Here is a 130248-nt window from a genome sequence, read left to right on the forward strand (position 1 = left end):
CACATCACCCGTCTCAGCCTCACTTCTTCTCAGTACAGGATTTCACGACACTAACTTAACGGTGAAAACGTGTCCACTTGGTGCTTTGGTCATCATGGTAAACTACAGTAAACCACAGTAAACGTGCATGCCATCACATTCAACAGAACAGATAAAGAAAAACAAAGTGTGCTCTCATAGGAAAATGGATACTGCTTTTCTCAGAATGAAGCTATGGTTCTTTCATCCTGTTTGGCTTTTCAATGTCACCCTCTCTTTTCAGTAGCCTGCTTTCTCCATAGTCAGCAAGACATAACACTAGGTCCCACATTAGCCATGTATTATCATGCAGTTGTTTAGCTCTAGGTGGCATTGTATATACAGTAGATGTAATGTAGCTTTGTGAATGATGTTGTTGCAGCCAGTTCGGGTTCACTGGACCAAGTTAAGAAAAAAAGAAAAAAACCAAGGTGTTTTATCAGATCTCAGAGCAGGAGCGCTGTCGGAGACATGGAGCTGCATGGACCACATTCACATGGGTGACGTGATCCATGTTCCCTTTGCCCCCCTCCTCTGAGGCGCCTGATGAATACCATCCCCATGATGTACTGATTACATAACTATTGATGTTAAAAAAGGAAGACAGACACATCTGCATAAGAAAAGATTTTGAGAAGACAAAAGAATAAAAAAAAAATACATATTAGAAAGGGTTCTACTATTCTTTATCCCAAAAGGTTTATGTTAGTTTCTTATTTTCTTGCACCCAATCATGGCTGTATTAAAAAAAAAAAAAAAGAACAGCGTAAGGATCCGTCCTTTGCATTTGCTACTATCTTATTGCCTGCTTCTGTCATCTGATTTCATCCTGAAAAGGACAATAGAGGGGGAAAAAAAAGAAGAACAAATGAATAAACTCGACAGTTCCTTGTAGACCAATCATAGCTTGTGAAGAAGAGCTTTGCTAATGAGGCTAATGACAAAAAAACAAAAACAGATGCAATGAAATGACTAAAGTAACAAAAAAATCTGCATTCAGATAACAGCACTTCACCTCTGGCTTTACTTTTTTCATTCTTGACAAACTGGGCTCCCATTTTTACGTAGGACGAGAATAAAAACCATCGTTCACCTCTTCGCCCCGACATCGCCATCGAAACACACAGTCCTCCTGACCAATACTTAATTCAACACCAACCTGAATATATGAGCTGAAACACTCTGATCTGATTGTGTCGGGGGAAAGGGAGGGGGCTCAGAGCTCTTTTTTTAATGTCTCTGCTGTTTTCTGATAAGGCAGAGGATTGCGGTGCAGCGAGGGAAGATTTTATTTTGTTGCTGTCCCACTGTGGGGGAGGGAGGGAGGGATGGAAGGAAGGGAGCGAGGGAAGGAAGGAAGGAAGGAAGGAAGGAGGTGGCCTTTTTATTTGGCAGTGGCAGACTCTGAGGCAGGCACAAGTGGTGGTTTGTTGTATTTATGTTAGTTTGACAACCTTTGTTATTGTTTTTATGTTGTTTCTTTTTTACTGTTGTATCAAAACCCAGAAATGGCAGGTCAAAAATAAGGTGTGTTGTGGAGGTATGATTTGTTTCCTGAATAAACATGAGTTGCAACTGACTGACTGAGATCTCTTTTGTTATTTATGTAGAACAAGACATGTGCATCAGAGGTTGGAATAGAAATACCCGTTTAAAACATAATAATTTAAAATTATAATAAAGCTTTTATCGGTACACTGTTTGGTATAGTAGATGCAGATAACATTTGTATGAATTGTCATTATTGTTTCTCTACAGACCATAAATGACATACAGTATGTGGTATTTCATCGCATTTTTAGCTTATCAGGAACTACATCTTTGTGTATGAACCACTTACCTCCCCAGACAATGACTCATGGGCTGTGACGGCAGTTTACAGTGAATGAGTAACATGTATAATCTAAGCAACACTGGATGAGTTTATATTGTTTCAACACCAGATCCAGATCCAGCAACACTGAACACTTTTACTGGAGTGATTCAGTCTGAGATGTCAGGTCTGTTACAGCTCTAATAACCTTGTAAAGAAAGAAAAAAAAAGACAAGATGTGGGAAAATAAAGTTTACGCTGCTGCAGTGGCTGGATGGTGTTTGATTACTGTTTCTTTTAGACTTGATTTTAAAGTTCCCTTAAAGCTCTTAAGCATCTTCATACATCTTTTTTTTAAGATCCTTTCAACCACAAAAAGCCCTGCGATCCTCTAGTGCTGGTGTTTTGATTGGGCCCAAAATCTGAAACTGCACAAACAAAACTTTTATTTCTCTATTCATAGTGTAGTTCTATGTAAAGTTGTTGTTATGATTATTGAAATTTAAATTTCATCTCTTGTATCATTTGTTTTTCCTTTTCTCTTGAAAATGTGTCATATAGCCTACGGACTTGTCACAAGAATTTGGAAGATGACTTTCTCATCAATAATATTCTCATCCTGGGTAAATTTTATAGCCTATGCACAAGTGCAAATTTATACAATCGACCCCTTGGTTTCCTACATGTTTTATAACGAATTTCTTCATTTCATAAAAGCCCTCAATCTTCTGAAAAAGAAAAATGCCATTAAACTGTTTAGTGTTACTGATAGGTATGATTTACAAAAGAAACCCTAGACTTTGTTTTATTTATTTAATAACTTTATACACAGTGACGGCTGGTATAAATGGGCTAGCAGAGCTAAGCCTTCCCTGTATTATACAACAAAAGATTAGAAAGTTATTGTCTACACATAACATACAGAACCAAATACAGTAGTTTCAAGGAAAACACAGGATATCTCAAAACATGAACTCACGATGGGCGGGGCTAAACGGTCGCCACTTAACTAAACCCCGCCCCCTTCTGTCAGCTGCTGCTAGTTACCATGCCAACTATTGGGCCACATCCTGATTGCGGTAAATGCTTGAGTTTTGAAAAATGATTCCTTATTAATTAATTCCTTAGTTGACAAGTCGTCTACAGTTCACACACCAAATCGGAAGTGCTGATTGGGTGGATATATTATATATTTTACCGAAAAAAAAAAGTAAACCCCAAAAGGTGCTAATTTGCTAACTACAGCAACTAGGCTAACAACGTGGTTAGCACCAGGTTAGCACACACCTGCTCACTTCAAGGTAACTTTCAGTCTTCAATATCCGTTGTATATCACTGACAACACAACATTACGGCCACTTGTCAAACCTTTTACAACTGTGTATAAGTTACAGTGTTGTGCATTGTGTCGCTTTAGATAGGCTAAAGTTTGGATGGTTTAGTTAACTTAGCTGCTAACTTTAGCCTCCCCCCAGGCATGTTGTGCTAACCTGGAAGCAGATTCATACTGTATTATTTCAACCAATTGAATGCCTTTTATTTTTGTGCTTTGTTGACAAATTCACATAATGTTTGAAATACACGTAATCAGTAGCTTAAGCCTTTTATTTTGAAGCAGGTACATCTGACTTAGGTACAGCAGGTTTACATAAGCAGGTGTTTTTGTCATTTTTCAGGGAGAAAAAAAATGAAAATACATCAGGCTGGGCATGTGCTGTAGACTTCACAAAGGTAAGTCAGTCTCCTCAAATGTACTGTTAATAAAGGACAGTAAATCTGAGATTATTTTATTTCTTTTGCCAATTAACTATTAACTATTAGTTGATGCACAATAATCTTGTACACTCTATCAGTTTATGTTGATGGATTCAAATTTAATGAAAAAGGAAATACAATCACCTTGCTGTTACCACCAGCAATTTGTTTTCAATTTATTTTCATCACATTTTTAGTGTTTTTGTTAGTTTCATAATGTTTTAATATTTTATCTTGCTTTTTATTTTTTTATTTTTTTTATTTATTTTAGCATTTCTTTGTTCTGTCAAGCACTTTTGCAATATCATCAACTCTGGTTCTGTATAAATTTGGCATTGTACTAGGAACACCACTTGTTATGAAAAATAAATTAGCTATAAACTCATGACACTCTCATTGTGAGGTAGTTTGAGAAAAAAGTAAACAAATAAAAAAGAAAAAATCTGGATATCCTGCAGGCAAGCTGTAATGTAAACTGACAAAAGCTTCCACTGTTGAGTTTCTTATTACACAAACCCAATCTCGCTGTGCGGTCCAGCAGTAAAACTGCTGCAAGGTCCCACATGCGTCGTTATAATGGTGAGTAAATGTCCCATGACATCACAGTAATCATGTCAGGTGACTGAAATGATGATCGTAAAGTGCAGACTAGGTTTGCACAAAGAGATGAGTCAGCAAGCTTAGACTAAACTGTGTGTGTTGGTTGTCTGATGGTGTTGTAACTTTTAAATAAATGAATTTTTGCTTTTGTGTGTGTGCGGGAGTAGCAGTTACATGACAGTAAATATTTTTAATATTTATGTGATTCACCAGGGTTTGCTGATTTTTTTATCTGTGGTGATATCAGACAGTGACTGTGAGAACATTTTATCTGCTAAAAAAAAAAATCCCCCTCAGACCAGCCATTAATGTGTAAAAGTGCTGCCTCGGCAAAGTGGAGAATGAAGGAGAGAGGGGACGGTGCCTTCTAGATGACCTCTGGAGATGCTCGGCTCAAATCTCTAAACTGTGGATGTGTAGAGAAAAGAGAGAGAGAGAGAGAGGCGGAGAAGGAAAAGAACATGGAGCTTTCATGGTGCTTAGCTTTAGTGAATTAAAAAACTGTCTCAACTTAGATTGAGATCACGTGAAGATAAACTGTTAAGTTGAACATGAGGAAAATGCTTTTTATTTAATTTTTGCACATGTCATCTTGCATAATTCAAAATGAATTTAGTACATTTGCTGCCACAATTAAATTTTTTGCATGTTAGCCTATAGCCTCTGCAGGTTACTAACTGTACTTCTAGTCTGGTAACACTAGGGGGCGACATTGTATTTTGAATAGCGGAAAGAAATCCCATAGTCACACATAACAGTATGTGTCCAGCTTTAATTTATGGTTGATAAAAACCTCAATGTATGACTAATCCTATTTTCTCCTTTTTATATGCTTTCAGTATTCTCGATGTGATAAAAAGCGTTTATTACCAATTTTATTCTTATGCCATGTTTTACTTGTCATTCATGATCAGTTGAATATGTTAATGTGGAGTGAAAATAAAGCATGAGGCAGTCGGGTTGGTTCAGAAAAAGAAAGTCATTATTTAAGGCACACCTTAATAGTTTGCAACTCCATCACATTTGAATACAATAAACACACAGTGACAACTGAGGGACAACAAAACCTTAATAGGGATGAAATTCTCTAGCAGTGTGGAACAAATCTATTCCCAGATTGAATTGAAATGTTTTGCTGATTATTTCATACCTCAAATCTGCAACATCAGGTGATAACCACTCACTAAAATGATGTAATAAACCCAACTAACATGGTGCTCCTATAAACAAATTAAGATGATTATTCTCAGATTTTATTCACTAAGGGGTTTATCCATGGTTTTCCATCTAGCTAACTGTCCCACTATATCTTACAGCTTCTACAGGAAACCACCTTTTGGATCTGTAAAATTACATCAGTGACAACAACAACAGCAACAACAATAACAACAACAACACAAAGGTAAGTCAAAACATTGTACCAGGTTTCAATAGAAAAGTGCCAACAGTTTTGAATTGAAAATGTCTTTAAATATAATTACAAGTGTTCATAGACTTGGAAAGGATCGAGTCATACTGCAGATCAGATAGATTCAAGGTCAATAGAGTGACTAGGCATTAGTATAAATCACATTTAGCTACTGATTGTGAAAAAAAGCTCAGGTTTTTACTACTTCCATCATGTACAGTTTAAGGGGATCAGCTGTGTGCCATATCTACGGTGTATAAGGCGTCACTGTACCTGCTTCAGAGGCGGGTGCAGCTCCTCTGAAGCAATTCTCCTCCTGAAATCCTCTAAATTTCACAGTATTGATCAGGGGTGTGTTGTGTTGCCTTTCCTGGTATTTATTTATTCCCTTCAGTATTTTCATGTTGAGTGTGAAAAGTTGTGAAAATCAATATTGAGTTTTTATTCCTGGCTGTGCTGGATCTCAGATTTCTCTTGAACGCTGCACACGACTGTTGTTGCAGAAGCAGACTTGCAAATGCATTATTCCTCCTTGGGTGCAATTAATTGATTGGGAAAACCCATTTTTCCAGACTTATCTGGTGGCACAGATGTGACTGTGTTCAACACAACAGAGGAAAGACATTAAGAAAAAAAAATTATTTGACACAAAAAAAAATTCGATGCAAACAGTCACTGAAAGATGAATCTTATCTAGGACTCGGCTTAATCATCCTCGTCTATAAAACCGTCCCTAAGGGAGTTAAAGTGTTCACTCACAGTTTAAGATTTTTTTGTCTCTTTGTGCATAAATGCTACAGTTGATGAAGAAGCATGTGCAAAGCAAGGTTCAGTGCAGAACATATAACATCTACCATCTATTTTTTTCTATGTATTCATAGTTTTAAACCCAAGAAGACCCAGCTGGTCACCTGCAGATTGAGGCAAACCTCCGTCCAAATTGCCATCCGTAGTTTAGTCGAAGCTTTCAGCCGCAGAAATTCAGCATTTTCTCTATAGTAGGTTAAAGCAGATAGGAGTAAAGAAATCTTGGGAGCTTGTTTTGCCTATATCTGCTGCTGAGAAGCTGGTTCATTGGTACCAAATGTTGCAGTCCTACCATCTTTTGTTAGCTTGACACTATAGTAAAGCTAAGCAATAATGACCGTTAACAACCATGTGTTTGCTGCTGTGATAATAAAGTGAGCCATTCGCGCCCAAGAAGCCTACAGTTCAGCTCTTTAAATTTCTATCGTAGAGGAATCTGTGGTTGCTGCTGTGGTAAAAACAAAAGGCCTCGTTTTACCTTGTTAAACCTCTCCAGTGTAATGTGTTGTATACTCTTAAGTGTCGTGCTCGTCTCTCCAGTCTCTCGTACAGTAGATCACATGAAACAAAGTGTTCATCATCCACCCCAGTGTGGAGTGCGTTGTTGTCAACCTTGACTCCCTTGTGCTGTGTCCTTCGCTGTGGAACTGGAGAACTTGCTGCTGCGTTTAAGTAACTGTGATTAAGCAGAAAACAGCCACGCTCCACATCGCAAACAGCTCTCAGACCTTTTATTTCCCAGCTTGAGCAGGTGTGTGGCACAGTCTCCTTTTTGTTGTTGGCAGGGAAGTTGATCTCCCTTCCCCTTCTTTTTTTTTTTTTCACTTCAGCACACTGCCCCAGAGTAGAGAGGGTGAGCAGACCTTAGAGCACCAGCGTGATGTAAGGGAGCGTGACATGAGAGACACTCTGCAGAGAGTCATTGTTTGTGGTGACAGGAGAGAGAAAAGCCTGGCTCTGCTGCTGCGGCACGGCTGCTGCTGCTGCTGCTGCTGCTTCAAGGAAGGAGTCCACTGAACTCCTGCTGCTGCTCTGGAGCTTTTTATTTCATGGTTTGTTGTTTTATTTTTATTTTATCTGTTTTATTTTGCGCGAAAAGTGATGCACTGGTGCACACAATGCTGCATTTGTTTCTGTGTCGATGAAATAACGGTGCAGGGACGCTGAAGACCAGTTTCTGAAGTGCCTGACTGTGCTGCTGATGGAACAATAGGTGTCTATAGGTGTAAGTTGCTGATCTACAAGCTGTGGGCAGGTGCAGGTGATACAGTGGGGGTGCGGGGCAGTCAGGGGTCAGGTGGTCAGAAGACCTATCCTGGTATGTAGGCAGCAGGCTCAACATTGTTGTTCTGTCCGTCCTCTATGGCCTTGTTCTTCTCACTCGTGGACAGTTCAGAGGACTGCGAGTCCACCACCGCTTTGTTTGACCTGTCGAGTGAAGAACAGCTCCGGTTAATATTGAGGACAGATGCCATTACATTAGGAAATAATAAGAAACAGAAGAGAAGTTGAAATAATGTTCAAATCAGTTCTCATTTTTGTCGTGTTAGAGTTTAATATAGTGACTAATATTAAACTCATTTCATAATTTGACCTGACGACTGCTCATTTTTAATCATTATTCTTGCTGTTTGTGGTTGAGCCAGACTTTATACTTAATAGATCTTTTTTTAAATAACTGCCTGACTGATTTTATACTTAACTGTATTATTTATTTAAACAAATAGCTACCTCTTCGTTCTGGCTGAACTTTAATATTCTTATCTCAACTTTGACTTTGACTTTGGTAGCAGCATTTTCTTCTCTTATGAAATATCTTATTAAATATATTCTAGTCTTCATTATTTAGATCTGTTAGTCTTGGCTTCCACTTACATGAGTGGAGAGACCTCATCAGTTTTTAAACAATTTAACATTTACTTATGCAAATCAGCGGTGAATATTATTCAACGGCTTATCACTAATTTATTCAGTTTTGGATGTATTTCTAGAAACATCACCACCATTATTATTATTATAACTCTGTGTTATATAGTCAACTTCTTTTACAGTTACTCTGTTTCTGCCTTAATCACGCACCCACATGCTGCATATGGACCAGATCTCCTGCCACAAATAGTCACATTACTTTCCCTTCACACCATCCTACAAGCCTTCTCCACCAGCCAGCAAAGAAAAACTTAGTCAACAAACTAAACACTTATACAGCCAAAGTGTTCACTGAAGATGTTGCATGAAAAACAAGTAAAAGAGCTTCATTATTGATCAGTTCTACAATGTTTCTGTCAACAGCCAGTATTGTAGGTAATGGCAGGTGGTGGGCGTTTTACTTACTTTTCTCTGTTGAAGACGATGAAGTCTCTCTGGACGTTGTCCAGTCGCTGCTGTAACTGACCATTCTGTGGAGAGACAGACACAAACCAACATTAGCAGCTCAACAATCACTGCGAACAACAAATTCATCACCTATCATCATTACAGTCAATGGGCCTCATTCACCAATATCTTCTTAAGAACCTTCTTAGATTCTTTCTTAAGTTGTTCTTAAGAAGTTCCTTAAGAAAACCCTACGTCAGATTCATCAACGCGTTCGTAAGCCTCAGAATTGTTCGCAGCTGTGTTCTTATGCCATCTCCTCGTAAGTTGAGGGCGTGTGCCAGGTGAGTCTAATTAACATAGGATTAGCATAGGTAACTGCCCCATCAATGCCCGTAAAAGGGCGTGAGACTGCAGGGCCGTGTGCAAACAGAGCCCACAGGCCCTGAGCAGAGAAGGTGGAGTGAGAAAGAAAGTTGAAATGCTAAAATGAAAATCTGGGAGGGAGCACCAGACTCCAAACGTAAAAAGAACTTTAGTAGTGAAGTGGCGCTACTGCGGCAGGAATGAGACAAAGAAATAAACAAAAGGCTTATATTTAGTTTATATTTTTATATTTAGGCTATATTTAGTAGCGTCAGCAGTGGATGCAGCTCTTCGGTTGTTATCAGAGAGACCACATTCTCATGTGTGCCATCATAAATATCATCATATTATCACATATGAAAAAAACAGTTGTGTGTAGTGTGAACACTTACAGTAAGTGCACTGTTGCAGCCCGCAATTAGGAAAAAAATCATATCGGCAGCTGTATGTTGCGCACAACAAAACTGATATGAATTAAGTGTCTATAATGTTTTTTAAGAGACTGCAATGATTTGTCAATTATTGTTATTAATATATATGATTATTAAAAACATCATAAAAGATAAGAAAATAATTCTTATTCAAATCATATAATATCATACAACTGCAGAACAGAAGAAAACGCTATAATCGGTTATTTTTGCAGAAGTCTCAGCACCTAAAAGTGCGTAAGTATACTCCTGACTGTTCGTAGATTTTGTTCTTAGTTAAGAACAAATTCTGGATAAGAAAACATTCATGAATGCCACAATCTTCGTAAAATCTTCGTAAGTAGGACTTAAGAACAAATTTGTTCTTAAGAACGGTTCGTGAATGAGGCCCAATGTTCTTTAGGGATGGGCACCTTTCATTTAAACCAATACGGTAACAATACCTAGTCCCTGGGAACTGGGTAGCGGTATGCAACAGTACCTGTTTTCAGTACTTTTTTGTGCATGTGTGGTAATTGAAGTTATTTTGTTTGTAAAATATTAGTCAAAACTTCAGAATTTTGAATATTTATTGTTATGGTTCAGTGTAAACAGCCGGCGAGTGGTCTCTGTTTAAAACGGGCTTCAGAGTAGAGGGCTGCATTGGGATTGGGTCCCAACCAACGCAAATCTCGTGGGAGCGGGCGGTTTGAACTTTGCTACTGGCGGAAGCGGGCGGCTTAAAAGAAACACTGTGGGATCGGGGATCGATTTATTTCATTAAAAACTGCAGGTGATGTCAGTCAGCGACAGCATGCTGGCCGGTCTCGGAGTCTGAGTGAAGAGCGGAAGTGTTGTGCTGCTGTGAGCTGAGAACGTGACCATAGTTTTTCATTTAGTGAGGTAAATTACACGTCTACTTCAGAAGTTATTCCTTGTCTCGGACACTTCTGTGAAACGTTAAAGAAACAAACAACCCCATGAATCTCTTTATTAATAGCCTATGAAATGAAGTGTTTTCTCCTGCAGGACGGGAGAAGACACATTATGAATGCATCTCTATTATGGTGTGGGCATAAATTCTCAGAGTTTGCGGGAGCAGGCGGTAGTGTAACACACACGTTGCAGTTGCGGGATGTCCCGCGCAGGGCTTTACTTCAGAGTGTGCTGGGAGATGATGACAGTTCACAGACAGTAAAGTTCTCAACGGGCCTGATAATCAAAACCCAACCCGTGGGTGTTGAAACCCGGACCCGATGCAGTCCGACTCACTAGCATTAATTCTCGGCCTGAACCCAGACAAAAAAAGAGGGAGCCCAAGGCCTGACTGGACCTGAGTCATGAGACCTGAACTATCGCGTCCAGTTGGGTTGGATGGGCCGGCCCGGCCTTTTGAGATCAATACTCGGAATGACTGTGGGAATTCGGTCGGTACCAATAAAAGTACCGAATGTGATACTCATCCCTACTGTTCTTCCACCTACAGAGTCAGAATCACTTACGTAAAAAGCTCTTAATAGTTTTCGTTCCACTGGTTAAAGCTGTAACAACTCCAAGTTTTATAGCAGTGACAAACAGGACAGTAAATGTTCCTTTACACATTGTTTTTCTAATCTGAGTTTCTTCTCCTTTAAAAAAAGAGTCGATGACTTTGACCTAGCTTTAGAGGACGCTAATGCCCTCGTGTCTCCACCTGTGCCATGTACTCGTACATATTTGGCCCAGTTCATCATGTGAGTACAGTACATCCGGCCCTGTGATGCCAGGCTGTCCTCACACCACTGTGGTGCCAAGACAAGTGGACAGGTGCTTTCTCACTCTCCCAAGGAGACACGAGACAGTGAGGAGAGAGGGAGATCATGGAGATACATCATCATTATGACACTCTAGTGTGTGTGTGTGTGTGTGTGTGTGTGTGTGTGTGGCAGAGGCACAAGAGCACAACAGGTAGAAAATGAACAAATGCAATAATTATCAGATCATACAGATGAAGTTGTGCTGAAAAAAAAAAAAGATATCAAACCATGGGCATCTTGAACATTTTCTTATGCGGTGTATCTACTGTAAAGGTAAAAATAAAAAGTATTCAAAAACAAAATAGGCTCAGACCCCTAAGGGTTAAGCCAAAACCTTCACCGTTTCCACACTTGAGAGAGTATACTGTAGTAGGTTATAGCACCAAATGACAGGCAACATCCGCACGGACAGATACTATAAGCTGCTCTCCCCCAAACTCCAGCAGCCAGATTGACCCTTAAAGCTCCAAACTGAGTCATAGGAAGCTGTTGTTCTCCTTGAAAATAAGTGAAAACAGCCTAAAGAGTGTGTCAAGTATTTGCTTTGTAATAATTTTGCATGCATGCATACAGGAGAGAGGGGGAGAGGGTGAAGACATCAGGAGCAGATCTGTGATTTGGCACATCATCTTAGCATCTTAATTGAAAGTGAAAAACAGAGTTTCTTTACCTGTGGGGTTACGGTTAAGGATCCCTGTCAGAGCAGTGTGACAAAGGAAAACGGCACATTCACATTAACACAGGAGGAATACAACTACAAAAACACACCACCACCACATAGAGAGAGAGAGAGAGGGGGGGAGAGAGAGAGGACAGGGTGTGCATGTGTGTGTGTGTGGGTGCTGCAGACTACAGAAAGGACAAAGAAACAAACAGGCAGACAGAGACAGAGGAGGAATACTGTACATCATTTGTCAAACCACAGTGAAAGATGTGACACACACAAAAGAAAGATATAAGACGGATGAGACACAAGGTGTGAGGTAGCGTCTCTCTGATGCAGCCATAACGACATATTCCTACCGCTGCTGAAGGTCTGACAGAACCCGACAACGAGACACTCGTCAGTTCAAGTGGCTCCGATCTGGATAAAATCTCACTTTATATTTACACTTGGCTACTTAGTTGCATCTCCATGAGCCTGATCATGAATCTGTTTTACGTCACGCTTGTTTTTTATTATTCAGTCTAAAGAGTTAGGTCTGCTACAATTATTACATAATCAGCTGATTGCAATTATCGTATGAATCGTTTCCCTTCATCTGTATAAAAACAGCTGGATGAAAGTCACAGAAATGTCCTAATTCCATCACTATTTCCTCGTCGTTTAAGGTTTGACTGGTCCTCGTTTAATGACATAATCACGTTGCTTCTCCTTCTTCTTCTTCTAGCACATGAGTGATGAATTAGCACCACAAATTGTTTATCTCGAGGTGCTTAATTTCTAATATTCATCTATTAACATTAGCATCATGGATTTCGTTGCAAACAGAAATGCAGTTTTTATTAATATGTTCCAATATCTAAGGCCAATAAATGTCTCTTTCCTTCTTATTTTTCATAAAGTGTATTATGAAACTTTGTTTAGGCTAATACTATTAGTGGCATGAAATTACCAGAAAAAGACAGTTAAATTGTTAATTGCAATTATTTGTATGGCAATTAGTAGTCAACTAAAGTTTCATGAAACATCTATAGACGACTGGCTTGGATTGACTAAAGGCACTGCTTCAGTTTTTATAATATTCCATGTATATCATGTTATTAAGGTAAAAAGGAAAGTTACACAAATAAAAGTTGACTAGACGCTTGTGGTTAATTTGATTTGAGAGGAGCATCTTGTCTATTTGTAAAAAGGCACACATTTTACTAACCATCTGAAACATCTAAGTGTAAATAAATTATAAAACCTGTCAAAATGTCACTTTGCTCTGGAGGCAGAGTTGTTTAGTCATGCCATATAGACTCTGAATTAATTCATATTCAAGCACACGTCCACAGTAATGTCACACACGCTCATCACTGCACTTTGCTGAAGTTTTGTACCCTCACTTAAGCACTGATAGTGTCAACATGTATAAGGAGCTCTCTGAACTGACAGCCCTAAATATAGGAATAAAAAAATACAAAACATGTTGGACTAACTGTGCATATGTGCTGGTGAGTGTCAGGTATTGAGAAAGTCTTTACCTACTTGAAATCTCTGAAAACTTTTGATAACACACTTGTTTTCTATGTTTCTCACACTTCTTCTTCCTTCACCACATCTCTACTACGGCGTAAAACAAACTTTTTTCAGGGTTTTCTATTGGAACTGAATCTATGTGTTTTGAATTTTGCATCATCATTGAGGGTTGGACAGAGATTGTTTATTCCTTTTCTTTTGGATGAATGGATGGATGATTGGACGGGTGGATAGATAGATAGATAAATAGATAGATATAATGATGGATGTGGGGTAAGAAGCTCGGCTTTCATGTGCGATGCCAAAAGAAGCCTCCGGCCTTGAAGAGAGAACAGGAGCATTACTTAAACTACAGACAGTTCACCACTTGTTTTTCTCTCTCTCTCCCTCTCTCCCTCTCTTTATTAGATGCTTTTAAAAAGACAGTTCAGAAGTTAATTGCTCCGACTGATAGATTAAACTTTTCATTTAATGAGACGAACCAACAGGGAGTGCTCTGCTGGATACGAGCCCATCAGGGACATTTCTCATCGTCCTTGTCTGGACTGTGCTGTGTGTTGTTTCTGTCTGGAGATAGGCTGCCTTTGTTTTTTTTAATGCAACGGCTAATGTGTACAGTACTAGTACTAATAAGACAGAATTAGGTGATATTTAATCTGTCTTGAAAAAAAAAACCTATCATGGAAAGCATGATTTATAAATACAATGTTTTCTCATTCCCTATACAACTTATACATGGCACATCAAACCTGTGTTTCAGACTGAACTGAGGACTTAGTTCTCACTTATAATTAACGGCATGAAAGCCGTATCCTCTCTTTCTTCCAGTGGCCTATAGTGGTTTGCCTGATACTAATACTAATTGAGTGATTTTATCATTATTCCTGTGCAGCATTAGTTTTCTTAGTAGCAATTGCACCTACTATATTTTCATCGAAATGATTTTTTTTCTTTTAGGGAATAATTGGACAGGAAGGGACGAATGCAAATTATACTTAAAGAGGAACTATGCAAGATTTTTTTACCTTAATTAAACAGCTTCAGAGTAATTGTGATGGTTAAATGAGTTACAGGGAGAATGGAGGCTCTCTGCCTTCCACCCAGCGGCTCCTGCCCGAAAACCAACCTTGTAAGATCAGCGCCTCTGACCCAGTGTCCCAGATGTCGTCTAGGTGGCACCACAACACAAACACTACCCCATAATCTGAAATATGTTGTTTAGAATACACAAATATACACATCGTAAAACGTGTATGATATATATAACATTATCCACTGCTCTATAGCTTGCCTTCTCACCGGCTTCGTTGAAAACAAATGCACATGGCCGAGAGGAGTGACCGGTCTTGCAAAGTTCCACTTAAAAGCTTTAATGTTTCACCTCAGGTTGTAAAAATAAGAATCCAACATAACAGATAAGTTTATTTGTTTTTATCTCATCTTATCTCATACATGTGTCACTGAATAACCTTAATATTATTCAATATGTGAGCTGTATTAACTCTAATTTTGGTCTCTACCATCCAAATCCCCAACTATGTTCCCAGCTAGTTGCTAAATGTGTCTGTTTTGGTCTTTGGAGTTATTTGTCTGAAAACAGACATATTGAAATGAATGTTGTAATATTTTAAAGGGGAACTATCTAAGTCTGATCGCCTCTCCCTTGTACTATAACAAGTTATTTGACCATCACAATTACTCCAAAGCTGTTTAATTAAGGTAAAACGCTTGCATAGTTCCTCTTTAACTCTAAACTGATTTGCAGTAAGTTCAATTCTAAATACAATTTTAAAATGTTACAAAATCTTCCTCCATTGTGTACCCCCTCTTGTGTTACACTAATGATTGCACAGTATACATAACCCTGGTGCTTTGTCTCTCATGTACTGTTGTTATTATCCACTGTATTTCATACATGCAGTGAAGGATAAACTTGAATGACATTTCTGATTAATAGAGGGGTATGTGTGTATATAATATATTATGTGTGTGTGTGTGAGTGAGGAGAGCATGCCAATTTATTTTGTTCCCGCAGCACGAGTCCAATTTTCTGCTGTATATTATCAGTGATTTAATTGAGCTAATTCCATGCTACATTACGAGCACAGCAGCGACGGGGGAGGGAGGCCGAGGCGGAGAGAGAGATAAATAAAGGAAGTGAGGAAAAATAGATGAGGATGGGGGAACACGTACTGTACTGTATCTGTACGGGGGGGTGGGGGGCTGAACGCGACATGGAGACAACATAAAGGAAGTCTGAGGACGAGGGAGGTGAAAGACGGTCGTAGAGAAGAGAAACATGCAGAAAGAATACAGAGCAGCCTGAGGGTAATGAGTAAGAAGCAGGCTGGGACAGCTCCCTTCATTCAATATTGATCTGCTATGCTTCTGAAATGCTGTCCAGAGCATCTCCCTCTCTCTCTCTCTCTCTCTCTCTCTCTCTCTCTCTCTCTCTCTCTCTCTCTCTCTCTCTCTCTCTCTCTCTCTCTCTCTCTCTCTCTCTCATCCACAGCATCAAGCATTAACTTTTCTTTCTTCGTCTCCATCTCTCATCCATCCTTCCTTCCATCCATCACAAGTGGCCCCACAGGTCCTTTTTGTAAGAGGATATTGTAAAGCATTGCATCAACACAAACTAATATTTATCCGACCAGCAACGCAGCAAAATGTGACTACTTAAGATGAATAATAGATAAGGCGCTAAACGAGCCAGTTTGAGAAGAGGTGAAACATTTCAGTATCGTGTTTTTTTCTGGACATATATTTGAGTTTATGACACCGTTTAGAATATATATAGCTAGAATGACATTATTTATTTACTGTTCGTAACAAGATAGTTTCACTGAAGGTTTCACCCAAACTAAACTGATTCCTCCATACAACCTCAGTCTTATAAGACTATAAGGGTGGGAAGGGGAGACCTTATGATACGATATTATCACGATACTTGTGTCTTGATATGATACTATTGCGATATTAAAAATATTGCAATATGCTGCGATTTATTAGCTTTTTTCAGCTGCAAATGATGTCTCCAAATGAAAACTTTGGTAACATCAGTTTTTTTGAATAAGATAAACTTCTATATTAATCTGTTTAAATCCCAACTCAAAACTCACCTGTTTCGACTTGCTCATCATATCTAAGTCACTGCACTTGTTTTAATTAATTTCATTGTTTCTTCCTTGGTGCTTTATGCTGTGTTATTCATATTTTATATGTGCTGTTTTCTATGCTGTGTTTTTTTTGCTTATGAGATGTTCTGATGTTCTGTATGTAATTATTTTCTGTGAGGCGACCTTGAGTGCCATGAAAGGCGCCATACAAATAAAATCTATTATTATTAAGTTTGTTCATACATACTGCATCCGTATATCGATACTATATTGCCATGCAAAATATCGTGATACAATGCTAGATATAATAAAAATGGAGGTGTTCATTATTTCAGATAAGTTAACTGACCGTTTTTTTTTTGTCCTGACAAACAAGTCGTTTGATCTTTGTTGAGCTGCATTAGGAAAATGTCGCCTAAAACTTATAAGAACAAGGTGATTTAATTTAATTTTGAAATACTGTAAGAGTAAAAAAACAACAAAAAACATTTCATTGACACTTGACTGTTTGTTTCCTTTAGTCCGTCCATTCGCTGCTACTTCACCCGTCTCCATAAACATGACAGATGTTTCCCCCGAGAGGCTGCTATCTTTACTTTTATTGGAATGGGAGACGTTCTCTTTGTCTACATGGGCCCAGGGATGATGAATGTTGTCTGGCTGCACAGTGAGATATTACTGATATATACAACACACACACACACACACACAGACACACACACACACATACAGACAGACCTCCACAAGCAGTTGTCAGATTTTTATAAAACATGGTGCAGGACGCTACGGGCCACAGCTCTGATTTCTTATTGCAGGCTGGCAAGTTATGTGCTCTGGAGTCTGGACCAAACAAATTGCTGCACTTTTATTAGAAAGGGAGAAGTCCCTCCCCTACAAACTGTTGGTGTCGGTGCCAAAAAGAGTGAGGGGACGGGCCAAACTCAATGACTCTGCACTGGCGTAGGTTGTAAAACGCATGTGTTCCAGTGGTGTCACACAATATTTTAGGATGGCAGCCAGATCGTACACACACACAACTGCACAGCTGATGATGGGAGTACACAAATTAAAATCATGACCCATTTGATTCCAGTTAGACTGTGAACTTTTGCTGCCTCAGTGGGAAAAAATCTAAAGAGTCAAAACTGGACAGATGCCTAGAATAAAGCGTGACACTAACCCTGTTGTACTGATCAATTGACTCTTCTACTGTAAATACATTTATTCTGATAAACAGCCCCTGGGTTCCAGCTTGGAGGCGGCTTTTACTACAGTCCCTCTAGTGACAGGAAAAACTGGCAGCAAAGTGTTTTTATTGTTTAGCTATTCTGCCGTTTACTGTGTCTCCTGTGCAGTGATGCCAATGGAGAATGACTCAGGACAGGAAGTGAAGCATCTTATTGTATATGGGTCTGTAACCTCTCGGGTCACATGTGGCAACAGATTTATTAAACACTACAGTATGTGACAAAGGGAAGTCCTAGTGTGTCCCATTATCATGGCTTCTTGTACAGTTAACATTAATAGTCAGTGGCTTATATGTCAGCTGTCACTTACCTCACAAATAACAAGTTTAATATGAGTTAATGTCAAATAAAATCAGCAGAATACAAATAAAGAAACATGTCTTAATGTAAAGTTAACACAAAAATCTTCCCTTTCCAAAACTCCAGTTTTACATACAGTTAGACGAGGGTCATACATCAAAGCTTATAAATGACCTTCTCTTGTCCTTGAGGCTTTTCAACACCAACAGTTGTATTAAGACTTAAATTTCAAGTAAACACAAATGACTCATACTGTAGGGCTGCAACTAACAATTATTTTGATAATCGATTAATCTGTCAAATATTTTTTCAATTAATCGATGAATTAGAATTTTCTTTTAAATTTATTATGCTGCAAACTAAGTAAAAGTGATCTTGCATGGCACACCGCCACAACTTAAAAAAATCCTAGCGAAAACACTGCATGTCACTTTTGCAAGGAGTGCAGCTAACACACTTTCTAGCGTTATATAAAGTGAAATGCTCCCACACTTCAGAAGATTTTGGTCAAAATGTTTTCTCTTTGTTCTCATGGTCATGTTTCAAAATACCAGCAATATCTCTAGTCTTCTTCTACAGTGTTTTACGTTTTGGTTTGCACTGTCACGTTGTGACATTACCGCCTCCTGCTGGTACTACTCGTCCCTACACTCGCAGCGCTCCGCTCATCGTGAAGTAAACAGCTCTGCGACACAGTGAGTGACATATTAATCACGCAACACAATGAATCGATAATGACGTTCGTTGCCAACGCTTTGAGTGATCAATTTTTATCAGTTTAATTGATTGGTTGTTACAGCCAGGACTCAAGGTCTTAGAAGTTACACCGAGCTTTTGCTCTCAAAGACGTTGGCACTGATCACAGCTCCCTGGACCAAAAATTAAAGCACTGCTGTCGGCCATAGCTGCCTCACATCTTTACGAGCGTGTAATAATGTGTGTGGGTGTGTGTGTTCCTCCCACGTCTCACTCGACCGGGTGATCTAATTAACCTTTTTAATGTTTTCCTCTCTCTTTTGTATAAACACCCAGAGGACAACAGCTGATTTATGTGGACGAATCTGGAGTAGAAATAAAAAATTTAGAAAGAGCGAGGTGATTGCTTTCCTCCACTGTCCCCATTCTTTCTCACACACACACGCGCGCGCACTCAAAGCTGGCAGGTGGCAGGTGGCACATTTGTACTGATGAAGGTGAGGGAGGACAGACCTCTGAAATGTGTCCTTGATGCTCTTAATAGCACTCGAGACACATTTAAAAGACAAACTAAGGAGCAAGTTATCACTTGTAACTGGGCCAAGTGAAAGTAACAGTCAGCTTTCTTTAATGAATGATGATGAGCACTGAGACGGAGCGACGCCGTCATAACAGGGATGTGTGATCGGCCAGAACAGGATAAACCAACCTGAGTTTGACTTCAATGTATATTTAAGTTTAAGTTCACTTTTTTTAAGGAAACACCGGCAGTAAAAAAGTGCATAGTGTCAAAATGATGAACTCCTGACCAATATTTAATTTCGCCACAGCAGGTGGTAAGTGTCTCATTTTGGAACAAATGCTTTTCAAATCTTGATGTGTAATTGGTGTGTTGAGAGTTTTACCTGTGGGGACCCATCAGACCCCTGGTCCCTGGTCTTTCTCGCAAGTCTTTTCTTCTTCTTGTGAAGTGGTTTGGACTCCAGGATCATTTCCTCCAGCTCAAATGTAGGGTCACAGTTTAACCTCCTCCTCTGCAGACACACAGATAAAAATAAAAATATGTATACAGGCAAAAATTGAAAAATAAAAGATTCACAGGGTCAAATATTGAAACACGTACATTTTAGCACTGTTAGATGTGTTTTGGTTATTTTTGTGTTTGTGCATTTGCAGATTTCTGTGTGTTTCTGTGTATTAGTTGAACAGGTAAAAACAGGAAGAGTAAAGCAACAGGTGCATCACATAAAATAATATGAAAAGATTTAAGTTGCTGTCTATCCAATACAGATTGATGCAATGCACACTTTTGCATAAAAAGATCCAAACTCAACCGGCAGTGAGCCAATAAAGACAAAAAGGAAATGCAGGGGAGTTAGAAACAAAACACGAGGGCTGATTTCTCCCTTCATGTTAAAACATTAATGGTCTGTGAGGGACTAAAGACAGAGGAGGAGGAGCCTATAATTAGATAGAGAGATGCTGTCAATTCCCCATCGATCCTCTGTGTTTTTCCTCCGCTGTGCCAGTCTGGCCTCTTGGGGGGGAAACCAGCTGCTCTGCAGTCACCACAGACTTTACTGGAATTAGATAAAGTCATTTATTCATCTATTCACTTAAACAGTCATTATTCTGCATTTTATTCAGCTCTGGCACTGAGTACTCACAGTTACTGTCACCTCAATGCTTCACTCAAACAATACATTGTTTTTAGATCGCTCCTTCATTGCATCAGTGTGATTGACTGACCAGTGACACAGCTATAATTTTATTTATCGATATTTATAATGACTGCAGCTGAATCACTCTCCCGTGTCGTTACAGATATACAGTACAGATGCTGGATGATATTTCTCTGTACAGTTACAGCTAGGGATGCAACGATTCTAGATTTTCTTGGTGCAATTATTGTCAGAGAAATAATCACAATTATCACGATTATTATATTAAATAATAAATAAACTATGAAAATCAAATGTAGTCAAAAGGTAAATTGACATTAACGTAATTTAACCCAGTTACTGTGTATTTACCTTTACTTTGGTGCACAAAGCCGGGTGGGTATCCCACAGGTGATGACTCATATCAGACATACAGTGCAGTATTTCCTCCTTTAGCTGCTATTTCATTGCGGCAGGTTTGTCAGGCTGATGAGCCGCCATCGACTAAATACTTGTGTTTGGAGGGAATCGGTTTTCCTCTGCCAAACTTTACCACTCGTCCACATCTCTGTCTGCAACTCGCACGGAACGAAAACAAAGTTACACACACGGTTGTTGTGTAACTTTGCGCTGATCTGCCAACATGGCTGCGACATCAGATTTTTAGGAAAGTGACGGTATTTAGGAACCTTTACGATTAAATAATTGTGGGGTTTAATACCGCGATTAATTGTGAAAACAAGTAATGGTGACATCCCTAGTTACAGTTACATATCAAGCAGTTGGAGACAGGAGGCCTCTGTCTCCATCCAGAGGTTGTTATAATGCTTCAGACTCCCACCTGGACAGACCTGCAGCCTCTCTCATGCTGTTGTCTTTATCTAAGAGGTGTGTGTGTGGGTATGTGTGTGTGTGTGTTCTGACTGGGTGTCTCCAGCTCCACCCAGCAGGGGGCAGTGTCTACAGTATCTACAGTATCTAAGGCTTTGGGAGGAGAAGATGAAGTGTGTCATTCTGGCCAGATCCTCTTTCCTTATGTCTTTGTCCCTTCGGGGGAATTACTGCTATTGGGTATATGGGGGACAGGACGAGGGAGGAGAGGGTTCAGGGAAAGATGGGTTTATTTTTTTTTTAATATTCTGACATGTTTGAAAAGAGGAAAGTCGTGCTGTTGTACTCTGACAGAGCTGTAAGGTTATTTCTCATGGCATTTGTTCACTTTTGCCATTTTGTTTTTAAAGTGTGAGGCTGCTGTATATTTGTGCCAATATTTAAAGAAACAAGAGGATGAATCGGAGAAAGTGTGGTGGATCTGCAGGAGAACGTCAGGAGAATATATCAGCTATATCCCGCTGAGATGGAGAGCTTTTTGTTGTGTGGCATACTAAAGCAGCGCTGAGTTTTATCTCTGATACTTACATTGGGAATAAAGCCTGGAGGAAGCTGTTTGCTGAGTATGGCGTCCCAGTTGACGTCTGACATGTAGTCCAGATCCTGTAGCTCTGCCAGGCAGGAAATTCGCTTCTGGACATCTATGCACAGCAGCTGAAGGACACAAAGAGATTAGGAATAAAACAATCGTCCACGGGGGAGGCAGGGCTGAAAAAGTTAAAAAGGCAAAGAGTCCCACTGAGACAAGAGCACATGTTTGCCCTCAAGGATGTGTCTGAGAATGAGGATACAGGGACAAAAAGGGTGCTGGAGGTGGGAGATACTGGCGGGGGTGAGGTGGGGGGGAGATAGGAGAGAGGAGAGGAAGATAAAGAAACAGAGGGAGGAGAAGGAAAATGACATAGATATACAAAAATGGTGATGAGGTAAAATCAGCAGGTTGTGAAGTGTGAAGGACGAATGAAAATTATACGGAGCGTGGAATTCTCCTCTTACAGTCTCACTTTCTTTACATCTCTCTCTCTCTCTCTCTCTCTCTCTCTCTCTCTCACACACACACACACTCCACTTCTCTCCCACACACACACACACACACTCTTACACATGCGACTTGAATGCCAATGAGGTACGAGGAGTCTGAGCACGAAGCAATGCAACAGTTTGACTGCAGTGGATCGCTGCCAAGACAAAACCCAAACGCTACAGCAACAGTGGATCTGTTTGCACGTGGTTTAATTGAGATGGAGGAAGAAAAGAGTCCTGATAGTTAATTATACATAGACTGTTGAGATAGTCTGTGTATATATAGATATTATACGTAAAGTAAAAAAAAGGGAAAAATGTGCATTTTAAGTGTTGTAATAGAGGAGTCAGTTTGTAAAGTCATGTTGACTTTGTACCTCAGATTTATTCTCTTACTTTGTTGGTATAAAAAAAAAACCTAATTAAAATGCCGAAGCCACCGCGCGCACTGCACAAATAGACCTCTATGCACAAATAAACCACTTGTGTACAAAGTCGGGGGCTGCAACAATTAAACTGACCCCTAATTATGATTCTGTAGATGCACCGTATTTGTCCAAATGAAGCGCTGGTGTCGGTTATGGATAATTGTCTTCCCACAGGAAATAAAAGATTCAAACACGTGGAGTAGAATCTAAAGTCTTGCCAAGTAGAGAGCAAAAGAAATCGAAACGTACAAACATTAGATCCTCGTCTGTTTTGTCCATAAACATATTTACAACAGGATCACACAGCAGTCAGACATTAGTCAATGTGTGTGCGTGTGTGATGTTTACTGATTCAGTTTTAGCACCATCAATAGGAGAAGCTGGTTTATATAAATGACTACATCACATTCAGGAGGTGTGGTAGCTGCGACACTCTCACCCACCCACATTTGAAAGAAGTTTGGCATACATTTAAAATCTCAAGTCATTTCCAGTCTTGTGTTGAAGGAGTAAACTTGAGTAGTAGAGGTCGACTGATGTGGTTTTTTTCAGGGCCGATACTGATTTTTGGTAATCAAGGAAGCTGATATCCAATATTTAGCTCCGATATTCATTTGCAGTAAAAAGAAGAATTTATAATAACACGCCTGGGATTAGACTGAATACAGAATACCTTTTGTTTGCTTTTTTGTACACTGAAAATCTGTGATAAAAAGACCTAAAATGTTTGTAGAGTAACATTAACTCCAAGACAAATCTAGGTTCAATGGGGGCTGTGGGCGGGATATTGTTGTGGCTGGATCAGAGCAGAAGGAATGCGTGTTACAATAAACTTATTTCTTGCGAAAACTGCTACCGATTATTTAAAAAATGGCGGATATTGGACGACATTAACTAACCCTAACCCTAACCCAATAATCGGTTTATCTCTAGTCAGATGTCATGTTCCAAAAGTTCCTATGGCTCGTTTCTAGACCCACCTACGGAGCAAATATATTTGCTGCAGCTAGGGTGCATCTAGATTTCTAGGCTAAAAATATCCAGCAGATAGCAAAAAAAAGTTGGGAACACATTTGTGTCCCAGTACTTCTGGCTCATTATATGCCCGGTTCATCGGCCCAAGTCTGGTCCACAAACAGCACAACTGTCAAGAACAAGGACAACAGCTGGAATCAGCCCAGATGTGGAGGTCTGTGGGTCTGACTAAAGCTCAGGACCGAGACCTTTTATCAAGAAAAATAAATTCTTCATGGATGGTTCCCAACTTTGGCAACAAATTTCAGATCTGTAGTTGTTACGAACCACGACAGCATTAACCCTCTACAGCTCTTCTTCTATGGAATATTCTGCATTAGACTGGTTTACCTTTCTGAGGAGAGACTTCATCTCCACGGACCAGCCTGCTGGGTAGCTGGGATGGACCTTGTGGAAGGTCTGAAGGATCTCATTAGTGGGTGTGCTGGATCTCATCACATAAGGTCTCTGCGGAGGGGAGAGGAGTGTGTTAGAGACAGCTTGTATTCATAGTCACGCACCGCCTGCAGGAGTTTCTTTTGATAAAGTACGTGTCTTAAAATTTGTTCCTCTCTTGGCCCTCTCTACTTTCTCTCACGTCTGTTCTCGCCTTCTGTGAACCTGTTCCTTGCAATGATGGGGACAAATGACAGAGGAAATAGAAAATAAGGGATTAATCTTAAAACACAAGTTAAACTCTCTGCCTTTCGGAGAGCGAGAGTTTTCTCTAGGTCAGAAACAAGGGAAAACCTTCACAATCAGTCCTTGTCCACCCTCTTAAACTTGGTCTAGGACAGAGCGTTGGAGGATGAGCCTGGCTGCTCGGAGAGACACCTCTTCCCTTGGCCTCCTTTTGAATTGTTTGTTTATAGAGGCTCAAAGGCATAAATGGCACTTTTTACTGTTATTTCTGCTTTGTCAGATGGTTGAGAGTAAAGAGAAACAGGGGGGAAGATGAAAGGGTAACGGCAGTGGCACGCAACCCAGGTGGATGCTTCGCTATTATTCACTTTTATTACGGTCTATTTTAGATGCATGATGGCAATTATATTCCAATCCTGCAGATGTTCCCCATAGATGGCACACACGAGGTGTCAGGACACCGGTGATGTATTCCTTTTGGAGTCAGATGTTTTAAAGTCAGATGGTGGATAAGGGGGAAATTTTCTCATGTATTACAATATATTTGCATTGCATTGTAAGTTTACGATGCGGTTTCAGCGTTCCTCCTCCTCTGAGGTTTGGAGAAGTTCCTTGTAATTTAGAAACCGATTGACAGTGATTGATTTGCAGTTAAAGAGAGATGCTGAGTCGACAAATGACAACTGGTGGAGAGACCCAGCAGGCGAACTTTACTGGTTAGAGAGGTTACTTAAAGGGATACTTCACCCAAAACCGATAATTCACCAATTTTCTACTCACCGTCATGCCAAGGAAGGGTTTGGAGAACTTTCAGAGTCATCAAAACGCTTTTGGAGTTCCAGGGGGGGTCCGGCTGGCAACAGATTTGTATATAATGGCGGCAGATAGAGTTCACTTTTGAATCGTCCATAACACACACTATGAAACATCCAGATACCTCCATACTGCTCGTCTGTACTGACCAACGTGTCCTGAAGCCACCACATGAAAAAGTTGTTTGGAAAAAATTCATTGGATCTCTGTTTTTAGCCTTGTTGTAGTAGTAGCTCCCAGTGGCTCTGTTGATGTTTGTGCGCATGCGCAGGATTTGCTGTGAGATGTTCGTTGGTCGTTTTAAACCATTGGATGTTTGATCTAAACACGGAAGAACATCTTACAGCAAATCTCGAGCAGCCACTGGGAGCTACTGCTACAACGAGGCTAAAAACAGAGATCAAATAAATTTATTCCAAACAACTTTTTCATGTGGCGGCTTCAGGACACTTGGGTCAGTACAGACGAGCAGTATGGAGGTATCTGGATGTTTCATAGTGTGTGTTTTGGACGATTCAAAAGTGAGCACTATCACCACCATGTTATGAAAATCCGTTGCCAGCCAGCCCCCCCCCTGGAACTCCAACTCCTAAAGTTCTCCAAACTCTTCCTTGACATGACGGTGAGTAGATGATTGGTGAATTATTGATTTTGGGTGAAGTATCTCTTTAAATGGTCTGAAAGCAGAAACACAATCTTGTGCCTGGCCTCATGGGGCAGGGTTGGACTGACAGGCACTGAGGGAGGGTCGGTGAAGTGACTGACAGGGCTGGTTAAAACTTTATGGGTTTCTTTGACGGGCTACCGGCCCACCGATGCGGCAGCCCACTGGGACTTGTACCAGAATGCCTGACGGCCGGTCTGACCCTGTCTGAAAGTGAAGCATGAATGAAGTGAGAAGTGGTCGGAGCTTAAGAGAGAGATAAGATGAAGTAAAGAGGGAGCTGAGAAGGGATCGAAAAGGTGCCTGGAGCTGGATAATGGTGAGCTGGTTCTCAATTTCTCAACAGCTAAAATATTCTGCACATCCAACGCCCTGAGAGTGATTTACGCTTCACAGACGGTCTGGAAGTGTGGCACTCAGAGAAAAATGTTGAGGAAAACCCTACGGAGACAGAGGGTTGATGTGAAAATGAATTATCAGGGTGAAGGTAGGTAATGGTGTTGTGCAGAGAGAGAGAGTGAGTGGTGGAAACAAGTTTGGGGAAAAAAGAGGAAAATGATGCACCCTCTCCTAAATGAGTGAAGATTGTACTTTAAAGGTAGAGTCTGTCGGATTTTCCTAAAAAATAAAATAAATCCTGCATAATCATCACCGATGGGCTTCTTTTCATGTGTGGTGGTGACTGTGTCTGCAAATGTTGTGTTTACAAACTACACTGAACAAACCTACATACTCTACAGTACCTTTAAAGTACAGAAGCCCATCGGTGATGATTATGCAGGATTTATTTTATTTTTTAGGAAAATCCGACAGCCTCTACCTTTAAAATCACAGGATACTGGACGTTTGGTGTTGGTATAAGATGGAAAACATATATTTTAAAAGAGGTAAAGAAGGTTTTTGAGGTTATAAAAGCGTCTGATGGAGGACTGAAGATATTACTGTGGGAATGAGCTGTAATGCTGAACACATAATGGAGAAGTGATGGGATAAAATAACTGTCAACACCTTTTGTGGAGAAGGGTGAGATTGGATGGCAGTGAAGTGTTAGCAGATGATTTCAGGGACACTTAATGACAGCTCCAGATCAGTTTCAGGTGTTCTGGGTCCTTGTCGGCGTAGACAGAGGTTACTATAATTTGTGTAGTCATCATCCTGAAATGCGAGAGGAAAATTTCTGCAGCTGCAGCTCTCGGTCCAAAAGAACGAACAGACTGCTGTGAGGTGTAAAAAAAAGGCTTGTGGGCTCGGCTTGATGGAGTGAGGAGATTGAGTAAGAAGCATAATGTCCTGTGTTTATTTCCATGACATCAGACTTAAACCCCTCCAGATGGGACCAGCCAGAGAATTAAATAAATAATTGAAAATCAATTCCAATTATATGCCTCTCGAAAAAACTCAGACTGTTTTTTTTTTTTTCATTCTCCTGCAGCGATTGGTCTCGTACCGTGACTAAACATTTCAACATCTCCTCAGTAAGGCCAGCTTAAATGTAGAATTCAATTATAGCTTCACCCTGTCTTTTGTTCTGTGCAGGCTCGGGACTTTCAGTTCGTCTGCGTTGCCTCTGACAGGACTTTTCTAGCACACTCTTGTGGGTGTCATATGCATTATTCACTGCAGTAAAAGTGTGCCAGGCCAGACTGGAGTGAGCAGAGATGTGGACATGTGTGTGTATGTGTGTGTGTGTGTGTGTTACCTGTCCTCTTAGCAGCTCATAGGCTGTGATGCCCAGCGACCACCAGTCAACAGAGAAGGAGTAGCCGGGGTGAGATCCCTCAAAGGTCTGAAAGAGTTCAGGAGCTGATGGACAGAGAAGACACGACAGAGTTAATTCACTTTCCCACATTAGAAAAGGAAGACATTTTAATCACAGACAGAGAAAACATGAAACAGCTTCTCTCCCATCTCTCTGTTAAATTCATGTCTTGTAATTCAGACCTAGATGATTGTTATATAAACGAGTCTGTGGCTTTTATTGAGGCACACAGCAGGACTGTTGCAGAGAAAAGCTCCCCGAGTATTAGCGGCTGATTTTTAAGAACTTATTTTGCCGTTGATGCCGTCTGGTTAATGTCCACTGTTATCACAGCGGGGACGTTCACTTCCACTTCCTCCTCGGACTGCGAATCCCCTCATGAATTTTCTCATCAGTGTTCAGATGGAGGATTCTGCGTGTTTCACTTTCAGCTCCGACTGACAGCAAAAAAGTGAGACCTCATGTTGTTTTTATGAGATTTATCCATCATAATTACAAGATAAGGTCTCCAAGTTTTTTGTTTGTTTTTTCTTTCCCTTTTGTGGATGTAATGTGCTTCTGTAGCGTCGCAGCATCTTTTGTAATAAATAATTGAGGAAACTGAATTTCTGGGAGGCTCTTATCAAATCCTTAAACTAGTTAGTGATGTTTTTTCTTCTCCCCCCTCCCTCCTGTGGAAGTGAATAATGTGTTCCGGGGAAAATGTTGTTCAGCTGTAATCTTGTTCCAAATGGTCAAGATGAATTTCCATTACTCATCCAGGAATACATGCAAATACAATACACACACACACAAACAGACACACACACATACACACTCTCTCCTTCACTGCAGCTTCGCTCTGAAGGAGGAAACAGTGCAGTTTATCTACTGAAGCCTCTGAGACAGACGCACTCTTTTACCAGAGTAGCCATGAATTATCCACTAGACCACAGTGTATTCACCTGAAATCTACTCACACACACACAAAACAAACACACTCTCTCTCTCACACACACACACTCATGCACATGCTGCCTCGTCGTTCATATCCCCCTGAAATCCTGTTAGCTCCTATCTGATCGGAGCTGAATCCACATCGATCTGATCACCACCGTGCACCAGAGTCACGAGGACGACCGTGACCGTAGCTGTGCTGCAACCGATACCATCTACTCTACTCTCGAGTTTTGTGCTCACACATCAAAATCAAACAAATATGACTCAGGAATATAAATGTGGAGACAGGACAGACACAAAATGTAGGGGACAGTTTAAGAATTGAGCGTTTGACCTTCACAGTGAAGAAACAAACTCATCACTTCACATCATCTACCATCTATCCCTCCAACAGTCAGTTTAATTACTTAAAATTTGGATACGCAAGTAGACAAATGTTATTTTCTCCAGTGTTAAAAGCCTCCTGCATCGATCAAACCTGTCGTCTTACCCATGTATGGCTTGGTTCCAGCAATGGACGTTGCTTTCAGGTCTTCTTTCACAATGGCTGCGATGTTGAAGTCTGTCAGGTGGACGTGTCCTATGGAGCAAAGAGCTTAACGTTACCTCAAAGTGACACAGTGGTTTTGTGTTTTTAATACACATTTACAGCATCTCAACTGGGGTGAACCCTGTAAATCCTACTGTAAGGTGGCACCACAGAGCTGTAAGAGTGTTTATGGCCGTCGGTACAAACTGTTTCCCTGGTTTAAGGTTTTTTGTTTTTTTTTACTCAGGAATTACCATTTACAATTTACCACAGCTCACAGATCGCAGGTGTTTCTGCTTCTCCTGCTGCTTATGTGAGCGATAGAGATGCAAACGAGGATCAAAGGAATTCTTATGCACGACGCCACCCTCTGAAATGCTCATTTTTATATGTGCAGTTGTGATCGTAATGCTCTCACAGTACGTTGAAATGTATTAAAAGGTACCAACTGTAAATAACCAGCGACGGAGTGAGAGTTGTGATGTTGTGATGCTGTGACGGGAGGTGGAGGAGCAAACTCAGTGGTTTTCAAAGTCAAACCACTGACCTGTGTCTCGCCGTGCTGCAAGATGGCCCAGAGTGTTTGCCATGCACACTGAGCACACACTAATGAGGTGTGTGTTTGTGTGTGTGTCATTCTGAGAGAGAGTTTTTGCCGCAGACAATCTTGTCCACATCCCACAAACACTATACAGTAAAGCAACACACACACAAACCTGCACAGCCATAATGTACCTGAATAATAAGAAAATAATAGCATTTTATCTTGTTTGCAAACAGATACAGTGTGTGAATATAAAGAAGGACGGAGCAAAGAGAATTCATTTACACAAAAATATTGTGCCCTTTAAAGATAACAAAGCTGTCCGTGTAAGAAAACACAAAGAAATGTACTTTTCTTTTTTAAATTCCTTCTCTGTTGTCTTCTAACTTTCCAGAAGTCAGATTCACTGTAGTCAGGGAGGAGAAAAGGAGAAAACTATTTACTCGTACCAGCTCGACTCGACTTTATTCTGGAGGTCGTTTCCATTACAGGATAGTACCGCCTTTAGAGTAGTTGGTCGTCATAGCGACGCCGCTTAATAGAATTAAATGAAATTTAATATAGACTGATCTGATCTCATTTTAAAACATTTCTTTATTGAAACGTAGTGATATCTGTACATACAGAGCCCCCGAGGCATGCAGCGCCGCTGTTCTGACCAGCACAAACATGAAGCTTCACTTTACATTCAGACAAACTGATGCGGCTGCCTCAGTTGTTAGATCTCATCTGTGAGACCAACATTTATCCTCCAAAAGGAATTACATCAGCCAGCGGTACATCTCCAAAGAGCTGTTTGTAACTTCATCTCTGCAGGATGATGACGGAGGTTGACCGTTATTTTAGGTTATTTGGATAAACTGACCACATATTGGGGATCTAAACGGTTACTTTCTCACATGAAAGGTATTAAAAGTGACATATTAACAGACCTACAGCGGGAATTAAAACAGCTTTTAGCCGTGCAGGATTTTCGTGCATTGATGACACAGTGGTGATTCCTGACCAATCAGTGGCCTACAGACAGTGTTGCCACGACTTTTAGTACCTCTTTAAAGTGTAGTACCAGGTACCAGATTGCAGGTACTTTAACCTAATGGAAACACAAATCGAGTCAAGCTGGTACCATGTAGTGGAAATGCGGCATATTATAATAATATTGAGTTACTGGGCAATATTTAGACATAATAATATAATAAATAGATCAGTTGGGAGCAGCGGTGTCCTTCTCCTGCTCAGGTCTCACCTCTGTTGCTCAGTCTGGTGTGAGGAGCAGCACAGCCCTCAGATGCTTTTTAGACTCATTATTTTTAATTGTCAATTAATATTCAATGGTACCTGTAATTTGGAGTGTAGTTTCCCCCAGTGGTTGTTGGGTAGACACAGGACTGAGTCGGCTGATTAACACAGAGGTGGACGAGCGCTGCACAGAGCTGATTTTCTAAGAGATTCATCGATATATTACAACGATACTCAAATCTGCACTGATGGTACTTTGCTTTCTGGGTATTAGCCCTTCATCACCACGGTGGTGTCTGTGCAGTCCTTAGTTTGTACAATGAATGGGGGTAGTTAAGATTAAATTAAAAGTGGAATCCAGGGAGATAAAAGGCGTATTTCTGTTTCCTAAGTGCACGTCCTGTAGTGACTAGCAGGAGTCTGAGGAGGCTAATCAGCCTCTGTGATATAATACGTTAAAATTAATGAAAGTGTGTCAGGCCAGTGGAGCTTGAAAAATACTTAAATACTTTGTTTCATTCATTGAATACGACCGAGTTAACTGCTGCTGTAATGCTCTTTGATGCAATTGTTTTTTAAGCCTTCGTTACAGAACCGTGTTACACACCATCCTCTGGATTTTAAGCTGCTGTTGTGCTTTTTGTGAGACGGGCACTTCACCCTGCTCATGCATGTGAACTCAATAAAGATAACACACGTCAGATAAGGAATCTGTTAAAATAATATACATGATGTATGTGCATAGTTCAGCAACAGTTCAGATCTAATGTCAGAGAATGAGATTAACCCTCCGTTTGTCTGCTCTCTGCCTGGGTGGATGTAGGAACGTGTGGCGGCCTGAGCGGCGGTGCAGCGTGTTTCCTGGTGGCTTAGTTATCTAACGTGTTTTCCTGGGATTACCTCCACAACTGTCCAGGTCTGATCCTGAGGTTATGTCACCCTGCTGCTGCTGCTGCTGCTGCGGCGGCTGTGGATCACTTCTTTTTTTAAATTTCTCCTCTACACTGATGACCACGATGACAACAACATACTGTACTCATGCAAATACATTTACCAGAAGTGGAAATTGATTTTTAGATTAACGTCTTATTGTCAGTCACAGCAACAATCTAATGTTTATTTAACTGTATTTTAATGACATAAACTCACTCTTGGCATATAATTAATCTGAGCCATGGCAGGGTGTTATTCTAGATAGATGATTATATTATTAGAAATAGGTTACATTTATTTATTAACCCTAACAACCCCACAGCACAGTCTGGTCCCAGGTTTCCAGGACAGTTTATCTATCTGATCCCATAATCCTGTTCTGTAACACAAGCACCTTCATTGTTCCTGTACTGTGGACAGATGATGCGTTAACGACCTTAAGTATATACTTTATAATTTAATTTATAGGCTATATTATAATACCACAATGAACACGAGGGTCACCATTAAACTTAAAGCATTCCCAATTATGCTAATAAAGTAATCAATTTAAATAAATGAATGCATTAATTAGCTGATATTTCCATTGCAAAGTGCTCGTCTTTGCCTAACACATTGACTGATCTGATGTCAGTTCAGAGTCGTGGCACACTTTGCAACAACAACAACAACATACATCAGGATCTAATCAGATTTAAGCCTCGAGTTTCCATCTTTCTAATGATTTTACTGTTACAAAGAGACGCCACCATGACAACGACAACAAGGCGGGACATAAAAAACCTAGTGCATTGTCAATACCATATTAGCTCGCAGGTGTCCACAAGGACCGATTAGAGTCTGCCAGAGCGATAGATATAACAGAGTGGCGACAACCTTTGATGTCACCGCCAGCGCGGTCACGTGGTTCATGTAGCTCCCAATAGTTCCAAACGAGGCTGCCGCTGTCATGTTCTGCTATGGGACAGACAGCACTGAGCTTGCTTTTGGACGGTAAATATTAAAAAATAAACCCTACAAAGGTATATTTACAACTGATACTGAATTACTGTATGTACATCAATGTCAGTTTTCAAACAAAAGGCAAAATCTTCTTGCTTCAAGGATTTATTTGTCACTCTAAAGTGAAGATTAGCCTGCCCTACAGTAAAAATGGCATAAGAAGAGGAGTAAAGCAATATATTAAGTGGGAATATATACATTTAAGCATCAAAGATGTTCAATCAAACCCACACAGTTTGAAACAACGTTCAAAACACACACAGCCAGTATCACAACTAAACATAAAGCCCGTTAGCTTAATGCTAACGTATAATGCAAAGCCTCATAGACGGGCTAATAGAAATTAGCATCGATATCGCCATTTCGCGGCAACCAAGCCATAGCAGTAAAGCTGCCAAAACCTGGCTTTAGCGCTGTCAACAAGTCACAGTTTTAATATTTTTTTCATGCAAGAAAGTCACCGTTTAATCCAGAGTCTGTGGTCAGTTCATAACGTTTGTTAGGGACTTGCACCGATGTTTGTTCTGGGAGAAGTGCAGAGTCTGCGTGAGCCCCGACCGGGAACCAGGGGCAGCGGCTGTCCGCAGCAGCAGCAGCCGCTCTACTGAGCTGATCTGCCGGCGGGCCGACCGTCCTCCTCCCGGAGGAGGAAACGAGCCAAGTAACGTATCCGCATGCTTTTAGAGGTTGACTGCTGGCTGGTTAAATTATTTTAAAGAGATTAATGTTGGTCTTATTGATGAAAATTAACAACTGTGGCTGTGGTATTAGTTTGTTTGAATGAAAAGTGAGCAGGGCTGCTTCTGGGCTACGGACTGAAATCACCACAGTTACGTAAATAAATAAATGTTTTTCAATGAACCGATCAGTCTAATAATTTTTATTTTGTTAAGTCAACATGGTTACTGTACTTGGGAACGATTATTACCACTTTATAACTTAAAATTGGTCGGTATTTCATCAACGTAGCTCAGTAGTTTCTTGCTGTGCAGCCATAGAAACAGACGTGGTCCAGCGCCGCGGGAGGAATGTTTGGAACTATTGAGGGCTCCATGACCCGGAAGTCGGCCCGCCATTTTTTACAACGGAGTCCTATGGGAGTGTCGCCACTCTGTTATATCTATCGCTCTGGAGTCTGCCTCTTTGTTTGTTTGGTGTGTGTGTGTGTGTGTGTGTGTGTGTGTGTGTGTGTGTGTGTGTGTGTGTGTGTGTGTGTGTGTGTGTGTGTGTGTGTGTGTGTGTGTGTGTGTGTGTGTGTGTGTGTGTGTGTGTGTGTGTGTGTGTGTGTGTGTGTGTGTGGATAACCTGGTGCAGCTTCCCTCAGCATCTCAGGAGCTGCGCCGGTTAACAAAGTGACAGTGCACGTGCATGAGTAAATTGTTTCTCTCTAAATGAAAAAGCTCCCAGAGGAACACTGGGCAATTCCAACTCCAGCTCGCAGAGAGAGAGAGAGAGAGAGAGAGAGAGAGAGAGAGAGAGAGAGAGAGAGAGGAATGAAAAAAACAAAATTGACATGGTGTGCAGAGTCGGCTGACACCCCTCTGATCGCTCATGTTCTTTTAGACGTCAGTGGAGAGGTGCACTGCAGGTCAGCACGGGAAAAAACTCAGTATGGAGGAGTGCTTATTGAGTTTGAAAGGACACACACACACACACACACACACACACACACACACACACACACACACACACACACACACACACACACACACACACACACACACACACACACACACACACACACACACACACACACACAGACACACAGAAAAACCACAGGTGAGTGTGTGTTGTCCTTTAGAAATCAGGTGGAGGACGACAAAGCTCCTCTCAGTCTGTTTGTTCTCTTTATCTTTCTCTCTTTGTCTTCCTGATTCCTCTTTTTTTCGACAAATCTTTCTTTCCAGAAATGTTTGCTCATCACTTTCCTCTTCTCTTTTTTTTGTTTATCTTTTCATGTGGCTCTCTCTCTCTCTGTCTGTCTGTTCTCAGCCCTCCCCCTCCTCCCCCCTTTCCCTCTTTCTTAGTCTGCCTACAGTGTGTAGTGACAGCCGGGCTGCCATCCCACATTTTCCCCTCAGCTCCCTCGAGCAGCTGCACGGCGCCCTGTGAAACCTTCAGGACTTTTCTGGACGAGAGCATCTGTGTGTTCTTGTATATGTAAACACGGCATATGGCCCAAAAGTGTATAGAAACTTTTTACTTCCAGCTACCCTCCAAGAAATGGTAATACTTGTGATTATTCACTGACTCAAACATTATTTCACTTACAATGATTTTTTTTCTGTCTCTACTGTATCTGAGGCCTCTGAGACTGTATGAATCTGAGAACATTATGGTGTGTTCGAGTTGTACTCAGATGTCAGAATTTCTGAGCTCTGAGTTGGAATTATAATCTTGAACGCCTCCTGAAGTTGGATCTCTGAATCTCATTAGCAATGTTCAGTTTTTATCCCTGGACATTTCCGTGCACTGTTTCTAAGTGTAAAGAAAAAAAACCGCCTGAAAAATAGTATTGCTAACAGTGGCTAACAGCTTATGGGCTGTTTGTTTTGGTGCGCATTACATGTTGAGTACTTTTATTTGTCAGAATCTCTTCTGAAAATTTTCTTGCGTCCAAGACACTTGTTTCTCATAACAAAAAACATTACAAAATATAACACAATATAACACCAAACAAACATCAAACTAAGTATCACATCAGACAGTAACAAAAACATTAGAACAATATAACACAAGACAAACACTGACTAACAGCTATTCAGGCTTCAGCTATTTATTATTATTATTCAGCTATTCAACATTTGAACAGACCAAGGAATAAAAGAGTTCCTCATATTTAATCTAGCTATAGATTGTTTTTGTTGTAAGTTTGTACGGCTTATGAAGTTGTTTGCATTGAAATCAAACATTTACAATTATGAAATTGTTATTTTTTCATTTGGTTAATTAATTCATAGGCCAATTTTTCCAACTTCTGTGTTTCTTTTTCAACTGGAAATCATCATTCTGAGCTCTAACTTCCAACGTAAATGGAAGGCACCAATATCAGTGCTTCATCTTTCTTGATCAATTCCCAACATCCTTTTTTATTACATCATGTGTCACACATGATCACTTGAACCAGGTGTGAGTTCATGGCGTGTTTCTCGTGTTTTGAGTATGACCCAGATCATCAAGCATATGTCGTTTTCATCTCATGTGTGGAACTGAGCCTGTTAGTCTCATGTAGCTAGGAGACTCTCTGCCCTCCGATAAACACATCAAGCTTGACGAGGAGCTGCCATCTTGAAAGGATATATCTATCTGGTGACGGGTCTGTTTGTTTATCCTCGTTTTGTTTATTATTTCCCAACATGCCAGCGTCTGCAGATAAAGCCCTGTCCATAAAGACCTCGGCAGCTCTCCTGTGTTGGGTGACAGCCAGGCGTCGCATCCAAATCCCTGCTGCCAGGTCTAAAATCTTTTGGAAAGCGTTTCCTAGAGGCTGTTGTTGCTGTTTGTCCTATCAGTGTAATGTACCATGTACAATACAGTCTGAGGATGTGTGTCTGGATCATAACATGAAGTTCATTAATATTCCTTTTGATTAACATACTGATGAAGGAGTTGAGAGTCACTCTTAATGTTGCCGTGATTTACAATCAATCCCATCTCTCCGAGACACACACACACACACACACACACACACACACACACACACACACACACATTAATCTCTCTCCCTCTTTTCTTATTACATGTTTGCGGCAGGCTGTTTGTGTGAAGCTGACACTAAAACCTATGATGAGTCTTAATCAATCACTCAGATTCAGAGCAGGATTTTCCCCTTGGAGTCATGATGAATAACACCCTGTCCTCCACGCTCCAATCACATCGCTCCTTCTTATTCCATCCCATAGTTCAGAGGGAAAAAAAACACAATAGAAGTGTCTCGGTCCTTAAACCAAGGCAGACAGGACAGGAAATGAGAAGGAGCTCGTGCTCTCCTTCCCCCTCTGTGCTGTGTTTGTTCAATTAAACCCAACGTATGAAGTATTTTACGACTCTGCGCTCCGAGGCCGATCCAGGCAGCGACGGAGAGACCTTCCTCTGAGCTCTGAGATGGGCTTTGATCTGCGCCGACTCGATCCCAGAGGTCGGAGGTTCGGTAAAAGAAAATCCTCAGTCAGAGACAGTGAAGTCTTGAATTTAGGAGTCGAAGTCAAGTTAGGTCACTGCGCGAGTCGAGTCGAATATTATTAACACATGTCAAAGAAAATGATAAAAGCAAATTTAGTCTTAATGCACAGTCCAACCCATCACTCCCATGTGAGTGAATTAATAATATACATAGAAAAGGGATCCTACCGTGCTCGTCCAGCAGTATGTTGTCAGGTTTGATGTCTCTGCAAGAGAAAATAGACCGAACAGAGGGATTAGTATGTGCTTTTCAGGAATAGATAACATTTGCATGTCATTTCTGTATAAATATTTGAACAGTATTGTCTGGGACAGGAGCTGAAATGGGATTTGCAAAATCAGGATTATCGGAGAATTTGAGAATTACTGGAGCGTAAGGGCACTAAGTACTAAGAGTAAAATATGGAAAGTAACAATATGAAAAAGACCGGTTTAGGACAGTTCGCTTTTACCTGAGACATCTGAAACATCCCTGATGTGTGTAGCTTATAACAGTTGCCATAACACCAAGAAGACCAGTGAAGCACCACAGTGACAAAGGACATACGTGCACTTGGTTCATTGTAACTCCAACTCGCTCACTTTGACACTTGAGTTCCGTCTTGCAACCAGTTGTGTTGAAGCAGGAGGTTGGAGAGGAGTTTTTAGTTGCTCAAACTTTCACAACAATTGAGGCCTCGTCCACACATAACCGGGTAATTTACTCTTTAAAAATGCATTGACCAATCATAGCATAGCATGGAAGTACCAACCAGAGCATAGTTCCTGTCTGTTTTTTCTATTTTGTGTTGTAATGGGCCGTTCGAATGCTGAGTCCATTACGTACACAAATCCACTACTTTAAATGTAGACGTGCGCCGAGTGCACAAAGCGACACCGTACAGTAGATGCGACACGCATGCAAACGCACCACATGTCACGTGATCAGAATGAATAGTTAATAATAATCAGCTCTGCAGACCTGGTTCTCCAAAACCCCAAACCTCTGTTTTCCTTTTCCACACATAAATGCAAAATTGCGTTTTTAAAAGTTTACTCCACAGAAAGCGATTTTGGAAATATCCGTTTTTAAGTACCAATAACGGCATTTAGGTGTGGACAATCGGCCCAAACACATAGAAAAGTAGCCGTTTGTGTTTATAGATAAATAGATAGATAGACTGCCTTTATTGTCATTGAACATGATTTCAACGACATTTACGTTTCTATCCCACCGTGGTCCAACTTATGCACAAGACAAGTTCAGGTGTTGACGAGGCCTGAGGCTCATCATAAATCACACTTTGTTTGCATTTCCACAACCTGCCTCCATGGTACTGATCAGGGACTCACTGGAATAAATGAATCATTCCTCAAATATCTGTTCACATTAGACAAGTAAATAACTTTTTTAATTACAGTGACCGCTCCATTAGACCAGTCACAGGAAATCTATGTATATATTTTATATATATTAACACAACAACAAACTGTATCTCATCCGACAGTTGGTGTCAGACGGAGACGACGCCTCTGGTCTGTGAACATTAGTCATCAGCCTCATCAAACTCGAGTACAAATCTGCTTTTAAATATTACACTACAAAGATCCTTGACTTTTTTTTCCGAACCTTTAATAATAAGCTCCATTCAGCTTCGGTGTTTTCTCTGCGCCGCACCTCCCACAGTTCACCTGCAAATAAAACAGCGTGGGTGGTGCTCTGATATCGTCTGTACTGCCGATGACGTTGCAGTTTCTGTAGGTGGCACTCTCCTCTTTGTCTGAGGTTACATTGCTCATATTAATTACCTACTTAGTCCAAACAAAACCGCTTTTTTTTCTTCTTCAGATCATCAGGATGTGAGCAGACAGTAGGCTGACTTATTCGACAGTGTTGAATCATTTCACTTCAGTGAATGGGGCGGGGGGAACGGACATATAATACATTAGATTAACCTTAAAATAGCAGTGTGTTAGTGGGTGTGTGTGATGAAAACAAGTGAATGTGTAATTAATCAGCAGGCTGAGCTGTGGGAGGAGCTGAGACACCTGAGAAGAGGAACAGGTGTGAGCTGAGGCTTTTCCCACAGTTACTCATCTTCTGTTGGACTTTCTGTTTTTCTGAAAGATCTTTGTTTCCTGGCTCCTTTTCTATATTTTAATTTCTTTTTCTCTGATGCCTCAAAAATCTAAATAAATGCATCCAGATGGAAACAGTTTCTCCGCAAAGTGCTGGAAGCTGAGAAAGAACCAAAGTCTACTGAAACATGTATTATATCTGTTCATAAGGCTTCAAAAGATTAAATTAGAGAAAAAATTATAAAAAGGAAAATGTGACAAAATGATACCTGACTGGGCAAAATGAATACTTTCTACACACTTTCAGCTCTTTCACGTCTTTTTTGTTTTGCACATACAGTATTTGTCTTCAAAACACCAACTAAACTAATACATCGCGGAGGATCCATTGACTGAAACCACACAAAGTGAATAATATGAACTGTAAGTATCCCAAACTGTTACAGTGACATAAAGACGCCACTGGACAAAAATCAAGGTCGTTGATGTCAGATAACTTCAAAGGAGTTCGCTGCCTGACGACTTCCCTTCCAGACATTTTTTTTTTAAATTCAAAGCAACATAATTCACAAACATAATAATCTCCTCATTTCCTCGGCGTCACTGATCCTATCTGTCCTTGACACCCGTATGCTCCCTTCTTGCTCAGACCAGAACATCATCATCTGTGCCACTTAGGGGGCCGTTCAGACGTGGCTCTAACAAGCTTGTCGGGTGAACACGAACGCCAACTGGGCCGACTATTCCAATCTTATTTCATTGTATTACTGACTGTGCACAGTACGTTGATTCGCTCAGCTTCTCTTTGCTTCATTCTCATTCTCTCTCAGTGACGACAAATCTGTCCGTCATTGCACAACTGGCCTAAAAACAACAGCGCGTTTAGTCGTTGCAGATTGAAATTACTGTGCATCTTCATTTGCATATAAAGTAGGAAGGGAGATCCAATCAGCAACACCAATGGAGACTCATTTTAATAGCAGGTGTGAAATAACACACTTTTGATTGGATCACCAAGAACACTAGCATCAGTTGCAGGTATTGAACAGGACCTACATAATATGTGCTTTTGCAATTCAAATGCACACTGTTGGACTGTCGCCTTTCAATTGTATTTTGTGATGTGTGTGTGTGTGTGTGGCTGTAGACTCGAACTCAAAGAGTGCAAGGGTACAGAGTGTTCCCAGCTTCTGTCTGTTCTCCAGTCGGTGGAACGTATCCTCACAGCTTTGAAAACGCTTTGAACTGAAGAGACGATATTCAATATTCAGCTCCCTTCTCAAATGTCTCATTTGTGCTCGTCGATCAGTGAATTTCCACGCTCCTCGAAATTGACATGAACTTTACCGAACGACGACATTCGAGACGGTACCTACTGTGCGCACATTAGCAGGGGATGATGATGTCACAGTGGTATTTCTTAGGTGCAACTGTGTGTGTGTTTTTTTTTATTATTATTCATGTTGGTTGATGAAACCAAATTAAGCAGGGTGGGGTCGTGTATTTTAGATGAAACACTCTGCAGATCTTAAGTGCGCAATAGTAGCAGCAAAAGGAATCAAAGTGAAATGTAAATGTGTTCATGAAAGTTGTCAATCTGCAGTGAAAACTGGTTTCTTGGTAAGAACACACCCCTGTGTTTCTGCTGAATCACAACAGGAGATGGAGATGGTGGCAGCACCAACAGCTCACTCACTGTGCCTCCTCAGTGTTAGAGCTTGTCTCCTCTAATTAGGTCTACTGCCCTGTAGGAACCCAGCTGCATTTAGCATATCAAAGGCCATGTTCACCTGCATTTTTTTTGTGTGTGTGTGCGACTGTGCGTACGTGTGTTTGTGCAGCACCCTCTCTGTAGACGGAGGACAACCTGTAGCACGGGGGCTCAGCTCTGGGTGGATCGAGTGGCGGAGGCTCAGGTGCAGATGAGAAAGGTCGGCCATGTAAGCCTTAATTAGCTGACATTTGCCTCAAAGGCTGGCACTAAAGACGTGGGGGGGCATGTGTGGCTGCTGGAAAAAAAAACAGGCGGTAAGTGAGAACAAGGAAGCTGCTTTTTATGGCTAAAGGCCACGTTTCCATTGTGAAGCCACAGGACAAGAAGACGACGACAAAACAACAACTGGCTCCAGAGATAAAGCAGAGCCTCATTAGGAGGTGGCGCCTGTTAAAAGCCAAGCTGTTAAGGTGAAGGTGATGATGATGACCATGACTGACTTGTTCCTCCGACAGTGGACATTAAAGAGCGACTTCACCCTCTTTCACATTTCCACACTGCTGTACAGCAGCGGTACTCGTCTCAAACATTGATGAACGTTAGCAAAATCTCATGTTACACACTAATATATTCTGTACAGGTCCAAAAAAGTTGATTTTGTAGTGTTTTTAATTGAGATGTAGGAGCATACTGATCTTTAAACATGTGATTTTTGTCTACAAGTGCTATTGATCAATATTAGCTACATAAACCCAAACAAACAAAATAAACCTCTCATATCAGGAAAAATAAAATTGTAAATAAGGTTTTTAACCACCATCTTAAATAAAGAAGATAGTATTTTGTTTCTGTTCATTAAAATGTCTAACTAATGTTTAAAATCAAGATGTCCTCAATGGGCCAGACTCTGTACAAATAGAGGTTTTGCACTAAAATGGTCAATAATTCATAAACCTGAGAGACTCATGTGACCCACTCTAACAGTCACAATCAATACTCAGTTTCTGTGTTGCATTCAGTTAAATGATCCATGAATTAAATTCTATTTCCCTTTCATAGAAGGCGACATAAAAGAATTACCCAGCAATTACCAACTAAAGTCTCGCTATCAAAAATAAAGTGATAATGAAAAGTAGGTCAGACTACTCTGTGGTGATGATGTCTAGGGAAAGAGCCGTGCTAATATTCACAGGATATTTTCCTCTTAACGCAGCATGAAATGAGACTGAAGAGTTCAAGCATGTGTTGGAAAACACTGAAAACATTCAATAATGTTCTTCAGGGGTCAGAGTTGGGCTGTTTTTCGTTCACTTTTTGGTGAAAAACAATCAATGAAATGTCAGCTGAATTGAACGATATAGCCTAGCTGCTCTTCAGTTTCTTCCATGTTGCATATAAACAAAAGTAGCAAGACATTGTTTCTCTGTCGTCATCGTGTTAAACTAGACAATGTAAAATAATACGTTTGTGACCTAACAAATGGCCTGTGAGATCAAATGAATGTTTTGAAATACTTGAATCACCAAGTCCCTGGATTTGGACCAACTGTATCACTCCAGCTTCTAAACATTCATCAAACATTAACAATCACTAATGGCCTGGATTTATACAGCACTTTCCATGGCACCCTTTACAGAAACCATTATTCACTCAAACCACATTCACACCAGTGGTGGTAAGTGACGTCTATAGCCACAGCTGGCCTGAGGCACCAAACGGCCCCTCCGACAACCACCAAACATTCATACAGTATATACACATACACATTCCCACGAGGTAAGGTGTTTTGCCTCAGGACAAGGACACAATGTCAGCGACTGGAATGGAGCGGGATTCAAACCCCTCCGGTTATTGGACGGCCCACTCCCAAAACCACTAAACCATCAAGACGCAATTTGCAATTATCAGAGATTCTTGGGTTACGGCTGTACACGGTGCATAAAACTGTGACTGCCTTATGTCCAGACATCTAAAACCGACCTTCTGTTTTTCTTATTTTTTCCCCGCTCAGAAGAATCACAGAAAAATTCAACGATTATCCAAAGCACTTTACATATAAATGATTCATATGGCCAGAAAAAAAAAGAAAAAGAAAAACAAACAGAGCATCAGAGAGATAAACATGAAGGAGACGTATAAGATATATAAAGATCAACAAAGAGAGCCATGAATTGGGAGGATTAGTTGGGGATGTGCAGGCCTGAGGTGACCTGAGTTATATATTCATTCACTATGGGAGATTGGGAGAGTCATGGGGATAAACTGGACAATTTCAGAGAGAAGGAGGGACGGCATTGGTGCTATTCTTTTTGGATGAATTGAAAGAATGAAGTGGAGATCTAGTGACTGGGGCCAAAAGAGAAAGAGGGGAAGAGCTTTAGCGAGCCAAGGGTAAATGACAAGGGATTGGCAGAGAGTACAAAGAGCAAATGGAGAGAGATTGGTAAGAAAGAAAAAAAAGGACAAAGAGTGCAAAAATGGAGGTTTGGAAAAGAGATTTGGGCTCTTCTGAGATGAAGGGCCGGGAGAGCTCGGTGTTAGCTGATCCCCTCGTCTTTTCTCTCGGTCGACTGACCCTACAAGCTATTAGCAGGATCTAATGGCCTCATTACAGCCAGCTATCAGCGGCAGGGGGGAAACCCAACCCTGTACCTGCTCATATGATACCACACTGATACTGGAGCAGGCCGACACACCTGAGAACAGAGCCTCACACACACACACACACAGGTAATACACCCACCCACTCAAATCATTCAGAGAGCTCACGGCAGCTTGCATGAACACACACATATGTGTAAAGTAAAGGCACTATTTCCTTCCATGAGTGTGAACTGTGACTTTAAGAACACCTTGTTCTGATAATGGTGACAGGTAATTAATCACATTTAATGATCAACACACTGAGACACCTACAGTACTGTGAGTGTTGGTGCCCACTCACTGCATTTAAGGCACGGTTTTGTTTTTCAATACTAGTGCCAACGTGATGTCTGAAGTCTGGTGCAGATATGCAACACGATACTTTCTATAATATCTTTTATTTTCTATATTGTTATTTATCAAAAGAGTGCCAAGTTCTCAAATGTTGCCTGCATAAGCAACTGCAGAAATCACATTCAAGTCTATGGACCCGATCAACCCAGTGTGCACGTGTTTGGACTGTGGGAGGAACCTGGAGAAGCTGTATCAATCTCATCCACAATATTTTTTAAATAACAAAATCTAAGGAGCCATTTGTTAACTCAGTATTTTCATTATTTACATAATTTGTCTATTAATTTCACAATTATTCAAATAATTGTTTGGAAAAATGTTCCTAACAAGTTCCTCTGACATCTTCAAATAACTGGTTTTGTCTGATCTGAACAGATGGGAGACATTTTTTTATCGTTGGCTTTTCTTCATGACAGAATGAACTGATAGATCATCAGTCAATCATCAAAGTAACTGATCCATCAGTTTAATGTCTTCTTCATACTAGCCTTTGTTAATCTGTGCTGTGAACATTGTTTTGGACTCGTTGCATCGTGTCTGATGTTTTTTTCATGTTATGACTTTGGGCAAAAAGAGGGAGAAAAAAAAACCTGAATTGATTTTTTTCCCTAGCCATATAAAATCTTTAATTTAGTGGTTTTCCACCTTTCATTTCAGAATTTCAGACAATCTGTAGTTTGTGCAGTGTTGCTGATTTTCTGGGCACAGATTGCTGGCGCTTTAATCAGAGGCTCTTTCATGGCTGGAGCTGCTGGAGCTGCTGGAGCTGCTCTCCTCTCCTCTCCTCTCCTCTCCTCTCCAGATCCGAGCAGAGAGCTGTTGGAGATGCTGCCTCTCCCCTCGCCGTCACAAAGGAGAGTGGAGGAGCTCTGAAAGCCCCAGAAAGCCCAGAGCTGAGCTACATCACACACTCCACAAACCAGCAACAACAGCACACACACACGTGTACAGAGCAGCACACACAGTGTCAGAATCCCTCAGTTCTGAGTACCCACGCCTACCAGCCACCAAAGAGCGAGTCAGACAGAGACAGCCTCTGCCTTTGAACGTGAATTGAAAGCCCAACTACACCCACAGAGGCTAACGGCTCCAACCCAGCAAACTGCTGCCCGCCTCCCTCACACACTCCTCTGTCTGCACCTGGACCAGAGTGTGTGATTTAAGGGAAATCTACTAGAAGAGACAGAATGTACAGTATATGTACATGTACGTAGGTGTGGTTTTCATTGGTGTATAATCACCTGAAACTAAGAATTGTTATGGCTTTTTTTTTAGCTCAAAATCAATCATTAATATTCCCACTGAGAACAGGGCTGTGTCCCAAACCAGTCACTCATTCACTAGTGGACTATATAGTGAATATGCCATTTTGTAAAGCTGTCTGAATGTACAGTGATTAGGACTGACCAATTAATCTTATTTTGATCGACACTGTGATATCGGGTTCCTCTGATACGCGTCTGAACGCGTCCACGTGGCATCAATCGATCGTCATTGACGCGACTTCTTGTATTTAGTCGACTTACGATGTTTGGAGTTTGTTTACAGCATGCAGGCTTTACACTCTTCTCCTCTGTTTTTGGTGTATTTGTGTGGCAGTGTGACAGCACCACACTACAGGCCTGGTGTGTGTACTACAGCATATCGAGTCATTTTTAGAAAGACACAGGTATACACACCTGGATATTTGCTTATTTATCGCAAGTTGTACGCCATTACAATGTTGAACAGTGTCATCGCACATTTTGCTGATATCATCCAGGCCTAATGGTGAGAGTTATGACACCCTAGTGGACTCACTGTATTCCACAACACAGCATGGGAAGAAGTGTAAAGCCGATGGTCATCACTAACCAAGGAATATATGCTATAAGCATATTTCAATTTAGAAAACCCACCAGACAACATTGATCTGGCACGTTTTAATTGTGCGACAGTAAATGACGTAATTAACCGTACGGTGAAGTCGTGTCCGAATGTTTTCTTTTTTTCCCTTTCCATTTTACCAATAAACTCACTATATAGTCCTCTATATAAAATTCCCTTATATCGTGAGTAGTGAGTGAGTGATTTGGGACACAGCCCAGGTCGTCTTCTACAGTCAGCCATGTTTTATACAGTAGCCCAGAGTGAACAAAATAAACACCGGCGCCTCAGAAGGTATTTAACTCATTGGCTGCCAGCCATTTTCAGAGCAGAGAGCCCCATACTGCCAGCCATTTTAGAGCATTTTGAACGATCTTATAAGACCCACAGAATATTGTGTTCTATGACTATATAAACACCGAAACTACCAAGAGAAAAGTAGACTCTCTTTGTTCAATAGGAAAAAAAAAGTTTGTTTCTACCTTTTTCCGTTCTTTTGTAAACAGCAGTAGCTAGAACATAGGCTGGTTTCGCCAAAAACAGCAGTTTTTGACCAAAACACTGAGAAAACGAGCTTTTTGTGGAAAGAAACATGTCAAGCAGAACAGTGACTTTGACGTTGATATTTTTTGCTTTAGTGACACCTCACACATCTGAACAGTGTTTTCCTTCTATAAAACAACAAAAACAACACTGAGAAAGGACTTTTGATGGCAAAATAATAATTTATTTACAAATATCAGTAAAAATGCATTAACTTTTTTGTACGTTTGTAGCTGTCACATGACCTCTGCCCCATGGTCGACCACTGCTCGATCCAACACCTGTAAATTATAGAAATATATAGAATTACCATAAAAATACATCTCTTAGATGTAGTCAAGTGTGATGTGGAGTTTTTTTTTTTTTTTAACCTTTCCGATCAAAGCGATCCGCCCTTCTCTAAGCAGTAAAAGTTAGCTCGCTAGCAAGTTAGTTTATTTTATTATTTTTACCATTGATGTATTATATTATTACCTTCATGTCTTTCTGGAGCGTGGGGACGGGTCTCTGCTGCTCCTGGTTGATCCGGACGGAATCGCTCGGGTCACGTCCACCGAGCCGTCAGTTGAGCTGGGCTCTGGTCTGTGGTGACGCACCGTCAGCTGCTGACTCTCTCACTGGCCGCTCGGCCCGGCTTGATCGCCGGTGTCCAGCGTCGGTGTCGGTCGTCGGTGTCTTTTTCAATGATCTCCGTCATTTTCTCACGATCGCGACCCTCTTCCTCTCCGAACTACCGCGACACACACGGTACATAATGTGCCGACGTGCGGAACACATAGGCTCCGTGCATAAGTTTCTTTATCTCTTGTCATCTCGCTTCTTCTTCTCATACCGTAATACATGCTGATCTCTCATCCAAAGAGGGCACTGCTGCCCCCTACAGGCCGCTACACATCTTTACACTAGTTTACAAGCCTGATATTGATGGACAAGCTCCGCCAGACCTTCCTCCAGCCCTTCCCGTTGAAAAACGCAATTGACGTCTATCGACGTCAATGGCAGTGAACGGTTGTAATTAGATTGACGTCTATAGACGTCAATGGCAGCCAATGAGTTAATGTTTTGGATTTGAGATTCTCGTTTTGAAAGGGGAGGAGGAGTCCTTTTAGAGAAAAACAACTCTGACAAATGTGAGATGTGTTGTACACGTGTGTGTGTGTGTGTGTGTGTGTGTGTGTGTGTCAGTTGCCGTGTGTACACACATGGATAGACATGCTGCGTGTGTGTGTGTGTGACAGTACTGTAGCAGCTCATCTCTCTGGAGTCTAGATGTTCATTTCTTATTTATTGACACGTACCGAGTGCGACTTTTTTTTTTTGTTTCTTTCTTTTTTTTGACAAAGTTGAGCATGACAAGTCCACAGTCTAATTTGGAGCTGATTTCCGGGGGATGGAGATGGAGAGTGGCGCTCAGACACTGAGAGAGAAAGAAGCCGGTCGGCACTAAAGAGTCACCGCGTCAGAAACACTCGAGGAGCGTTAACAAAAAATGTCAGCTCCCTCCCTCCACCTCTCTCTCTCCCTCTCTCTCTTCAGGCCCGCCGCTGAATACGCCACTTTCTGCCAACATCTCTCTCTCTACAGCTCAGGCACGTGAGTTAGATACACAAGCAGGCAATTAGTGATCTTTTTGGAGCACACTTGCTGGTAAACATTTTATCATGTTCAGAACATAAAACCTCCTCCCATCAGCTAATCTGCCGCTGCCGCTGAGGGAGATTTCCGACAACGATAACACTCGATTCACCATTTCGAGGTGGAAATCAGAGAGCTGGCACCAGCTGGCACCTTAATCTGCATTTATGAAATATGAGCGTATAATTTCTCCTGCCCTCCCTCCACTTCCTCGTGGTTCTTCTTTTTCTACTTCTGCGAGGAAATAAAACATTAACACACTCCATGAATAAAGAATAGTTCACTTGAAGACATGACAAACGCTCGCCATTTCGAGGAGCTGATGGAGAGGAAGAGTAATGACTTCGTCGTCCTCCTCCTCCGTACAATCTGCAGCTCTCTATAGCATCTTATCATTTTAAGAGAGGACCCACCGAGACTGTTCCTTCACCTTCAATTAACCAGATAGGTGAATTAAAACCATATTCCCTTTTGGCAGCTTGGTTAAAGGCCTCTAGAGAGGAAGAGGATGAAGGATCAAATAAATTATTTGAAACAGAGATGCAGCTCCCTCAGAGATGGAGTCAGACGCTGAGCAGCCTGAGACTTAGAAATGAGGATGAGGGAGAGGAATAAGTACAGTAGGTGGAGAAAATAGCACAAGAAGGGAAAAAGGGGGAAGAAATACTGAGTGAGATTATGATGGGAAAGGTATTTTATATTCGTGTTGTGTGAGAAAGGAGGTGGAGGAGAGAGATCAGAGCTGCAGAGGAGAATCCTCCTCCTTGGCTTCAACAGCTGCAACAGCTGGATCTCAGTGCACTTCACATGAAGAACCAGATTAAATTGACTGCACAGCAAGACCAGCACCAACTTTGTGTAGTCTGTCCTCTAATTCTGTCTGAACTCAGCTCATTTGAAGCTCATTTGTTTCAAATCCAGATGAAAAACTCTATGGGTTATGTAATCTTTACAGATGGACCGAAAATGGCCAAATGATGCATTTTTGGTCGAAAATACTTTTAACAGTGAAACAGGCTGTTGTGATTCCCGTCAGCTGCCCCGCTCTCATCTGCACGTTGTTTGCAGCTTGGGGCCAAGGTTCGGTTTGGTTGACTAGGTCTGATAAATGCTTTCACAGTTTTGAATTTGATTAATTCTTTGAAAAGCATGAATTTTAGGTTATTCAACTGTAACGCCTTGACTTTAGTGAGGTAAGTACACACAGAGTCCCAGCCATAACATCAATGGTACAAAATTGGCATGAATAAATAAATTTCTTTCTGCGTTTCAGCCAAGAACTTTCCTTTCGGTGGATCCCTGGTAATCTTCTGGGAACGGTGGTAAACTTGTTCAAACAGGTTTAGGTGGTTCAAAGTGAAGTAGAGTATTCTGGGCGGGGACTATTTTCAGCGGTGGATTAACACACATTTGCTCTAGTTTAGTATTTACAGCAGTAGGATTGTAAATGTGAGTGAGACTGAGTCAAAATCTACTACAGTGAAATGAAATGACATAAACAACACTTGTTAAATGTGGATTTGGTCTTTTCAACAAGTCAATTATAAATATCACCCGCCCCATTATTTATTATTCAACAGTGACTTCAAAGAGTCAGACTGACAGGGCTACCTGTCAACACATTAAACCACTGTTTCCCTCTTTGTACAACAGCAAACAAACAAAACTGAAAGCCAAACAACACAAATTACACAGTATTGCATAATCCAGGCTTCTGTAGACTGATTGGTAGAGGAACACACTTTGCAGTAGCAGAAGAAATATCTGCATAAATGTTGTATTTCATTAAATTAATGAGCATTTTCAGCTGATTTTAGGCCTCGGGCCATGTTTCGCTGTGAGATTCAACCATCGTCATCGTTCATCGCTTTAACTGGCAGCTGAGGCTTGTCTGTAAGAAGCCGAACATTTAGTCCCTTAACCACTTTAATGTGCAGTATATATTCCCTAAATAACACACTGAGGCATATTGACTCGTTAAGAGTGTCTGCTGGCAGACAACATGTACGAATTTCCATTACGCGGATTCCAGGAGGCGCCGAAATGCACCTGAGGATTCAGTCAGAGATAAGTGGTGTTGATGTCAACGAGTCTGCGGTGAGGTAAACGTAACGCACAAATCTACACAACCACAAACACACACACACAAAAAAAAAACTCTTCCCCTGTCACACGTCTGCCATTTATCTTTCCACTTGTTTGGAGAGACTCATCAAGTCTCTGAAGGTGTCGTCTAATTGAGACTCATTCTGTTGTTAGTAATTCAGACTCCCCAGAGAGTTTACAGTTAAAAACACAAACCGACCATGAATCAGGCTGAATGAGATACACGACACCTCTGAGTCCAGATCATATTTCTGAACATGTTTTTCCCTTGCAACAAAACGATTACAAAACGACTGCTATGATGAAACTACGGTATTTTAATACACTATACACAACTTAACTGCACACGCAAACACATAGGAAACAGAACTGCGATCCAAGATTATTGCTACTGGCTACATGGTTATGGTTAAGTAAAGATGATTGTCTGGTTTACATAATACAACAAAAACAGTGACTTCAGACATGAGTTTATTTAAAACCACGCGGATCCACTTAGGTTAATCAAAAACATCTGAAAAGCAAAATGTTTTTAGAAAATTCTCACAATAAACCCGACTCCCTGTAGCTACTCATCCATTAGTTCACCACTTCAGATCTCGGCTCTCTCTTTCAGTTTTACCTTGGAAATAAATTAGTTTAGATAATCAGACTCAAATGTTCTTCTTCATCTTGATCTTGTCAGACCATCTGACTGCTTGTTAGACTTTATTCCAACGAATATCAAACAGATAATGAATAAAACAATGAAAAATACCCAATTAACAGTATAACGTTCTCTCCAATTTCAACACAATGCACATTGTAAACACTTACAGACCTATTTCTTAAGTCACCTGTAAAACCCTCTACCACTTAATAACCTTAATGAGGTAAATTAGCCTCTAACTTGCGTCACACTTGATGCTCAGAGGTTTTTATTTACCCCATGATGATGCTGCCCTCTTATTTTCCACCCAGCCTCTGTCAGGATGAGCTGAACTCCTGCTGTTAACCCCTCCACTCCCCTGAGGTTCTTCATATTTGTCATAAGGTAGCATATGAGGCAAGACCTCATTATTGAGAATAATTAGCAATACTTAAACACAGAGATGGTTGTTTGTCTTTGTTATTATAAGAAAGAAAATATCTTTACCCTGACCTCAGCTATACCAAAACTTCTGTCCAAACAGTTTAAAAGATATGAGAACAACTTTTATTCATATTCCTGAGTTTAAAATTTCTGTTTAACAAAAATGTGTCATAGTGTTTCCGTTTGGAGCTCAGGTGGGACCCACCGACTCTATTTTTGGACATCGGTTTAAAGGTTTAAAGTTAGAAATGAAGCCGCCCCATGAGAATAAACAGTGGTTCCCCTGCAACTCACTGCTGATATGTCAGTTTCTATGTTGACGATAACACGTGACGTTTTATATCAATATTCACTATCTAACTACTGTTTGACAACCTTCAGAGCTCTTTGGAAATATAATCAATTAAAAAATATTGAAGAACTTGTCAAACTCAGGTGGACGGTTATGCTTAAACAAGATTTTGATTCTCATTGGAACCGAGTTTGTTTATCCTCTCAACACAAATAAATATGTTATTATATCCATTATTCACTGTACAATTATCATTATCTTATGGAAATATCCCACATCCCCCATTCTGTTGCCTCTTGCTATAACATTTACTTCAGTACCATCCAGTTTATTAATCGAGGTGGCTGTTGTACTCACCACTGGGAGTTTTGACTGGGTACTTTTTTTTTTTAATTTCCTCTTTTTTTAGTATATTAAACGTGTATTATAAGTTTCAGAGTAAATTAACATTCTGAATAAATGACTATCTCACTAGATCACAGAATAGCAGTAATTAGTTTTAAAGGTTTCTCACAGTATCTCTAGTTTCCAGTATAATTCACCTCACTGAGTTGTAAAAGTTAGAGACAGGGACGTCAAAGTTTAATATTATTTCTGAGTGTTGTCATCACAGTGTGTGTGTGTCTGTGTGTGTGTGTGATGACTGCTTTGCGCGATGTATTTGTCGATTGTAATATTTGTGCATCAGTGTGTTCTGAGCTCTCCGCCTTTCAGAGGAGATGTTTATCTTCCTGATTAAGTCAAGCTCAGCTTAACGAGTATGGACACCAAACGAGCGCCAACCGTCTCCTGTCAAAGCCATGATCAAACTCGTCAATTACATAATTACGCACGTAATCGCCATGTTGCATGCGATTAATGTCATTATCATCATCATCATCATCATCATCATCATCATCATCATCATTTTCCTCATTATCATCAAAACCCTGAAAGACCAACGGAAGGAGAATGCATATGTGCACAGACATATACAGTACGTACACACACACACTCCCAGGGCATTAAGTGCACTCGCTTCAACAGAGTCAACACGTCCACATCTGAGGAAGGAAATTATAAATTCAATTTCCATAGAGATGAGCTGAGAGTTACTTTCAGCTCCTCTTTCTATTTGAAGCTAATGAATGCAGATTGAAAAGATGTTGATTCCATCTAAGCAAACAGCCCCAACACCTGCACATCGAGTGGCAAGTCTGTCCTCTCCAGCGCTAAAATAGAAAAACATAATTGAAATATTCATATGTCTCTGTGGACTGAGCGAATGAGGAAATTAATAATCTTTTTCCAATTTATTTCTCTCCCTCTCTCCTCTCGTGGAGCTCTGATACGTGGACAAGAGCAAGTCGTCTACTTTATATTAAACGGTGTAATTAGTTATCAGGAGGTGTTGATGAATTAGTGTTCTCCATTGCAGTAAAGTCGCCTGTTAATCTTGAGCTAAGAAAGCTGCAGCTGCTACGTTTGGGTCTGTGCTCGGTCACCACAGTGAAGGACAAGTCTAACCACTGGTAGAATATACAGTATAATACAGTATATATAGTGAGAATAAAGCCCTACTTCTGTGTGTCCATGTTAACAACATATGCACTCACATCTGGACTGAGTCTGGAAACACACACTGCGCTGTCTGGGGAAACATGTTGACTTTCATTTCAGCACACATGTGAACGAGTCAAAGCAAACACACACGCTGCTGCGTTAGACACGTGTCAGACATGCATCTCTCACTTTGCTTAGAGATTCAGCGACACACACTGCACAGTCACCTCCACAGAGGAAAGACCTGTTGATGTCATATGATTAATTTCAGCGTCCACTGTTCCAGTAGTCATCTGTTTCTAGGCTGAATCTGAATCTGATGCATAAATAAAGATATATTTTTTAGGATTTTATTTTCCACCAATACCGATAACTTCCTTCTTCTCATATCCAATGCCAATACTGGTAACAAATAAAATTTTTAATGGTTTATACACACACCTGAGGTTAAGAAAGGGTACGATTGAGTGAGAAAAGATGAATTCAACTTTGTAGCCCTGTCTTTGACTTAACCAAACAATATAACCGACATCACTACTGTAATCAACAACAAAACCGACATCACTACTGTAATCAACAACAAAAACAAGAACCGTTATGACTTCAAAAATCAACATTTATTATTGTTTCAAATCAACGACTGACTGAAAATGAGGAAAATCAAGGCAATGTTAGCTAAATATAATTAACTCTAGTAATGTCATTATCAGACATGGATCAGCCAATATCGGGCGGATAATTATCTGTACGATAGTCATGGTGCATCCCTAGTTTTCCGTCTAAAACACATGAGAAATGAGAAATTAGCTGCACACTGACACCACACATCCAATGTGTTCCTGTGGTAACACATCACATGGGTAATTAGACTCAGACCCTGGACGTTGTGCTTTGTACAACCACCCACACTGACGACCTGAGTTTGACTTGTTTGCAGTGACAATAACAATGACACAGTTGCTGGAGCGAAAAAACTGCACCGAATACTTTTCCTCCAAAATGGATTTGGCAGAGCTGATTATAATATATTTACAGAGACAGGGTGGCTCTAGATGTTTATCTTATCTCCTCTGTCACCGTGTGAATGAGCCTGTTATGTCTTAGGAAATTAGGAAGTTTCAGTGCGTTAGTACCTTAAGAAAGCCGTTTTCAACTTTTCTTTCACTCAGTATTATTATTCAATGTGTATTGGCAGCACCATCAGCTGTAACACGATATACTGTACCGAGCTCTTTGAGATGCACAATAACTTAAAATAATAACATTGGGCTGTAGCCATGTCTCTCTTGGCCTTGCAAGTCTGTGGCTCTGCCATAGCAGCAGATATTTTTTCTGCCTAAAAAGCACTTAACGTGCATTTTACAAATTAGATCAGGCGTTGACACAGCAAGCAGAGAGAGACTGAACTGGTGCTTTTCATGATGGCCGTAATCTGCAGCTCGAGGTAAACTGTTGTGTCAGGTGTGACCTTCATGTCGAGACAGCTTGACCTTTCTGCACAGCGCTGGAGCAGTCATATTACAGAATAATATAGAAGTGGACAGCCAAGGAGAAAAGAACAACGGGGCGTCTGGTGTTTAAAGTCAGTGGTGGTGGTGGTGAGAAAACCATGAGAGAGAGACAGAAGGAGGACACAGACTGTAGCAGGAGGAGATTATTTCTGTCACGTGCTCTCGGATAACCCTTCTCTGCATTAGTACATTTTATGAAACAAACCTCGGCGTATTGAACTATATCATAAAACAAAAGGAGGTGACTCACCTGTGTATGATGCGTTTGGAGCGGAGGTATCCCAGAGCCAGGGCCAGTTCACTGACGTAGAGTTTGACCGTGCTCTCAGAGAAGTGGACGTTCTGCTGGAGGTGGTAGCGCAGGTCTCCTCCCAGGAGCAGGTCCACCACCATGAACATGTCCTCCTCGTCCTGGAAGGAGTACCTGCCGGGGCGGAGAGGGAGGAAGGGAGAGAGTGATGTAATAGTCAGAACAAGGAGGAAAAACACGGTGGTGATGGCGAGAAGAAGAAACGAGAGGAGGAGAGGAAGGAGCAGTGACAGTGACAGCCACAAATAAGAATCACATATTTACCATAAAACAGTAGAAGGGATTCCAGAAGATGAAAATAGCACAAAACATGTTTTATTTTGAGTTGTGTGAAGCCATGCTGCAAGAGCGTGGGCGTCTAACTTTCTGGATTCTGCTGCAACATTGGCGATGCAACTCTTTTACCCATCAGCAATAATAAAATAAAAAAAATAAAAAAAGAGGATGACAAGCAGAAATTGAACTCATGTCAGGCTTGTGCACCTCAGGCAAATCAGCATTTATATAAAACAGTGGATGAGACCTCGGTACAAAAAGGTTTTGACAAGAACAAACGTTAAGAACAAAAAAATGAAGAATCAGCGTTTGGATCCCATGATGTCACGATGAGAGCTTCAACCTCTGGAGCCTCCCACGGTCTTTGAGGGTGGATGGCTGCTCCGCTCTTTATCACTCTTCATGCTCATCACTCCGTGCACAGGGGAGCACCTGCATATTGACTTGAGTCATGCCCGAGGCAACACTCATTATCATATCTTCAAGGCCACCAGGCTGAGGAAGCAGCCGTGAGACGCCGGTATAGACTTTGGAAAGAGTGAAGGAACTTTTTTTTTTTTTTTTTTTTTTTAAACTTTTCTTTGTCATTTGTCTGTTTTATGTTTTTGTTCATGTCTGAGGAAACTTTTTGTTTTTATTTACTGCAGAGCTGCAGAAGTAAAGTTTCAGGCCCACGTGATAAATATAACGCCCCAAAAAAGCAAGTGAGGATGGTGACGACAGAAAACATCATCTCTGCTCTGATCTGCATTAGTGGTCAACAAGTGGATTATACCAGCAGCTGTTCTTAACCTGACAGTTTTACTGAGAATCTGAACGACTCCTATCACATCAACAACATCTTTATTTATAAATCTGCAACTGCATAAATGTCTCTCTCTCTCTCTCTTTGGGGTTAGACTGTTGCTGTTTCCTTAGGATCAAACTACACAAATTCAGGACGATTTTCATATGATTTTATCCTGGCCGACAAATTTCCAGCATCAGGCCTGATTCTGAATGTCGGTAACGATGAACGGACGTGTTGTGTAACATAACTGAAGAACAGCAATTTTGCATCGAGGACGCTCTACAACGCCCCGACGGAAAGTCTAGCATGTTAAATGTTTTGCATTACTTCGCCTAGTCTGACATCTCCTACGACGTGAACCTTGATGTTGACCAATAGGATGACAGAGCGCTCTGATCTGCATCGTTTACACATGTTGAAGGTATGTTAGCTCGCTTCATGTATGCAATATAAGTTGATGATTTTGAGGTGTACTATTTGTCAATGTACCACACGTTCTCTCTGAAAGACAGACTGTCATACTGTCCTCTTCACAAGACTGTGGAACGGTTCCACAATCCTTTTTTCTTCCGTTTCTTTCTCATGTCTGAGCAAAAGGCCGCTAGCATCACACACAGTGCTACGGTAGCCATGATTGACCACCCCATGACCTATGGACTTGCATGGTGTCGTGGACAATGATTGGTTGGGGTCATACTTGTGGTGTTGCCAGTCTCCTGACAAAGAGATGGCAAGAATTTTTGCCACTGTGAGAGTTTAATCTGACATGGTGACCATCGTGAAAGACAAAAAAATTGTGTAGTCTGATCCCGGCCTCCTCATATTTTTTAAATTCCTAATACAGTTCATAATGTAAAAATGAGCGTTTTAGCTCAATAGCTTCCAGGTCATGTGGCCTATTTAAGCACCATTACACCTATTAAATGTTCCTTATATCAGTGTGTTGTCCAAAGATCTGGCAAGAAACACACAACTGTCTGCAGATGTGAAGCGCCAAAGTCGTACAAAATACCACTTACTTTTTATGAATTAAATATCATCTGAAGTCATTGTCAATGTTTTTTATTTTCCCTGTGCTTAGTGATTCACGCGTTCAGTACATACTGTACATAGCCAGTTATTTGTTTGCTCATTCATCAGTCATCCATTAGTGTGTGAGGGATGTTCTGCAGTCCTCCCGTCTATTCATCCATCAATCACACACACACTGACTTGCACAGAAAGCCCAGTGTGTCACCGTTTAAGAGGTTTGTTGCACAAATCATCAGTGGTTTTACATGTGGCTGCGTCCTGCTGGGGCCGTGCTTTTAGTCCCCCACCCCACCCTGCTCTAAACGACGAGCTAATTAGTCTCTCTCCCACAAGAAACTTAATTTATGCAAAAAGTGATTTACTTTTTTTTTTTTTTTTTTGCACCAGCCAACATTTCCTGGCACGACCTAAAGCACGGCACTGTGAGCTGTGTGCAACACGACGTCCTACATCTGCAACTTCAAATCTTCCATAGATCTGGAGGAGGCGGCCGCCCTTCTTCCTGAGCCACACACACACACACACACACACACACACACACACACACACACACACACACACACACACACACACACACACACACACACACACACACACACACACACACACACACACACACACACACAGGCTCCAGTTTCATTAAACACTTCCGACTTGAGGTTTCTAGCGGCAGATGTTTGCCAGGGCCATCCATCTTGGCTCAGACTCAAAGCTCAATGACCAAGAGCAGTTTATTTTTTTGCCACGTTGGTGAACTCCCTTCCTTCTCCAATAAACTGGAGTTGGTGCTTTTCTGCTCTGGATGGATGGGGATTGATTGAGCTGACTCCAAACTGTCTGCTGAGGCTCAGATAATGCTGAGACCACTTAACATCTGATTGGAAAGACTATCTGCCACATGCCTGTCCTGAAGACGCTCACACGTTCGCCAAAGTCACACAGGGCAACATGACAATACACACATCACACACACTTATAGTACACTGTACTGCTACAGTATACTGTTTCTGCTCTGCTACATCAGCTTTTAACAGAAAAAACAAGTGAAATTAAAAGTGTTCAGCAGATTTTAAATAGTCCATTTGATGAAAGTACAAAAAATAAAGAAAGGGTAAATACTTAAGGAAATGGTGTCCTTAATACAGATGTTTAAAAAAAGCACCTGTATGTGATGTATGTGCTGTATGTACGTATGTTTGCAAGCTAGTTCTTGTCAACATGTGTATATGCACATATGCAAATATGTGTACCGTATGTATAATGTTTGTTTATGTCCATTTGCTTAAGTAAAGTTGGAGTTGAATTTTTCATTGTACAATCAGTTATAGCCGCGGCCTATAAACCTAATTGTCCTTTTTTTCTGACACCTTCTGTCATTGTTAGATATTTATTTATTAAAATACACACATGAATTGTGTATTTATTTTATAGCAGCTAATAATGAATGAATAAAAGAAACCAGATGACCTAAAAAACACACACACACACACACACATTCAGAGGAGTGGACTTGTATAGTCTTCAAAGATTTTAATCTGGAAAATATCAAAGTTACTGCTGCTGCTGCTGTTAGATGTAAGGCAGCGATAACTGAAGCAACAGAGTTGATCAGTGTGTGTGTGTGCGTTTGTGTGTGTGTGCACATGAGAGTGAAAAAGGGAGGGAGGGTGTTGGAAAATGATACAACACTGAGTCTGGCACAGAGAGAGAGGAAGCTGAGATCAAACAGGCGTCATATTAACATCACATTCTCTTAAATATCAAAGCTACAGAGCACTTTGATTCAGGATTTGTAGTTTGTTTGTTTGAGTTTTTGTTTATTTGTGGGGGGGACTAACACAAATATCTCCAAATGTGGTCAGAACATTTCATATTTCATAATTATCCACACTGCTCCTGCCTCTATCTATCAATCAATCAATCATAGGTAGACTTAGTTTGTAGAAAACAATATTCCATGATACAAAAGCTAAACATTCATGAAAGTGCAATATATCCAAGTCCAAGTGTGTGTAAAAAATGTACATTAAAAAAATAAAACAGGCCGAACATGTGCGTGAAATATTAATAATCCAAACTGTGATAACCAGAGCTCAAAACAAACCACGGCAGAGGAAGCAGACAGACAGCAGACTGTGTTTACCCCCAAACTATCAATCATTTCATCTAAGTGTCTGATGCTCATTCTCGCTCTTTTAACAGACCTCTCTCTTTCTCAGACACACACCACACACACACACATCCAATGTAAATACCTCTAACCCAGCAGAGTTAGTTAAGGTGGAAAAGCGGCTGCTGTCACAAGCGTTTAGGAGACACAACGTGGACGTTAATTGTTCTTTTTCCTGGCAGAGAAACACCGGCTTCCTCCAGAGAAACTGCACTTTATTTATTTATTTAATCGTTGCATATAATCTATACAATGAGACATTTTCCTTTTTTTTTATTGAATATTCAAGGCTTTAATCTTAAATTTAATCATGCTTAATCTCTTAAATTTGGTCCCATTTCATTATTACCGGTAATTACTTTCTCTCATTGGGTATAATTACTTTTTGTTAATTAATCTTTACTGGGGATGTCCCAGGATGATGATACTGAAGATTGGTACCAATGTTTTAATGGGTTGGTATTTATCTGCTAAAATAAAGCAGAACAACATCTGCAGAACAGCTGTCGGTGTTTAATTTATCACTTTCTGTAAAGTATAACTCAACCTCACCGGGGTTAGAATAAAAAAGTCACGATAGATATTGGAAAAAGCAGGTTTATTATGACTTAAACACATGTAGCTACTGGATTACTTGGATGAGGAGGTTGTGTTGGTGTGAAACAGCGACACTTGAGTCCATTTACTGATTCGATGGGCCACTTGAGGCCCCAGTGAAACCAGTTTAATCGAGTAGAAAACTAGCTCTCATGCTCGGCTGAGGTTTCCAGTGTTTTGTTTTTTTCTGTCCCACTCGTCGTCACAGAGCCGAGATGGCAGCCACAGTAAAGTCTCCTCTGTGGTCTATAAAGAGGGTCGTCGGCCGAAGTAAAAACACACATATATACAGAGTGAGGCACACCAGCACCTTTTTTCTTCTTTTGCCTAAGCTCATATTATTACTGTTAATAATAATTGAATGTGCTACACAAACAGTATTAGGTGTTAAAGCTGCACATCAGCTCCGTCCCTCTGGGGCCGACCGCCCTGCTGCTAATTGAAGCCTCCAGTTTTTATGCTATTTCAGCAGCAGCAGCAATATCTCTCCACTATAGTTAAAGTGTAAATTGGTCTCCTATGACAATACAAAAGCCCCTGAAGTCGCTCTGAAACTGTGACATGATACTCGGAGAGAGTGTTTGAATATGAATGAAGTCTCGTCTGGACGGATGCCACCGCTGTCGCAGTCAATTAGAAAATGCTGCTTATTAAGGTGTGTGTCACAGGTGCATTCTGGGTCACAGAGGTCACAGCTATGTTACTGTTAATGAGACTGAGTATGTGACTGATATGATAAATATGTTGAAGAGCTCTAGTTTTTATACTGAAATACACCTGGAAATGAACTGACCTCCTCAGTAGAATGGTTTTGAAAATAAAAACAAAGATATAAGGTAGAAAAAAATGGTTATTCTCACTGTTCCAAATGCATAATACGGGGCCGTGTCCACCAAAGGCGTTTTTGGTCCTCAGAGTGTCTATTTTCTATACAGATCTTCTGACGTACAGCGCTCCCAGCGGTAGTGTTGTGGTCAAGACACCTAACCCAAGGCCAAGTCAAGACCAAGACTTTGAGGGGGTCGAGACTGCATCAAGACCAAGACCAAGCGGATGAGGGTAAGGTTAGACCGAGTAAAAATGTAATTGATTCCGATAATCGACAAGACCAAGACCAAGATCTTGACCTTGACCTTGGTCAAGACCAAGACCTTGAAAATGTGCTGATGTGACATTTATAAACAAAAGTTTCTGTTTGGGTGTTTCTTTGCTTCATTGTCGTGCTTTAAACCTGGATAACACACACCTCATTGTTTATCCCTCACATATTCAACAGCGGTTTGTTTACGTTAGCCACCTGCTGCCACTCTGCTACCTCCAACACAGCAGCTCCTGTCTGCTCACCGTCCTGACAGCCGAGCTGTTCAGCGATGCTTCACCGCACATCGTCCTTCACCTCATTTCATTGTCTTTGTAATGTTTTTGTCCCGTGTCAAACAAGACAGGGTGGTGAGAGACACACACAGGTTGTTGACATTGTTGTGACATACCTCCGTTCCACACAACATGATGCGTTTATTTGCTGGGTGAAAGTTCGGAAAAATTGACTTCACTCCGATAAAAAATAATTATCACAGCATTTTCACTGCGTAACATTTACATCTTCAGGTGTGAAAGGACTCATGATGATGAAAACCAAGAGTTTGAAAAAAAAATATTGACGCGTGAATTACTCACACAAAAAATACGTCCCCAGTGTGCAAGGGCCTTTACGCTCGTTGTAGTGTTTACATTAACAAGGCAGGAACACGAAAGTGTCAGAGGACTCGTTTTGTTACCTAGCAACAGCAGCATTGATGATGAAAGAGAGAGAGGGAGAGAGAGCTCTACAGGTAAGAGCACGTTTGGTGGACACGGCCCCAAACTGAGAATAGAGAATGAAGGATTGAAATTCAGATCAACAGCAGCTACTGTACATGGTGGTGGACATCGTTTACATCATATTTCATGACTAATAAAAGATGTGAAGGAAGTAACATAACACAAGCAGGAATTAATGATAGCACCACATTGTAAACTGTTTCACCTGGGACAGTTTACAGCATCAATCCTTCAGTTTCCTTCTTGTTTCTCTCTCCATCTCTGTCTTACAGCTCTCTCTCTCTCTCTCTCTCTCCTTCTTCTTCTGGGTATCTGTCTCTGCTCCGCTACACATGCATTTCAATGTGACCTCCTGGTGGCCTCCAGGCAGTCGGCCTGATGGGAGAGCTTCCTGCATGGAGCTTTTAAAAGGCGGAGGCACCCCAGGCCACTTCGGTAATGGAAGTCTCCAGAAGCCGCGGTGGCTCTGAGGCTTAATGGTACCGTAACGTTACAAAGAAAGACCTCCTCTGCCGCTTTTAGAGGTGACGGCTACGACATGTGAAGACGCACGTTTAAACAGGGTAATGACACGGATCCTATAACTTATACATTTCACCAGATTTAAGCAGATTATGGCCCCTAAATCACACTCGTACTGCAGAGTTCAGCTCAGAAGTCACATTTTCTGATTACATTAGTGTATAATTTAATTTAATAAACACTTTTTTCACTTACTCAGTCTTTTCCATAAAAGTAATGGTAATATTGGCAATATTCCTAAATACTGTATATATCCATATCCCCTCTCAGAAATGAGAACATCACCCAGCACCGGTTCATTTCTGATCTCCTTAGTCAGGACTTCTTCTCCCCCGTCGTAACGACCCATCTTCTGTCACCTGATCATGATTCTTCGTGAGTTTAATTAACTAAACCTCCTCGTTCTAAACCCTCCACTGATTTTTATTCATCAACAGATTTCTATTGGATGCTGCTCACCCAACGTAAAAAAAAAACACATCAGTGAACCTCGGTAATAAAACGGTCAATCAAGACTTTGTTTTAACACTCAAGAGTTTATGCAGTTACAGCGATCACACACACACACACTTAGACACACACAGCCCATCTGACTGTGAAGTGTTGGATCGATGCCCACCGCCCTCTGACCTCTCCGTCCACCCCGTCTCCAAACACCTCCCTGTGACTGACAGCTCCCATCGCTCTGTGTCCAACGCTCCCTGGACTCACATGCTCGGAGCCACTCATGCAAAAACACACACACACACACACACACACTGCTTCCAAAAATGCACACAAGAGGATTCAATACACTCACGTAACATGTACAACACTGAAACTCCACTTACACTCGGTTGGTGAAGTGAGATCTCAGTCTTATTTAAGTGCTTCAGAGAGTGAGCTTTTCTTAAAGTAACAACTGTTTGCTTTTACTCTAACAGGTCTTTGCTCTTACATGTTTACCTCCACTCAGGACACATTTAGGTTCAGTAAACAGTTCATCTTCATCAGGATGTTTTTTTTAGGGTTTACTCAGACCTGGCTCGTTTGAAGCAGTTGTTACGAAACCGGGAGCGTTTAACCCCAAAGATCGGTTCATCAGCAATCGTGCTCGGATTGCGGGATAAGATCACCAGGAAGAGGTGGCCATTTGAGCCCTGGAGCGGTTTGTTTCTAGTGAGAACGTAATTGACTCAGCAACCGACACAACATGCGACGCGCTGCTGATGCCCCATGTTCTCAATGGGCCGGACGAAAATACATGTACATCTGATCTGTTCAAGTCAAATGGCAAGGCAATTTTATTTGTGTAGCCCGTTTTTACAAACAGTTTGTCTCAAAGGGCTTTACATGGCATCGTAACAACATCCTCTGTCCTTAGACCCTCACATCGACTGAGGAAAAACTCCATAGAAAACCCTTTTAACAGGGAAAAATCGGAGAAACCTCAGGGTGAGCAACAGAGGAGGGATCCCTCACCCAGGACGGACAGACGTGCAATAGATGTCGTTACAGACAGTTTACAGTTTATGTCACAGAATGTGCGAAATATGGAAATGTTAACAAGAGTTGAATAGCCCCAACCAAGTATTGAGTGCATATACAGTAGAGTAGATGGACATACTTTTCAGAAGGCCAACATTTCCATATGAAATTTGAATTGGTCTTTTGTGATATTCAATTTTTTTTGCGATACTGAATTTTAGGTCTTCATTAATGTGAAGTCATAATCATTACAATTAAAAGAAATTAAATGATAAAGACAAATGTTTCATTCTGTAGGTAATGGATTTATATAATGTAGTAGTTTCACTTTTTGAAATAAACTTTTCCATGAGATTGTCATTTATTGAGATGCACCTGTATATATAGTAGTATTGTAAGTAAGTAGTAACAGTCTGTTACAATAAGATGACTCGGGTCAGCTTCATTTCGTCCTTTTTTTTTCCTTCTTTGTAGCCAGGTTTAGGTCGGGTTTTGGCGGAAAATATATACAAATGACTCGGATCAGGTCTCTGCTACAATCACGGTTGTTGATGGGGTCGGGTTTTCATTTTCAGCCGTGTTGAAACCTTTATTCCATGTTTTTTGTTTTTCCCCGGTAACCTCCTCCTCCTTCCAGGTAAGATTTCTTACCAATGAAAGAACAGTTTTCTTGCGCATGGCATTTGTTTACAACTTTGGACCAGAGCTTGGGACTGTTACCATGTGGACACAAACCATCCAAAGGAAAAATGCAACAACTGAATTGTTTTAGCCACTGAATTTGAACAAGGCAAAACGAGCCACAGGTCTGGATAAACCTTTATTCCTACGGTACCAACTCTGATTTTCCTCCATTTCACCAGGTCACCTCGACTTCAGGCCAAACACACTTGACATGTTGCTTTTCTAGTTTTGTGCAGTAATAATGAGCACGTGCACATTTAGCAGATGTTACACACCTCAGATACAAGCAGATCTCCCTCCTGCTGCTTTGTAGTCTCGCTTATTTCAGCTCCTCCTGCCATTCATTCAAACTGTAGCTCGTACAATACAACATAGTGTGCTGTTGCTTTTATGTAAGGACGCTTGGAGAATAGTTGTCATTGCTTTTTTGTGGACACTTTGTCATCACTGTGTGGTTTTATAAAAGAAGACGTGCACATGAATGGGAGGTAATGCTGAATGACATCTCGTTCTGCATAGAAATGAAGTGCATTAGTAAGATTATGTAATAACAGAGCAAGAGTGACTCCCTGAAGCAAGTAAAGCTTTTTTACCTCACAATCCTTTAGACTTTTGTTAATGTTCTTCTTCTTTTCCCTTTGACAGTTATGCAATGTTTTTTTATTTACAATACCATGTTACGTCACACACTTATTGAAGAGGTTAGAAATGACTGAATGCTCCAATAGACTTTGATAAAAGCAAGTTTAGTTGTGAAATATGAACTGCACAGTTGAACAAAGTTGGCCTTGAACGTTAATACTCTATTTCTAATATTACTGCCATAAAGTTTCACCTTGTTGTTCCTCTTCTTGTTTTAGATGTACCATGACAGAAGCACTAAAGTTTCTTGGTGTATAATCGACTTCATCATCACAGGCGTTGTTTCCTGTGTTGTGTGTTGGTCTGTGCAGTGATTGATCTTGTGGTTACAATTAAGTCTTAATCCAATGCTATGGCGCTTTGAATATGTCAATCCAATGAATGAATCCTGATACAGGAGAATAATACTGTCCTGTTAATGTAATTCAATATCTTACATCCATAAACATCATGTGACAAACAGCTCCTGTCCATCAGGACGTTGGCAGGTTGGTCAACATTGAATTAACTGAATTCTTATTCTTATATTAAGTTATTTATTTAATCATTATTTAGTATTTCTATTTCTTACTTTATTGCTCATTGTCTAGAGATTTTGTGCTGTCTTGTTATTCTCGTAACAGTGACAAATAAAGAACTTTGTATAGGTTGAGGTTGAGGATGTTCTGCTTCTTCTGTTTCCTGTTCAGATGGTTAACATCAGTCATCAGTATTGTTATGTCCCCATTTTCTCATGTTTGTGATATTATTAACCCCAAATGGTTGGTTTACAAGCTGCTATCAGTATCACATGTGTGTCTCTCTAATAATGTTCAATTACTGCCGCACAGATGTTCAGAGCTGCTGATGTGATGTTTGAAGCTTCAGTAGCAGGAGAGTTGTTGTTGTTGTTACTGAGATCGTTGTTGGTATTTGTGCAAAAGGGAATTACAGCCAAATGTGGATTTTATTTGTTTGAAATTATTATTACCTCCCTTTGTTTTATGTTTTTTTTTATATCTCCAGATGTCTTTCAGAGCCTTTGGATTGCGCTGCTGTGTTGTTGCCTTGGCGATGCAGCCAGGTCCATGAATTTGGAGTGGGTGGAACATTTGAAGGCCTTTATTTGTTTCGTGCAAGTTTTTTTTTCTTTCACAATCACTTATTCCACCTTTAAATTGGTAGCGAGAATGAAAGCTGAATAAGCCAATAGCAAAATAAACCGGCTGCCATCTCCTCTTCCTCTCCGTCCCGGTAACAGCGTGGGATCTCTGGGTTTTTGTGTCAAAGCAGTGCAGTGCAGTGCCAGTGGCGGGCTCCCCTTACACAGCGCTGGCACATCAATAAACTGACCGTAGCAGCGCTGACTTGATGCCAGAGGTTCAGTTTCTTCAACATCCACTGCTCCATATTAAAACACAATAGTTTGCACGGAGAGGAGAATAAGTTGTGAAGGGGCCGAAGTGTTTTCATTTCGCTCCTGTCTTAAGAGTGCATTGTTGCTCGGCTGCACACCGAGCACAGACACCTGAGGTCAAGACCTGCAGCGGGAGCCGCGCTGACAGCAGGCGGAGGAGAGGAAAGGAAATGAAGCAGGTGCAGGAGGAAGAAGATAAAGAAGAAGAAGAAAAAGCTAAAGGTGAGAGAAGATGAAAAAGAGGACAAGAGGACAAGCTGGCTGGGGGGACAGAAGCAGAAGTAAAAGGCTTGGATTTGTCTGCATGTAGTTTTTTCTGCAGTGCGGCTCATGTGGCTGCAGGTAATCACTCCCCGGCTCTGACCTTGAGCGTTCACCTCAGGACAATCATAACTTACGCCAACTCAACACAGCCAGAGAGACAGAGGGAGAGAGAGAGTGGGCGAGTGGGTACAGCGCAGCGCTGACCCAAGCACATCTCTGGAGGAAATCACCCCCTCCCCACCACCAGCCCCACTGCCCCACCCGGGGGGCTTTACGCTGCCAAAAGCATTAACTTCCAACCTTCTTTTTTGTCCAACGCAGCAGGCAATCAGGCAGGAAAGCCAGCACTGGCATTGTTTGTCTGATGAGTCTGAACGCTCCCCTCCGCTCTCTCTTCTTCTCGTATTTTCCTTCCCTCTCTCCATATTGTGGTTACTCTGTCTGTCCTTTTCCCTGCTCCTCTCCTCTTCGCCTCTCTCTCTCTTTCTCTCCTCTAATTCATTCATTCCCAACGTGGGAGGATTTAGTTTTGTTTCCCTCAAATTGGTAATTAAAAGACGGGCGGCCACTGATTCTGCCAGAGTGGTGCTCTCACAAAAAATAAAAAACTGAAAAACTGAAGAGAGGTGAAGAGGAAAGTGGGACAAAGGACCAAGGATAGACGAGTAAAAAGAAAAAGGAAGTAGTCGGAAAGCAGAGCTGCACAAATAAATCATCATCTAATTTAATTGTTCAGCTGGTGGAGGTTTTTTTATAGGGCGCTGCTGAGCTCAAATCAAACCTGTGAATGAAGAAATAATACATAGTGCAATGAATAAATGAATACACATGCTTTTATTTTTGAAAACCGGACGGCAGGGACTGTGGCTCTTATTCTGTGTCTGTGGAGAGAGAGACATCCTTTCCCCCTGGAACAGAGAAGCAGGGTGGCTTCCTCTTAAAGAGTGGGAGTTCTTATCAAGAATTAATGATGCCTTTCAGACGGGAAGTTAACCAGCCACACTTATCAGCCATCTTAAAAGTGCAATTCCTCGCGCGCAATAAGCTGGCGCTCTCAAATTATGATGAACGAGTTGCTTAAAAGTACCTGATGAGTCATCTTTGGTTTAGCTCACAGTTTGAATCGGCTCGTATCAGCGTTGAGAAGAGGAGGGGTGGGGGGGAAGAAAAAAAAAAGATTTCGTCAACCTCCCAGAGGTGGTGAAACAAACAAGAAGCAACCGGGAGAATCGTCTACATTAGAGCTGAGTTCAGCTCGGTGAGCAAACGACGTTTTCCTTTTAGCAGATTCACAGTGTGAGATGATGGGAGGAGGACGGAGACTGCTCCTCAGTGGTCAACACCTTTCCCGCATGCATCTATCTGCAGACTCCGGTCCAGGACTGTGTGAGAGGCTGTTTTTTAATGGCTGATGCTCTTTTCCTCTTGTCTGTTGCAGAGTCTGATTTAATGGACAGGGTGCAATCACTGTAAAAATCAAATGGGTGACACAGAGTGCACCGCCAGGCCTGAATCTGAGCGGCTGCTACCGTCTGATGGTGATAACCGGTGTGAAACGCCGAAGCCTTTGTGGAGATGACCTGCTCAAGTGGAAATCATCGGCAGTGTGCTTTTTAAAATTTTTACACAGCAGCTTTTTGTTTAAATATTTCAGGAACGGATGAGTTCACTCTGTCAAAGTCAGTTCACGGCTCTCTGCCTTCGAATTCAACAAGTGCCATAAGTGATTTACGCAACTTTTTTTTTTCAGAAATGACCTCAGATTATTTCATGGTAAAACTTAGAGACACACACACACACACACACACAATCAAAAACACAGATTTAAAGCGCGGTGACTCACCAGAAGTTGACCAGGAACGGGTGCTCGAGGTTCTGCATGATCTGCAGCTCCTTCAGGACGTTTCTCACTTCGTTGCGCTCCACACACTTCAGCTTGTTCATGTACTTCATGGCGTACATCTTCTTAGTGTCTTTCTTCTGCACAATACACACCTGAGGAGATTGTACAAGGCTCAGTTACTTCATCGCAGAGGTCAAAACCAGTCAGACAGACAGTTAAGGTGTTTTATTTCTGTACCTCTGTGTGCTCACAGTTCTTCCAAGGCAGTAACTTATAATATGGTTTTAGCATCAAACAAATGTACAGACTCAGACACTTGTCCCTCTCCTACGCACCTGACCAACAAATAGATGTGCAAAGTATTTTTTCTCTTAGCATCCAGACAAACGCCAGTATGATAAATATAATGCTCAGTTATGATCATGATATAATGTTTTCATAGTAATAATTTAATAGCACTTTTCCCACGTGAAGCCCATGTTTTAATTGATCAATGACGTTGCATGACACTGAAAACCATTGTATCGCGTCCTTAGATTTCTGATATTCTGATGACATATTTAAAGGGATAGTTCAACATTTTGGCAAAGTGGCCCATTGCCATAATCCCTATAGTCATAGCAGTAGGTTTGTTACCTTTATTTGTCGGTGCAAGCTATTTTTAGATCGGCGGAGCAGAGCCGTGAGCTGCTCAGAGCTACGCTACGGAGGCTAATGGGATTTCTTGGTTTCCCTCATCAAATACACAATCCAACAACTCCAAAACGCTCTGGTGGACAAGTTGTGACCTGCACATTCACCACGCTATGAGATAATAACAGAACGTTACGAGACAGAGTTGTTTTAGAGGTAAATTCATGCAAAACTGCTGATGGGTGTTGCCTTCAGGGACAGTTTTTCGGCAAGCAGTCTCTGCGTTTGCCTCGAAAACAACATTCTGCCTTGTCAAACACTTTTGTGTTTACTACATAATTCCATATGTGCTCCTTTATAGTACTGATGTCTTCAGTATGAATCCACATTGTAGAAAGTAATGAAGATAAAGAAAAAACCATTGAATGAGAAGGTGTGTCCAAACTTTTGACTGGTAGTGTAATTCAGTGCGACACACAAGAACATGGGGTGTTTGTTACACGTAACATCGCTGCAACAGCCAGAAATGTGGGTCACTGAACAAGGTCGAAAAGGTCGACAGGAAACTTCAGGATTTCTCTTTAATCTCTGCGATGATGACGACATTAATCCTCCCCTCACACGTTCACCACAGAACCAGTGAGTTTCTGAGATGGAAACATCGTTAGTGTCGGCGTTCGTTAGACGTGTTAGTTCATGTCAGCAGGAGGGAATTAAATTTGAAAATGAAAAAATTGCATAAAACCTCTTGGAAAATGGCACTGAGTGTGGAAATAAAAAAAAAAGACTGTGATGTGACACAGCAAAACACAGAAAGTAACACCTGGTGCATTGTGGGTCGCTGTCACTGCACGTAAACATCAACATTAGCTCCTTTTGACAATATGACTGAAAAAAAGTAACTGCAGCAATGTACTGTAATAAATGCCACATATTTAAAGTAGTAGTTGCACTTGTGTGTGTATGTGTGTGTGTGTGCACTGTGAGCGTCAATGAGCCGGTGATTACTGCGATCTAAGAGAGTGATCTGTGCAGCAGCTGGCACAGTTAATCAGCCGAACCCTGATCGCATCACGACTCCCATTGAACAGCTTGACATCCACTGTGATTAGACTGCTTATCTGTTGTTGGACACAGTATTGATGCCGTGTGCTTCTGTTCAGTGTGTACGCATGTGCTCGTGAGCGTGCACGTGCGTTGGCTGTATGTTCTAACATGTTGTCCTTAGTGCTGATGGTGAATTACTCTTCACTATTGGGTTCAACAGCAGGAGGTAAACACGGCTGTCACCTCTGAGCTGCTGCTGCTGCTGCACGTTGAGTCTGTGTATGATGATGATGCTGCACTGACAGAAAGTCCACTCGTGTTTTATCTGCAACAACATGTGTGTTGATGAAAAAAGGAAATCATGAAGAGCTGCAACAAGTCGTCAATCGACAAGAAAATCACCGCCCGCTGTTTAGGAAATCAAGTTAATCGTTCAAGTCGTTCTCCTCCGATAATAAAGTAACGCTGAAGTATCTGCTTCCTGCTGCTAAAGTGATCGTAAACTGAATATCTTTGATGATGATGTCACCTTGTTGTGACACATTCATCTTAATATTCTCAAATTGCATCACAATATTGATTATAATAAACAAACAGCACGAACACTGACAAAAACATGGACTTACTTTTCCAAAGCTTCCTTTTCCGATCGCCCTCAAGATCTGGAAGTGGTCGAAATTGACTGCAGGGAAGAAAAGAAGAAAATGAAAATGAAAATTACATCAGATATAAAATAAAACAGTTTAAAAATAAATAAATAAATTACAGCATCATTTCTTCCCAGCTGTTAGAAGATGGTGAAACTACCTGACAAAACCAACAGTAGATGCACATTTGCTGCCGCTTAAATATTAAAAAGAAAAGTTCTTAATCTTCATAAAGCTTTAATTACATTAATTCCACACAGGTGGATTTACAGTAGATGAGACATTGTTTTTAACCTTTGTAAAATGAAAATCCGGCGATTGAATCATTATAAACGGAAATAGATGGATGTTTAGAGCAGGTACAGTGAGCTCTGAGGTCTTCAGGGCAACCACAGGTCAATGACATCATAGAGCACAGAGTTCAGATAAGCCTTGACACAGAGACGTCTCATCTTCGCAGCCATCTCTCTCTCTCTCTCTTTCCTCCTCTTTCCTTTCCTCCATCACTCTTTATCTCCTCCACAAACAAACAATAGAGCAGAGAACTAACTCTCCATCTCTCTCTCTCTCTCTCTCTCTCTCTCTCTCTCTCTCTCGTTCTCTCCATCTATCAGCAAATGTTTTCTCCAATTGAAAACGGATGGGGCTGTTTGTTTCCTGCTGCCATGACGACCGGGACAGAGGGTGCATCAGCTGTGGCCCCTCTGACCACACTCACGCACATCCACCAAAAAAAAAAAGAAGCTAATATGGTTAAATATGACTTTAAGCGTCACCTGCCTCTCCTGCAACAGTACAGCTCACACACACACACACACACACACACACACACACACACACACACACACACACACACACACACACACACACACACACACACACACACACACACACACACACACACACACACACACACACACACACACACACACACACACACACGTGCACATTTTGCCTGCAGACTCTCGATCTATTGAATGTGACAGTTAATGTTATGCTCTGTTAGTCACGTATCTCTGGCACTTCCTCCTCTCACACTATCTGTGTTGGAGTGTTTACACAACCTCTGATAGGGTCCACACGACGATGATGCCGCTTTGTAACGTACACACACACACACACACAGACGTAAAGATGGCAGCGTATATACTCAACATACACACTGAATATATAAACGTGGTAATTTTCCTGCTGAGCTACTTGTAGATTCTGGTGACGATGAGCCTCAGTCAGATCAGAGAGAAAGAGAGAATAAGAAGAAGTCAGAGAGGGAGATAAAGTGAATTCAGAGAGAGAGAGAGAAGAGGATTAAGATGGAGATTGTGGTATTTTAGCAGCAGCAACTGTGAACGGTTTAATGTGCTCGATGAAATGATGGACACACCAGTAACAGAGCGTGTAATGATCCAAATCTTAAGACGAGTGGAATTGACACATTGACAGTTTCTCCGTGGATTTAACTAAGTGAGGAAATCATCGAACTGAGGAGCTCGTCTGCTCGTCAATTTGAATTTGACTGACACGTCGTGATCAGTTCGGACTGAGGCTAATCGCACTCGTTCAGGTCGAGTCTCTCTCTTTGTATGACTGTAGCCTACTCTACAGTCATTTTTTCCCCCCATGTCTTCACCGTTCTCCTCCGTCCGTCTGAAGCTTCTTTGTCCACAAACAAGTTGACTAGATTTGAAAATGCACCAGACTCTCAGCACTCATCTGCTCTAAAATGGAGACACAGGTCTTTTCTATTTTTACCTTGTTGGATAACGGGTGCACACAAGTGCGGTCAAGCGTTTTGGGGGCAGCTTTGTGGACGTCTGCTGAAATACCCACATGGGCCTTCGCAGTCAAGAAAATACATTTTTACTTTGCACAGACCCACACAGGCTTTAGAAAATTGTATCTCAGCCCTCAATAGGTCACAAAAAGCCTATATTGTTAAATGTTCTTCCTTTTTAAAGTTCAGTTTAGCAAACTCAACTCAAGCAGAAGGAAATAATTGTATTTTCTAGGGGACTATTTTCAGCAGCGGATTAATACACATTTGTTTAACCATGTCGTACAAACTACAGTAAACAACTAAATACGTTGGTATAGATTATTTTCAGTTGTACGACCCATAGGAGTTTTTGTGTCCTGGTCCTGAAATTGCGCTGCTACGGCAACAGGCATACCAGACCTCTGTTGTCATGGTTACAGGAATATAGTATATACACAGTCATGACTTCAGGTGTTGGCACAAAACAAAACTCTACTTTGTTAGCTTTAGAAAAAAATGTGTTAAAGGGACTATGAGGAGTTTTGGACAGCGAAGTGTTTTCACACTACATTTCCCATGAGCCTCCGCGCGCACAGTGAAATTCTTGGACCGGCGCAAGACGGATGAAAGCGAAAACATTTGCCAAGAATGTTTTCATTAATCAAGAATGAAAGTCGGAGGTTCGAAGACGATCAGATACCGTTGTAGTTCCGACCATAAACGATGCCAACTAGCGATCCGGCGGCGTTATTCCCATGACCCGCCGGGCAGCGTCCGTGAAACTGAAACTAGGAAATGCTGGGCGAGTCGACCACTAAAAAATAACAAATAACTATAAAGACAAACTGGACCCATTAACAAGTGGGTAACGTAGATTCATCCACATTAATATGAGACTCTTTTATAACCAAAAACAAACTCCTCTGGGTCTCTTTAAAATATCTACATCTTCATCATGACACAGTCTTTGTTGTCATGGTTACAGTGTAAACATATAATTATGGGTCATATTCCTTGTGTTATGTTGACACATCCATCCACACCGACCCTCCCCTTTACTCGGCCACTAGGTGTCACCTGACAACAAAACGTAACGCGCTGCACAAATGACCCGGTAATAAAACACAGAATACTATCAACCATATAATCTTTACATGCAGATAAATCTAAACACACACATATATATATTATATTATATATTATTATTAATATCTGTGTGTGTACTGCTCCAATGTGTTTCAGTCCCGTTCAGTTTTTTTTAAATTAAATACAAAGGAATGAGCCTGTGAATATTCTCATTTGTCCAGGTTATAGTTATCTCAAGGAAATTTAAATTGAATGCAACTGGAGGGCTAGGGCTGGTCCCTGGTCCCAGTCCTAGCCTGGTCAGATGTGTACATGAACTGATGAAGCCTCTTGGGTGAGAGGTGAAACGTCTTCCTAGACAAATAACCAAGTCCAGTTGCATTCGATTTAAATTTCCTTGAGACAAAGGAATGAATTACGCAGACGCAATAATTATAAATAATTAATATAACCTTAAAGAATAAATAGAAAGAGACTCATAATAAAGATTAAACCCAGCAGTGAGTGGTCACAGCTTCCTGGTTATTTACTGTCCAATAAATAACTTTTTTAAGATGACGAAAACAAAAATACATGAATTTGCATAAACAATGTGATTCAGTAGCGTAGCTGCATTAAAACACAGGAGAGATGATCACAGAGCAGAAACAGAGTCCAACCAGCAAACAGAATAAATCTGTTTCCCTTAACAGACTTTTATTGTTTTAAAATGTGACTGACATTTTCAGAATCAGCCAATTCAGTGTGGACGTACTGTCTCACTCTGTCCCCCCTCTTCCTCTTCCCCTCTCTCTCTCTCTCTCTCTCTCTCTCTCTCTCTCTCTCTCTCTCTCTCTCTCTCTCTCTACCTCACACAGAAGCCTGTAAATCACTTAAGGACCCACCGTCGTGGGAACATCAGCGCTCACACAGTTGCTCTGACAACTGAAACAGAGCCCATGGGTCCCTGTGAATAAAGTACGATCAGCAGTAAACGGGGCTCGTCCATTAACCAGACTCTCCCAGATACACACAGTGGAAAAAATAACCGTGGCACCGAGGGGACATGTCACTCTCTGAGGGGATAAACATGTCATGACAGAGTTCACCTTCACACACAAACACACACACACACATCTCTGTAAATCAACTGAGTATGAACTGTAAAACTATGCACTGGAAACTGTGGGTGTTTCCCATAAGAAATTCAAAAGCCATGCATTAATTTGGAAATATCCTCACATTTCTTTCTGCTATGTTAAGATGTTAAAGTAATTTTACCCCTCAGTTGTTTCGTATCTATAATAACAAACATCAAACATCACAGAACATGACTGTCATGTGACTTTTATTTGTCTTAGAAAAGGTAGGTTGAATTTTGAAAAATGTAAGCTTCATTAAAGAGGAACTATGCAAGATTTGCACCTTAATAAAACTTGATAACATCAGAGTTACTGCGATGGTTAAATGACTTGTTACGGTAAGAATGGAGGCTCTCTGCCTTTTACCTAGCGTCTCTTAGCCTGGAAAACCAACTCAAGCAAGAAAAGAGCCTTCGACCCGGTGTCCCAGATCTCGTCTCGCGAGAAACATGGACTGCTTTACAACACAATGACACAAACACGCCCTGTAATCCGTAATCTGTTGTTAACGTTACCCACCTCGGTAGACATCGCTCCGATTGCCTTCTACAGCTTTGTTGAAAACAAATAGACACATAGACAATATGCACTCCGACCTGACTTGCATAGTTCCTCTTTAAAATAGTCTGAAAAACTACCTCATGCCAATGGAAAGTGACATTTGGGCGGCATTTTTCAAAAGCCGTGCATTACTCATTTTTCAAATGGTGAATAATGGAAGTCGCCTCCTGTATAAAATATAAAATATATTATAAAAACATATATTTTGCTGTTCAACAACAAAAGGACAAGTCCATAATCAGTGAAATGCTCTCTCTCCTCACCAACTGTCAGGTAGTTTTCCAGCTGCTGTCACATGACCCGACCTCAGAGCATTAACTTACATGAATAATATATTTATGAAACCAAGCCACTGTTGCATTAACAAACAAACAAATTCCACTTTTGTGGAACAATACCACCTCGCGGCAAACTCTGAACGCTCCTGAAGTAGAAAGAGGAAAAATTCAATTTGCATCTGTATTGCCTCTCAAAGGGGCTGAGAGCCTGATGTACAGACAGTACAGTCAACATGCAGTGATCACTAACCCTCATGATGATGATAATAATAATAATATTGTAATAAGTAAAAACTGGAGACTCTCTGCAGAACCAGATTTTGTATTCACACCAGCAGCAGTTTCCATGTCAACGATCAGCATTAGAAATACATAACTTAGGTTTTTGGTTCCTCCTCTCAGTTTTGATTCCATCTTTTTATTTTTCTGCCTCAGACTCCAGTTATCTCTCTGTCTCTCTCGTTTCCCAGGAGTCTTTGCAGAACGTACAGAGCAGTCAGGCGGGGGATATTACCAACCATCAGACAATAACAATAAAGTGGAGGAGCACCTGTCTGGTTGGTGTGACCTCAAAAAGGAGAGTCCTGCCCGTCTGTGACGTTGAGCTCCATCAGCGAGGGGATTACTGTGTTTCCACTGAGCTTTTTTTTTTTTTTTTTTAATTCTCATTCAAAACGCCGCGTCTCTGTTTATTATTCCCTCGTGCCCTCTGTGAAATCGCCCACGCTGTTTAGCAAAAGGGAGAAGGTGCAACTGTTCCATTAACTCCAGAGTTCACAGCAGCTCTGTTGTGACTGACATTTCCAGAACGGCGGCGGCGGTGGCGGCGGCAGCAGCAGCAGCAGCACACACACTGAGATGACTAAGCTGCAGGGTTAACCATGAATAATGATTTCCTCTTTGATAGCGGTTTTGCCTCCAGTGTAAAGAAAACACCACAGATATGGATTTCATTAGAGGGAGGAAGGGTGAAATATACAACCTTTAGTTTGTCACACGCTGATGAAATTCATCTCTGTCAGCACACACGCATAAACAAATCCTAAAACAATTATAATGACTATTAATGGGAGTATTATGAGCTGAAAACAAACATTATACTGTATGTCAAAGAACCAAACCTATACAGCGAAGGGAAAAACCACCTCAGCTCTGACTAAATCACTGACTCATACTCAGCAGCTCTGACTTTTTCGAGGTCCTTGAGGCGAAGCCAGGAGGGAAATAATTTCAAAGACTGACACAGATCAATAAATTCACATGGTGTGTTATCTACTCAGGTCAAACAAAAACAAGAAATAAATTCAGACCGACAACTTTGCCAATCAAAATAATAATCTCTGCCAGTTCTGACCTTGATGGTCACAGTCCTGGAAAAAAAGAATTGAACTGATAAGAAAAATATCACGACAAGATTCAAATAATTCACATTTATCATCAAAACAAACACCAAAATCTGAAGTAGACAAACACGTCCACATGAGTTTAGTTTCAGGAAAACAACTTTTCTATTGTCTCAGCATAAATATCCCAAACTGTGGCTACAACAAGGGGTGTTCCCTCTTTCCTATTTCTGAGGAAGAAGACTAATGACAACCCTAATTAGCATCACATCCGTCCAACCGTTTCCTCTGAGTGCTCTCCATCTTTTCACAGAGGAAGAAAAAGCTTCTTTCACACAAGCCTGCATTAAAAAAAACAAAAAAAACACCTTGACATGAGGCCAGCAGAGTGGAATTCATGCTCACAACGTTGTGCCAACTTTGTTTTAGTTCACCTTCCTCCTGTCTGAACCGTGATAAACAGATAAATGATGAAATGAAGAAAAGGATCTCTCTCTGTTTGTTTCTTTGACACTCACCCTCGTCGGTGTCGTCCGTCACCGGAGCCTTGCTGGACTGACCGAGCCCCATGACGACTGCTCCTCTCCTCTCCTCTCTCAGCTTCTCCTCTTCTGCTCAACTCAGCATCCAACAGCAGCTCTCCCTCTGAGACGCACTCATAGCCCGGTCAACACTATAGCCCCTCTCTCTCACACTCACACTCACACACACACACACAAACACTCTCACTCTCTCTCTCTCACACACACACACAGTCTCACGTGCAGGACTGCTCAGCTCTGTGTGTCCTCACTGCTGCTGGTTAGATGGACGCAGGCAGACGGACGAGTGTGTGCAGCCTGCAGGAGGAGGAGGAGGAGGAGGAGGGTGGGTGATGTGTTGACTTGGAATCTAACCTGTCCACCAGGAAAGACAGGAACAAAGAGAAAGAGAGAGATTGAAGATTTTCTTTTAAAAACATAGCTTTAAAACTCAACTCACAGGTTAAAGACTTTCCTCCCTCCCCCCTTTGTCCATTATCACATTATCAACTATTCTGATCCCATTACAGGCACAGAACTGGAGGCTTTCTGTCTGATTTACAGTTTGCTGGTGCTGCGTACTCTAACTGGGATCCCTCAGGCTGCAGGACGACACACATCAGGAGTCACCACATCTCACTCAGCAGCAGCAGCAGCAGACAAAAGCGATGCTGCACCAGGAAACATGCAAACCTGAATATGGAGCTTTTATACTGAAGCTTATGTGCATGTTATTATAAGATCATATTTATACATGATATTTCGGACATACATACACTAGCTTAAATAAGTTATTCAAGTTATGTCTAATGTCATATCACTATAATATTATTCATACTGTAGCTGTTACCAGTTGAGCCTGAGTGACAGCTCAGCTGAACTGAGTCATGAGCTGCATTAGTGGGTTAAACAGCAAAAACTTGAGTCATTATGGAGACGGTGAATCCTCTGGGGGAAACCCTCCTCTTCTGCTGAATGTCATCCTCGGTCTCCACAGTAAGGTCACAGCTCAGTGTCTCATGTCCCTCATCATGGCTTCAGTGAAATATTCCAAAAACTAATGCGGGAAGCCGCAGTGCTGAGCTCTCCGCAGAGGACACTGTGCTCGGAGCCCTTATCTGATCAAATGGGGCTGAATAACGCACGCACATACACACATATACTGCACGCACACACACACATACCATACGCACACCTCCAATACCACCACCACCACCACCCCTCCTCCTGCACCCATGCAGGGCAGCAGCTGTGGGCACCTACCTCTGGACGGAGCACCAGGGCATCTCCAGCTCCCCCCCGGTTTTGCTGCAGAGCGGAGCGGCGACAGCGGAGCAACAGTGCGGCTCAGCTCCGCGCAGCAGCGACTGTCCGGTGACCGGACGGACGACAGCGACGCGCCGGGACACCTGCCTGCCTGCTGCCTGCCTGCCACACGGGGAACAGGGCACACTTCTCTACCACGCAGCGAGACGTGACTTGCGTGGATGAGGGATCCGAAAGCAAGAGAGCAGCTGTCCTGTCCGTGGGTGACAGGAGGAGGGATGAAGAGCAGCAGGAGGAGGAAGAGGAGGAGGACAGCCGGGGACGGAGCTCAGGTTCAGGGGGGAAACTGCTCTGCGCGTCGCTGGGATGTGACTGACCTCCACATCGCCGCCTGTGTAATGGGCTGAGCTCCCGCCGTGCGTCTGGAGAGGCACGTTTCATAGGCTGTCAGGCTGATGAGCTGCAGCTGAGGGGCTGAGGGTTCCCTGACTGTCGATGCTGCTCACACAGCCTCAGTACTGTACTGATGATTAAATACAATACAGTGATGATTACATTTAAATTCCACTAATGCGTTTTCACAGAGACAGACTCCAATAGACTTCAATACCTCGGCAGATTATTACAGTACTTGTTCATTGTTGTCAACTCAGCTCCACAGACCAACAGACTATGAAGTGTTTAATTATTATTATTATATTTTAAATTACAGCCCGAGATAAGCAGGTGATTGGCATTTTATCAATAAAGGTTATTATGACGAAGCACATTATTCCTCAATGCAACAATAATCTAGTATTAAGGGAAAAAAATACTTAATGCTTTAATTTCCTTCATAAACCTGTCTTATAATAAATACTCTCTTTTTTATTGAAGTGTTTTTCCCTTTGTTTCCACAGCAGAGTCAGAGGTCACGGTCAGCTGGAGAACAGCGCCCCCCAGAGGTGATGTTGGCTCACTACTACCTCCATAAAAAAAAAGACGTTTCAGTAAAGACTCACTGTGGACAGAGGTGTTTAAACACTGAGACACCAGGTGAGGGACAGTCCACAGTCTCTTTATGGACCAGCTCAGCCTCATAAAAACCTTTCAAGACATAAATATATATATATAAGCAATAATGATTATACAGGCAGAGAAACAAGCTCTAATGTCTCTGGTGTTTTACTATACCGACGTCATCGTCCTCAGTGTTTTAAAATCTCTGTAGGTATCAATAATGTTACTTTTAATATCCTTAAATACTGAGAAACACAGTTTACTGTATATAGGTCTCTGTATGACTGACATTTGTTTTATTTTGTGTTTCATTCGTTCAGCCTGCAGTGTTGACCCCTGGGTGGTGAAGTGACCTTTAACATTTCTGCTTGGTAAGTTGGTCAATCAACAACAGCAACAACAGAAACACACAAACACAGACATAAAACAACTAAAAAAAAGGATCATGAAACATCTGCAGATTAGTTTTTAGAAATTAAACGACTGCAACGACAAGATACAAACTAACCACAAGAAGTGGCTAAAAAAACAAAACAATGTGAAGCCGTGGTTTCTGGTCTTTTTTTTTTTGGATCCCTCTCTCGACCAAAGTGCTGCACAGTGACTAATAAACAGGAAATGGAGCACAAAATGGTGAAGAAAACATGTAATAAGAATTAAAAATATAGATAAAAAAAACAAGTAAGAGCCATAAAAGAACGGACATATTAAAAATGTAATAAAACAACTCTCATGCTAAGTTAAAAGCCACAGAATGAAAATAAAGTTTTAAGATGCAATGTAAAAGTAGGTAGGGTGGGGGGCAGTTTTATTTGTAGTGGTAGTTTATTCTAGTGTGAATTGAATGAATGAATGAATGAATGAATGAATGAATGAATGAATGAATGAATGAATGAATGAATGAATCCTTGTGCAGCAACTTGAGACCGAGGCCTTCAAGGCTTCAGCTCCAACACATGGACCAAGCAGCTGCAGGACAATGGCTGAGGTGTTGAAGGTTCATCATCTCCAAACACACAGACAGAGAATAACACCCAGTGAAAGCAGATCTGCAGACTGGAGCTGTAAAAGACGCTTGTCAGCTGCAACTGGAGGCAAAAGAAAAGGACGTTTCATGCTGAACAGAGAAAGAAGCCAGGAACTGATGATGATGTAGAGGCTGAGGAGTGGACAGAACATCTTCTGTCAGGAGTTTGAGAACCTGACACAGAAAGAGTAGAAGAGCTGACCTCCACCAAGCCGTAGGCCGAGGAAGAGATCAATCAGGCCCTCCAGAGAGAGAAGCTGCCCATCCATCCGAACGAAGAGCTGAAGCAGCAGCAGCAGGAGGACGACTCGAGTCCCTCATCATTTAACACTTTGAGCCTGAACCTCACGTCTCTGAGGAGGAGGAACTCCCAGAGAACAGAAAAAAAGAGAAAGAATCTGCTAAATGAAGAAAGAAGATGAAGAAGAGTGAGAAAAGGAGGTGGAAGAGAAGGAAACAACCAGCTGAGACACTTCAACAGCTGTGAACCGCAGGAGCCCAGAGGTTAGCAGCACATAACCAGATGCTCTTCCACAAGTTTCCTCCAACAACCCGAAGACATGACACTCCACTCGCATCGTTTCACAATAAAAGCCTCCAGTAAAGTCAGTCAAAATCACACCTGTGCTTTGCAGGAAGTCACTTAAGTCAATTTTTTTTTTTTTTTTTTTTTACAAACTACTAGAAATGGTCATATTTTTTTATAGAGAGCAGATAGTTGGAGGCAAAATATTCAAATTGTGCTTCAGTGAGTTTGATGGGTCTATGAGCAAAAAACAACACAGCTCAGGTGCTGTTTCTGTTCAGATAGATTAACTCTTATTTGTCTAAACTCATGGTTTTTATCCACAAGTCAACCCCAAAATAGTCAGATTTATCCACTATATAAAGATCTCTAAGACCGTCCAATCCAACTAAACTAGTCCATTGTATGCTCAAAGGTTTTCAAACCACAGCTTTAAAACCACATTATGTTTCTGCCGTAGTCGTGGACTTTCCTTCCTTTTTTTCGCCAGTTTCTCGTCGTCCAGTCTCCCATCGTACATTAACCTCCGCGGTCATTAACTTCCTGCTGTACAACACGTCCATCCATTATGAAAACTGCCTTGTCACCCGAGTCCCACGTTAATTGAGGAGGGCAAGGTCAAGAGGAGAACGGGGCTGAGTGTTGGGACTGTGGGAGCAGAGTTATGCTTACAGCGCACTCTGCACATTTCCTTGGTCTTTCTGCCTCTCCATCAGGCCAGGACACACTCAGTGAGAGCCATCCATCTTCATACAGAGGGGGGGAGGAGGAGAAAGAGGAGGAGGAGGAGGAGGGTGGGGGGCACACCTCCAGCTCTACAGACAGGGAGACCTAACGAGCATCAGTCAAATGAAGAACAATCCCCGATCGGACGTTTGGCAGCTTCAGGAAGTGAAGTGTGGCGCTCTGTGTTAGATGACATGAGTGATGACACTGTCACATCACACCTGGAGCCAGACCAGGTGACAGGAGGATAGGAGGTGTGTGTGTGTGTATATGTGTGTGTGTGTGTGTGTGTGTGTGTGGAGCAGTGTGGTCCTGGTTTTGTGGAATAACGGTGTGTGTTTTCATCTTTGAGCAGAATCAGTCATAACTGAGCCAACTTTAAATTTTATTTCATAAATTTTTAGACACTGAAACTTCAACATGATGCTCAGAGAAACTTGATGTGAAGAGGTGACGTCTGTGAGTTTAGCCCCATCTAGTGGACAGAAATAAAATGACAGCAGATAATATTTATACAGGAAAGGTCGCCTGGAAATTTACAGTAAATCTCAATATTAAGATAAATGTTCTAGTAAGATAAATGTGAAATTATTTATTATGACATATTTATAGACATGTTGCACCATTGAGCTTTTATTTATTTGTTTTCCCACAGAAAATGTAGCTATACTACAGAACTTCTTAAAAACAACATTTTTAATCAAATTGCTTTATTGGTATAACAGACAGAACTAACTTCACATTTACTGAAGGTGTGAATAAGAAATAAAATATAACTCTTTGTCAATGTCAGTCTACTTTAATTATAGGGTAAAATAGTATGAAATTGATTGAAATGGAAAAAATTGTGTTGTTGGTATTTGAGCTGTCTTTGAGGAAATTTAGTGCAGACAGATAGTGATGGTAAATCAAATGCAATCTGGATTTATTCTGGTTGTTTTTCTGTCTGGTTGTTTGAGCAAAAACAAAAGAAAAAAGAGATGGATATTTATCAGTTTGATCAATTTTGTCCTGATCTTAGAAAATATTGTGCTAATTTTCTGGAGGCAAACACAAATTTTGAACTGTGTGAGTGAAAGATTTGGACAAAAATTCACAGCGATGCTCTCGTCTTTGATTCTCATCTGACGCGGTGAATCTTTGTCTCTGTGCAGTCGTATAATTATTGCAGAGGAAACAAAGGGGGTGTGTTAAAGATCTGTCCACATGCATACGTGGCTGTGCATGAGTATGAGCTGTGTATGAGCCTGGTGCTGGAGGTGATACTGAGTCATGGCGATCTTTAACCACTTGTTGTTAGTTTGGTGTTTGGTGCCGCTGGTGCTCAGTTACCCGTTCTACCCTCAGACCTGCTACACCAAGGTCCTGATCATGGCCCGGGAGATCACACAGTGGGCCTCAGACCTGAAGAGAGACCACGAGACTGTGAGTCCACATTTTACTCCACAGATAGTATGTGCTGTGTTGAGAGTTTTTGTGCTTTTTCTATTTTATTGATTCATTATTTGTAAATGTATGTTAATGTTAAATTCAGTGTCCAGTTAAATCAGATCAGAGTGTAGCAGGCTGAAGAGTTGATTTAATGTGAGATAACTGTGTATTATCAGAGCAGGGAGAAGGTGAATTAGATTAAATTATCACTTTATTTTGGAAACTTACTGATTCATGTTATTGTTTTACAGAGTGCCTGCATGGCACACATGCCTGAACTCTACCTGGACGTCCATGTGAGTATGACTCTTAACAAAAACCTATGGTAGATTAAATCTGTTAAAGCCAAAATGATGTTTTTAAAGATGAAAGTCTGAGTATGAATAATGAAACTAATAAGAACAACAGAAGAAAAGTGTTTTCTGATCTGTTGTTTTTCTCTTTCACTCTGTTTTGAGTGATCACAGCTGCACCAACATTTTCAACACCATCCTCCTCCTCTGTGGTGTTTTGACTTTAACTCTCAGCCGTTGTAAATCACACAAACGGACACTAATTGCTGCTCATTCTGTCAGAACGGCTGCGTGATGTACAAAATGAGGACGTACGTCTCGTTGGTGGAGGGACTGCGACAGCGCCGCTGTGCTTACACCAAAGACGTGAATAAACTGGGCGTCAGGCTGAGACAGCTCTTCATCATCATGTCGGAGAAATGTCACGGGGTAAAGACAAAATATCTGTCACACAGTTAAAATTCAGATTGTATCGTTCATAACTGATGTTATTGATTTGTATCATGAAGCAATTAACTGGGATTAGATCTGCAGTGCAGCACAGACTTGGCAGGAATAAGAACATCTCATATAATAAAAGGCTAATTGGTTTAATATATTTTTCAATAAATTAGAACAGATGATCATAATGTGATTCTTCTGTATCTTTAGAACAATCTTAAAGTCCAAAAGTATGATAATAAATCTTTCATGGTTAATGATTAAAACACAATCAATCTCTTTTCACTGATGGATCTATACTGCGTAGTCAGTGTGTGTGACCTCCATCATCACAGTCTCTCCACAGCTCAAAACCTTTTTTTATTGAAGCAGTATTTACACCACTTCATAAACAAACTCTTATTTTGCACAGATTCAACATTAAACAATTAAAGTCACCTATAAATCAACATATTGATTAATGTCCAATCCAGTGTCCAAAGTGAAGCAGAAACAGTCAAAACGTGAAACAGAAACTCAGATGAGATGATGAGTGTCATGGATCACTAGTTAAACATGGTTTATGGTGCAGATTATTAAAAAAAAACACTCAGTGGATGTTTGATCTGATTGATCTGTGAAGTTTAACACATGTCGGACATGTTGAGGTTGTTTTCTAGTCCAGTAACAGACTGACAGGTCCTGAGTGTTGAGTCTCAGCAGAGATAAACGTCTATAACAGAAGACACTCACTCCAACAGAGGATTATTTAAACAAAGTAAATAATATAAAATCTCATATCAAACCAATCACTTTTACTCTTCTACATTTTCTTTTTCTTCTTCTTCTTCTTCTTCTTCTTCTAGGACTTGGCCTTCACCGTCTTCGACTGTGCTGCACTCGAGCGCTGAAGTCACAGTTTTACAACCAGAAAGAAGAAGAGACACTAACAAATAACACCAGACGATGATGATGATGTTTAAATCTGTGGTAAATATGGTTGTGTAACTGAAAACATATTTTTAATAATTTGTCTCCTCAAGATAATAGGTGTTATTGGCACTGATGATCACATTATTGATTATCAAACCATTCTGACATTATAAACTATATTAAAATGCCTCCTTATTCTTTTTTTTTTTTTTTTTTCATGTGATGATGGAGTAAAAATTAGTGTCTCCATCTATGGTGAATGTTGTTTTACTTCTCTCACTTCCTGTAATATATACATATCAAAACAGGCTGCTGGTAATAGAACCATGGTTCTTATAGTTCAACGTACAGACACTGCAATATTGTCCAGTCTTATTAAAAGTATTTCTTCTCTTCTATTGTAAATCTGTGCTCTTCATCACCTCCTGCTAAAAATATTTTCTTCATAAAACACAAACCACAATATAAGACACAATACACCTGAAATATATAATGGGCCGGTAATCTATATATCTATATAATGTGGTCTGATTTTGGCTGTAGTGCGTTTACGCCCCTGATACTGAAATACTGTACAGACACCAGGTGAATCCAGTCCAAGATGTTCCATCATTATACTGCAGGGAATTCACCAGCGTCACTAATAACTGTTGTAATTAAGTGTCTCAGTAAATTACGACCCTGAAACCAAATCAGCTAAACTCTGAATCTTGTTGTTGTTGTGTGAACTGCTCAAACACGAGAGAAAAAGCTCCAGATGAAACTGTACAGAGTAAACACACACACATACAGTATATATATATACTGTAGTGATGATGATGAGTCTTTACTGTGATGGGATTATAAACCTCCACAGGCCTGTATGGGCGTGTATGAGCTTGTCTCTTTAGTTTAGACTCCTTTGGGGATTTTACAATTCATCAATGTATAGAGAATACAGTTTGGACAAACAAGGTAAAACCAAGGTTAAATAGAAATAGATAAGATAATAATAATAATAACAACAGTGGATAAAATATGATACTGTAATCAATCTTTCAGCGAAGCAAGAAATAACGTTTAAACTGATGATCAGGCAAAGTATTAAAGAACCACTTACACCAGTTTCTTCCCTTATTTCAGTAATTCAGCTGTTAATTGTTTCTGTCTAATCATTAATGTAAATGAGGAGGAAACTGAAGGTCAATGAGTTTTAATCTGAAAATGTTTTAATCTCTCTTTGGGGAAAATGTAACATGAAGGTCGCTGCCTAATAATTCAGAATTACCATAAGTGTTAAATGTTGTGTTAAGTCATAGATCATAAGTAATTAGGTTTGATGACAACAATCATTTGTTAGAAGAGAAGTCACTGTTCAAAAATCTACTTTTTTAACTGTCTCTTTTCTCCACCTCAGGTTAAACACAAAACAGAAGTAAAACTGTCTCTTTACCTTTTCCCCTTTTTGTTCCTAATTCTTTAACTTTTGGTGCCGAAACTGTCAAAAAGGGTCAAAAAGATTCAGGTCAAACACCAAGAACCAGAGGGGACGATTCCTCACAGTGGTTTATAATTGTGCTGCTGTGTGATAAATAACGATCCTGGAGGTGAAAAGCTCCGGAGACACAACAACAACAACAACAACAACAGTAACTTTGCATAAGGTCACAGCTGCAAATTGTGCAGCAATACAAGAGAATAGAATAGTACTTTATTAATACTGTGCAGGAAATTATTTTGAACATGGACATGGAGGTTCAGGATAACATTGCACCCACACATAGAGTCAGTTAATCAACTCTAACACACAGTTAACAGTGTCAATAACGTGTTGTGATAACTAATTAAAGTCCCATTTGTCCAAACTGAAATCTTCAAATCCAGTTCATTCACTAAATAACAGCTACACACTCTCACTCACCTCTGAGACGTGGAGCCGAATGATCCAGCAGAGGGCGTTGCTGCTCCTTCTGTACAGGTGAGTTGAGTTCAATCTGAGAGGAAAGTAAGAAGATGATCAGTTTAACTATTTAAATGTTTCTATTTCTTATAAATGAAACTAGTCATCATTCATCAATAAACCAACAAGAGTCTGAACCTCTGTTGTTGACCCTTGATAAAGAAAAAAAGAGGAATCAACTCATAACCGATAACATTAGACATGTTCGTCATGTTGAGGCGGTAGAGTTATGAAGAAACATTAAAAACAGACTAACATTAATATAATTGAATATAATTAATTGGATTGAGCCTTGGTCCAGTAGAGGCTCGGTCCAGCTGTGTGAGCTGAGGAGGACCCGCCCCGCTGCGACCCAAACCCGGACATGAAGTCCTTCTGCCCCGTCTGCGTCAGAGCGCGAGCGGCCCGGTCTCTCTAAGAAACTACATTTCCATGACGGCAGCGGGAGGAAGAAGAGGAGGAGGAGGAGGAGGAGAAGGGAGGCGTTGACTGACGAGGTGGAGCTTCTCTGTGACTGAAGCAACAAGTTGTCGGATCAGTCGGGGTACTGGCTTGGGTCGCAGCGGCAGGTGGCCACCGCACGCGCACACGTCCGGCAGCAGCAGCACCGCAACATGTTGACGGACCTGAGGACCTGCAGCTCCAGGACGGAGATGGACGGAGTAGAATAAGTTCTTCCAACCAGCGAACTTCTCCTTTTTCTCTTTCTTTTCTTCACACCACAGGAAAGTGAAGACTGAACCAGAGAAGAGTTTTTTTGTTTTTTGTTTCTGCGCGTCTCGGCGTGCGTAACGCGCTCACTGCTCAAACACGAGCCTTTTTTGTTTTAGCGAGTTTATTTTTTTTCTTTCTTTTAAGTTTTTAATTCAGGACTTAAAAGCTGTTGTGTAGTTCATAATGGCTCTCGCTAGATTCAGTAAAATCCTTCGTCTGCCCACGATCGAGATCAAGAAGAAGGTGAAGCAGTACGAGCACGTTCACCGCGACATCAACCCCAACGACATCTGGGAAATAATCGGCGAGCTGGGCGATGGCGCGTTTGGCAAAGTATACAAGGTGAGTGAGAGAGAGTTTTAGTCCAGATTGAGGCATCATCATCACCTGCTGCTCACTGACCAGCAGAGACCAGCTCTTCATACGGACAGGACAGGACAGGTGTCTGTAGCTCACCTCACTGTCTGAGGCTTCTTCTCTGTTTTACTCTGTTTGTCTAAGATGGAAGATGACGATCAGTTAGTTAAACCTCATAGATTTGGGGGTTTAAGTCGTTTAGATGTTGGTTTTTCTTTGTCACCTTTCACCGCAGAGGGCGTGACCAGCCTGTGATCACCTGTGTGGATGTTTCCCCATCCCACATACTGTAATAATGACTAATGTCTCAGCAATGTGACCTGTCCAGAGCCTGAAACACAACCTGAGAGTCAGTCACAACCAGTGGGTGAAGGTTTTTTTTTTTTTTACCTTCATGGTGCTGATGTTTCTTCACTTTCTGCTGAAGTTTTTACAGTTTAAGTGGTTGTGCATGTAAAAGAGTCCATGCACTCCTCTTATAGTCACTCCTCCCTCCCTCCCTTCCTCCTGCATTGGTTTACAGTGAAGCCACAGGGACAGTGAAAGCACCGTTCACTGGTTCTGTCCGTTCCTCAGCAGCAGCAGCAGCAGCAGTTTTGGCTCAGAGCAGTTATTTAATCTGGACGTGTTTTGCTGGTCAGTTCCCTCACAGGCCCTCAGTGTCCTCGCGGCCTCGTGGAGCGAACACAGTGAAAGTCTTTGACACATCGAGGGGCCTCAGTGGAAGAAGTGATGATGCCTCAGCCGAGCTCTGCATCGAACAGAAAACACACAGTCTTCGCAGAGAGACTCCACCTTATTTAGGTATTCTGTGTTTTTTTTCTGCACTGGTTTGGTCCCTGCAGAAGAAAAAACTGTGGTTCAGATGCATTTCAGTCCAGCAGCAACACGTTTGCATGAAATGAAAAGAATACAGTTACATTCTTTGCTCATGTGGCCACAGGTGAGTCGTCCCATGATGCATCTTGTGAGGCTTTTTTCTATAGCATGAAAACAAACAGTGCTTTCATATTCTCCTCTGAGAGACCAGCTGAACACAAGGTGCTTTAAGTTTAAAGACGCCTTTTAAACCATCTGTAAACACAGAAGTAAAAGGCAGAGATGATGTTGGAACAGTTGGCAAGCTTCCTGAAAAGTGGTTTATGTTTTCCCTTTCTTTATACAAATGTCAAACCCATTGCTTTGGCTCGTGTTTCCTTTTGTTGAGTGGGTTGTTGGAAGAGGAGGAGGAGGAGGACGGCTTCACACCTGCAGCTGTCAGATGGGAGAGAGGGGGGAGATGAAGTGGGAGCAGACGATGATGGCCAAGAGAGGAAATCGTGGGACTGCACTAAAGGGGGGGGGGGGACGACTTCCTCTCAACAGCTCCCAACGCTCAGAGTAATCAGCTCGTCTGTGGGAGGGAGAGGCCTCGAGTGGCGGCAGCTCGTGCATGTTTTCCGTCGTTAAACTCTTTGATAGAGGAGGCGTGAAGGGAGGAGGCTCAGTGGAATCGGCTGCTTATCAGACCTTAAGGGGCAAGAGAGGCGAATAAATTGAATAAAAATACAAATAAAAACAGCTGTTGCTGGGCGTGACAGGACAGACAACGTGAAATGAAATGCAACACAACACAACGCCGACCGACCGAGTCTGCACAGACGAGTTTGGTTCATCTGTCTGCTCTGCCCGCGGCCTGGAGGACCCTCATCCCTCGTTCAGCCCGGCAGCTTCTTTTGTTTCCAACATCTGTCTTTGAGATTAAACCCAGGGCAACAGAGAGCTGCTGCTGTCACACCGACCCTCTGAAGGTTCATGTTAAAACACTGAGGACGACTGGAGCTGTGCATGTGTGTGTTTATACTGAGAGGAGCAGCTCATATAATTCACTACAGTCACTTCATCAAATACGTCGTCCTGCTGTCTTTTCAGCTGTAGTGTGTCCAACACCAACTATAGAGGGAACACATACAGTAGTGACATATGAGGGGAAATACTGCAGATCGTTTATCTAAAAGGTTTTAACACAGACAAGAAGTTTTGGTAAAAACTTTTGACAAGGCAAAAAAAGTAAAAAAAAAACGTTGATCTACTACGGCTGTGAAACTTCTTATTTAAATTCTACTTTACTCTTCTTTAAGCAGGGTTTCTTATTGGTTTAACTTTTTAAGAATTCATATTCAATTGATGGGAGTCAGTTGAGTCAAAAAGATACATACACATGTTGTTTTTTCTCTCATCACATTATAATGTTCATTTTCAAATTGTTGCGGGTTAGAAACAACGTTTACGTTTCATGTTGTCTGTGTTCAACAGTTCAGTCCGGCACCAGATTGACAGTGACACACCCGATAGGTTAAGTAAGTTTCTCTAATGCTGCCTCGTTTCCAGTCAGTTCAGCCCAGGACGTAAATCAAAAGAATGCTGTTTCATGAAAATATGAAGCTCTGTTCTGATCACAGAAATATTTGAGGCAGCTTTTTAACTTCCCTGTTTAGAGTTTGTTTGGATTCAGGAGAACTGACCAGAAGCTGAATCTGTGCTGCTTCTTGATGGACATTCAGATTTAAATTGTAAAGTTTTTGTCATGTTTGATTTCTGTTGTTGTGTATTGTGAGTCCTCATACTGTGAGCGTCTTCTGTGAAACTTCACCTCAGGGTCCACATCATCCTCCTCCTCCTCCTCCTTCTTCTCAGTCATGACAGGAGAATGTCTCATTTCCTGTCCATCCACTGTGTCAGAGGACGTTTCCTCTCTCTGTGTCTCTGTCTCTGCATGCTTGCACTTGTTGCAATGCAGACTGTGTAAAACTGTGTGTGTGTGTGTTTGCAACTGAAGCATGACACACAGGAGTTGCACGATTCCCTTCACTAATTAATGAGCCACGTGCCGCTGAGCACATTTCCCTGCTGCCGCTGCTGCTGCTGCGGGTGAAGTGTTTCCATGGACACGGCCGAGCTGCGAGGTTACACTCCATCAAATCCCCATTGAGGGATCAAACCCTTAGTGCAGCATCTCAGCCTCGATGCTCTGTAACGTTAAAACACTGAGCTCTGAACATGGACTTTAACTGAGGTTTACACACACACTGGATCCTACAGAGTCACAGATCTGTGATGTTGTTGTCTGGTATGATCAGTCTGGTCCAAAGAGACACTTTGAGACCATCTTTTTTTTTTTTTTTATCTTTGTGTTGTTGGATTTGTAGACATGAGGTGTGAACACTGAGCTCCTTCACCAGGCCAGATGTTCAGATGTTGTGGAACACCTGCATCGATTTATTAGCCTGGCTCCGCCCGCCTACGTACTTCCACTCACTGTTTTTTTTTAATCTCCCGTCAGTTTTCCGCCTGGGATTGAAACGCTTTCATGGCTTTTCTCCTGCTGAGGATCCACAGCAGCATTGGAGAACAGAGGGACTGGCTGAGAACAATGACGTTGATGTTAATGCGCTACGTTTTAAGTTGTAGTTCAGTAATGGCGGCAGAGAGACGGACGTTCGAGAAGCCATTTGTTCTGTTTTGGCAACACTGCCCAACATCCAAGAATTAAAGCCGGAGCAAGAGCATTAATAAAGATGTTTGGTCCAGTGTGTTCTTAAATTTGTCGAGCAAAACCTGCAGCTGTTGTTGACGGACATCTTACATACAGTCGCTTTAGATTGGATTGGGGGGTGGTCATTGTTGTTTACAGCAAGCAGCAGCTTTATTGCAGTGGCATGCAAAAGTTTGGGCACCTGGTCAAAATATCTATTAATGTGAACAGTGAAATGATCTCCAAAAGGCGTAAAGTTCCTATACATTTTAAATCATGTCTTTTTTTTTTTTTTTTTAATTTTCATCTTTTTCATCTTTCTTTCAAAATGACAGAAAAGGAAAAGGTCCCTCAGCAAAGGTTTGGGCCCCCTGCATAGTTAGAAGTTAGTAGCCCCCCCCCTCTTTGTAAACTATCACAGTGTGTAAATAGTAAATATCTTGTCTGAAACCTTGGTCAAAGTTATCTGAGAGCTCAAGTCTCCTGGGTTTCCCATTCTTTTGCAGGCTGCTGCTTTGTTTCCCTTTTTCACTCTAAAATTGTAGAAAACTAAAATAATACACTGATATTGCTTAAAATATTGCAAAAGAGTGTTTCATGTTTAACTTAAATGTCTTTTGGAGATCATTTCATCTCCTACTTGCTGAACTGTTCACATTAACAGAAGTTTTGACCAGGGGTGCCCAAACATTTTCATGTCATCGTACAGTATGTCAGGACCAAACATTAGTGATTGTTTAAAGGCAGATCCAATAGTTTAAAACTTCAGCTGAGTATCCACCTATACCAGGAAGTAAATGTTTCTCAGTGGAGAGTGGCCCGTCTCTTATTTGCACAAATGAAATGAAGTGCCAGAGAGAGGCTGTTGATTTATGGCAGTAGACCAGTGAAGTGAAGTGCTGCACTGGTCTAGTTTTGTTGTGACTTACAGTATGGGAACATCCTCTTCAGTCAAGTGAAAGTAAAACACTCTGGGTGTCACCAGTAGTTTAAGGAGGTGGTGGAGGAGGAAGAAGACGAGGGGGAGGGAGAGGGGAGGCACAGGTTGCCACATCCTCTGTGAAGAAAAACCACGAGGTTGGTGTCAAATGTTTTAGTTTAAATATAGGCGGCGGTGACAGTGGAGCAGAGACGAACACTGAAGTGAAACCACCGTCACCAGGGGGGAGATTTCTGGGTCTAATCTCAGGAGGCAGCTGGATGGACGGCGGCTGATAAGAGCGGAGCTGGGTGGGCGTGGGCTCAGTGTACCGGGAGTCCCCCTCATCCTCGTGGTGGCAGACAGTGTTGCTGCCACTGACAGGGGAAGTTTCTTCTGTGTTGGCTGAGTGTATGATCTGCTGTGACGAGCTGGAGGAGCAGGCAGACCTTCAGTTTGTTATTGATTAGGGATTAATCGGCTGTTATGAAGCTAAAATTGACAGAATCACAACGTAAAACACACACTTCCTGGTTTTCCTGAAGCTGTTTGGGGCCTGAATTCCCTCATTGGCTCCTCTGGAACCAATTGAATCCGTCACTCTTTTCACCTTAAAACTTTATTCTACAGTAGGGATGTCACGATTACCCGATTTCACAATTAATTGCGATATTAAGCGCTACAGTTAATTGATCGTAACGTTTCCTGAATACCGTCAGGAAATATAATGCCGGAACCATAGTTAAGCGCAACTCAAACGGAACGAATGAATAATGATTGGTCCTATATAAATAGATACTTAAATATACAAATGCAAATAGTGAGTCATATAATCATATTTTGACAGTTAACATCAGTCATAATAGCCAAAACAAAGCTCAACTGGGTGTTGGACATTTATTTTCTCTTTTCTCATTCACCGACACCTTATAGAATTAAAGAAATAAAGGAAACTTTTAGACCTACAAGGAGTGTTCATGTGATTTTACACATTCATAGTGTGATCAATTAATGCATAATTATGTGATTATCTTAATATTGTGATAAATTCTCTGACAATAATTGTACCAAGGAAATCTGTAATCGTGACATCCCTATTCTGACATCCCCTATTATAAAAGCTTCAAATAGGAACTGCTTTAAGTGTTTTTGTTATTGCCATGCTAATAACAATATGAGCTGTGATTCAGGTCGACTTCAGATTAATGAAGAAATCTGAATTACAGTGGATTAAATGTATGTATCAACACAATAGCAAACTGAAAATGGATTTTCCATTCAGTATCAGACAAGTTTACGATCAATGACAGAAGGATCACATTTATTAGCAGCTACTCAGCTCTTCTTCAGAGATGTGTGTGGGTTTTGTCTTTTGACATTGTTGTTCTTCTTCTTGTTTTGCGTGTTATAACGTCCCACTCACCTGAAGTTCTCTCAGATGAGCCGGAGATAGAGTTGCACAGACGAACCTACCTGTCTGAGCTTGGTCTCGGCAGCGTGCTCCAAATATGAGTGTGCAAACCCTCAAATCTGTTCTTACTTGCATTGTGTCGGCTGCTGTCAGGAAGTGTGTCTCGTTTTTAGAGCATGAATGAGTCGGGGAAGAAAAAAAGAAGTGATGCATGGGTGATAGTCTTTCAAGGCTCTTTGTGCACTGTTATGATTTCCTGCCTTCGACTGACCTGTTTTGCTCTTATGACTCGGTTTCACCCTGTGGTTTTGAATGTGGGACATTTTGCAAAGCTGATCAAAACTTTCACATCCTGATAACAAACACTCGTTCCTTCAGTGAGGGGCGTAGAGGCGGAACCGTGGCGTGATCTGCTACGTGCTTCATCCTCCTCATTTTAAATTCTGGATGAGCGACAAATTCATATTTATTCGTTATTATCTATGGTTTGTTATATAACTTACTGAACCAAGATAGTTAAAGGAATAGTTCGCCAAAAAATGAAATTCAGTCATTAGTGACTCACCCTCATGCTGATGAATACTCCGGAGTAGTTTCTAATTCATCAAAGTGCATCTGAAGACCCGGGAGGTTGGTTCGTAGTCCAACGAAAACTTTTTATGAGAAAAATAGGGCCCGACACAAAAATGTCCATAAAACTACACAAAAACACTCTATAGTGGAAGTAAAAATAGAAATTAAACAAGTACACCAGGCAATAACAGGGTGGATGACGTTAATAAAAAGCTAACACTTAAGTTTGATTGCACTGACAAATACAGCTTTAACCTCTGACCAGAGATCAGCTTGTAAAAGGTGTGAACATTGACTCTGGGTGTGATATTCAGTTTCTAATTGACAGAATGAAACTATGATGAAATGTCTGTCTATCGGGCCGACAGAGTGATCGAAATATCAGCAGCATGCATGATAAACACAAATGCGGTGAGTCAGTTTTATTTATAGGCGCCATACCTTCACACTCACTTCACACCTGTTGCCTGAGCTGCACCACTAGACATAACGTAACAACAACAATACTGCACTAATGATATGAAAAGGCACATCTACACTTCCTGTCTCCTTAGTGGGCATGATGACAAGATGTGGCTTGTGAAAAATGACTCCAGTATTTACCTCGGTGACTATGGAGCAACAGAATCGACCATAATCCGGGTTCACATTCACTTCTCCCATTCATTGGAGTTAAATAGACTCAGGACCTGCTGCTCGTGGTCTCCTAAAGTGTCATCGCACATTTTGCTGCTATAGTGCAGGCGAGGCGGCCTAATATAAACTTCACTCAGCTTCAGTTCAACATGTAGTTTTTGCTCATGCAGATGTCTGGAGGTTTTTTTTTTTTTTAAATTAGCTGTTGTGTTCATTATCCAGGAGCCGAGGAGCTCTGTGTCTGTGTGCACAGATTTACAGGTTTATGATGGTCAAAGGTCTACACACACACACACACGCACGCACACACATTCCCGTGAAGGCAGATGTGTGTGTTTGTTGAGACTATAACACAGTGTGTGAGCTGAACACACTGGTGTGGTCAGCGTGTGGTATGTTCATTGAGCCTGGAGGAGGTGAACGACCTGAGGGGAAAGTCCTCAGTGTCGAGTCAGTTCAGTTCAGTTCAGTTCAGTTCAGGCTTAATTAAACCTGGATCTTTTAATCTCAAAGGTTAAATTAGACAAATATTTTTTTGATTGTTATGAAACTAAAATGAATCATGTTGAAAGACTGATAACGTATTTTTTTTGACTCGATAACTTTTGTTTGCATTTTATGTCATGATTCATGCTTTTGAAAAGATTGTGTGCAAATGACACACACACACACACACATGTCTACAAGTGTGTGTGCTTTCATGTGAGTGAGTGTGTGTGTGTGTGTTTACTCAGTCTCCAGTGTGTTTGTGTGGTGATGGGTCAGTAACATCTGCTTTTACAGCTTCTCTTTCTGTCTGGATCTTTTGTGGAGCAGGATTGCGGCCTTCACGCCGACAGTTACTGAAAAGCGGACGGGTAGACAAATAAATATAGGTGACAGATGGAGAGAGAGGGGGAGAGAGAGAGAGAGAGAGGGAGGGATGACGGATACATTAATTAGGTAAGAGGGACAAAACGTTCACACAATGGGCAGACAATGAGTGAGACAGGCCAGTAGAGACGTGTACATATGGCGCAGAGAAAAAGGATTAAAGAGGAGAATAACAACATCCTCTTTTCACACTGCAAGAAAAACATTTCACCATTTAGTCAGGAGGAAGAGGAGGAGGTGAAGGAGATGGAGGAGGAGGAGGAGGAGGAGGTTTATTCACTGGTGCTGGTGCCAACAGGTAAATCCTCCTGCACTTAACCTACATGAAAGCCAAGTCACTAATGAACAGGAAAGAGAGTAAAAAAGAAAGAAAAAAGAAAAAGAAGAGAGATCTGGTGAAATGAGCCCGTTAAGATGGTTGCAAAAAAAAGAGTTCTTTACATCTCCATGGAAACCAGAGCCAAACAAAGCCGAAGACTGTTGGTCTCCTCCGGAGGAGAGAGGGAGAGAGAGAGAGAGGGAGCAGTAGAGTCAGTGGGGGAGAAACAGAGCAGCATTGTTTCCTCTGGGGATGAACGACTGCAGCTACAGTGTAGTAGTTTAAAGAGAAGCTGCTCTGCTGTTATTATGTAATGATTTACTGTGTTTTCTGACATCTGGCGTGTCTCTATGTGTCTGTGGATGGGTGTGTGTGTGTTTGTGTTTGTTGTTCTGGTTTTCTAGTTTTTGTAACATGTAAACACAGCCAGAACAAAGTGGGAGCTGCCGCTGCTGCTGCTGCTGCTGCTGCTAACAACCTGTTATTTACTCTCTGTCCAGCTCAGATTTGCAGTGGAAGCCGCTGAAAGTGACAAATGAAACGATTCCTCTGACATATGATGGAATAAAACAGTCATATGTTATATAAAATACTGTATATGTGTGTTTGAATATTTAATTTTAGGTGAAAGATACAGTAAGACAAGAGCTTCCATGTGCAGGAATGAACTCTACTGATCTGGCCGCAGACATCACAACTAATAACAATGGCAGGAGTCAACTGAAGTTCTCAGTAGTCCAACAGTGCAGCCGGTCAGTGAAGGCGTCGCCGCAGGCAGTAGCTGGTGTTTGAGGTGGAGTGGTTGCCGCTGCTGCCGTCGTTAAGATCAGAACAGATTAAAAACATTTAGGTCTGACGGGACGATGCCGCCTCCTGCAGTCATTTCCTGCTTTCTCTGTAAACACACACGCACCATCCTCAACGCCCCATGCACGCTGTTCTTCTCTGATGCAGAAGGTCGGTCAGAGTCAGTGGCATGTGACACACAATGAGGCGTTTCAGTGTAGTTTCCTCCCCTGTGCAGTCGGTGTGTGTATACAGTCGGTGAGGTGCACTGCACACGTAAACAAACACGCATGTTTGTATTCTACACTTGAAGACCCTCATTGACGTAATGCATTCCCCAAAACACACACACACACACACACACACACACACACACACACACACACACACACACACACACACACACACTGCATAGTAGATGCTGGAGGCTCAGTTTACCCCTCCACCCCCCCAGCCCTCTGAGGCCAGAGGCACATTCCTCAGCCTCTTTCCCACTGAGACGTAAAGGTGTGTGTGTGTGTGTGTGCAGCCTTGAAGCTGGGTCAGAGGGGAGTTTGGCTCATGAGGTTAAAACGATAAAACACCACGTTAGGTCTCAAACCTGCAGCTTCTCATTCGTCTTATTTACCTGTCGATGTGTTGGTGACACTGGAGACAGAGATGTTTTCTGCCTGATTCCTCCACATGAACCCGTAGCAGCGTGTGTGTTGTGAATAAATGACAAATCGAAGCTGCGGTGAGTTTGGTAGAAAAGGAACAGATTGGAAACAGAGTAGTGGTTCAGATCTGGTGTCGGTGAAGTGACACCTTTAGACTTTTATCAATATGAAGCTGCTGCTGTGAGTCGAAGCTGTGTTGTATTAATTAGTCCATGAAACATCATCTGGTCACAGCTGAAATTAAACAACTTTTTTATTCAGTTCAGTCTAAAGATAAATAAAGTCAGTCTGTGTTTCTACTCAATAATAGATTGATCAATCGATTTATTGTTGACTGTGACTTTTTGTCTAAACTTTATTGCTGTACAATCTGTTGAAGGCAGGAGGCCTTCAGATGTTAAATCACAGTATGTTTCATTTAACCTTTATTTAATGTCTGGTGTCGCTCTCGTTATCAGTGATGTTGAGTGAATAGGGGAAAAAAACACACAAAGCACAGCCAAATGACTAAACTTTATAAAAGCAGTTGCATTTAACAAATGTTTTGAGTGTCAGTCTGTGTTGTAAATTGTTCCAGTTAGTGTTTGTCCAGGAAACATGGAGCGTTCGGTCATCATCATGTGAACAGGTCGTTTCTGTGTGATCAGTTTAATAACTCACTGCTGTGGTAGGATGACATGTCTCCTGTTGAGACTTTGTAGATAAGAAGGCACCTATACATCTACTATGTATGTACTGTATATACATTAACATGTGCATATATAATATATATGAGAACCAGTGAGTTTGAATGGAACAGAGCTGAGGTGAAACGGTGAAAGTTTGTTCACTGACTGACGGTTTGATGGTGACAGGAGACGTCCTGTTGACTCACACTGGGGTGAGGGGGGGTCACCCTGGTGGGGGGGCAGCTTGGCTTCTCTGGAACTCTGTTGGACAAACACGCACACAAACACACACATACACACATGCACACACACGCACACACACAATCTCTGCATACTGAGATGAGCTGCAGAGTGTTTATTCAGATGTTTTCCCACAGCATCGGAGCCCAGCAGCCTGTTTAGTCTGTGGAGCTTCTGCAGGTCACTGGGTCGACACACACACACACACACACACATGCACGCATACACACTCATGTACACACACACAGAAACACACATCTCACTGCGATGTATCATTTTGTCACTTTCACCCTCTCGTCTCCTCTTTGGCTTCTGTTGCTGAGCCTGACCCTGTGGTCGTGACTGCAGACTCGCACTAACATTAACAACACAACACAACACACATAACAACATTGTGTGTGTGAGACAGAGTGAACACATGATGTTCATTGTTCGTCCCTGAGTCAGTGAGCATCTCCTCATGTTTACATCGGCCTCCCTCCATCGCAGTGTAACCGCACTGACACTGTGGTTTCCATGCTTCCCCCTTTTGCCCTGTTGCTCAGGGAGGGTGTGGAACTTCCTTTCCTGTTTTTGTGTCTAAAAGTGACTTAGTCAACATTTTAATTGCTGCTTCATACTATTTATGACATGTTGGATTTCTCTTTGCCATTTGGAACTGAGAAGCCTGGCACATGATATATACGTATGTGTTCATTTACAGATTTACACCATCCGTCTGTTTGATTTGATGTTTTCCACCTTTAGTCTGGAGTCTAACTTTAAAAAAAGTGTGTGATTCACCTTGTATCTTCTCTGTACGAAGGAGTATTAGGGCCAGCCAAAAAAAAAAAAAAAGCCAATCAACCAACCAAAAAAAAAAAAGGCTGGGTTTTTTTTAATATAAACTGAGAAAATTACTACTATAATACTAAACTACTATAGTGGTGGCCATGGCTGCCACTACAGATGCCTTGATTAAGCTGTAGCTTACTTCAGAATTGGCTTCAGTAATAAGGAATTTCTCTCTCTTTTGGCTCATAAACACAGTGTGGTCATAAGTGTAAGGACGTTGATATCGATGGTTGCACCTGCGTGCAATCCAGAGAGAGTGTGTATCACAAGATACATTAAGGCAATTTGATCAAGTTGATTTATGAATACAGTTGCACCACTTCAGAAAATCACCTTCACACTCGACGTACAGACTCTGGCTTCTGTCATTGAGCCGTCAGTACTAAGTTGGTTGTGGTTGGTTAGTTGTTCCGCCTGGCTCTTTTTTTTTGTTGCCTGAATTTTTTTTATTTTTTGCCTGACTTTTTTTTTTTGGCCTGAATTTTATCTTTTATTTTTTTTTGCCTGACTTTTTTCTTGCCTGAATTCTTTTTTTTTTTTTTTTTTTTTTTTTGCTTGCCTTTTTTTTCATTTATTTTTTCGCCTGGCTTTTTTTTTTTTTGGCCTGACTTTTTTTTCCTTTTTTTTTTGCCTGGCCCTGATACTCCTTCGTACACTCTGTTATTATTATTATTTAATGTGGAAATTTAAAGGATTAAAAGTGCTCATTCTGCTGAAGTGACAATACGATCAACATAGTGGAAAAAATGCCTTTTACTTTTGCTTAGAGGTTTTATTCTTCTTCATCACGACGTCTGCTGATGTCACTCATACATCTTCATCTTCTCGTTTCACAGGCCAGGAACAAAGAGACGCAGGTCCTGGCTGCAGCCAAAGTGATCGAGACCAAATCTGAGGAGGAGCTGGAGGACTACATCGTGGAGATCGACATCCTGGCCAAATGCGACCACCGCTACATCGTCAAGCTGCTCGACGCGTTTTACCACGACAACAAACTGTGGGTAGGTGTCGCCTTGTTGTGTTAGAGCGGACGGACCACACTGTACTACAGCCGACCACGGCCTCTTATCTGCCGTCCGCTCCACACTGTACCACCGTGCTCCTCGCTGCATGTGGAGGAGTTTGTGTCCGTCCACTCAGGTTTCTTCGCAGCCTTTTCCAAACAGAGTCTCAGCATCAGACCTGAGGAACCAGCAGGGAGGACGTAAAAAACACACACCTTCACCTCGTCTGTTGGCAAACCCGTTGTTATTTCACTGCAACAATATCTCATCATCGACACACGAGAGCTCTGTTGAAAAACAAAGATAAGAATTAGTGGACTATCTGATTGGGCCTGACAGACGACCCCACGGTGACATCACGCAGCAGAAATGACCTCAACTTTTGCTGTTTTTTGCTCTTGAGTTATTTTTCCTCTCCACACTCGCTCGCTGGGTAAAGTGTAAACTTTTCAACTCCCTCTTTTTAATCTCCTCGTCCGTCGAGGGCCAAGACAAATAATAGTGACCTCATGCTGGGGCATGACTTCTGATATGAGGCCAATGACAAGGCAGCGCTCAGACTAAAGATAGTTGTGTTTTTGTTTTGTTTATTATTCTAGCTCCTCTGCTTTTTTCCTAAACAACACAACATGTAGAAATGACGTTGAACCAGTAAATCCAGTCGCCTCTGAATGGACGACGTTGAAGAAATTCAATTGTTTAGTAGTTCATTGTTTCATCTTTCAGAGTTTCAGACTTTACAACTTATATTGTTGCTGTGGTAACAGAAAGCTCAGCAAACTCTTTTAGAGCAGCAGCTTTGTCAGAAATACGACACGAGCAAATAATGTTACACGTTATAGTGCAGCCAAACAAAGGTCGGACTGTAATAATTACAACACCAGTCAGAGCAGCAACACAGATATAAAAAGATGATTCAGTAATAGAAAATGAAGAGAACGCAGATTATCTTGTCGAGAAGATTTTCAACTCTTCGTGGTGGTTGTTGTTTTTTTTAACCACAACTGACAGACACGTTGTGTTTCCTCTGATTGCTTCATAATAAAAGCCCCCGCTGTGTTTTTTAATGTTACAAATATAAAAGCAGAAAAGAAGCAGTGAACAGTTTCAAGAATAGAAATGAGCTCATGAGAATCTGAGATATTATTCAACAAAAGTTCAACACAACACGACCGACACTGACAAACTCCAGGAGGATTATACTGTAGACACAGTGTAAGTGTAAGACAAATGTGACACACTAGCGCACACACACACACACACACAGACACACACACACAAGTGTCGGTCATGTCGTGTTGTAGCTGGAACTTGAACGTCCTCCATCAGTCAAAGCTCTGGACTCAGTGAGACCGTTGGGTTTGTGCCGATAAGTCGAATGTACAAACACCTCTGCAGTGTTCAAACCACACACACTTCCTGTCTGTGTGTGTGTGTGTGTGTGTGTGTGTGTGTGTATGTGTGTGTGTGACTTCACAGTCTCAGGCTTTTGCTTCACTCTTTCACTCCCACACTCTCATGTTTCTCAACATTATTCACCATCTGAGACACATTTTTCTGGATTAGCGTAGAAATTCGCAGTCAAAACAAACACATGATTATATGTAACATGTTGAATTGAACACGCTATGCATGTCAGCGCTGTGTATGTGTGTGTGTGTGTGTGTGTGTGTGTGTGTGTGTGTGTGTGTACCACGCCTTCCAGTCTTAACATTTGTCCGGATGGTTAACGGTCCGGCCTCACTGACTGAGCTGGGGTGAGATGATGCATTCCAGTGCCGACCCACCCCTTCTGCTTTCTACTGACTAAGAGAGAGAGGGATAGAGGAAGAGAGAAAGAGAGAGAGAGAGAGCAAGTAAGAGAGAGAGTGAGAGAGAGAGAGAGAGAGAGAGACAGTCAGAGAAGCTCTGTTTGTTCTCTTTCAGGAACAATCTGGTCTTGAGGCTGGTGAGGCAGCGTGAGAAACAGAGGGCCTTTAACATGAGGACAGGGCGGCTGATATCAGCAAACAGAGAGAGAGAGAGAGACAGAAAGAGAGAGGGACATAAATAACAATAAAGTGAAATCTAACTGTGCAGGAAGTTCTTTTCGCTGAGGTTTTGATTTATGCTGCAACAAAACAGTGGAGGTGAATGAAACTGGGACCAGAGTCGACTCTCAGCAGTTTAGATGGGAACTAATTCTTTGATAGAAAATAATAGTTCCAGTAAAAGAAAAAGTGCAGCCTCATGATTATTATTAACAGCTGAGACTTTGGGAGGAGACGTTGCACTTTTTATGAATTTTATGTGTTCCATCGTTTTTACTGAACAAACCAGAGTCTATTTAATTACACATATCTAATTATTATATAATAGAGTGTCAGTATCAGTCAACTACAGATTCTCCTCCACCATCAAAATGTCCATCAGGTTCGGTGGCCTGTCGGTGACATTAAAGAGGAACTATGCAGGATTTTCACCCTAACTATGCTACATTTTACCTTTTATTAAACAGGTTTGGAGTAATAGTGTTGGTTATATCAGTGAATTGTAACTTGTTCCAGGGAGAATGGAGGCTCTCTGCCTTCAAACCAACCTTGTAAGATCAGAGTCTCGTCTCTGCGGCACCACAACGCCCCGTAACCCGTAATCTCTTGTTTATGACAGATAAGACTACACAAATATACACATGGTTTGATTTCTCGCCGGCTTCGTTGAAAACAAATGCACATGGAGGAGAGGAGGGTTAGAGACACAGAGGAGAGGAGACCAGACTTGGATAGTTCCCCTTTTAAATAACCAAAGTACAGAGCAGAGATCGAAGGTTTAACGACACAGAAACCTGCATTATACTGCAGACAGTTCCTACATGCTGCAGCAGCGTCACAGAGGTGGAAAACGCTGCTTAATGTTGAACTGATGAATGAAGTTTTCACTGCTGTGTCTGTAAATAGTTCCTTTTCAAGCACCAAAGAAGGAAGAGGTGAGGATGATGGGCTCTGGTTTCAGACCCGGGGACGAGGATAATAATCGTTCTTTATTATGTATTTGCCACTATTTGCATACAGTGGAGTCGGCACGATGGCACCGACCGGCTGTTGTTGCTAGGAGACTTGTGATGACACTGCACAAATTGGTCGGTGTGTGTGTGCGTGTGTGTGTTGTTGGCACCGGTCTTCTATGCTGTATACACACACCTCAGACAGGACACACACATCACTGAAGCATTAGTCACGGTTGTTGAACAGCAAAGTGCAGGAGTGTGTTTGTGTGACTCACTTCACGCTGTGTTTTCTTTTCTTCATTCAGAGCCCTGAGCTCGGTTTCGACGCAGCTCTATCTCTTTATGTTTCTATAGAGCGTCACTGAAATGAGGTAAATCACCACGGTGACGGTGCGGATGAGGACTCAGACTCAGAGGAACATGCAGCGTCAGCAGAGCTCGTCCACTGTGTCCAACAAGTCCGTCCAACAGAGAGCTAAAAGAGGTGGAGAATAAAATGGGCTGATGATATCATTATAAGTCATTGCACGACAGCAGCAGCAGCAGATAAAGAGCTTGTGTTGGTGTGTGTGTGTGTGTGTCCAGCCCACAGTGGGTATGCTTTGCATCCAGTTGGACCAGTCAGGGCACATTTCTCAGTGCAGCACAACATGTGATCCTGGATTCTTCAGAGCAGATGAGAGATTGACGAAAACCAGTTGTCTCCGGCAGCAGCTGTGAAGTGTAAAGTAATGTATAGACTGTGTGTGTTGTGTGTGTGTGTGTGTGTGTGTGTGTGTGTTACTGCTGAAGGACAGGACGCAGGGTTTTAAACAGAGAAGAAGAAGAAAACCGTGTGTTTGGTTGGTGGTGAGCAGGAATAAGGAAGTGGTTCACACTGAACTGGGCCATAAACCTTCCTCTGTCGTGTTGGTTTCAACTGTTAATTTATCACTATTTACTTTGCACTGGGTTGTAATGTGGATATAAGTACATTTAAAGCTATAGTACGTAACTTCTATCACCCCCTAGAGGATTTCTGCGTTATACCAACAATACGGCCGGCAAAATCAATATGGCGTATGACCAACAGACCTTCTGCCGAATGGGAACGCCTTTTCTTTTTAGTAGGATCCACTTCTGAACCTCTTGGTCGCTTCTTCGGGTTCTCCGCCATGTTGCTTCTAGCAGCGCTCTCCTCCCCCCTCCCTTCTCATTGTCAGGTAAAGCCGAGTAGAACGCGTTATTTCCTGTGCGCCAGCGCGGGAATGTCGCCAAAGACACCAAATACAAAAAGAACAAATACTGAAAAATACCGCGAGGTGTTGGAGGAGCCGAACGGCTTAATCAGCGTTGTATCATCTCCTCTTGTAGTGGCTTGGGTGAAACGGATATTTACAGACACGTAGAGGTTACGCAATATAGCTTTAATTTGAATATATAATTATATAACATAATTATTTCATCTTGTAATGTCACAAATCAAAACATTGTACAAATATATGAAGCAAACCGCCAAAAAATCTGGTGTTAATATTGAGGAATAGTGACGTGTTGTCAAAATGTATCAACAAGAGTCCTCAGATTATTTTAAAGTGACTCATAAGAAATTTGGCAGTAGGAAAATCCAACTTGCAGTTCTCTGTGACCCAGACCAACGACCTCAAACGTATTTACTTTGGTTATTAAAATTAAGTTTCCTCTGAGAGTGTTTCAGCCTGGAGGCAGCGGACACACACACACACACACCTACACACACGCACACACACAGGCCAGACTGGTTCTCCACCGTCTGTCAGTCAAAAGGAAAAGATCTGATGTGAAACCGTGAAAGATGATGAAGTGAAACATCCTCGAAAACACAGACAGTCTGGCCTCTGTGTGTGTGTGTGCGTGTGTGTCGTCATACCTGGAGGTATGCATTGTGTCTGTGTGAGTGTGTGCACCTGCTGTAATTGTGTGTGTGCGTGTCTTTATGTCTTTGTCTGGACTGAAACTCCACACCTTGACCAGTACCAGGTTTGGTGCTTTTGACGGTGTCGTCATAGCAACCAGGACTTAAATACCAATGACATCACACAGTCAGATTGTTACACGCTCCCCACGTCTGACCTTTGACCAGATGAAACCAATAAATCCACAATAATGAAGCAATTCTATTATCAGGCAGTGCTGCATTTACACAGTGTGTGAGGTGCACACACGCACACACACACACACACACACACACACACACACACACACACACACACACACACACTTAAAGTGCTCTGCAGAGGATTATTATGAAATCCTGTCATGACTTTATTTTCTTTGGTCCGACTTTATTTGAATGAAAAATTAAGATGTTTTTCAGAATGACTTTGACTTTTATTGTCCCAAGAGGGAATTTATTTTCCCCCAGCTCTTATTTTGACAGAAATTAGGTGTGTGTGTGCGTGTATGTGTATGTGTATGTGTGTGTGTGTAGACAGAGAAAGAGAGAGTGTGTGTGTCTATGTAAGGAGAGGAAATGAAAGGTGACTGTGAGAAGTTGCCGTTGTCCAACATGACTCCATGTAGGGAGCAGAGCTGCTGTCTGTGTGTTTTCACTGCAGTCTGACCGTTTGTCTCACACACACACATACACATACACACACACGCACACTCTCAGTCTCTCTCTCGGTCTCAGTCCAGCCGTCCACCTCAGGAAGTGTTTGAGCTCCACCACTTGCACCACAGAGAGTTTGATGTGTTGGTGGAAGTGGAGACGTCTCAGCGGTGACGATCTGCAAAAAACGAAAGATAGGCTCACTAACATCAATCAATCAATCAATCAATCAATCAATTTATTTAAAGTGCAAAATCACCATCACACCGACACACACAGTCAGGAGCGAAACACACCACCAGGTCTGATCTGTCCTCTTAGGATTTAGAGAAAATGATTCATATCTTCAGTCTCTAGAATCGTTGTTTAGCTGATGACTGAGTGACTGTGATGTCGCTCCGATCGGCTGCTTGTTGTTGTTGGTTTTTTTCCTTTTTGTGCATCAGTTGATCATGGTTTGTGTTTTTTAATTAAGTGAAGCTTGTTTTATTTTTTATTTTTTTTGCACTTGGCCCAAAGTTTCCTCTTCAGTCCAAACATCAAACTTGTGCTTCACGTTTCTGGTGAAAGAATCAGAGAGTGATGAGATGAGAAGATGTTTAAGAGATCGTCAATCAGGGGAAGTTCCATGAAAATGTTGTTTACATTGTGTCAAGTTAAAACTCACCCTCTCTCTCTTTCTCTCTCTCTCTCCCTCTCTTCACAGATCATGATTGAGTTTTGCCCTGGCGGTGCAGTGGATGCCACAATGTTAGGTAAGCCTCTCTCTTTCTCTCTCTCTTTGTTCTCTTTATCTCTCTCCATCTTCGTGAGCTCTTCTTCCTCCTGTCTCTCAGTCCAGTTCAACAACCGTGTCTCTTCTACAGATCTGTCTTATTGATTTAAAGTATGATACGGATATGATAAAGAAAACAAAGATGTCTCAGAGTCTCAGTAACGAAGTCCAGCTCTGATCAGAGTCTGAATCTGAATCTTTCCTCCTGGTTCGGTTTGGTTCAGTTCAGTTCGGGCCTTGAAAACCTCCAGGAAGCCGTCGTCAGATTCCTCCTGTGTGGGAATTCCCCGCGGTGTGTTTTCACTGGATAATCCTCATCCTCATAACTGTCTGTGGCTCCTCTGCAGCTACACAAACACAGACACCGTAGAGTAAAGTCTGCAGGCCGGCGCTCGCTCAGAGAGATGTGTGAAGCCTCTCTGATGTGGGATTACTCCTCCAGCAACACCAGTTGACCGACCCCGATCGGTATCATCACGGCTTCGGCTTCGGCTCCCTCCGTTCCCCCCCGTCTTTTCGTAGATCAGCTCGTATTAAGAAAGACTTCAGACCTGCTCTGTGTGTGGAATGTGCAACGTGTGCGTTAACAGTATGAACCATTTAATTGAACTTCTCCATCGCTGTCGTCTCCTCCCTCCCGTCAGAGCTGGATCGTGGGCTGACGGAGCCTCAGATCAAGGTGGTGTGTCGCCAGATGTTGGAGGCTCTGGTTTATCTCCACAGCATGAAGATCATCCACAGAGACCTGAAGGCCGGGAACATCCTGCTCATGCTGGACGGGGACATCAAGCTCGGTGAGAGTTCACTTTTCCTTTTGCTTTATTATATATTTTAGTTGCTTTTTTTAATGTATGAAGTTGATATGTAACTCAATGTTCAAACACATATGACCGGTTCATGGCTTTCAGGCTTCAAAGGTTCGAACACAGTTAAATCCTTGAGGTTAAAATCAAGAATCGTGAGACTTTAAACATATCTTGAGAGCTGCAGGTTGGATTTGGAGCCGACTCCAAAGGGCCTGGACTCTCACTTTACATCCCATCATTCACTGGGAGAATCGGTTTCCTGCCAAAGTGATGCAAGTGGAACAGATCTCTCAGATAAACTCACACACACATTCTCACTGCGTTGTAGGTTATCTCCAGACTCTCTGCTCTGTTCTTCCTTTGGCTTGCATGCAAGATACACACACACACACACACACACACACACACACACACACACACACACACACACACACACACACACACACACACACACACACACACACACACACACACACACACACACACAGGTTAGAGGCCCTGCACCCCTCCTGTGGAGCTGTAGGAGGATCATAGCCCAACATTGTGTGGGAAAAACTGCATTTTGCATATTTTCATTTATTGCCGTTTTGAGGAGTTCCTCACATTCCTCACGTTGCACAGTCGACGCTGCTGTGGATCCAGGATGGTTGGTTTGGATTAAACTGGAACTTTCCAGAAAGTAGGACAAGTGTGTGTGTGTGTGTGTGTGTGTGTGTGTGTGTGTGTGTGTGTGTGTGTGTGTGTGTGTGTGTGTGTGTGTGTGTGTGTGTGTGTGTGTGTGTGTGTGTGTGTGTGTGTGTGTGTGTGTGTGTGTGTGTGTGTGTGTGTGTGTGTGTGTGTGTGTGTGTGTGTGTGTGTGTGTGTGTGTGTGTGTGTGTGTTTCATGTGCTTTTACTGTATGTGAGTGTCACTTAAAGGAAGTACTGGTGGCTGCCTGTTGTTTGGATTCTCCTGAAATGTGATGTTTTACTTTTATTACCTGTGGCTCTCTGTTGTCGTTTTGCACTGAGTCATGACCAACAAAACCAAAAACACAGAGTTAGACACACAACAGTCGGCACAGAGTTTCATGTTGTTTAGGAAAGTGTAAATGCTGCATTTTTGTTTATGTGAAGAGTTTAAGTTATTGTTTTTATTCCAGAGTTTGACTTTAGTCGTCTTCCTCTGTACATTCTCCTCTGTGACACCACCACAGCTCAGTCTAATCACTGGGAGTTGCCTCTTTAAACTCATTAAGTCTTAACACTGACTCATTTACAGCCTCTAAACATATCTAACTACATGTTAATTTAAACAAGGCAGCAATTAACTGTCTCCGAGGTCACTCACATACCTACTATGGCACATGATCTCTGCTGCTGAGCTTCGTCGACTCCGTGCAGAACAACTCGCCGTAAAACTTTACAGACTGTTTTTTAGAAATGTGAACAATTTTATGAGCTGCATCAATGTCAAACAAGCAAAATGTCTGCTTCCCTCTTCTGCTTACAGTGATGCAGAACGATGATCAATAACGAAAGTAAATCAGCGCAGTAAGAAGCAACAACACTGCATTTTTCCATTTCACTGAGATTCATTATTTCCATCTTCAACTTGATCTGTTGGGATTCCCCTTTTAAACACCTTTTGATTGTGCACTCATTCAGTTCCTGATGGTGTGTTGAGGTGAAACCCTGTGATACAGAGCTGAGGATGTTTAGCTGAATGTTCTCATGTGGTCTGAAGCTGCTTTCATGTGATTTTTTACCAGAACATGTTCCTGTCTTTCTCTCAGGATATTTCTCGATGTACAATAAAGCCTGAAGTTCAGTTTATGGTCTTTGTGAGTAAAAAGGAAGTAGAAAAAAAATATCCTTGGGCAGAAGTTTAGACTGCCGTTCTCCAAATGATACGTTTCAATCGGAAGTCTGCAAAACCAAGACGGACACTTAAGTGCCTGTAATAGAAAATGCCGGTTTGTAAGTGAAGCAGTCGGCTCGCTGGTCTGTGAGTAAAACACTGAGGCTTCTGCCAAACACTTGTCGAGCCCGGGGAACAGCACGCACACTCACGATGTTCTTACACAGAGTCAGAGCGGAAACAGCGCTGTGATCTGAAGCCACGTCAGGGAGGAGGAGGCGCACTGTGTTTGGGAAACACTGGTTCTGGATTATTGTGTTTTCTTCTCATCATTGTGGTTTCACCACAGTCCAAATATCAAATATCTAACGTCTTCATTTTGTTTTGTGTTTCTTTATTCTTGCAGCTGATTTCGGCGTTTCTGCAAAAAACACCAAAACTCTCCAGAGAAGAGACTCCTTCATTGGGACACCATACTGGTGAGTGAGACCCAGGTCCAGAATCAGATCATTGGACCTCACTGGTCCTGGTAGGAAGAGCACAGATCTCCTTCTACTCATTAACAGCATGTTTAGACACACACACACTCAGCTCTGAGCTTTAATCCTCCATCGTTGTCGCTCGTCTTTTCTGCAACCTGAACAAATTAGAGGTTTGAACACTTGGACCTTGTCCTTTTGTCCGTCCCTCCTCCGTAAATGTGATCAGAGCCAGTTACACATTGACTAGAGCAGGTGATGATTCATCAGGAAAACCCTCCCGGCTCAGTGGGACAACACCTCCAGTCCGTGCCGTCCTGTTGCACAACACGAGTCTGTGTCCTGAAACAAAGTTGTGGACAGTTGAGTTGTTATTAAATGAATACCTTTCCCCTTTTGAATGCTCCGATAAGCAAAGTCAACAAGAAGCAGGGGGGCAAACATTAGTTTCTCTGCACGTGAGTAAATCTAAAGAGCTCAGATTAGAGTCAGGAGAGAGTTTTGCAAATGTGTCTGCAAACACACACTGACTGGAGAAGCGTGCTCCATGTTGACTCATGCAAAGTGGTTAATAATAAAAAAGCAGGATCGATCCCAGTCCAACGCTGCTGCTTTACATAAACAATCTGCAATTCAGTAAAACCAGATTTTTACAACCTCACATCATAATTGAACTCTTTCAGGTGTTAATACCAGTTCTGTTCCGTCCAGTGTGTCCCCCCCCTGACTTGTTCTGGTGTTTTCCTCAGGATGGCCCCGGAGGTGGTGATGTGTGAGACGATGAAGGACGCTCCCTACGACTACAAGGCCGATATCTGGTCCCTGGGGATCACTCTGATCGAGCTGGCCCAGATCGAACCCCCGCACCACGAACTCAACCCCATGAGGGTGCTGCTGAAAATCGCCAAGTCGGAGCCTCCCATGCTGGAGCAGCCACACAAATGGTGAGGCTGCATTAAAACTCAGTATAAACTTATTATTTAGATTTTTTTTTGGGATGCATGGATGCAAATTAGATGAGTGAAGAGGACAGAGACGATTTACAAACCAAAACAAAACAAAACAGTGGCCAAGGTGGTTGGTTTATAAATGCTACTGTGATAATTGACTTTTTAAAGGGATAGTTCAACATTTTGGAAAATTGGCCCATTGCCATAATCCCTATAGTCATAGCAGTAGGTTTGTTACCTTTAATTGTCGGTGCAAGCTGTTTTTAGAACGGCGGAGCAGAGCCGTGAGCTGCTCAGAGCTACGCTACGGAGGCTAATGGGATTTCTTGGTTTCCCTCATCAAACTCATCAAATACACAATCCAACAACTCCAAAACGCTCTGGTGGACAAGTTGTGACCTGCACATTCACCACGCTATGAGATAACAACAGGATTAGTTACGAGACAGAGTCGTTTTAGAGGTAAATTCATGCAAAACCGCTGATGCGTGTTACCTTCAGGGACAGTTTTTCAGCAAGCAGTCTCTGCATTTGCCTCAAAAACAACTGTGTCTGGTAATGTTCTGTTATTATATCATAGCGTGGTGAATATGCAGGTCACAACTTGTCCACCAGAGCATTTTGGAGTTGTTGGATTGTTTATTTTATGAGTTTGATGAGGAAACCAAGAAATCCCATTAGCCTCTGTAGTGTACTGTAGCTCTGAGCAGCTCGTTAAAGGTAACAAACCTACTGCTATGACTGTAGTGATTATGGCAATGGGCCAATTTGCCAAAATGTTGAACTATCCCTTTAAATAAAAATTTAAATAGTTAATTAAGATGTCTGGATATCAACAGGTCATTTGCGACGTCCTGCAGTTTACTGTAGACACTGAATGCACCACAGATCCACACCCTCAGCAGAGAGGCTTCGTGCCAAACTCTAACTTTCTCTCCATCAGTTTTATCGGTGAATCTTCCACAGGACTGAACTGGCGAAGTGGTCGTCAGGTGCTGAGGCTCTGGGATGCGGCGCTGACTCGACGTTTCTGCTCAGAGCTTCGTTTTTCCAAAACAAAAATAAAACACTGCTGTGGCCAAGAATAATCCACATTCACCAAACGTCACATATCTGGGAATGTTTTGTTATGTTGTAACCATCCCGTCATCCCTCCCCACCCACTCCTCTTTCCTCAGCGCTCTTGCTTTTGATTAATAACTCTTCCTCTTCTCCTTTTTCTTGCGTTTACTCAAGGTCGCAGGAGTTTAAAGATTTCCTGAGGAAAGCTTTGGATAAAAACCCAGAGACTCGTCCAACTGCACTACAACTCATGGAGGTAAGTCTGCCGATGCAACGTGCAAGAATAATAACCCAGCCAGTGTTATGTAATGCTGCACTTTGATATATGATGGTGCCATTGTCCCGGCTCTGTCCTTATCTGGCACTGACTCACATATATGGAGCCTTTTTAATCTTCTATTTTAGGGACTGAATAGAGTGATGTATGGCGGGGAAGTGAGCGGTGCCCAGCGGAGGGCACTGGGAGAAGAATAGAGGAGGGAGACGATGTAAAGATGATGTGAATAAGTTAAATGAAAGAAGACTTCAGGCTTGTTTGAAACTTGCAGCGGTGATCTGACCGAGGAGAAACTGATACTGACAACTGTTTGTCAAAATCTCCGTCAGAATCTCGAGCATGAAGAGGAAAAAAAGCGAGGAGGGTGTGGATTAAAGCACGAGAGCAGCGTCTATTAAAATTCAGAGCCACAGTTTCCTGTCTGAATCCCACAGCTGAGGGGAACGCCAGCTATTTACATTCCCCCTCTCAGCCAATGGGACGTCTGGATTCGCAACGAGCTGGTCTCCTCCGGGCCAATTAGAGAGAGGCAGAGATGAAAAATCCTAGACCCAGGGGCCTGCTGGGAATTCTGCATGTGTTCTCCAGTGGGGGGGTGGAGGAGAGACGGGCGCGGTCCCGTCTTTGGTGCCGAGCTGGAAGTTTTCAGATGTTTATCAGGCTGCTGCTCCGGACGGCTGTCAGATAATATTCACTGTTATATAGATAGCTGCGCGGTGATGGCGTCAGACTCTATTAATGTATGTGATCAGAAGTTGGATCAGATGTTTGTGCAGCGATGAGAAGATAATGAGTCAGAGGGAAAAGAGGAAATTAAAAAAAAAAAACACACACACACAAACCTTCACAATTTGTCATAGAGAAGTTAACAACAAAAAAAGGAGGATTTAGTTTATTTCTCATGTTCCTGAGAGGAATGTACACACAACAACATGACACAGCATCAGTCACTGTGGTCGGCAGGAAACCATCTGGATGACTTGTAGTAATTACAGTGAATGTGCTGCTCCTCCCTCAGCTGCATTCCTCTACTGTATGTTCTGCTGCACAGCTTCCATTCATGTATAAGACCCAAGGCTTCCTTTGTTGTGTGTGTGTGTGTGTGATTGTTGCGTGTCTGTCCGTGTGTCATTCATTGGGCAGTTCAGTTTGGTGCGTTTTGGTTTTGTTCGTCTCTGAGCCGGAGCTCTGTCTGTAGTGTAGTGGTGGTTTCACAATTGTGTGCCTCTTTCTGCCTCTGGTGAGAACCTGAACTGACATCATGCATTCCTCAGCCCTGAACCATAACACACACTGTTACCACCATACATCTGAGCCCAGACCGTCACCCTGACCTCACTCTAAACTTTATTATACACTCAGATCTCAATAGTACACATATTTTTAGTGAGTTATGCTTTCTGGGGATGTTATTATCTCCAGTGTGGAAAGAAAACTCCATAATTCAGCTTAGAAATGACCGTAAAGATCCCTTTTTATGCTGCAACTGGGCAGAGAATCAACTTATGATATACATAATATATATATCACAGACAGACAGACTATAGGTATCAACCGTTTTCTATAGGGACCTCACTAGAAACGACTTCCTGTGAGGTCTGTAGATTATATAGAGCACAATGAAATATCAGGTCGGTTTAATTTATGCAGACCAAAATTACTACACATGTAATTCTCAGTCTTGCTCCAGATTTAACTTAAAACTTAATTATAACCTTAAACTTAAAAACAAGAAACAAGAGTCTTGGAGTGGAGCTGAGGCGAGTATTGGTGTGTTTCATTACTTTAAAAAAAAAAGTATGGTTTTGGTTTGGTTGGCTTTGGTTCAATAATAATGATTGGTAAAATGATTGATTGATTAAGAGCAACATGTAGAAACTATTCTACAAGTAAAAAGTTTACATAAAGAGTCTTAATCTCTGGACCCTCTGTGTCTAAAAGTGAAAATGCTCCACAGGTGACTCTGCTCCCATGCCCCCACCCCTCCCTCTCCGCTCCACCCCCCCCACTGAGCCATATTGTTCACATTAACCTTTTCACGCCCAGCCACGCATGTAACACCCAAAATCACCAGCTTCTCTGGGTCTGAGGCAACATGAAACCCAGAGGAGACGACATAAGCTCCACTGATCCACGTCCTGATCCGTGATGGCAGAAACAACACACACTCACACACAGACACACACTGTAGGTAAAGAACAGCAGTAGTAGTAGTAGTAGTAGTAGTAATAGTAACACTATATTACTACATACCTAACTAGACCGTGTGACTTCTTCGCTGCTTTGATTTGCCTGAGGGAAACAGGAGGTGGTTTGATGATGGGAGGTCTGAGCTCAGTCGGTACAATAAACAGAAGCAGGAATCTCCCATGAGTTCATATTTGGTTGAGATCAGGACGGTGATTAGTTTTCATTAACAGAGTAAGTGAGGGGATCGTAGAACTGTAGTTATGTGGTTAGATATTAAATAAAGCATCGTACTTGAGCTGTAGGTATTGGTCGATTTGGTTTGACGGACAATTAATTATTATTATGAATTTTATGTTTCCTGTTGTTGGTCGTCTCCTCAATTCATTGTAACCCTTAATGTTTTTTGTTGAAGTTTTCAGAAAAGTTTTCTAAACTAAACTGTTTCCTGATGTTTTAAAGACCAAACGTGACTGAACATCTGTCTTTCACTTTTTGCTGTAGAGACAGTGAAAGAACATACAGCCTAGTTCACATACACACACACACAGGACTGTGGTGATTTATTTACTTTTGCCCTTAATCCCAATAATAAAACTATATTTATTCAGTTCATTTGCCACGCCCTCAACCAAGCATCAGAAATTGAGATATTTTGAGTATTATTGGAGCATTCAACTTCGCTACAAACACTTTAAGTGTGTCTTGTATCCACCCCATTGTGTTTTTACACAATTACATTTTCAATTTCAGTTTATATTTGCTATAAACAGTCGTACTGTATGTGTGTGTATAGGATTTTATATAACAACATACTCTTATCTTATCCATAAGTTTCTGTGGTGTAATACCAGTGAGGCAGCGCTCAGCAGTTCCTGACTCATTAGACGGGAGCTGACTGTTGTTTGTCACTGGAGTTAAAAGCTGAAGACTAATGTCGTCCTTAAGGACCAAACCCAGCACACAAACAACTGGGTTCACCTACAACACACACACACACACACACTGACTCGTACACACACTTCATGGTCCAGCACCGCTCGTTGCCTTTTTCCCCCTTTGTCAGCTGTTCCAATTAAATTACACACTAGTGCAAAGCGTCTGAATAATAGATGATCGGCCTTTTATCCCCCGCGCACCGCACCAGGCTTTTAATATAGCCTTTTATGCACTCAGCTCATCATTGTCTTGTTCGCACCCTGAGAAAAACACACTTTGCTCATCAGTTGTCGTTGTGTGGTGCTGAAGTGAAGGTAGCTGGACTCTGAGGATGTTACATCATTGTGTCTTTTAATGGGGGAGGAGAGTTGTGTTGTAAAAGCGTCTATTGTTGTAGCTGCAGGTGGCAGCGAAAGTCTCCTGCAGCCTCCGTCTCATGGGCCAAAGCTCTTGTAACTTGACTTTTATTCGCTTCATTTTCCACCAGGATTTTTATTTTATTGTTTCATATCTTCACCTCACTGCTGTTTGTCGATTTGCTATCTGAAGGTTTTCACTATCTATTATAGTTTTGTTGTTGCACTCTCCACCTCCAAGCGCCATTAAAATGTCTTTAACAAAACAGGCACCGACATGTTATTGTGTCCTCATCAGTTCCAGTCCAGCAGCAGCATCCTCCTCCTCCTCCAATCACTAACCTCATGGTTTAATGATAACTCAGATCCACTGATAATGTGTTCAACAAATATTATTTTATGGTGCTGCTGTGGGTGTTTGTCCTGCGGTGTAGCCAAATGCTTATGGTGGCGCTTTAATGATATCAATATCAAGATACCAATGATGCTTGCACAACAACAGCGCTGCTTGCTGCGTGGATTTAACCCTCCTCCATGTCTCGTGTCCATCCACTCCACAGCACCCGTTTGTGAGATCGTCGAAGTCCAACCGTCCCCTGCTGGAGCTGGTGGCCGAGGCCAAAGCTGAGGTCATGGAGGAAATCGAGGACAATAGAGAGGAAGGAGAGGAGGACGACGCCATGGAGCTCACCGTGGTACATTTCTTGCATCTTTTCTCCTCCCCCCCACCCCTTTCTTTTTCTTTTTCTGTCCCTTCATTTGTTTCTAAAAGGAGAAGTGGGAGTGAGGGAAGGGAGGGAGGAGGTGTTTTCCTCAACAGCCTCCCTGAAAGACGCTGTTGGGTCGAAAGTGAACACGCGATTCGACCTTGATCTTAAACTACTAAGCTACATACAAGTGACATTTACCGACTGACTGACACACTGTGTGGTCCTTTTATTGTAGTGTCACTCACCACACAGTATAATTAAGTCAGAACTCATGTGCATAATCACATAAAGACACGTTCTCACCTGCACATGCACGCCACTGCAATACACACACACATGTTCATTTCCCTCCAGCTCATTTGGTAAACAACGACCTCCTGCCTGGGGATTTCTGGGAGACCATTCATAAAGGTTTAAGATTAGAAAGTGAGCGCAGAATGAGAGTGAAGTTTACCACCTGCCCCCCAGCACAAACAAAGGAACACAAACAGGAACACTGGCATACACACCCACACACACAGACGGTTAAATATAAGGGCAGCGGTTGACGTAGCTCCTGTAACTGAAGCGCTGTCACCACACAAAGTCTGACGGAGTAAATAATTTAAGGGCTGTGCATTGTTCTCCCACTACACTTTGACCTTTAAATAAAAAACAGACGTTTCCTGTGCACCAGTGATCCTGGAAATACTCGCACTGTTAAGGAAGCTGCGGCCGGACAAATGTGTGTTGATCATGGATGTTTTTCTCTCCGTGAAGATGATCGATTGCTCACTTATCTCATCCTCTCCTAAATTGAAAACTCTGAAGTTATTGAGATGAATAACTCGGCCCCGGTTTAGTGACAGTGCAGTTTCACATGTGTTTTGCAGCAGATTCTTCCTTTTTCCAGACAAATCGATAATTATACACTACTCACAAAAAGTTAGGGATATTTGACAAGAATATCCATATAAAGAGTTCATGCTACAGTGATATTCTATCAAAATACTTTTAAGTAGAAGGATGCAATGGTCATGTCTTTATCTCAAACAAAAGCTACCAACAGTGGTGGCTATAGCACAACAAAAATCTCAATGTCTCAATAACTAAGAGAAGAGGACTGTATACAGTACAAATTGTCATTGAACCAGAACATTTAGTGGTTCAATGACAATTGAACCACTAAATCAGACGGTGCTTGTGATTTTTGTGGTTAATCACCTTGTTAGAGAACAGCATGTTATTCAATAACTTTGAACAATTGGACATGTGCATTCAAAAGTTTAGAGAAGGTTAAATTAAGTTCACCTGTAAAGGTTATAGTGCATTTTAGGTGCATTCTGAAATTTAATCCAAAAGCCAAACATCCCTAACTTTTTGTGAGTAGTGTACTGTACATTGTCTTTTTTGGATTAAAGGAGCCATTTGTAAGTTTTGCTAAAGCTGCATAGCTAACATTAGCATTAACAGCTGTTTTGAGGAGAAATGTTGTGAGTTCAGCATTAAACTTCACTCCTTTACTCACTAGGAGCTGGGACAATGTTTATACCTTTTGTCTCTATTGTGTCTTTTTTTTCCTACTGAAATTAATTAGCATACTAACTAGTTAGCCCTAGTTAGTCCTGGCCTGTAACACAGTCACAACAACCACCCACCCGCTGCAGGAAACAATGTCCAGCTGCAGAGAAAAACTAATCGTCCCTGTAGTTTGTAATGTGTGTGTGTGTGTGTGTAGGTGGTGTTACTGTGTTTGTGTCCAGAAAATTAGGGTGTGATATTTATCATGAGTTTGGTTGTATTTTTTTTTTTATGAGGTATTTTAGTCTGTTTTATTTCTAGTTTAACTTAAAAATATTGAAATTAGCCTAATGTAATAATTAAAATGTTTGTCTGTATTACACATTTATCTGTATTCACAGCTCCCCCTCAGTGCTCACTGTGCTCACCTAACTACGATATCATCACAGTGATTTCCTCCACTTTCGCGGACACACAGCAACATTATGACACATGATGCAGTTAAAGTCCCTGAGCGGCAGCCAAGCAGTTAGGCCCCGGTTTATCTCCTCCAATATATCTCAGCAGAGCAGCCAGACAGAGATGTTTGCTGAGGCCTCAGAAAGGCTGCACCTGACCATAAAGATGTCTGATGGTATTGTTTACCTCTGGTGGGAAACGTATTTCAAAAAACGCTGCATTGCTCAGAGGGACGGATCCTTAAACACCATCTTCACTGGTGTTTACTGACTCCAGAAATCCCACGTTTTTTTTTGAGATCTGGAAATGTCGGCAACAAGATTTACATTTCTGAAAGTGGTCTGTTTCTGCAGACACTATTATATAAAATAATTTAGACAGCATCATTCATTTGTGTTGATCGGTTTCTAGAATGATTTTCAGTCCATTGCATTTACATTAGTGTTTTTGTGTCAAGTATCTGTGTCACATTGTGTTAGTCTATCATCCATGCACTGGGTAAATTATTATCATCTTCTTATCTTCACCAGTCGTTTCTATTGTTATCTACTTGGACTAGTTTGACCATGACACAGGCAGTAAATTCCTGTCTAATGTGTGTGGCATTATAACTGTCTTAAATCTAACCTGGTGAACGCTGTAGAAACCCTAGGTTCCTATTGCATTTCTCCCACAATGCAATAGGACTTTACAGTGCTTTTGTTTTGGAAAAGTGCTCATCAAAGTTCACACGTAGCTCTTGGTAATAAAACCATCAGGAACTCTCTCCCCTGGTTTGTCAGTGTGTGATTTACACTGGCCGTTCTCTTCTGGTATTATTAGTGTAATTATCACAGATTTGATGTCTATCTCAGCCTCAGTGAGAGGAAGCAGAGCAGGAACGACTGCATTCCTCCTACTGAAGTAAAGGTGAAGCTGATGTGTCTGTAGGTGTGAGGTTAAAAGGTAGAAAACATGAATATTTATGAGAAAACCACCAACTTAAAGCCTAAGAACTTCAAACGTTTGCGCCTAATAAGACTGCTCACCTTCTTGTTCCTTTAGTCACCAAGCAAGGAGCCATGCAGGACCAGTCAGACCAGTTTCGAAGCGGACCATCCTGCAGATACCCCGACCCCCACCACACCCTCTCCAACCACAACCACACCAATGCCTTTACCCAGGAAGGTGTCAGAAGAAGATGCACCGGCAGAGGAGCAGCCAAGTTCCACCATGATGGTCCCTATCCCCTTACCGCGGCATAACATCCCTCACAAAGATGCAGAGGAGTTGGCCGACAAACTGACAAACGAGGAAGTCAACAGCGAGGCCTCGACCAAGACTTCCAGCTCGGACTCGGGCATCGAGGATGGAAAGATTACGCCCACGTTGGAGGAGGAAAAGGTGCCCGGTGGAGATTTTAATGTTGAATTAGAGACCTGCACATATTGATCCATACTGTAAAAACTCAAAATCTCACGAAGAGTATTTGTCTTATTTTTAGTCAAAATGTCATTTTCTAGTCAAAACAAATGTAATTATACTTAAAATAAGACTCCTCACATAAAAAGTAACTTGTTTTTAGACACATTTTTACTTTTTTCAAGCAGATTTCCACTTGAAATAAGTAGAACATAGAACAGTAGTCTTCTTATTACAAGCACAAAAAACTTGCTTTCACTGGCATAGTTTTCTACTTATTTCAAGTGAAAATTTCTTTGAAACAAGTGAAATTATCTAAAAACAAGTTAATTTTTAGGTGATGAGTCTTATTTTAAGTGGAAAGAGATTAGGTTTGAGTAGAAATGAGACATTTTTGACAAGAAATAAGACAAATATTCTTGGAAAGATTTTGAGTTTTTGCAGTGCAGTCATACTGCATCTCATCCTGTATCATCTGCTTCCTAATACCTTATAATAATGATACTGAAATCTCTTTTTCAGGTCACCGTGGAGACCCCAGAGACAGAGCAGCCGCCATCTCTCCCCGAGACCGTGGCATCTGAGGATCAGGTCGACATCATGATCGTCCCCACGGACCCAGAGATCCCCAAGATCCAGGTGGCCGAGCAGGAGAACGGCGTCATACCGAACGGGGATTCAAGCCAAAGACCGACTGTCACTCCCGTTGTTCCCACACCTGCATCCTCCTCCTCCGCCCCCACCCCGCTCCCGACACCCCGCTCTGGGACCAACGGGACCAATGGGAGCCTCGTCAAGGACGCCCTGGACCGCTCATCGATTGGAGGACAACTTGAGACTGTATCGCCTCATATCAACGGGTCGATCAGCAATCGGTACTCGTACTCGGGCAGCGTGATCTCTGAGAGCATGGACATGTCCATCCACAGGGAGAACATCTCCACGCCTTCAAGGGTGAGTCAGTCCGAGTTGTTAAAAATATTCCTTCAGTTTAATGTTGTCATACATGTTACTCACCCAAGTGTGGCTGCACGTCATGTTTTTAATGGTGAGTAAGAAGTGTTAGAGAGGTTCAGGGACCAGCTCGCTGCCGCCGTAGGAAAACCCCTCCTTGGAAAAACTATTTCTTGGCACCCACTGAGGAACTGAAACTGCATTGTGTTGTGTTTTGGGCTGTGGGTGTGAACCATGCGAAACAGTGCATAGCCTGTCTTCCATTAAACTTGCATCACACATTGCATTTACTGTAAGGAGGATTTGAGGAATGACACTAGTTGGTGTTTAATTAGTTACAGTTTACTCAGAGATTTATAAATGCTTTATCAGCCAAAATAAACACAGAAGAGAATTTATTTAAACTTAACCATCACCCAAAAGTTGTATCTTACAGACGTCAGTGAGGACGGACAGTTAGGAAGCGAGTCGAGAAGAAGACAGAAACCATTTTATCATCACACACCGAGTGTTTCTGAAGCCAAATATGCAACATTTTCCATTCATGGGGACCGACAGTGGCCTTTGTGTGGGCACAGTTCAGCATTCATCGCTGTCGATGGAAGTTTCTGTGCAGCTCATTGTCGCTGCGTCGCCTCTGGAGGCTTATGGACCGAGCATGATTGAAATCCTATTGACTGTGCGTGGTGTCGTGTCTGTTTGTGGTATGTTAAGTTTTTCCAGAACAGATTATTCAGCAGGCGTCTCTGCCAGCAGCCCGCACTGGGACTGAATGGGCAATCTTTGTTTTTTAGCATAGGAGGTACGTGCAGGCATATTAAGGCAGGTCTGTTGTTTTCTAAGGGATTAGTGTGAGTGTGGGTGTTTTCCTGCACCAGCATGGAGAGCATCGGCGTGTGCATTTCCCATGAAGTTATCTGTTGTGTGTGCCAATTTGTGAATGAAGAGTGATGCGGAGTCAGAAGAAGCGCACAAACAACACAATTAAGTTACAGAATGAGCCAAACGCGCTCTGCAGACTGCAGGGCCGATGTTTTCTTATTAACACACTCAGCAACAAGCATAAATATTTATTGCTTCTGTAAATGTGTGAATAATCCGTTTACAGCAGAGCCACACACACACACTAGTAGCTCAGTAGCAGGAGCCTCACACACACACAGACTCGTATGGAGCGTGTTTGCTCAGCTGTAGTGGCTCCATGTGGTCGTTTGGACCGAGCGAACTGCAGTTCACACACAAACCAAAGTCATTCCCACCCTGACCTGAGAACAGCTCCCGTGGTTCTTTATTGCCTCTCTTAGTCTGTTCACCCCATAATTTCTCCTTTTTTTCCCTTTAGTCTACTGATCTTAGACTCTCTCTGAACTATTTATAAATCAGGAAGTGACGACCTCCGTGGTTTGAGCTGCCCAGTGCGTGTGTGCCGGGCAAACGCTGCCGTATCAGTCCTCCTGCAAATATTGTCAGTGCTGATTTAGATAGAGCACAGTGGACATGTCGCCATTCAGCAACTGACACGTGCTTAGTCAGCTCATAACAACTCAGTCTGTTCAATCATAAGGTGGGGTCATGCTGTGACTCTTACCGACCGACTGTGTTACACAATATGACGCCCATTGCCTTTTGTTTGATTGGCCTGTGCTGCTTTATCCCACATTACTGTAGATGGAGTTGGTTCAACTTTGATGCTAAGTAAGAAAAAAAAAAGTCAGAGGTCACTTCTTGTTTTGGATAAACGTTGTTCCTGTTTGGTTAAAACCTTGAATCTCAGTGGAGCTGAAGAAAAAAAAAGTTGTTATAAAAAGTTTTAAAAGGGGTTTTAAAAGTCCAGGTCACAATGTGTCATATTTAGTGGAGGAGATTGTGTTATTGTTGTTGTTAAACTGTCACTTCCGGCGCGGCGCTCCCCAGAGCTGTGACAGATGATGGAGCATCTTACTGCTTGTTACAGTAAAACCAGATTGACAGGAATATTATTGCCCTTTGTCAACACATTCACACACGCGCACACACACACACACACACACACACACACACACACACACACACACACACACACACACACACACACACACACACACACACACACACACACACACACACACACACACAGCTGCTTCTCTTTCCAGCAGATACAAAGATCACACCAGGAATCAAAAACTCACACATACCTGAAAGAGAACATAACAAACTGTCTTTGAGAGTTGTATTAAAACACAATATCTCTGGTCCTGCTGCTGAAACCTATTTCTTTTTCTTTGTCCATTGAGAGTTTCACATAGTTGGAGCTGAGTTTGCCTTTAAACTATAAAAACAACATTTATAGATGTTGGATTTCCTAGTGCCACAGTGAGCTACTGTACTGTAACTAAACCTGCAGCTGTCTCAACTAAAGACCAAACTAGGACTAGAACTCCAGTTCAACACGTCATGCAGTAATAGTATACATATGAACAAGTGGCATCAAAGATTTGTGTTTTGTGTCAGATTTAAAATTTGTTCTCCTCTGAATCTGCCTCTCAGGACTTCTCCAGTAAGACTCTGAAGCGAACCAGGAGGTTTGTCATTGATGGTGTGGAGGTGAGCGTGACCACGTCCAAGATCATCAGGGACGATGAGAAGAAAGACGAGGAGATGAGATTCCTGAGGTACAAGACAACTGTCCTCCCACTTGCATCTACGTATCTCTCTCTCTCTGTCATCACCTTCTTCTTCTTCTGCCTGCTCAGACTTCACGGCTCCTTTTCATATGCAGAGTAGGATTTTTGGAGTTTCACCAAATGTCATTTTCCTCTACCTGGAAACCCTCAGATAGCTACCGGAGAAAACAAAAGCACTGTCCCCTTCCTGTTATGGCTGCACAGTGGCAGGCGCACTTCCTTCATGCCGTGAATTCGGCCTTCAATTATTCTGCAAATTTCCTCCCTGCGGTGGTAAACACAGCAACAGGGAGCGTCTAAGGATCCAGTCTAAACCCTGATACTGTCATTATTCTACAGGCATTATTAGATCGTACAGTCAACATTTAGTACTTCATTATGACGGGTTACAACAACAAAAAAAAACGTTGTGTATTGTCACTTCAAATATTTATCTGTTTATCACTGGACATTTGATCTGTGCTGTCTGTGTCTCGTCTCTCAGCGCTTCTTCTTTTTCTTGGAAAAATTCATGTTTTCATTCCTTTGTAAATGAGGCCGTGAACTGAGCCGAGGGTCCGTTCATTCCTCCGCTCAGACTGAAGTCTGTACAGTGATAAGTGACCTGTTGGATGCTGCCTGCTCCACACACACAGTCCACTATTTAAGGCATCCTGCTCTTTTGGGCTTCGGCCCTTTGGGATCAGAGTTAACAAAATGTCCTTGAAGCTGTTTTGGAAAAAGGACAAATTTAGGTATTAGTTTGACAGAAGGAGGAAAATGTCCATGAAGTTACTTATAGTTGAGGGTGAAGCTGAGGTTAACTTAGGAGGGAGTCACGATGTTGTCAGAGAGGATTTAGTTGTCTTTCTGTCCTGTTACATAGTTGGTTTTGTTTCAAAATGAGCAACTGCAACACTGCACTGTTTCTGAAGACCTGTGGAGTTCCTGATGCATTAATCCTGCCATCTAGTGGCAAGAATATGGTGTTACACCTATGACTGCAGGAAAAGCAACAGATGAGTGTCTTATTTCTCAGGAAATCTGTAGACAAACAGGAAAAATGTATGTGTTTTGGCATAAATTATCACACTGACTAAAATCATACATGCCCCTTCCAAATAAAAGAACTAAACTAAAATAAGAGCGACAGACTCTGAACAGTGCATCAGTTGCTGAATATATCCCTAAACATCCGAAATAAGGATTAATGATACAGTATTTGAGTTGCTGCTGAAATTCATGAACTAAAGGTGGTAGTAGTAGTAAAAATAATAATAATAGTAATATGTGTGTGTCTTTGTGTTTAGACGTCAGGAGCTGCGTGATCTGCGTTTGCTGCAGAAGGAAGAGCATCGAGCTCAGGCTGCTTTAAACGCCAAACTGGAAACTCAGAGAGAGCAGATGCAGAGACGGTTTGACCAGGAGATGAATGTGAGTCACGCCCACACACACAAACTTTATTATAACTACATATTTTACATACAGTGTTTGTTTTATTATCATACTTCCTAAATGCTGACTGTCTTGTTTCCTATTGGTTCATTCCAGGCCAAGAAGAAGCACTACGACGTGGAGCTGGAGACTCTGGAGAAGACTCAGAAACAGACCATTGAGAAGATGGAGGCAGATCATCACGTCAAACTCAAAGAGGAGACCAAACGCATCAAAGTAGCACAGGAACGAGACCTCCACAAGTTCCAGGATCAGATGAAACACAAGAAAAAGGAGGTAATTAATCATGAGACAGCGAATCTGTTACATCTTCTCCCTTCAAACTATAAGTCAAGTCATAAGTGTTTCTGTTTATACCTGTGTGTTTCAGTCTCTGCTTTTAGTCAAAGTCACTGAATATGGTCTGAAATGTTCCTTTAGGTGAAACAGTCTGTGGATAAGCTGCCCAGGAATCAGCGTAAAGAATCCCTGAAACTGCAGATGAACTCCTTCCAAGACATGAAACTTAAAGAGGTGAGTTGTAACATATTCCACCCCTCTTTCTGCCCAGCCACCAGTCGTATCTTTTCTTTTGTGGAGTAAATATTTGACTATTCCCAAGTTGTGAATATGCTAGCTCCTATTAACACTATCTCTGTCTTTCCTTTGTTTTAGGAGGAGAGGTTCCTGTTGGGTCAGAGGAACTACCTGGACACCACACTGAACAGAATCGTCTCCAACAATAAAAGAGAGATTGCAGAAACAGAGAGAGCATGCCTCAACAAGAAGCAAAACCTAATAAGAGGTGAAATATCTGTTATGCATTGAGTTAAAGTGAAACCAAGATCCACAATACTGAATCTTGTTGCTCTTTATTGACCTCTGGTGGTGGTGAGATGTTAGTGTGTTGACATGATGTGTTTCAATAACTGATTAGAGCGTGAAGCGACGGTTTGGGACATGGAGGAGAAGAATCTTTATGAAAAACACCAGTTATTGAAGCAGCAGCTGAAAGATCAGTACTTCCTCCAGAGGCATCAGCTCCTCAAGAAACATGAGAAGGTAAACCACCTGCAGCTTTCTACACATATTTAGCTTTTGGTTTAAGTCGAGCTGGTGGGTCATTGTATCCTCATTGGATCATTTCCAAGTTCAACCAAATGCCTGCTGTCCAACATTTAGTCCATTTACATCAATTTTCCGTGTGTCTACAGGAGCAGGAGCAGATGCAGTGCTACAACCAGAGAATGATTGAGATCCTAAAAGGCCGGCAGCAGCAGGAGAAGAGCCGACTTCCCAAGATCCAACGCAGCGAAGCCAAGACCCGCATGGCCATGTTCAAGAAGAGCCTGCGCATCAACTCGACGGGCAGCTCCTCAGAGGACAGAGAGAAGATCAAGCAGGTAGAGGGAAAAGGCTTGTCTCACTTCAAACTAAAGTGTAAAGTTAATGCCGCCGTAACTCACTCTCTTTGTTTGTCTCTCTCTAGTTTTCTCAGCAGGAGGAGAAGCGGCAGAAGTCGGAGAGGCTGCATCAGCAGCAGAAACATGAGAACCAGATGAGGGAGATGATCGGCCAGTGTGAGAGTAACATCAGAGACCTGAAGCAGCTACAGGTGACTCCTTTTGTTTTTTGTCCAGTGTAGAGAACAGAGCAATAAAATATAAACACAGTAAAGTAACAAACACTTGTCTTGTTTCCCAGAATGAGAAATGTCACCTGCTGGTGGAGAACGAGACTCAGAGGCTGAAACATCTGGATGAGCAGCACAACCAGCTGATGAAGGAGTGGAGGGATCAGCTGAAACCCAGAAAGAAGGTGTGTTTCCCCCTCACAGCGTTGTGACAGTGACAAATTTCACACTTCCATTTGCTTATCTTCATGTCTGCAGTAAATTAATGATGCACTGAAATCACTCAAGTGATTGAGTGACTTTTAAATGAGCATGAAGTCCTGAGTCAGCCTCTATTTATCAGTATAAGGAAATTACTCTTTCTTAAACTATATACACACATACACACACAAGATTCATCTAAAAAAAAAAAACAAGTTTAAAAACTATCTCCACTCATGCTCAAGTAAGCTCCTCTGACTCCAGAGTGACACAGTCAGATTTCTATGGAAAAATACTGGTTGCTATGTACTGGGGCAAAAAAATCTGGACTCAATGTGGAATATAAGTATGTCATTAACTTTTGCAATGCAACACTTTGTTTCTTAACACATTTTTACATAATTTGTCACACATTATTTAGAAAAAGCGTGCTCAGTATTGCTAAAATGCATTGAAATCTAATTATAGAAAAACAGCAAAAAATCTGTTTCAATTAAATCAAAGTTAAATCAACTGTAGATAAAGTTTTTATTATCATTCTTTTGTGGTTACACATTTTACATTTTCAGGGGCATTCAGTCTTATATTTGTTTAAATGTCACTTCAAATACTAACATGAATACAAAATGTACATTTTAATAAATCTGATGCTCTTAAAACAATTTTTAAAAGATATTTCTGGATTGCTCATCTTATATACACACTTAACTGTATTCAATCTATGTACTGTATTACAAAATGTGCATATAGATATATTATATAGTAGCTCACAATCTCACTGACCAATAGAACGGTAGAAGGCACTGACTAAAACTCATATAAAAGTTTCTATTCAAGCTTAGTCATACAATATTTTACATATTTTGCTTTCTGACCACTCTTAGAACCTCGAAGACGAGCTGCACATGAAGAAGAGGGAGCAGGAGGTTTTCTTCAGGATGTCTGAGACCACTGATTGCCCGAACCCCAGTTCTCCCCATAAACTCTCCAAGTTTGTGCCTTTCCAAGATTCTTCCACCACATAAAAACCAGCCGCTGTGATGCTGCACACCGTCACCGGGCCACTGACGAGCACACGTACACACTCTCATCCACCACCACCACCACACACACATCCACACACAAAGGCATCGTAGTTGTTTCTGCTGCCTTCAGTTTTACTTTGTTTTGCCACTGACGGCAGCAGGCCTATCCCTCCATTAGGTTCCTTTATCGTCTTAGTGAATATTTATGTGTTGAACTAATTTTTCTTTGAAAGTGTTGTAGGATCTGATCGACTTGGAACTTGTGATGTGCTTCTTTATTCAGTTACAGTAGTTATCCGCTTACATACAGTATTCTGATTTACTCTCTTAGTCCGCCCCTTGTAGCTCACCAGTCAGATTCTAGGATACCATGATACAGTGGCCTTTAGTTTTTGGGTGAGCTGAAGATACCAAACTCATTACGTATGCGTCTTAAAAAGTGAATATTGAGGAATAATTTTTTGGTTGGGTAGTATAGATTGTTTTTATATGAAAGCTGGTGAGCCAGAGACTAAGCACTTTTTGTTTACCACCAAATTATCAGTGTCGTCTTCCAAAATATGACCAAAAACAAACCTAAATATTGATGATTTAGTCTATGACTCTTTTTATTTTTCCATTTCTCTATGTCCTGGCACATTCACCTGTGAGTCGATGAGTCAGATGCTTGTCATATAGATGCCAAAATCTGCCTATATTTATTTTTACTGATAAAGAAAATCTTTATTCCAGATTTATCACTGTAAATTTTAATTTTAATATTTTCCGCTTTTTTTTTTTTTTTTTAACCATCACCTACGATATGAAGGATGTGCTCATTTATTATCTTGTTTAAAATGGGGGGGATGAGGCTAAATCCAAAGTTACAAGCATTTATATTTTCTTTTAAATGATCATTTAGGAATGATATTTTAACAGACAAGGGAAGACTAATTATTGTTCACAAAGTGTTCATGTAATGGCATTTGTTATTTTTCTGTTGTATTTTTTTTTTTTTTACTGTAAAATCATTCACACTGGATGGGAACTGACAAAGCCAAAGCAAAAATACTGTTATGTTCTTTGAAGGATGTTAAACAGGGGGTTTAAAATCTAGATTTGAAAAAAGGTATTAAGTGTATAATAGCTAAACCATGTGCAGCAAATGCACCGCCTGCTAACCAAAGTGCAATATTACATGTATGTCTTTGCTAACCTTAAAGAGGTTTTATTTTCTTAATTTGCCTTCCTTTGCACTGAGAGGGAGAATCATATGAAGAGTTTCTCCAATAACAGATGCATCAGTGTGAAGAGAGACACGGCTTGAAATGATTTCATCTTCATGCATCACATCATAAGCAATAATTATTAAAGAGGTATACTCTTCCAAACGATGATCTGGTCTTGGACGTAACTCCTCATATCAGTTTTAAGGGAGTGCAACAATTCATTCTGCTGTGAAGCGCCTCTAGATGTCTTCATCTTCAACTGAGACCATAAGTTTGCAGCTGAGGAACTTGTTGCCTTGTTAAAGTGAGAGAAAGCATTTTTTTTTCTTTTCAAGCAGTTTGGCCTGCAGATGAGCGTAGTCAGGTCAGCATCAGGTACAGCTTAATCTCTCTCTCCCTCTCACACTCTCTGTCTCAGAAGTACTTCAAGTTGTAAAAAAAAAAAAAAAAAAAAAATCCCTCTTTAATGGCTTCATCTAGGTCTTCCTCTCTGCCTCAGTTTACATGACAATGTTTGCATGGAGGGGAGGGCGCCGAGTGTGAATGAAACTGTATCAGAAGGAACCACTGTTGTAAATAACTCTTAATAAATACAGATTTTCTAATTAATTTTCTAACTAATTAAGTCTCTTTCAGATGGTGGCAATGATGATATCTGAGTTCTATGTTATGAAGACATGAAGCAGTGAGGTCGTGATAGTTTTTTCAACTCAAGTGTTCATTGTTCATTGTTAAATGGATCCCCATTAGTTGTCACAATGGTGACAAGTAGGCCTATTCTCCCTGGGGTCTGCAAGACGAACAAACAAAAAAATACATTTTCAATTAACAGTTAGCAAAAATAAATAAATAAATAAAAGCATCAGTTTCCAATAAAATAAGTCAAAATTAATTCAAGGTTGTTGTTGTTGTTGTTTTTTTTAAACCCAAAACAGCTTTTTAAGCCTCCTTTTCAAACAAAAATCATTACCATGTATTATTAGATAATCTGAAGTCTATTTCAGTTTGTCATTGCTCTGTATAATACAGTTCTTTTGTGAGGGAAATCTGGACATGCAGTCGGGTTAATGTCTGTTTGATAACTAAAGTTTTAGATGAAACAGGCCGATGCTCCCTTTGAGACCTCAGACAACACAACTCATCTGAGAAATACTGTACTGTAGGCCCACTGTACTAATTTTGCCCTGTTATTCCAACCAGGCGAGGACACTCCTAACCATTAACAAATAATCAACATTTATTGAAAATAATAGGACTGATAGGTACAGTATATGCAATAATTAATAATTGCCATTATTATTGTCAGTACAAGCAAAGTGAACCACTAATAAGTTTGGTTCAGTTTCACATGATTTTTCTTTTTTGGCCACTTGGGGGCAGTGCAGCACGCTGTGATCACAACACTAGTTAAGTTTAGTTATACAGTATAGTCTTATATACAGTCTATGGTTAAAAGTTAATGTGGCTAACGTGTTAGCAAACAGTTGCCTGTTTACAGCTTGAGACATGGCAACATTAGCATTTATTTGAGGACATGTTATCCTCCAGTA

At 41.6% G+C, this 130248-nt stretch overlaps 3 protein-coding genes across 3 annotated transcripts; 2 read left to right on the plus strand and 1 right to left on the minus strand.

The window, feature by feature from the left end:
* Positions 1–7711: 7711 nt before the first annotated feature.
* stk32a (serine/threonine kinase 32A) lies at positions 7712–77288 on the minus strand (the record flags this gene model as incomplete). The annotated part of the gene is made up of 12 exons (XM_083986339.1): positions 7712–7829; positions 8736–8800; positions 19739–19867; positions 21914–22039; positions 24202–24318; positions 27669–27772; positions 29158–29247; positions 37265–37302; positions 54683–54856; positions 68247–68398; positions 70553–70608; positions 77237–77288. The coding sequence occupies 12 exons, from the start codon at positions 77286–77288 to the stop codon at positions 7712–7714; spliced, it is 1221 nt and encodes a 406-aa protein (XP_083842465.1).
* Positions 77289–83055: 5767 nt separating this feature from the next.
* cytl1 (cytokine like 1) lies at positions 83056–84838 on the plus strand (the record flags this gene model as incomplete). The annotated part of the gene is made up of 4 exons (XM_083986644.1): positions 83056–83208; positions 83466–83510; positions 83790–83936; positions 84794–84838. The coding sequence occupies 4 exons, from the start codon at positions 83056–83058 to the stop codon at positions 84836–84838; spliced, it is 390 nt and encodes a 129-aa protein (XP_083842770.1).
* Positions 84839–87354: 2516 nt separating this feature from the next.
* Positions 87355–129304, plus strand: stk10 (serine/threonine kinase 10). Its single transcript, XM_083986521.1, has 20 exons — positions 87355–87855; positions 100139–100303; positions 106568–106616; positions 107281–107430; positions 109688–109760; positions 110510–110704; positions 111947–112028; positions 116092–116226; positions 119245–119583; positions 120124–120555; positions 123082–123206; positions 124508–124631; positions 124749–124928; positions 125073–125165; positions 125307–125436; positions 125569–125693; positions 125846–126034; positions 126121–126246; positions 126336–126449; positions 127350–129304. Exons 1-20 carry the CDS (start codon positions 87697–87699, stop codon positions 127488–127490), a joined length of 3126 nt encoding a protein of 1041 aa, XP_083842647.1. The 5' UTR covers positions 87355–87696; the 3' UTR covers positions 127491–129304.
* Positions 129305–130248: the final 944 nt, after the last annotated feature.

The sequence above is a fragment of the Trachurus trachurus genome (assembly GCF_905171665.1).
Source record: "Trachurus trachurus genome assembly, chromosome: 14".
Classification (NCBI taxonomy): Eukaryota; Metazoa; Chordata; class Actinopteri; order Carangiformes; family Carangidae; genus Trachurus; species Trachurus trachurus.

Bases quoted from the DNA above. Each gene is read 5' to 3' on its own strand.
- stk10 (XM_083986521.1), top strand. From the start codon at position 87,697: ATGGCTCTCGCTAGATTCAGTAAAATCCTTCGTCTGCCCACGATCGAG. The intron at 112,029-116,091 runs GTAAGTCTGCCG...TCCACTCCACAG, and splicing joins CTGCACTACAACTCATGGAG to CACCCGTTTGTGAGATCGTC. The intron at 125,166-125,306 runs GTGAGTTGTAAC...CCTTTGTTTTAG, and splicing joins AAGACATGAAACTTAAAGAG to GAGGAGAGGTTCCTGTTGGG.